The 144,179-nt window shown below is 43.3% G+C and overlaps 4 protein-coding genes across 7 annotated transcripts in view; all 4 read right to left on the bottom strand.

Annotated features, from left to right (window-relative positions):
• The window catches only part of whrna (whirlin a), a 145,628-nt gene extending 134,262 nt beyond the window's left edge, over positions 1 to 11,366 (bottom strand). For both annotated transcript variants that reach the window (XM_056433340.1, XM_056433342.1), the window contains exons 1-2: positions 10,848 to 11,366; positions 9,776 to 10,738 (exon numbers count right to left, since the gene is read on the bottom strand). In XM_056433340.1, coding sequence (XP_056289315.1) covers positions 9,776 to 10,528 — 753 coding nt within the window. In that variant the 5' untranslated portion in view covers positions 10,529 to 10,738; positions 10,848 to 11,366. The remainder of the gene's footprint in view (positions 1 to 9,775; positions 10,739 to 10,847) is intronic.
• Positions 11,367 to 18,935: 7,569 nt separating this feature from the next.
• On the bottom strand, positions 18,936 to 34,693 carry man1b1a (mannosidase, alpha, class 1B, member 1a). 3 transcript variants are annotated; one of them, XM_056432904.1, is made up of 14 exons: positions 34,457 to 34,693; positions 32,859 to 32,999; positions 31,450 to 31,558; positions 30,388 to 30,629; positions 29,952 to 30,103; positions 28,777 to 28,880; positions 28,001 to 28,192; positions 26,794 to 26,942; positions 25,819 to 26,007; positions 25,297 to 25,487; positions 24,582 to 24,702; positions 24,128 to 24,322; positions 23,527 to 23,658; positions 18,936 to 23,439 (listed from the first exon to the last, which is right to left on the bottom strand). In XM_056432904.1, the coding sequence occupies exons 2-14, from the start codon at positions 32,958 to 32,960 to the stop codon at positions 23,200 to 23,202; spliced, it is 2,118 nt and encodes a 705-aa protein (XP_056288879.1). In that variant the 5' UTR covers positions 32,961 to 32,999; positions 34,457 to 34,693; the 3' UTR covers positions 18,936 to 23,199. The 3 variants fall into 3 exon arrangements, with proteins under 3 accessions (XP_056288879.1, XP_056288877.1, XP_056288880.1); XM_056432902.1 differs by having other exon boundaries at positions 32,859 to 32,996; XM_056432905.1 differs by lacking the exon at positions 34,457 to 34,693 and adding an exon at positions 34,124 to 34,140.
• Positions 34,694 to 40,096: 5,403 nt separating this feature from the next.
• LOC130205657 (collagen alpha-1(II) chain-like) lies at positions 40,097 to 54,890 on the bottom strand. Its single transcript, XM_056433154.1, has 18 exons — positions 54,825 to 54,890; positions 54,648 to 54,701; positions 54,506 to 54,559; positions 53,113 to 53,166; positions 52,856 to 52,909; positions 52,683 to 52,736; positions 51,454 to 51,507; positions 51,121 to 51,174; positions 50,706 to 50,759; positions 50,532 to 50,585; positions 49,806 to 49,823; positions 49,517 to 49,570; positions 48,691 to 48,753; positions 47,550 to 47,715; positions 45,507 to 45,616; positions 42,765 to 42,845; positions 41,265 to 41,447; positions 40,097 to 40,626 (listed from the first exon to the last, which is right to left on the bottom strand). Exons 1-18 carry the CDS (start codon positions 54,888 to 54,890, stop codon positions 40,477 to 40,479), a joined length of 1,377 nt encoding a protein of 458 aa, XP_056289129.1. The 3' UTR covers positions 40,097 to 40,476.
• A 1,865-nt stretch (positions 54,891 to 56,755) lies between these two features.
• LOC130205656 (collagen alpha-3(V) chain-like) lies at positions 56,756 to 143,552 on the bottom strand. The gene is made up of 46 exons (XM_056433152.1): positions 143,298 to 143,552; positions 116,436 to 116,583; positions 116,174 to 116,332; positions 115,293 to 115,488; positions 111,909 to 112,043; positions 111,143 to 111,223; positions 96,423 to 97,013; positions 95,052 to 95,096; positions 94,693 to 94,812; positions 91,333 to 91,371; positions 91,176 to 91,229; positions 91,012 to 91,065; positions 89,165 to 89,272; positions 89,014 to 89,067; positions 87,447 to 87,500; positions 87,266 to 87,310; positions 86,515 to 86,568; positions 85,861 to 85,905; positions 85,710 to 85,763; positions 84,605 to 84,649; positions 84,167 to 84,220; positions 84,039 to 84,083; positions 83,635 to 83,688; positions 83,240 to 83,284; positions 83,099 to 83,152; positions 82,644 to 82,751; positions 81,589 to 81,642; positions 72,123 to 72,176; positions 71,599 to 71,643; positions 70,806 to 70,859; positions 68,266 to 68,310; positions 66,683 to 66,736; positions 66,038 to 66,091; positions 65,477 to 65,526; positions 64,432 to 64,485; positions 63,594 to 63,647; positions 61,470 to 61,514; positions 60,770 to 60,814; positions 60,237 to 60,344; positions 59,434 to 59,487; positions 59,289 to 59,342; positions 58,645 to 58,698; positions 58,424 to 58,531; positions 58,030 to 58,083; positions 57,828 to 57,935; positions 56,756 to 56,807 (listed from the first exon to the last, which is right to left on the bottom strand). The coding sequence occupies exons 1-45, from the start codon at positions 143,410 to 143,412 to the stop codon at positions 57,857 to 57,859; spliced, it is 3,675 nt and encodes a 1,224-aa protein (XP_056289127.1). The 5' UTR covers positions 143,413 to 143,552; the 3' UTR covers positions 56,756 to 56,807; positions 57,828 to 57,856.
• Between the last annotated feature and the right edge of the window lie 627 nt (positions 143,553 to 144,179).

Here is a 144,179-nt window from a genome sequence, read left to right as displayed (position 1 = left end):
AGAGAGGAGACTACAGGTATCAAAAAGAACCATCAGGATACCTTTTATGAAACAAATGCTTCACAAGTTATGTAATTTGTTGACTGTCAGTCAAAAGATACAACAACTAAACTAACCACACACTGGTACCCTCACTGGGAAAACTGTAATACATTTAAAGCCTGGATGTCAGTTAAGATGGCTTATTTTAAAAAACATTAATATTCTGATGACTACATTATGAAACCAATTAATGTCAAATAGGTATTAACTAGAATTAATTATGCTCCACGCCGCAATGAAAGTGACTGCCTTACTTTATTCAAATGATTATGACTGATGAATTAATTACAAAAGTTTCTAAAATTATACTGTCAAACCCATTTGACTAATTCACTCTAAAAATCGAGTATACCGCATTATCGGTTCTTTATTGTTGCAGGATCTTTCTTTTTTTTCTTTTAATGAAACTTTCAGGGGAAAGAAATGACAAAGCCTTGATTCTTTGGAATCAACTCAACTGGAAACATAATTCTCACTCATGCTGCCAATGTTATTACAATAAACAAACCCCTTGCGGAGCGAAAGCAACAAGAAAGGTTACGCTCATGTCATCCCACAAATCACAAAACATTTGAAAGCCAGCGAAAGGTCTCTTCATTTCATCATGAATGTCGACCGTTTCTGAAGCCCAGCTCCTGCGGCCACTTGGAAGGTGCCTCTGTCATACAAAACAGAGCGGAGTGATTTGCATACACGCATACATTATTTGCAATGTGTGCACACGTTTAAAAAATAAAAGAACGGCCTCTTGCGATGTATAAAATGCCGTCTGTAGTGGAAGAAACGTAATGGCAGAAAGGAGCCAACGCCACTTGTTTGGTTGAGCGTCTTCTCGCTCGTGGTCACGCGGACGTTTACTGTTGCTGGACAATTTAGTTGAAATCCATATTATCATCTCCGCCAGGGGAATCGTATGTGTGTGTGTTCGATGCGTGTGTGGTGTCCCCACGTGACACCTCCTAGTTAAGGTCCTCACAGGGCATTTACAAGTATGTGTGTGTGGTGTCCCCATGCGACACCTCCTAGTTAAGGTCCTCACATGGCCATTACAAGTATGTGTGTGTGGTGTCCCCACGCGACACCTCCTAGTTAAGGTCCTCACAGGGCCATTACAAGTATGTGTGTGTGGTGTCCCAAATGTGACACCTCCTAGTTAAGGTCCTCACAGGGCATTTACAAGTATGTGTGTGTGGTGTCCCCACGCGACACCTCCTAGTTAAGGTCCTCACAGGGCATTTACAAGTATGTGTGTGTGGTGTCCCCACGCGACACCTCCTAGTTAAGGTCCTCACAGGGCATTTACAAGTATGTGTGTGTGGTGTCCCCACATGACACCTCCTAGTTAAGGTCCTCACAGGGCATTTACAAGTATGTGTGTGTGGTGTCCCCACATGACACCTCCTAGTTAAGGTCCTCACAGGGCATTTACAAGTATGTGTGTGTGGTGTCCCCACACGACACCTCCTAGTTAAGGTCCTCACATGGCCATTACAAGTATGTGTGTGTGGTGTCCCCATGTGACACCTCCTAGTTAAGGTCCTCACAGGGCATTTACAAGTATGTGTGTGTGGTGTCCCCACATGACACCTCCTAGTTAAGGTCCTCACAGGGCATTTACAAGTATGTGTGTGTGGTGTCCCCACATGACACCTCCTAGTTAAGGTCCTCACAGGGCATTTACAAGTATGTGTGTGTGGTGTCCCCACGCGACACCTCCTAGTTAAGGTCCTCACATGGCCATTACAAGTATGTGTGTGTGGTGTCCCCATGTGACACCTCCTAGTTAAGGTCCTCACAGGGCCATTACAAGTATGTGTGTGTGGTGTCCCCATGTGACACCTCCTAGTTAAGGTCCTCACAGGGCATTTACAAGTATGTGTGTGTGGTGTCCCCACGCGACACCTCCTAGTTAAGGTCCTCACATGGCCATTACAAGTATGTGTGTGTGGTGTCCCCATGTGACACCTCCTAGTTAAGGTCCTCACAGGGCATTTACAAGTATGTGTGTGTGGTGTCCCCACACGACACCTCCTAGTTAAGGTCCTCACATGGCCATTACAAGTATGTGTGTGTGGTGTCCCCATGTGACACCTCCTAGTTAAGGTCCTCACAGGGCATTTACAAGTATGTGTGTGTGGTGTCCCCACGCGACACCTCCTAGTCAAGGTCCTCGAAGGGCTGCAATTACAAGTATGTGTGTTTATGTGTGTGTGTGTGTGTGTGTGTGTGTGTGCGTCCGTGAGCTATAAGCGAGCGAAAGCCACTTTTGGTTAAGTTTAGTTAAGTGTTGTTGGCATGCTTTTTGTTATTGCTCGGGAGGGAAGCGAAATAATTCTCTCTTGCTGTGATTTTGACCAAAAATGACATTGTGAAACCTTCGGGGGTCGCCTTGAGGCAACAATCATCCCCAATGTTTACACACTCCGAATGTTCTTTGGGGATTGTGTCAGGGAATCTGCTGCACATACTGCATAAGACACAATGCATGATTATAAAACAACACGCCATCAACATCTGCTTTTGTCAAACTTTTTAAAGATACAAAACTCTTTTTATAAAGTTTCCCATCGAGTTGCCAGAGTCCTGATCCACGGGGTACTCTCATCGCGGCGGATCTGAAACGCCGCTTGTGTCAGTCACACACAGTATTCACGCTCTCTCCCACCCGTCTGCCCTTTTTTTCCCTCCGACTGCTTGTGCATTTTTACTGCTTTTATCCTCATCGTGACATTCTGGGAGAGCAGTAATTCTTGGCAGCTTCGACGGATGATTCGGTCTCCCGGAGCGTCTTCACAGTGAAAAGGCGTCGGGGGAACGCTTTGACTCGTTCTCACTCATCTGGAATTTATTTTCTCTGTGGTACGGGGGGCGAAAAAAAAACATGTTACTACACAAGCCGTCAAAGCTCCCACGGGTTAAACTGGGCTAACTCTTTGCGGCACTTCCTGAAATACAACACCGCAGTCGTTTTCCAGAAATAGAACAAATAATGCCTATTCATCCGGCTAATATAGCAACTTACTTTCTCCGTGTTTAAGCTCCAGCTTCCTGTTTCAAAAAGGATCATCATATTAAGGAAGCAAGGAGACCACTCAAATATTGTGGATATTTTCTTTCAGGTTCAGGGCTCGGGAGCTAAACCAACCTCTCTCACAAACGCAGAATCATCTCCAAGCTATGAAACAATGAATACCTTCTTCAAGTTTAACGAGAGTCTGATCTGCCTCCAACTAATCAACACACTAACCATTAGCAGTCTGCAGTGCTGCTGCAGGCCGCTCGGATCCCATTTCTCTGACTCGTGGGCCGAGTCTCTGCATGCCAATGTGCCTGGCAGCTGCCCAGGTGTCGACCCAGTCAATTTAGACCGGCCATCTTTATTTCTTTTATTTCTCTTTTTTATCGCCTCACCTTCTTGCAGAACAGTCATCGCTTTCCACTGCACCCAAGGACAACCAACCAAACAACGTTGTTTTTATTTTTTACTTGCAATAACTAATTAAGAACCTAGAAATACACGTCGACCAATCATGTCGTTGCATCTCCTCTGGACCTCTGCGCCATCATGTTATCCCTCTGATTGAGAGCAATCGGATTAGAAAGTGAGCGAGACGGGCAGTCTGATGGCCGATGGCGAGCCAAGGCGGCCTGGCTCCATGTTATCGCGGCTCTAAAGCAACACGACGTATGCCCGCCCCCCCCCACCCCGGTCTTGTCACGGCTCCCTACTGTCTAGTGCAACGGGGATGACGAGGAGTCTAAATGTCGACGCGGTAGCTAACCTTGGCCGGGGACTCGAGGGGGGGAGGGGGGGGGGGGCGAGGCAGGCTCTTAGGAAGAGGAGCGAGCCACAGACAGAAAGTAATACAGCTGGAAGCCCTTGACTCGTCCCCTGGGAGGGAAACAACAATCTATTGCTTTCAGAGGGCCGTCCCTGAACTCATCAGGCGACACAGGTTTCACTAAAGTGGAGCGGATTAAGTAGAGGCATATGTCGGGGGTGGGGGGATGTCAGTGTGAATGAATAATGTGATGGAAACTAAATAAGTTGCAGCAGAGACTTACTTAAAGCCAACCGCGTGTGTGTGTGTGTCTTTGTGATTTAGGCAGACATTTGATGTGAATACACACCTACATTAGCAGGACATTTGGTATTAGTGTGTGTGTGTGTGTGTGTAGGATTACTGATTTGTTTTGCTTTGGTGCTTTATGTGTGATGGTGGTAAAGCTTAATGACTTTTCTATAACAAATTGAGCAATAAAAAACACTTACAACTATAACGCTGGGCTTTTGATTAGGCATTAATCCTATTTTTTTTTTTGGCTCATGGAACTCCAAGCTGAAAGAATCCGCCCGGCCCATTATCACTTTGAGAGGGCTTCACAGATTGCTATAGCGTCACACATTCCAGAAGAGACGGGTCGACCTGGAGTCACGTTTAGGTCTGATGGAGGGACGGCTCAATATTACACACACTCTTACACACACTCTTACTCGCCTTACAACGCGTTGCTTGTGAGGCAGTACGCTCTGCCTGCACCCCTTAAGGTTTTCAGATTCAATCGTTTCATTTAAACTCCATCTCAGAACATTCCTGCTTACACTGGCATTTGTTTAATTTAAATATGCTATGGCCTGCTTGTTATCTTCTGTTTATTTATTATTCCTGCACCATCTTTTACAGTGTATTGTACGTTGCTCTTTTAACTGTTGAAATGTTTTGGCCCCTGTTGTTGCCTAATTGTTTTAAATCACTACTCTACTGCACTATGTGACTCTTTGTCTGTAATAAGTGGAATATAAATACACTTTATTTACTTTGTAACTTACACTTGTGAGAAAAACATCCGACTCATCAGCTGCTCGACGTTCCGCTTTCTTAAAAATCGAGTTGCGCGGCGATACGTCTGAGCCGGAGCGCTAGCAGCAGAGTGAAGGCGATAACTCCTCGGGGGTTCGCCGCTATCGGACCACTTTCACAACCGACTGACGGATGAAGATTTAAGTTTGGGTATTTTGTCCGGGTTCAGTTCTCAGTCAGCGGCGTCCGGACAGCCGCTCGGTCAAAAGGCGACATTTCATCTGTCAAAATGTGCCAGAGGATTGAAGTCGCTGAGCTTTTTTAAAATTTATTTTGTAGACTTGGCTGGCAGTTTGTGAAGGCTGTACAGTTGAAGGATAGAGTTAGTAATAAACATTAGTTGAATGTGACTTCAGTGAGAAATGGCAAACCTTTCTAAAAAAGGTATGTGGCGCTCAGATTGAATGCTGTATTCAAACCAGGGTATTATATCATCATATTATTAACTATCATAGCCTGGTGTCCGCACCACAATAACAATTGTTCATGAGTCTATATGTCCATCTGTCTGTCTGTCTATAAGTCTAACTGCTGTCTATATGTCCATCCATCTGCCTTCCTGTCTATATGTCCATCTGCCTGCCTGTCTGTCTATATGTCCATCTGCCTGCCTGCCTGTCTATATGTCCATCTGTCTGTCTGCCTGTCTACAGGACTGTCTCAGAAAATTAGAATATTGTGATGAAGTTCTTTATTTTCTGTAATACAATTAAAAAAACAAAAATGTCATGCATTCTGGATTCATTACAAATCAACTGAAATATTGCAAGCCTTTTATTCTGATTTATTGCTGATTATGGCTTACAGCTTAAGAAAACTCTAAAATCCTATCTCTAAATATTAGAATATCATGAAAAAGTATACTAGTAGGGTATTAAACAAATCACTTGAATTGTCTAATTAACTCGAAACACCTGCAAGGGTTTCCTGAGCCTTGACAAACACTCAGCTGTTATAAATCTTTTTTTTTACTTGGTCTGAGGAAATATTAAAATTTTATGAGATAGGATTTTAGAGTTTTCTTAAGCTGTAAGCCATAATCAGCAATATTAAAAGAATAAAAGGCTTGCAATATTTCAGTTGATTTGTAATGAATCCAGAATGCATGACATTTTTGTTTTTTTAATTGCATTACAGAAAATAAAGAACTTTATCACAATATTATAATTTTCTGAGACAGTCCTGTATATGTCCATCTGTCTGTCTGTCTATAAGTCTATCTGCTGTCTATATGTCCATCTGTCTGTCTGCCTCTTTATATGTCCATCCATCTGCCTTCCTGTCTATATGTCCATCTGTCTGTCTGCCTGTCTATATGTCCATCTGTCTGCCTGTCTGTCTATATGTCCATCTGTCTGTCTGTCTATATGTCCATCTGTCTGTCTGTCTATATGTCCATCTGTCTGTCTGTCTTCCTGTCTATATGTCCATCTGTCTGTCTGTCTATATGTCCATCTGTCTGTCTGTCTATATGTCCATATGTCTGTCTGTCTTCCTGTCTATATGTCCATCTGTCTGTCTATATGTCCATATGTCTGTATATATGTCCATATGTCTGTCTGTCTTCCTGTCTATATGTCCATCTGTCTGTCTATATGTCCATATGTCTGTCTGTCTTCCTGTCTATATGTCCATCTGTCTGTCTGTCTTCCTGTCTATATGTCCATATGTCTGTCTGTCTTCCTCTCTGTCTGTCTTCCTGTCTATATGTCCATATGTCTGTCTGTCTTCCTGTCTATATGTCCATATGTCTGTCTCTCTTCCTGTCTATATGTCCATCTGTCTGTCTTCCTGTCTATATGTCTGTCTGTCTGCCTGTCTATATGTCTGTCTGTCTGTCTGCCTGTCTATATGTCCATCTGTCTGTCTGCCTGTCTATATGTCCATCTGTCTGTCTGCCTGTCTGTCCGACTAACAGCAGTGTAGGCCGAGCAGCAGCGGCTAGCAGTACATAACTAGTGCTGTTGGTTAAGACATCCCATAATAATCTTTACGGTCGGCCCGACAGAGGAAGGAGGAGCAGAGCAAGGGATGAGGATCACCGACGGAGAGATGGAGACGCACGTGTTATACAAGGAGGACACGTGTTAGAAGAGAATCGATCTCCGCCCTTCGTGCTCCGCCACGTTCACGGAGAGGCGGAGCGGCTCCGCTGCGACCTCCGGGCCGGAGGGCGGGATTTATGGAGTCAGGTCAATGACATCATCACTTTCAACGTGCATCGCCGTTGTCGCGCCAACAGAAGACCAGAGACGGAAAAAGCACCTCGAGATAGGGCCGCGCGATGAAGTGACGACCAATCACCTTTTAGGATTAAATTAAGAAAATTTACTTTTTATAAACGAGTACTTCCCAAAAACTCAAAGCCTGCCCCCTGGTGGCGAAACCAGATGTTTTTCGGATCCCCTTTTTTTAGCCTGTGAACTTTCAAAGAAAAGTAATATACTGCATGTTAAAATAATAAAAAAGAAAAAAAGAAGTCTTATTTTTAAATCCTATGCAAAGATTAGCAGGAATTAGCAACAGAAAATCAATCAATATTTAAATTGAGTAATCTTGATCTCAATATGTTCATCTAAAACCCTGCAGGTGCAGTGTTTGGGATTGACTCCCGTTAAGAGGAGTTTAAGCCTCTGCAGGAAGTGAATTACTCAAAAAGCCCACACGAGAGGAGATATTAAAACAAGAACATGGACAGCTTCTCGCTGAAGTTTAGCGAGGACTCAATTCAAGCTGCACTCTATAAGCCCCGGGTTGTCGGAGGGACCAATCGAGGATCTTTCAAATGGCAGACATACAATCACTATTCCAAAAAAGCAGCTTATAGATATCCGGCAGGTTTTATATTTTGATTTTACAGATATCTCTGTGCAGGTGATATATTCGTCATTCACTTTCTTTTTTTACTGGAAAAAAACTTCAATACCGCCTGAAAAAAGTGGGAAAATCTGAGTGGTGAACTATTTTCTTTTCTCCTCGAGGTCTCAGAAGTATTTGTGATTTCCAAGAACATCGCTTTTCTTTGTTTGTGTTTTGCTTTTGGTTTTGTATGTTTTTTTAAATGTTTTGTACTATCTGGACCTTGAGTCTGTAATAAAAGTTTGATTTCATATAAACATTTAAACACTTAAAAAGCTTAAAACAAGACGTAAACATATGCATGGATGTATGCTATAGGAGGGTATGTGTAATATCCAGTTAAGGAGCTTTCACTGCAGATTGTTTTGATGTGTCAAATCAATAAATAAGACGCTTTTAAAAACCGGGCTGGAATCCCTGTGACGCGAGTATATAACACGGGCGATTAGGTGTGAAAGAGTGCAATCATACAACATCGATCAGAAAAGCCTGGCTTGAGTATCGAGTGAAGAAAAGAGCTTTTTAAAAAGGAGGCAAGAGGAGAAAGAGCTGAGATGAGTTTTCAGAACCACGGACAGCTCATAAAACCAAAGGGCCTCACAAGGTGTCCTGATCAATCCTTCCCGTACACACATCAGACGCTCTGTGTCCCTCATTGGTCAACAGGTGTTACACAGTCACATTCAATAAAGAAGAAGAAGAGCACACTGGATGAACGTGGTGCCGCCAGGTCTACAGCTTCAGAGCACATGGGGCCCAACTGCTCACACACACACACACTCACACAAACACAGGCGCACCACACACGCATACACACAGATGCACCACACACACACACACACACTCACACAAACACAGGCGCACCACACACGCACACACACACACAGACGCACCACACACACACAAACACAGGCGCACCACACACACGAAAACAAACAAACACAGACGCACCACACACGCACACACACACACTCACACAGGCGCACCACACACACACACAGGCGCACCACACACAAACACACACTCACACATACACACACATGCATGTACTCACACACAGGCGCACTACACACACACACATACACTTACATGCACACACACTCACACACACACACTCACACCGGTGTGGTTACCAGCTGTCTTGAAGGTGTCCGGTTACAGTCCCGGAGGTCCAGTGGTCACGGTAACGCTGCCGCATCACAAGTAGAGCCAACAAATAGAGCCAACAAGTAGAGCCAACTAATAGAGCGAACTAATAGAGCCCCGAGCCGTTTCCAGCAGATCGATCCGCCTCCATGAATTGCTCGTTTCACGCGGAGAGGTCAAAGTTCAAACTCGTTCATGTTGTAACACGTCTGGCTTCATCTGCTCAACCGAAGCGAGGAAACTTTCTGCAGAACATGATGTAGAAGAAGCTGTTTTCTGTATTAATTACTCGATGTTTTGTACGTAACACATTCTTCTATAAATCTAACTTAATTGTGTAGATTAAGTTAACTAATATATTTTAATTAAAGTGTACTAAATTGTTCGCATTACGTTACTTGACTTTCCAGTAAAGTCAACTTCATTTTGTATGTTAATTTAACTTACATGTGCTTCTAAATTAAAGTTGATTTAACTTCATTTTGTAAGTTAAATCAAGTTGAATTTGCTTGTAAATGTACATCGAATTGACATTTTTTAATCAAGTTGACTGGACTTCACAAATTAAGTGGACTTAACTTGGATAATTGATTATTTACATACAAAACTGTAAGTAATTCATACCAAAAAAACGCTTTGCTTATTCTATGCAATACATGTGTGCAAAAAGTTGTATTAAGTAGCTCAAGCAGGATATTTGTACCAGAGTCTTAATACGCATGCAGACACACAAAGGACAGAGTCTGTGCGAACAGCGTGCTGCAGGTCAATGACGCTGCATGACCTGCACCCTGTGGAGAGGATGGATGCGCGCATGCGTAAATTGCTGCACGTGTGCGCAGAAAAAAAGAAACTCACAAACTCACCTTCACTGCTTCGGCGTGAGTGACTTTGTCGAACACTCGGTCGTTGACTTTCATGATCTGGTCCCCGATCCGGAGACCCTCTTTCTCCGCCAGGCTGCCGGGCTCCACCAGGGACACGTAGATGCCGACCCCGTGCTCCGAGCCGCCCCGGATGCTGAAGCCCAGGCCCTCGTTGCTCTTGTGCCGCTTCATGGTGACCTGGCGCATCTCGCCCGGCGGCTCGTGGACGAAGTTCCTGCCGAGCAGCGGCACCAGGGGAGCCGTCCCGTCGCTGCTGGTGCTGAAGCTGTCCGGCGAGCCGCGCAACGCCACCTGGTGCTCGGGCGGCTTGCTCGGCGAAAAACGCCCCGGGGGAGGAGCGGCGGGACCGGCGCCGGGCAAGTCGCCCGGGGGCGGCTCGGCGTCGCCGTTGCTCGTCGCGCCTAAATCCGATTTCAAGTAGAGGCCCTCCGAGGTATACTGCTCGAAGAGCAGCTGGTCGGAGCGCGGGATGACCAGCCGCAGCATGGGCAGAAGTTGCCGCTTGCTGGGCGCGTTGAGGATGACGTTGAGGGTCTGCACCAGGTCGTACACGTTGCGCTTGGAGTGGTACACGTTGAGGCAGTGGATGAACTGCTCCCTCTCGAAGTCGTTGAGCAGCAGGTTGAGCGCGTTGTGCAGCTTGCGCACGTTGGCCGACAGCGTCCGCGCGCTGGACGCCACCGAGTTCGCCGAGGAGCTGAGCGACATGCGCTCCAGGTCCGTGCTGCTCATCCTGACCCGCGCGGAGGGGGTGGGCGGGCGGGTGAGGAGGGACGCGGCGCCGCGCCTGATGCGAGGTTAGAGAGCGGGCATCGCGGGCAGCAGCAGGCGGCGGCGGCGGAGCGGGATCCGACCGGCGCTTGGCATCACGACCGCCGGAAGACGCGCAGCACTCCGGTTAGATCCATGTTCCCGACAGATGATCCGCTTATTACTAATTCGCTGGGTAGAGCAATGAAAAGGCGGGGAGCGGAGCGCGGGGGGGGGGGGGGGGGGCAATTAAGTCTAACTAATTCGATTTCACAGTTGACACAAATTAATTTACACTTACCCAGGATTTAGCGCTCAGCGGTTGGATCGCGCAAACTTCGCTTTCGCGAGCGCGGTGCGTTGAGATCGGAGAGGACGCGCAACAGCTCCGTCCGCCCCTCCGTCGGAGAGCTTATAGCGAAGAGCCGCGCAGGAGGACCTCAGCCCCGCGTGTCATTAGCCCGCGAGCCGAGCCGAGCCGCCGCGTCAGCAGAGCTCCACAACCGCAGAACTTAAGACGCTTCTGTTGGTTCTTGGTCCCATTTTTCCCTGGCGCGCGCGCGCGCGAGACCAAGAAGGAGGTATTAAAAAAGAAAAAAAGTTATTTTGTTCTTGCTCCTGCTCGGCGTCCCGACTAGTCCGTTATACAATCCCGCCCTCCCCCCGGTGGGGTCTCGGTTCTGGGTCCAAAAAACGACGTCAAGCTCCCAACCCAAAACAACAACAAAATAGCTCTTCAGCGGCGTTTACGCGGAGGAGGCGACGCGTCCTCGAGGTGTGCGTCGGTTTCGGTTCGGTGTCCGTTATCCGACTGCCTGCTTGGTGTCTCCGTTACTACAGCGACGGAGAGGGGGGCGGGTCTCCAGCCTGACCGTCCTCTTGTCAGGAAGTGACGCATGCCTCGCGAGGCCAATACGTCGCTTTGGTCATTACCGACAACGTGCGCTCGCGCTCCCCGTGCACACTTCCGCCACCAGTAACTGAACAGTCTGACTGTAATTGAACGTTACAGTAGCGCGCGCGCCCTCTGGGACTGTGAGCTTTGTGGGGTTTTGATTTAAAATGAAATAGTATTCATAAGGCAGGGGGTCTAACTTTATTTTATTTATTTTATTTATTTTATTTATTTTATTTATTTTATTTATTTTATTTATTTTATTTATTATTTAAATATATAAACACTCACATTATTGTCTTTCTACACGCTGGCCTCTAGGAAGAATTCAAAAGAATGAAACATAACAGTGGGACCAGCTGGTTGTTTCTCTACAGGTGGAACAACTTGCTCACTCAGGTACGTCACGTGTCTGCTTGTGAATGCGTGAACGAGTCTTGACCACAGGGGGCAGCACTGAGTCACTCTTCACCACGAAATGACTTTATTATCACCGCTTCTAAAGAGGACACGTCCCAGTCCAGCCTGAGCAAGAAGAAGAAGAAAAAACTATATTTTAATGTTTATATGGATTAAAAAAAGACAAGATAATTGCTCTGTACTGCAATGTGTAGCATTATGTATCTCTGTACTGAGAAAATATGAATTCATTTTTCTATCAAATGCTTAATTTCCATGTTGTAAGAGCCTTTAATATACTGTGTGTGTGTGTGTGTGTGTGTGTGTGTGTGTGTGTGTGTGTGTGTGTGTGTGTGTGTGTGTGTGTGTGTGTGTGTGTGTGTGTGTGTGTGTGTGTGTGTGTGTGTGTGTGTGTGTGTGTGTGTGTGTGACCTGAATACAAAGAAGAAACATAATGCATTTCAAAGGTGTTTTAGTGGCTGTCGGTATAGATTCAGTCCCAGTGTGACCTGGAGTCTCTCCTGAATGTCAGACTTTAGTGAGGACCATGAAATTAAATCGCATCTCATAAAAAGAAGAAATAAATGACAATTCACACCAGAAGACATAATGCTCCTCATGTGTGTGTGTGTGTGTCATCATTTCCTTCTTCCTCTCTACAAACATCCATATTTGCCTGCAGGTCTTGGAGTGGTTTCTGCTAGAATCCCTGATCCAGGCCAAAAGGAGCCGAGTGGAGGCGAACTCGTTTCCCCGAGTGATCGATCACAAGTGCAGAACGGCGAGATGGCGACTGGCAGGTCGCCAGGTCATTGACAAACAACGGCGTGCGGTCTTGGCACGGGTTTCTAAAGCGAGGGACTTTGCTTCATATCTGCAGCCAAATCTTCCTTCTGCGTTATTAACCATGTAACCGAGGTGTTATGAAGGTGTTATTGTGACTCTATAGGGGCGGGGCTGGGTGATGGACGTACTAATGTCAAAGTAATTCACGAGGCCGATGCACTTGGAATATTGAACGACCGACTTCGGATAAAAAAATGGTCTTTTTGGAAGAATGAATTTAAAAAAGGAATGAATATCAGAGGAGCGATGGAGGTTAAAGCAGAGCTGACGGAAATCACAGATGAATCCGGCACTCCGTGTCCTGAAGGTGTCATAAGAGATAAGAATCATAAGAGATGAGAATCATAAGAGATGAGAATCAACACACGTGGTTCAGAGGAGAGGAGCAGCTCCCTCATCACCAGTTAATCAGAGCCCAACATGATATCTTCAGATTGCTACCAACGCTTACATAATAAGACGTCTAATTTACGATGTTGAAGAAAAGCCATTATTTCATCAACAAAATGTTGCATTTTTATTTTTTGTACTCCATAAAGACTCACCAGATTTAGACCGTGGACGTAAGCCTGCCATAGGCTGTCGCTTTCATCATCCTGGAAAATGGCCACGGTAATACCGATTTTTAAATCTGGGGATAAGGAAATAATGTCCAACTACAGACCTATCTGCATCCTCCCCTGTGTCTCTAAGGTAGCTGAGAAATGGGTGTCAAAACTAATCACCAAACATTTAGACAAAGGTTTTGTTCCTCTCCACCCAATGCAGTTTGGTTTTCGTGCTCAACACTCCACTGAGACAGCTAACTGTGTCTTTGTGGAAAAGGTTAAATGTATGTTGGACACAAGCCCGTATGTGGGTGCTGTATTCCTAGACCTCAGGAAAGCTTTTGACACTGTTGACCACCAAGTGCTCCTGACAAAGCTGACTTATTTCAACTTTTCAGCAGACTCAATACAGTGGCTAGAGTCATATTTATCAAACAGAAAACAGAGTGTTTTGGTCAACGGTGCCAAATCCCCATACCTTGTCAACCCTGTAGGGGTTCCACAAGGTTCCATTCTTGGACCATTACTGTTTTCACTGTACATAAATGACTTACCTAATGTATGTCCTGAGTTAAATGTACAAATGTATGCCGATGATGCGGTCATCTTTGTACAGGGAAAAAATACTGAAATGATCTCATTGTGTCTCTCAAATGCTTTGGACAAGGTCCAACACTGGCTGAACAACATTTGCTTACAGTTAAATGCAAAAAAAACGGTGTGCATGATGTTCAGTAAACGACCAGTCGTAATCGAAGGATCAAATGTGTTTTTAAACGGAGCAGAACTACAACTAGTCCCCCACTTCAAGTATCTTGGGGTCATACTAGACTCAAACTTGAATTTTAAAAAACATATTAAAAAAATCTCCAACACCATAAAATTAAATCTGCAAAATTTTAAACAAATTATACCCTTCTTAACCATCAATGCTGCAAAGTCATACCTCCACTGTATGATCTTTTCTCACATTGAATACTGTTTTACAAATTGGTCGTTTGCCTGTGCCACAAACCTGAAACCAATACAACAGCTGTACAAGAGGGCTATCAAGGTGTTTGACAGAAAGCCTAATTCATACCACCACTGTACTATTCTTGAGAAACACCATTTCCTGAGTTTTGACAATTTAAAGTCTTTTAAAAGTATGGGTTTTATTTATAAATGTTTACATGGACTGGCTCCCCCTCCCTTAGGGGAGTTCATCCACAGAAAAAACACTGGACGCTCCACCAGGTCAGAAACCAGAGGAGACTGTGAAGTCCCCCATAGACGGACCACTTTTGGCCAAAATGTCCTCTCCGTTAAAGGAAGCTCATTGTGGAATAGCCTCCCAACTCAGATACGGGATTGTGCCACCCTCAACAGCTTTAAAGGTCAACTAAAAGAATGGTTGAGAAACACACAGACGTGCAATCACCGCTAAATGCACTTTAGCATAGGGGTATTCTCCTCTTGCACTTTATGTAGCACTTTTATCTTATCTTGTATTGCATTTTACATGTCACTGCTGCTATATTGTACTGCCATGTGGTAAATACTCATGTATGCTGCTCTTGCTCTTTTTGCATATCATGTATTTAATATTTTACAAATGTCATGTTATTATATATTGTACGTCAGGGACTACGGATGGAAATTAGCTCAAAGCTATAATCTGGCATATTTACACTGAAAACATAACCTGTCTAAAGTGTTCATTAATGTGCTTTGTCCCTCTTCAAATAAAACGATTAACTAACTAACTAACTTCATGGTCTGAGATGCTATTGGACACAATAATAAGATCGGAATGGGTTTATCTTTAATAATGGACAAAGAGCAAAACATCCCAAGATAAATATATATACCAACAAAGTTATACTAGGATATGTATACATATATATATACATATATATATGTATAAAAAAATATATATAAATATATATATATAAACATATTTATACATATGTATATATGTATACAAAAAATATATACATATATAAATATATATATCTTTATTTACATATATATATATATGTATACAAAAAATATATATACATATATACATATATATATAAACATATTTATACATATATATATATGTATACAAAAAACCATATATATATATACATATATAAATATTAGGGCTGTCAGCGTTAACGCGTTAATCTATGCGATTAATTTGGCCGCGTTAACGCACTAAAATATTTTAACGCAATTAACGCACGTTTTTTTTTTTTTTTTTTTAAACCGCGGCAGTACGGTTTGACACTGTTTCCGTTTTTAAAACAATCATTTCTCCGCGAAAATAAGGAGCAGAAATCAGTTTAACTCGTGGATGAATCAGTCGGGTTTCCTCCTGCTCTCCTTCCTCCCGTCTCCCCCTCTGATACACAGAGGAACGGAGGGCGACGTGTCGGGTGACGCGGCGCGGAAAGAACGCGACACACGAAACCTTCACCGTGATTGGTCAATCCGTTTGTCTGTCAACATTTCGGGGGGGAAAAAACCCAATGAACACTCAGTAAATCACAAAGGACCTCCCACCTCACAGGTGAGGCTCATTTAGCAGCCTGTCAGTCAGAGAACCAGAGGACACAGCGCGAGGACAATGAGGCTCATTTCAGAGCTGAGATTGTTCTGGAATGTTTGATGTAGAACACGTGGGGGTGTGTCACATGCAAAAGACTTTAAACGGTGAATTTAATTTATTTTGTAAAATGTATAAAATGCCCCCAGCCTCCAGAGGGTTAACGTGACATATTTGAATGTCAGTCAGTCACCAAGGCCACTGGTTCTGCTGCTGTTCAATGTTAAAGATGACAGGACCAATGGGGTCTCAATATACTTCTTTTTTTTTTACTAATCTGATGTTTCACTGAAGAAACAATTTATCATCCACGATATTAAATACCTCGCTGGCACTGTATATGTAGGAGCCTCTTTGAAAACACAGCTCTGTGTGAAGTTTTGTCTTTAAAAAGAATGAACTTTTAACTTTTAATCGCGATTAATCGCGATTATACATATTTATATGTATATATATTTATATATATGTATATTTATATATATATAGAGAGAGATATAGAAAAAAACCTTCACACGGCAAACATTTAGTTTCTTTATGTTGCGTGGATGAGCACCTGTGTGTGTGTGTGTGTATGTGTGTGTGTGTGTGTGTGTGTGTGTGTGTGTGTGTGTGTGTGTGTGAAGTTGATCGATGGCGGTAATAAGAGGAGTTCACCAATGGGGAAAACCAGTGAGAAAGCCAAACACAATCACAAAGTGAGGAGACACACGCTGCACAACGGATTGTTCTTCATGTCACGCCGACCGCCCCGAGGCACAGCGCGCCGCCGCAGGGACACGGTGGGAAGTATGCTTTAAGAAGAAGAAGAAGTCGTTGTGTCAGTGTGTTGTGGACAGATCTGTCCGAGGGATTCCCGAGGCTGAGTTTAGAAAGTTTATGTAATTATATGTTTTATCCGAAACAACTGAAAGCAAAAATAATTCATCTTTTCATTTTTCCTTTCACGTCGTCTCTCCACCGTCTTCGCCGAGTTGAGACTCCGCGGCTCTCCTGGTTGTCGTTTGCTGAGTCGCGGTGACGGAGCGGCGCCCTCAAGCAGCCGGAATGTAAACAAGTCGGCGGAGTTCTTTTGAAGTGACGGGTGGAGGTGCGACGCCGGTGTTTTTTCCGGAGCTCCGCCCCAGAGGTCAAAGGTCACCACACTTTATCACACGGTGCGCAACACCGGGGAGGATTCCATTCATTAGTTTCTTCCTAAATGGAGACTGAAAGACGACCTGCTGACCTCTGACCTTCAGATCTAAACACCTTCACTGAAGCACCTTTGTAATATAGATATGTATTCCTTCTTTCCTTAAATGCTTCCTTTCTTCCTTCCTTTCAATTCCTTCCTTTTCCATCCTTCTTTCCATCCTTCCTTCTTCCATCCTTACCTTTCCTCCCTTCACTTCCTTCTTTCCTTAAATCCTTCCTTCCTTTCCCTTCATTCATTCCATCCTTTCCCTTTCATTCCTTCCCTTCCTTCTTTCCTTAAATGCTTCCTTCCTTTCCCATCATTCCATCCTTCCTTTCCCATCCTTCCTTCATTCCATCCATCCTTCCTTCTTCCCTCCATTCTTCCCTTTCCTTTAATCCTTCCTTCCTTCCTTTCCTTCTCCTTCCTTCATTCTTTCCTTCCATCCTTCCTTCCATCCTTTCTTCCTCTTCCTTCCTTCCAACCTTCCTTCCTTCTTTCTTTCTTCCTCTTCCTTCCTTCCTTTGCCTTCCTTCCTTCTTTCTTTCTTTCCTTCCATCCTTTTTTCAATCCTTCCTTCCTTCTGCAGTGATCAGTTGGGCCCAGTTGAACTCGATATTTCAAGTCGACTCAACACTGTGAAATGAGCTGAATGAACTAAAACCTCAAATAATTTTTTACAGTGTAGACAACAACTCACATCGGGTCTCAGACCGGCGCCGAGCCGACCCCGTGACCCTCTCCGCCGTGGACGGCGTGCAACACGCCGCGCGCCGCATCGCTCCATGCGGCGTCGCACAAGTCGAATGAATTGCAGCCAAAGTGAAGCGAGCCGACAGCTGCTGCTCGGGGAGAGGATCTCGAGCCCCCCCCCCGGGGTCAATTAGGCCCCGAAAAACACACATTCACCGGGAGAGAGGCGCATCTTTTCGACCTCGGGCAAACTCTCAGAACCGGCCCACCGCCGCGGCGCCGCTCCAGTTCAGAGACCTGAGGGGAGGAAACTAAATCTAATTACGCAACGACAATTTCAACCATGTTGGGATTATATTGGGATTTTAAACCGTCTGGATGAGGCAGTAAATCCTGTGTTTTAATCAAATCCTTCAATGTGTATAAAACACATATTTCAAATTGATTGTCGCCGGAGTCGTAATCCTGGAGCGCGCGAGGACCCGGTCCTGACCCGGTCCGGACCCGGAGCAGGACCTCGGAGTACAAAAGGTCTCATTCTGGGTTTTGAGAACCAGGATATTGTCGCATGTAAACACAATATCCAGGTGTAGAGACATCCTGTGATGGGGAAATGATGTTTCTCAGTAAATAATAATAACAATAATTATACAATAAAGGCTCTGGCTTCCAGGTATTCTGATCCAGGTGTATTACATTTAACCAACGTGCAACAACTTGATAGGAATTCCCTTTATTTTATATGATCTGAATCTGAGATATGAAATAATACGTGTGTATGAAATGTCTTCAGTGTACTATCTCTAAAAATGTCATACGTGCTATAATTACGGCCTCCTGTGTGCATATTTTGTTTTTATGTGTCGAGAACAAACCCACTGTGAGTATATCTTACATATATGAATATCTATATCTATGTATGTATTGAGTTGATCATTAATGCCACATTCAAATGTAAATAAATGCGATTAATATTTGTAGTGGAGGCCCAAACTCCCCTTGTTCCTAAAACAGTGGTAACTCGTCTGAGGATACGTCACTTCCGGGTCTCAGCCCCGCTGTGAGCCGTGAGTTGGGTTCAGCAGGATGTGGACAGGTGCTTTCTGCTGCCCCCTGGCGGCCACCGACACACCTGGTGTTCAGCATTCAGGGCTTTGCTAAAGTATGATGACGCCTGTAATCTTCTTTGGGCTTTTCCCATAAACATACAGAAATCAAATAAAAACAGCAATAAAGAAATAAAAAGCAAACAGATCCAAAACATTAATTGAAAAGGTTTATTCATAAAGTGTAGTTAGAAGGTAGGACGTTTGAATTTAGAAAACATTTCAATAACCTCAACTTCAATTACAAAGTGCTCCATCAGTCTGTACAGTGAGCCAGGATTCAATGACAGCTCAATAAAAAGTACAACATGACATATATACTATTAATATATATATATTATAATAATATATATACATACTATATATATATACAGTTTTTCTATATATTTATATGTATTGTTGTTAATATATATATATAGTATTTATATAAAAACAATATATATATATATATTAAAATAGTACATATTAAAATAAACAAAAAAATATATACAAATGGTACATGTACACAATTTATATCTATATATATATTGTTTTAATATATATACACATATTAACACACATATATATATATTAAAACAATTATATATGTATATAGTTTTTTTTAAACACTGTATTTACAAAAAGGGGAAACAGATGTTGACCTTAATTCAAATAAATGTTGCATCATCAAAATATGCAGATGAGTTATTGATTTGCAGGCCATGTGTGTTTTTTTTGAGGTTGTCTTCTGTTATGACTCGATCCATTGAACACAGTATTGATCCGTGTCTCCGGCTCTCTGATGTTTTTGTCGTCCATGTAAAATAGTAGAGTTGTCATTTCGCTATAGCTTGGATTGAACAGTAATCACATTATATCACCAATCATCGTCACACGTGGACGATTCAGCCAATCAGAGAAGAAAAGGACAAAATGCTACAAAAGCCGACGACGCCCTCGTTCGTTTCACAGAACCTTCAAATTCAGAGACGATTGCGAAAACAATCTCAAGAATCAATTTTAAATGTAAAAAAAGAAGAAGAAAAGGGATTAGACGAGACCAACTTCTTTCCAGTGGAAGAACATAATGAGAATATCAAACGTCATGAATCTCTTCAGTGAGAGCTGAGGAGTCGATACCCGTCTCCTCATTGCGTCCTTCATGGGTCTCCATCCCTCCGTGGATACAGAACATGGCACACGTCTCAGGTGTGTGTCTGTGCCATTACAAATATATAAAACAAACACAAACACACACACACAGGAGCAGAAACACAATAGAAGTCCATTGTTGTTCACGATGAAGAACTCGTTGTTTTAATCCGCTGCTGAAAACACCCACAAACCTGCTCCTCCCCTTTGATGTTTGGTAGACGCTACAGTGACCAGCAAATTATAACAATGACCCCTTGAAATAATGAAAGAAAAAGAAGTAAACAAACTGCATATTCTATTTTTATAATTTTGGAGTAACCAATGAATGGCCTCGGGGCCGAGGGTCTTAGGGAGGCTGGGGAAGGATTAGAGTATTAAAGTATTAAAGTAGGAACAGTCTGACTCATTGTTGTTGTTTTTGGTCTTGTTTACATTTTATTCTTCAAAATAAACTATAATTGTTTCGGAACTCAGTTTGGCTGCACAGGTGATCAGGTGACCATGTGACCAGGTGACCATGTGATCAGGCGATCATGTGACCAGTTGACCAGGTGATCATGTGACGGGATGGCTTTTTGGACTTCCTCCGTCAACATGGCGGCAGCAGACTATTTGAGTCAAAGCGTCTCCAGCGGTAACGCCTGATGACGTAACTCCTCCCCCCAGGTCACAAAAACACTCTAAACTTATTAAGAGGAACATCAATGTCCAGGAATACATCATGATTTAAATAAAGCATTAAGTAAACGAGCTCAGCTGTCAGTGTCACGTAAGACTCGTGTTAAGTTTCCTGATTAGGAGATTTAATCGCAGCGAACAAGTGAAGTAGGAGCGCGTGAAGAAGAAGAAGAAGAAGAAGAAGAAGAAACACGACGGCGTGGAACATCGAACCAGAAGAACAATAATCCGGTCGATTCAGACACAATTTAAACAAAACATATTTACACCCACAGGGTCGTCACCAGAGGAAGAGTAGAAACCAGAGACTCGTAGCACTGAAACAACAACAACAACAAACACACAGTTCACAGGGCTTCAGTGAGGAGCTCATGAAGGGAACCAAGGAATCACGGCAACCTTTTTTAGACTCTATTCGTCGGCATAGCAACGCGGCAAACGACCCCGACGCTCCACGCCGTGTTCAACAATCCCTCAGAAGCACGAGGCCCCGAACGCATCCAACGCTCCTCAACGACGAAGAGAACGCCTACGTTGACGAAGAGGTCGGTACGGACGCAGCTCCGTTCATACGACAGACCTCTGAGGACTTTGGGCTCATGTGACCAGGTTGTTGTTGTTGTCTTTTCATCTCACGTGGTTGTGACAAAAGAGTCTGACTGGACAATAAGATTCACCACGAAAGGCTAACTGGATCTGACAGAGAGAGAGAGAGAGAGTGAGAGAGAGCGAGAGAGAGAGATGCAGCCTCTCAACAGGTTGTGAGAGAGAGAGGGGGAGAGAGTGAGAGAGAGAGATGCAGCACCTAAACAGGCTGTAAGAGAGAGAGAGATAAGAGAGAGAGAGAGAGAGATGCAGCCTCTAAACAGGTTGTGAGAGAGAGAGGGGGAGAGAGAGGGCGAGAGAGAGAGATGCAGCCTCTCAACAGGTTGTGAGAGAGAGAGAGAGAGAGATGCAGCCTCTAAACAGGTTGTGAGAGAGAGAGGGGGAGAGAGAGGGCGAGAGAGGGAGAGAGAGAGATGCAGCACCTAAACAGGCTGTAAGAGAGAGAGATAAGAGAGAGAGAGAGAGATGCAGCCTCTAAACAGGTTGTGAGAGAGAGAGGGGGAGAGAGAGGGCGAGAGAGGGAGAGAGAGAGAGATGCAGCCTCTAAACAGGTTGTGAGAGAGAGAGGGGGAGAGAGAGGGAGAGAGAGACAGAGAGAGATGCAGCCTCTAAACAGGTTGTGAGGGAGAGAGGGGAGGAGAGAGAGAGAGGGAGAGAGGGGGAGAGAGAGAGAGATGCAGCCTCTAAACAGGTTGTATGAGAGAGAGCGGGAGAGGGGGAGAGAGGGAGAGAGAGAGAGAGAGAGAGATGCAGCCTCTAAACAGGTTGTGAGAGAGAGAGGGGGAGAGAGAGAGGGCGACAGAGAGAGATGCAGCCTCTAAACAGGTTGTATGAGAGAGGGAGAGGGGGAGAGAGGGAGAGAGAGAGAGATGCAGCCTCTAAACAGGTTGTATGAGAGAGAGAGGGAGAGGGGGAGAGAGGGAGAGAGAGAGAGAGAGATGCAGCCTCTAAAGAGGTTGTATGAGAGAGAGAGGGGCAGAGGGAGAGAGAGAGAGAGACAGAGAGAGATGCAGCCTCTAAACAGGTTGTGTGAGAGAGAGAGAGGAGAGAGAGTGAGAGAGAGAGAGAGATGCAGCCTCTAAACAGCTGCAGGCTGTAACTCGGTGTGCTTGTTGTTTTTTCTCGCTCCGTGTTGACATCATGAACAACAGACTGACGGCCCGACGCCCTTTTCCCCGCCGTCTCGTCACATGACTCACGACCAATCGGACGGCCCGCCAGCGTGTTACCGTGGCGACCTCCAGGAAGACGACTGCAGCCGGCTGAACTCCTCGATCGTGCAGAAAACAAGGAGTCTGGGAAATATGCAGCGAGAATCCATCGAGCTCAAAGCCTGGAAGCTGGACCAATCAGAGAGCAGCATCACATACCCAAACAACAACAACAACAACAACAACAACACAGGCTCAGATGCATCATTGATAAAGTTGTACATGTGTAACCGCTGTATCCTCTACCGCCTGTACTTCATTCAAAGACATTAGAGTTGCGCAATGCGCTGCCTTTTCCTTTCAGCAAGGCACTGGCCTCAGAAGTGAAACTGGTCTCAGGAATATGCCATCTCAAAAAGAGGGATTCAAACTACAACGTAACTTAATGAATTAATGAATTAACTTGTTCAAAAAGTCATTCTGAAAGGCCAAAGAAAAGCCTTTAAACCAACAGCGTGAGACTCCGCCCCCACGGCCATGACACCCGACCACGTGAGGACGACGAGGACGCTCAACTCACACAGCGAAGAGTCAGCGATGAAATCACACACACACACAGGAACACACACACACACACACACACACACAAAGGCCTCTGGGCATTTTCTTATTCCCCGTCTCCAGCGAGTCAGAAGCTTTATACATGAGAGACCAGCTCCATCTCACAAACCTTTTCCTTAGGAAAAATTAGGAAAACTGTGAGACCCCCCCCCCCCATATGGAAACGTGTCAAAGTACAAGTGGACCGGGTCTGCTCCGACGCCGTCTTTTCCCTCGCTCGTGTGATGAGGTCACGGCGTGGTCGCGGCGCGGCGTGGGCGCGGCGTGGGTGCGGCGGGCCACACGGGCAGCGCGTGGGCCTCCGTGTTGAACACGTACTTGTCGAGGTCGAGCAGCGGCGCGTCGTCGGAGAAGAGCAGGTACAGGTACTTCAGCGTCTCGCCCAGGAAGAAGCTCTCCATCTTGTCGCGCGGCCCGGGGTTCACGGGGTCGCGGACGTTGTTGATGGACGTGTAGCCGCCGCCGGGGACCTGTGGGGGGGGGGGGGGGGGAGGCGTTTAGGGTCACGGCGGTTTAAGCTGAATCGCTAATGTTGTGGCACGATCCGGAGCGTGTACTTTAGTGTAGTTGTTGAAGCTGGTCAGGATCTCCCAGCCCCAGTCCCGGTACTTGGGGTCCTTGGTGAACCTGTACATGTAGAACAGACTCTCCACCGTCTCCGGCCGCAGCAGGTTGTGTCTGTCCGCCAGCTGGAGGACAGACGTAAACAAACAACAACAACAAGAGTCAGCTTTACGGCCAATTTTCCATTTGTGGACCATAGAGAAGATCGAAAGTAATGGAAAACATGTAAATACTAGAACGGGCACTCGGTAGAGCGCATACAATCGCATATCACAAGATTGGGCATTGAATTATGAACATGTTGGCATTAGTTGCATGCCAATTGGATAGAAACTGACCGCGCTATGGTAAAAAGAAGATTTTGACCTTTTCATGACCTTGACCTTTGACCCGATCGATCCCAAAATCTAATCAAATGGTCCCCGGATAATAACCAATCATCCCACCAAATTTCATGCGATTCGGTTTAATACTTTTTGAGTTATGCGAGTAACACGCATACAAATAAATACACGGCGATCAAAACATAACCTTCCGCATTTTCAATGCGAAGGTAAACATGACCACATGGGGGATGAGGCCGCGTGGACTCGCCTTGACGTAGACGTCCTGGCCGTCGCTGGCCTGCAGGTTGAAGTGGACGATCTCGGGGCTCAGGCCCGTCTCCATCTGCCTGTTCATCTGGTGACACGTCTCCATCAGCTGCACGGCCAGGTCCATGTGGTCCCCGGGGAGGCCGTTGTGGGCCCCCAGGGCCAAGGTGCCGGGCAGGAAGCACACCAGGTGGTCCTGGGTGGAGGGAGAGAGAGAGAGAGAGAGAGAGAGCAATGCACACAGGTTTGTCCATCACGTGGTATTTAAAAAACACATTTATTTAAAACACAGAAGTCCTGGGTCGATAATATACAACAGCGCAAAAGTATTGAGGTAGATTTGCGTAATAAAGACATAAAAAAAGTAGCTTCTTTTTTCTTTCTTCCAGCAGCTCTGGGAACAGTCGGGGCGTCGTGCGTCTCTTTGCACACCGCCCCTCGGCGAGCACGCCTACCATCTTGGGGTTGAAGCGGCTGTGGGACAACTCGCCCACGAAGGTCAGCTTGCCGGAGCCCGTCTGCCTCACCAGGTGTTTCTTCACTCCCTCCACAGCCTGGAGGTAGTCCTCCAACAGGCTGACCGGACACAGGAGAACAGTCATTATGACATCAGACATTATGATATCAGACATTTATGACATCAGTCAGTATGTTATTAGTCAGTATGTTATTAGTCTGTCTCTATTCATTAACTCATTATCCCAATTCTAAAAACAAGACTTTTTTTCCTGTTGTTTACTAAATCACAAGACGGCAAACTAAATATACACATATTCTACTTAAAGTGGGTTCATACACATGTTGACCAATAGATTTCCAGGATTTTAAACAAAATTTCCATGACCAAAGTCTCAGTGTATCCACGAATATACACACCTTGAATGACAATAGTTTGATTAAAAAGAATAAATGTGTATATAAATGTTTATTCTTTTTAATCAAACTGCGTAAATTAACATACGAATAGAAAAAAATGTCCAAAACTTGTGGAATTTAAATGTTTTTTAAGGACTTTTCCAGGCCTGGAAATAATCATTTTCCATGACCCTCTGAACCCTGCATGCTGTGATGTCACTCTCTTCCCAGAATGCGTCTCGAGACATTGCGTCCATCTTAAAATCCTGTTGTTTTTCTCCCACAATCCACAGAACATCGACAAAGCGGGCTCACTCGTCTTCGGTCTTGCCCCCCTGGAGCCACTGCTTGAGCAGGTACTCGTAGTAGCTGTCGGCCCGGGCCCCCAGGGTGTAGACCCCCTTGTGGGTGAACTGGCCGGTGTTGGTGTTGATGAACATGGGCACCAGGCCGTCATGTTTGCCCGGCAGCTTGTGGACCAGCCTCATGACCTCGTTCACAACCTCCTGGTGAGGGGGGAGAGAGAGAGAGAGAGGGAGAGAGAGAGAGAGAGAGAGAGAGAGAGAGAGAGAGAGAGAGAGAGAGACCATTAGATTATTACCCAGAAGCCTCACTTCACATATTGAAAAATACTCCAATTTATCAGTGGGGAATTATTATTAATTTCACACTTAGATGAAATTAGGCTCATCAAAAGCTACTGGTGGAGGTTAGATACAAAATACTCAAAAGTAGGTGGAGCTTAAAAGCTTCAGGGACAACCTCCGCTCCACAAACTGGCAACCTGATGGATTTAGAGCCAATCAGAGCTCATGCTCGTCCATCTGCAGCCCTGACCTGGTACTGCGGGTCCTGAGTGAGGCGGCTCAGCTCTCGGAATTCCAGCTGGATGCTGGTGACCTCGGCCAGCGTGCTGTCCGACGTCCACCGGGGGGGGTGGGCGATTCCATTTCCGATGTTGACGTCTGAAAACGGGATCTTTGAGGGGGTCTTGAACGCCGGCATCAACCGAGAGCCCAGATCTTTCTTCAGGTGGAGAGAGGAAACGGAGAAAGTCATTTTCACCCCTCCCATAATTCTGACTTATAAGACATGAATATTATTGCATCATTACATCTGAAGTCACCCGTTCACTTGGAGACTGTGAATCGCGATTATATAGTTGCCGATAAAGCTACACGAAAGGGCAAAGGGCAAAACTGCCTGTCATAAATAGAATATTGCCCCTGATGTCACTAGAGGGGCAAAAAAAGCCCCCAGAATTATGATAATTTAAGTGTTTTGTTTTTATTCTTTGTTGTGTGTATTGCCTGTACTAGCTAGGTACGCACAAAAAATCAATAAATATCATTTTTAATTATAAAAAAACAAAGAAATAATTTATAATTGTTAATAGATGTTTAAAAAAGTTAATAATAAATAACCACAAATAAATAAGAATAAAATTGAATATGATTATCTGATTTACGTTTGTTTTTTGTTAAAAAAATCTCAGAAAACACTTTAAATCTGTAGACTCCTGCCTAATAGCCTAATTATTGCCTAATAGCCTAATTATTGCCTAATAGTCTTATTATTGCCATTTTTTATGACAATTGCTCATATACAGTAAGACTAAAAGAAGTATATTTATTATTTTTAACAAAAGGTTAAATGTTATTTAACAAGTTTAAAAAAGTGCCCCCATTTATTTTTAAATGCCCCTGGATGAAGTCAGTGGGGCAAAAATTAGCCCCCAGAATATAATATGTAAATTTCCCACCCTGGGATTTGTTGAAGAACTCAAACCCAGGACAGACGAGCCGGACTCACAGCTTTGTCCAGGAACAGCCGGTCCCCCGTCAGGTGGAAGGTGCTCAGCAGGCCGCCGAGGACCCGGATGGTGGTCTCGAACAGATTCACGTCCACGTTCCTGTCGAACGAGAGATGCTTCTCCACCCAGTCCCTCGCTTCGGAGAACTCTACGTGGAGAGAGATGGAGGACGAGAGAGGGACGGAGAGACGGAGGGGAACGAATAATTACGCTTGAGGAGAGTTTAACACGTAAGAAACGTAAGAGACGGCAGCCAACCGAGATTCTTTAAAGAATCTTCTTTAAAGAATCTTTTTCAAGGATCTTCTTTAAAGAATCTTTTTTTAAAGAACCTTTTTTAAAGAATCTTCTTTAAAGAATCTTTTTTAAAGAATCTTTTGTAAATAATCTTCTTTAAAGAATCTTTTTTTAAAGAACCTTTTTTAAAGAATCTTCTTTTAAAGAATCTTCTTTAAAGAACTTTCTTTAAAGAATCTTAGACATTAAAAAGAGATAATGCATCTTCAGGGTTCAGACACATATTGACCAATGAGTGTCCAGAACTTTTCCAGGACTTTAAACCGAATATTCATGACCAAACATTTTGTGAAATCGGTGTATACATGAAAAAGTGAGAAATTGTCGTATTTAAACCAACAATGATAATTCCAAAGCATACAGTAAATAACCTTAAATGACAACAAATGAATGAGAGACAATAGTTTAGATTAAAAGAATAAACATTTGTCTTTTCAGTTACGGTGCGTTCACTTGCGGCGCAAAAAATCTGCCAGTATGAAAGAGAGTACGCCCGTTTATATTTTAAACGTCATTCTTTTAAAAGTAAATGTAAATGCACAATATGATTATAACTCATTTACACGACTTTTCCAAAACTCTGGTGATTTTTATTTTTTCTGGGACTTTTCCAGGCCTGGAAAGAACTATTTACAAATCCTTGACTTTTCCAGGTTTTCCATGACCGTACGGACCCTGATTGTTCTTTCTTTTGTCAAAACCTGGAGCCCACATGACCCACAATGCACCTGTTAGTGTATTGGCTCATGTGGCCTCAAGCAGAGATAAAGAGAGGGCTTCATACAAGTGGTAACATCAGTTTTTATGACCTCCACCCCCCAAAGGCTTCAAACAAACTCTCCCATCGGTCGTGTATTTTGGTATTTTGAGCATATCAAATGCCACGGAGCCCCAAGAGAGAGCGAATACCTTCTTTTAGGCCCAAAATCCACATCGTGTCCAAAGAGTCAACGATCGTTAAACCCAGTCCGAACCATTCCCCGAAGGACCTGGAGATGGGCTTGAGCTCGTCGTGGCCCCAGGCGTAGGCCTTGTAGCCTTTCCAGGCGTGCCTGAAGGCGTCACACACGGCCTGCAGGCGGTCCGCGGTTCCACTTGAAACTACAAAAAGACAAAAAAGGAAGGAATAAGAAATGAAGGCGTGCTCCCTCAAGGTCCGATTCCTCTCGGACGCTCTCGCGACGCGTCTCGTTTTCAGATGTTTCTTGTCTCCCAGTAGAAGGAATGTTCTGATGCTTTGAGCACAGCAGGGGGGCAGAAATATTTATAAAACTGTAAAAAAAAAAAAAAAAAAAAGGGGAAACAACAGAAGAGCTGCGCTTTGAACAGCGTGCGAGGTCAAAGAATTTGCTAGAGGGGACAACTTTTGTCAGTGGGACTCAAATAGTAAGAAAAGTTTTCTCATTATCAGAAAGTAGAGAAAGAGAGACCCAGTGATACGAGGATGTAGACCAAACAATATTACAATACAGTCGTATGGTTTCTCTTTTTTTTTTTTCCTCTTCACAAAGTGGAAATCTTTTTTGGGACTAAAATTAACATTTTAGAGACTTTTAAATTCATAGATTTTTGGGATTATTCAACAAACTGATGGATAATCATTTGTAGAAGACTAAACACTTTAACTTCTCATGTTCCCTTTCATCACAAATCTTTAAAGCCCAACATTTGAGCTGCGTACAGACCTTCCGGCGACACCGCGTCGGCCGGGGGAGCCGCTGCTTCGTTCCCATTGGCCGAGGGCGGTGGCTCTGTTGCCGTGTCGGCTTCGATCAACGCTCCCCTCCAGCTGCGAGACCAAAAGTAACAATAAAAAAAAAAAGCCGTATTAGAAACTGCTTCTCTGATTTATATTATAACGCGCCATGTCGTCACAATGTAGCCGAGTGAAGCAATACACCCCTCGGTGTGCGGCTGTATTTTACAAGAAAGCCATCGTCAGGACATAGTTGGAGGTGAGGGAAGCTTGCTATTCTCTTCTCTGGGGGGGGCGATCGCCAATATGAGTGCAGAGGATGTTCAGAACAAGGAGACATGTCTCAAACTGCTTTTCCCAGTCAATAGAACATCAACGGGGGAATCTGTTGCTTCAATTGACAACATTTAGTCAACATCCAGGGTTCATACACATGTTGACTGATGGATTTCCAGGACTTTTCCATGACTATAAACCAAATGTCCATGACCAAACTGAAATCTCGGTATAAATATGAACAATTTAGAACATTTTGCGTCTTGAGAGCGTACGCCGGCTTATATTTTGAGCGTCTTTCTTTAAAAAACATATTCATTATTTTTAAACTCCGCGTGAATGAACATGTGATGATAACAAATTTCCATGACTTTTCCAAAACTTTTATGATTTATGTTTTTTCCATGACTTTTCCAGGTCTGGAAATTACCATTTTAAAATTCCATGACTTTTCCAGGTTTTCCATGACTGTACGAACCCTGCTAATAGATTTCTAAACCAAATTTCCATGAGCAAACATTTTGTGAAATCTCATTGTGGATTATCACTGAGCTACTGTTGCTATGGCTACCAAACGTTTCAGGTACGGTGCGTTCAAAAGAAAGAGTATGAGAGCGTATGCCGGCCAGTTTTGAGTATCTTTCTTTTTAAAAACACATTTATAATTTAAAAATCAGCGTAAATGAACATGTGAATATAACATATTTTCCAGGACTTTTCCAAAACTTTGTGATCGAATTTTTTTTATAAGACTTTTCCAGGCCTGGAAAAAACCATTTTAAAAATGCCATGACTTTTCCAGGATTTCCATGACGGTATGAACCCTGAACATTGATCGGTCAGCCACGTAAAGGCTGTCAAAAAAACCACCAAAAAACTAACTATTACCTGACAATCTTCTTTTCTTTGTCCTCCTCTTCCCCCCCGTCTCCTTCTTCTCGAACAACCTGTTGCACTTTCTTCTCCCCGCCGGCTGCGTCTGAAATGTTTCCATCTTTCCGCAGGCTCGGCGGACCTCTCTTGATCGGGAAAGTCTTAATCTGCGGATAAATAAAATAAGAATAGAGTCTAAATATGTAGTGCAAATAGAGAAAAACAGGGAACTTTTACATAGACTGTTCCAGACCTATAGGACCAGCAATAAGGACATTAAGTAATTATGGAAGTGCTAAGAGAATAGAGCAAAGTGTGTAACAAGTACAGCTGTTTTTAATGATTTTAATGACGTAAGTAATTAACATCAAGCAACAATCTTGGGGCGACTTCAGCACGAATACTTCATCGATGATGTTGACTGGTGTAATAAATAAATAAATACAAACACCTTAGTGGGAGGTTTGGGGAAAATGGGGACGTTTGGTCCTCGGGGCTCCACCTCAGCACCCGCACCCACATCTGGCTCCACCACGGCGCCTGCATCTGGATCCACAGCTGGCGGCACGTGAGGCCCCGCCGCAGGAGGCGGAGCTCTACCTGCAGCTTGATCCAATCTGGACCGGACGTCTAGAGGGAGGTCCTTCAGGTCTCGGTCGTTCGGCTCCAGCCAGTCGTCCCTGTCGGACCACCCTGAACACACAGCGGGCAGAAGACAACGAGTCAGGGTTCACACACATGCTGACCAATGGGTGTCCAGGACTTCAAACCAAATTTACATGACCAAACATTTGGTGAAATCTCGGTGCAGACATGAAAAAGTGAGAAAACGTTGTATTTAAATTAACAATGAGAATTCCAAAGCATACAGTTTATAACGTTAAATGACTCAAATGAATGAGAGACAATAGTTTAGATTAAAAGAATAAACATTTGTCTTTTCAGTGAAGGTGCATTCGATTGCAGCGCGGAAAAATGTGCGAGTATGAAAGAGTGTATGCCGGCTTTTTTTCTTTTAAAAGCATATTAATTATTTAAAACTCAGTGTGAATGCACATATGAATAGAACACATTTCCAGGACTTTTCCAAAACTTTAGGAACGATATCGCCCCCCAGGACTTTTCTAGGCCTGAAAAAAAAAAAAAAAAATTCCATGACTTTTCCGGGTTTTCCATGACCGTAGGAACCCTGTAAACTAGTATTATATAGCCGTCAGAATATGAGTCATCTAGAAAATACATGTAAACAAAACAAAAAAAACTTAACTCCACCACCAAAAAACTATGTGGTGGGAAAATAAAATAAAGACAAGAAAAGAAAAAAAAAGAAAGAGTAAAAGCAAGATTTCACAAACAAGCAAAACAAAACTAATCTAAACAACAAAGACCAACTATTGGAGCGTGTTGTGTGGCCTTGAAGCAATTCACTGAAATGCACCCACCCCCCCCCCTCCCCCTAACACAATCCACTGCCACGCTCCTTGTGTGCGTGTGCGAGCGCGGCGTTGTTTACCTCTCCACTGCGCTGTGACGCCGGGGTAGGAGAGCAGTCCGAAGACGAGCAGCAGCGCCAGCAGCAGCAGGACGAGGCTCCGCTGCAGCCGAGACAGCCGCTTCCATTTCTGCAGGCGGAGAAGAGAATCGCAGAGTAAACACACTGAGGCAGAATCTAAAAAAACTCCACAGGCTCTTAAAATATATTACAAATCTGTTTATGGCCCTTTTGAATATAGCAAAGAGGGCGTGGCTCACCCTGGGTACACTCCGCATGTCTCTCCACCTGATGCATTAAGATGCAGAGAGAGGGTCTCTCGGGGGGGGGGGGGGGCTACCACGCTCCTACCTGCTCCAATTAACACCGGTGCAACGCCATGAAACTATTGAGCCATCGTCAACACGCTTTGCCTCTCGGGACGTTTCGCTGTGCTTCACCATGACAGCGTCAACACACGCGGTTCAGTCCCACGCTGCACACGAGGTCGCCGTGAGAACGCCGTGTTGTCCGTCGGCCTCTCGATTCTTATATTTGGACAGGAGGCGTACACTGCCTTACCGTCTGTTTTCACTACATGACCACGACTTCAGCATCAGAGACATAAACTCATGTTTAGAATGTCTACTGAGGAAATAAATCATTTTCTCATAGATTTCTACCCAAAATGACATGTTTTTTTTCTTATTACTCACACCTGCTCGTGAACAACGGAGGTAGTTTTATTGTGAGCGCGGTTATGAATAAAAACTAAAAAAAAACAGTGAACAAAGCACCCTCTGAGGAAGGAGCAGCAGACTAAAGTACGAGGCGTGAAATGAAAAGTGCAACACAGCAACCAAGCGCGGAATATCATTTAACATCACTGGTTGCATCATATCAGGCTATTAAGTGGCTATATTTAATTTACAAGAGGGCAACATCAACATAAAGCTTCTTGATTTCTACGGCACATCCCCATCTGGTTACCTGCACATTGAAAATGCGGAAGGTTATGTTTTGATCGCCGTGTATTTATTTATGTGTATGCGTGTTACTCGCATAACTCAAAAAGTATTCAACCGAATCGCATGAAATTTGGTGGGATGATTGGTTATTATCCGGGGACCATTTGATTAGATTTTGGGATCGATCGGGTCAAAGGTCAAGGTCAAGAAAAGGTCAAAAATATCCAATTGGCATGCAACTAATGCCAAAATGTTCATAATTCAATGCCCAATCTTGTGATATGCGAAGGTATGCGCTCTACCGAGTGCCCGTTCTAGTTATACGATTGATTAATAGTTTCTAAATATCTCCTATCCCTAAACCTACAGTCTGAATTCTTCACACGAGTTGAACACGAGCTCGTTGTATTGCATCAGACACGGGGCTCTATGGCGCCTCCGCCTCGAGCCCTGATCTGCACACCGCACCGCGGCGCCACTCACCCTCCAGCACGACTGCCTCCGGTGTTTGCCGTTGTTGTACGCGTGACTGCGGGAGTCACCGAGCGTCAGAGAGATGAAGTCATTTCTGGAGGGCGGATACATCCTCTGATCCAGGCGGACGCACTCCGCTCATAGACGCTGCTTTCAGAGACGGACATGGAAACAGTTAGCCGAACCACGACTACTTCCCCAATTAATAAAATATGAAACATTAGCTGTGAAAGTAGGAGCCACCATGGCATCGTGCTGAAAATAAATAAATAGCAACGTTTCCACACATTTAATGTCACTTTGGTCGGCTTTGAGACGCTGTGGATGTGTTAACTTTGAGGTGTTGGGATTTTATGGAAGTGGGTCCTAAAATGCGTTTAAAGGCCATGCATTTCATTATTATAAAGTGGAGTAACCAATTGGATGAGGCCCAGCAAGAGGACCACAGAAAAGGATGGAATGTGTAATGTAGAGATCAAAAGGTGGGAATGATTTAATTAAATTCAGGTAACAAATTAAAACTTGCGTGCACAAGTGAGTAAGCATCGTGGCATCAATAAATATATATATATAATATATATACACACACACATCCAGACTACATTTAAGGAGACCCAGCTAAATATATATATATATATATATATACACACACACACACACATCCAGACTACATTTAAGGAGACCCAACTAAATATATATATATATATATATATATACACACACACACACACACATCCAGACTACATTTAAGGAGACCCAACTAAATATATAAATATAGAGCTATGGAACAGCCATATATACATATATATATACACACACACATATATATATATATATACTTAAGAAGATAACAGATTCCCCCCCAAAAAATCTCACCACATTAATTGTAATTTTCTTCAAGGAAAATTAGAACAATGACGTAAACATTATCCCCTCTAATAACGATATACATGATGTACAATAAAGCAAGGCTGGCTGTTGACTGTGCATCGGGCTATTTGTAATGCAACAACACATGAATACATATTTATGTTGAGTCATTTATTTTACTTTGCAAATTCTGCATATATAATATGTCTATCATCCCACTGTGGAGATACTTAGAGCGATATGAATCAACAGCACCATCAGCACCATGGACAGCTTATACATATGTATGGCACGAGACAAACGTCTCGACTTGTAATTGCTTGTTAGCGGGAAACAGCTGACGACAACAACAACAACAACAACAACAACAACGCCCTGTTTAAGGCCTCACCTCGCGAGCTCACCTGAGTCTTTCCGAGAAGGCGCGAGCTCAGACAACAGGTGAAGCGGCTTTAAAGCAAGATGCTAAATGGAGAATAAGTCAGACTAAATTACAGCCGACAGTATAATTATTTTAAGCACGTTATTTAAGAAAAGAAAGATAGTTGCTGTAATGTTACACGAAATTACACGTTAGCTTACATTAGTTAGTTAAGGCTAGTCAAGAACAGCCACGAGCTATTTCAGCCAAGTTAGCTAATGTACTACCTTATTTGGTGAACGTATTACCTTAGACCCCCCCACACACACACACACACACACACACACAAACACACGTCACTGAGTTGACCCCTCACCTTTGTGCCCGGTCGGTTACGCTGTTATCCTGTTAGCTGTCGGCTAGCTACAAGAGGCTAGCTTGTAGTTGTGGGTTTTCCCGGCGTTGTTGTCCTGAATGGAAAGTGAAACTGTTCGTCGGAGAGGAGGAAGCAACATGAAACACAACGGTCCGTCCGACTGTCACGCGCGGCAACCGGCTGCCACGCGAGATGTCACGAACAAATGAAAGTGGGGGGAAGCATGGCTGAAGTTAGCAAGCGGAGACAGACGCGGAAGAAGATTTGACAAGTGAAGACGCGTCGCGTCACGTGACGTAACGTGACGCGCCGGCTCAAGCGTTAACCCGTAACAACCCAAATTGACCGGTGTTACGGTGGAACAGGCGACCCTGTTAACTGGTGACTTTTGAGCCGAACGCGTCCATTGTTGTCGTAGTTACGACGGCCGTTTGAAAAATAGGATAGAGAACACGTATAGCTGTCTTCATTAATGCCTGCTTGGTTTATTTTGTAATACAGTGTCAAACGCTATGCATAATAATATGTCCGATACCAATTAAACGGCATTCAAGAGGGCAGCTACGTATTATCTTCCTGTTTTCAACTACAGCAACAATTCAATTCAATTCAGTTTATTTGTATAGCCCAATTTCACAAATTACAAATTTGTCTCGGAGTGCTTTACAATCTGTACACATCCCTGCCCCAAAACCTCACATCGGACCAGGAAATACTCCCAAATAACCCTTCAGGGGGAAAAAAAAGGGAAGAAACCTGCAGGAGAGCAACAGAGGACAGATGCAATAGATGTAATGTGTACAGAAGGACAGATTTAGAGTTTAAATACATTCACTGAATATGACAGTGTATGAATAGTTCATAGTAGGCATATTCCACGATGGAGACCTCCACGATCCATCAGGCAGATGGCGGTGGGGAGGAGGAGTGGGCGGAGTCTCAACAGTGGGCGGAGTCTCAACAGGACAGTGGCGCAGTCAGGAGCAGGAACTCCACGACCCAGACCTCAATGATCCATCAGGCAGATAGGATCTATGCCGTCTCATAGGGTCCGATGACCCCATGAGACGTGAAGTCAAAAGGACTCCGGGGAGAAAGCAGAGTTAGTAACGTGTGATTGAGAGATGAAAATTCATCCTTAAGGAGAGAAAAAGAGGAGATAGGTACTCAGTGCATCCTAAAACGTCCCCCGGCAGCTATAAGCCTATAGCAGCATATCAAGGGGCTGGACCAGGGCAAACCTGATTCAGCCCTAACTATAAGCTCTGTCAAAGAGGAAGGTCTTAAGTCTACTCTTAAACGAGGTGACTGTGTCTGCCTCCCGGACTGAAATTGGAAGCTGGTTCCATAAAGAGGAGCTTGATAACTAAAGGCTCTGGCTCCCATTCTACTTTTTAAGACTCTAGGAACTACAAGTAGTCCCGCATTTAGTGAGCGTAGCTCTCTAGTGGGGCAATATGGTACGACAAGCTCCTTAAGATATGATGGAGCATCACCAATCAAGGCTTTGTAGGTTAAGAGAAGAATTTTAAAAGTGATTCTTGATTTTACTGGGAGCCAGTGCAGAGCAGCTAGTGCAGGAGTGATGTGATCTCTTTTCTTAGTTTTAGTGAGAACACGAGCTGCAGCATTCTGGATCAACTGGAGGGACCTAAGAGATTTATTAGAGCAGCCTGATAATAAGGAGTTGCAGTAATCCAGTCTCGAAAAATGAGCAGCGTGAACCAATTTTTCTGCATCTTTTTGAGACAAGATGTGCCTGATTTTTGAAATATTACATAGATGAAAGAATGCAGTCCTTGAGATTTGCTTTACGTGGGAGTTAAAGGACAAGTCCCGATCAAAGATAACGCCAAGATTCTTTACAGTGGTGTTGGATGCTAGGGCAATGCCGTCTACAGAAACCACATCACCAGATAATTGATCAACGGACGCATTGGGTTGAAAGTCACCCGTTAACACGGTCGCTTCTTAAACCGTAACACCGGCTGAGATATTTTTGGTATGGCAGGTCATTTTATTTATTCCGAGCTGTTCTTAATTTCAGATTATACTTTACATGGCGAGTCCCATTTGAACCTATGTACATATTAATATAATTGTACAATATTTAAATAGTCTATATTTTACCAAGAAAAATAGGACCCATAATCCTTTCCTCAACCATTCCGATGAACTAGTTACAGTTGAGCTTGATACAACCAATGTAAATAAATACATGAACATACCAAATTAATTATTCGTTTACCTATGATCAATAATTATGGAAGAATGGTTGTTTTTATTCCCAACCTCTGCATAGCAGAAATACTATTCTCATGGTTCCCTGACTGCATCATATTTACTTTGGTGCTCCTTTTAAATATGTTCATCTATGACCAACAGCAGGTCGATATTTGTACTTATCCTATTTATCATACAGCTATTTGGATTATTTGCTCCTGTGAAATTCAAGATTTGATAAACTGTTTATGCAAAAACATTAAACAATCTTAGTGTCCACTCTGCTGTATTATCTCGTTCTAAAGTGTTTCCCTGAGGTCTGACATATGTTTTGCTAAGAAATACTAAATGTGATTAATAAAGAAAGCTCCTCTGACCAGTTGGACCTGTGCACTCCTGACCTCTTGTGGAGTCCATTTGTCTCAAATTATATTAAATTCAAATGCAGTTTGGTGGAACATGGCTAAAGCACATCATACTCATCATTATATTTACATTTACAACCGTTGGAATGGAATATTGCCTCAAGACCCTCCTAATGTTCTTTTATTATTTTGCTAATTTTATTACACAATTAATTCTTCAACAAATGATCTCACAAATAAGCTACACATTTATAATGACAATGGACAAAAGATTATTTAAATGAGTATTTCCAAAATATTTTCATAGAACACATCTTCTATAAAGTCATTTTTCTAAATATTCTTTTCTAAAGAACGCGTAGTGGGAAAAGATGTATTGTTGTAATATATTCCCATCATTGAATACAAAAGCATCCTAATGTCATTTTATTAAATACACATGCTGTTGGATGTCAATATTTAGTCTTAAAATAAAACTCCTGTTGGTGTTTGTGGAATATATTGAGATGTTTGGCATGATTGGGCCATAATTTAATTTTAAAACTTTGATTTATGAAAATCATTGCAAAAATAATTCTGATTAAAAACACAGTCGATATTTGGTTATGTATTTTTATTTTTTTATTCAGCTGACAATTCTTTGAATGAGCTGATCACACAAGACTGATGTCCAGCATGTCATTTTAGATAGTTACAAAAAAAATTATACTTTGTACAAAAAACAAGTAAAAGATAACAATGATCAGTCTCAGCCAGCCAAGGCTATCATATGGAATGATATGACAAATCTAAATTTAAAAAAAGAAGAACAAAACATGTAATATTACACACCGGGCCAGAATTGCTAATCCTAAAAAAAATGCTTCAATGTTAATCCAATTAGTCTGATAAGAGATTAAGAATAAGATCAAAAGGTGAAACTTGCAGGCCACAGCTGAGAATTTGGTATAATCATGCATCCCTGAGATCCAGTGCACCTCTTATTACTTACTGCTGACCAACCCTGGGACACACACACACACACACACACACAGGATTCTGCTGAGAGGCTACAAGGCGAGCTGCTTTTCTCTCGACCCAAGCACTTCTCGGATTGAACGAAGCAGAAATTCAGGCCGACGGCCATAACTCAATGCTAAGTGGATGGTAATCGGCACTCCCAACCCCCCCTCACGATGGGGGCCATTGAAGCTCTGCAGGGCCACACAGGGTGCTACTCATGCACTTACTCGACAGCCACCCCTCTGCACTTTACAGAACAGTGAACACAGTTAACGTTATTGGAGGATATAGACGTCGACTCTGGCTGCTCAGCTTCAGTCCTTGGTTCACATTTCTATTGTTAAGAATGAGTAAATAATGTAAAACCTGTGAGGCAGCTGTGCAGAGCAGAATGAAATCTAATTAAAATGCGGAAAACGTTGTACAGCGTCAGCACGACACGTGTAAACCATGCAGCAACGATTACATCAGAGACCTGCAGGGGAACGAGGGTGAAGAGTGGCTCGATAAAGGTTTAACACTTCATTTTACAGGACATTGTGTTCATGACACTTCTTGTTTTGAAAGGCATCCTTCTCGTCCCATTTTTCACCGATATCAGTGATTTCATCGCATTCTTTGTCCAATAAGATGAATCTCTTTGTATACTTCCATGGATGGATGTTGAAACTCATTGATTTCATTGTGTGGGTTGTCTTATTGTATCATTATGTATGTGATGATATATATATATATATATATATAAATATATATATATATTTATTTATATATATATATAAATAAATAAATATATATATATACATATAGTGGAGACATATATATTATATAATGAGTTGAGTTTTATGACTTGTCAAATATTCCTTTTAAAAATGTTAATTATCGGTTTAACCATGTACTGGCTCTGTGGCAATCTGAGATTCTTGGAGGAAGAGTGCCTTAGAAATAGAATAAATTATTATTATTTATTATTAATGTGATATATAATGTAGCCCTAATGAAGATCAACAACCTCAACGTCCTTTATTTATAATTTAAAAAAGGATACGGCTGGTGTTTTTGTCAAAGAATCATTAAACCAACAATGAGTTAGTCTCTCATTGCTTGTAAACTGAACATCTTTAAATACAGCTCGGGGTATAAAGCCTCGTTTTTTAAATGGCCACTATACAAATATTAACAGACTCATATTAAACAGAAAGGGGACTTTGGGGACTATTTTGAGTATTTTCCACCAGCAGGGTGGTGTGTGTGTGTGTGTGTCTATATGTTGAGTCTAAAGAGCTGTATGAGTGTGTGTTCATGGGCATAAATAGTGTGGCTCACCGTGTGTTTATAACTCAGAGGGAACACGTGTATCAAGTTGGTAGATTCATTCAGTGTTGCTTTTGGTCTTTTAATGTTAGTCTTGTTTTAATGCTAAACTACAAAATAAAAAAACAGCAGCTCCAGCGCCCGTGTGTTTATCATTAATGTGTCATACCTGAGACGTAAGAAAAAAAGTTACATGAACATGTAAAAAACAATAAAGCGTGTGTTATCAAAATGAGGATGTTTGGCGTTGACTGTCCTCTTCTGTGGCATTTTGGGCGGCATAGAATTGGTCTTTTTAAAATAAACGTGATCAGCACCTAGAAATGACACATCTGAGGTCACATGACCTTACAACCGGCCAATGGGATCACAGTAGCTGCGTCCGTATGCAGAACACATTGTTAAGAGGTCAGATTGGATATATATATATATACATATATATATATCTATACATTATAGATATATATATATACACATATATATATATATGTATTTATATATATATGTATTTATATATACATATATATATATATATAAATATATACATACAGTATATATATAAATATATACAGACTCACATATATATATATATACATACATATTTATATACACACATACATATGTGTATATATATATACACACATACATATATATACACACATATATAGATATATAGATATATATAAATATATATATATATATATAAATGTACACACACACATATACACTGTGAGCAGGCTGTGACTGAAGCCCAAAATACATAACTCACATAAATCAAAACACAGAAGAAAAAAAAACATTGGATATTAAAGGATAGAAAAACCAAAAAAGACATACATTTTAAATTATTCAATACATGATAAAAACGTCTCTGTAAACAAAATTGACTTCTCCGTGAAATACAACAAAAAAAGCCTCGGGGAGACGCTTCGTGTCCTCTCAAATTCATGAATATCGGAGTCACTCAACTTGAGAGATCAAATCCTCCCCAAAACCAGAGGGACATCTTCTGAAATGGGGATGAGCTGTGGTCAGCGGTCCTCTGGGTGTCCCATCACGTGAACAGAGGTGTGTGTGTGTGTGTGTGAGTCCTGGCATGGCACCGCTTGTGTAGCACCTCTAGCTGAAACACACGGGGCCGACGTTGAAGCCGAACTGGTGTGTGACGTTGGCTCCGCCCATCAGAGCCACGTCTCTCAGGGGGAGCAGGTCCAGGTCCTCGAACTCAAAGACGGACTCCCGGGGTCCAGAGGGGGTCTCCTCTCCAGGCTGACAGACAAGGACACAAATGCATCATTATGGGGGGGGGGGCATTCAAAATGCAAGGAATCATCACTTTTTTAAAGTTTGGGGTCAACCAGACACTTTGGTGTTTTCCATGATCACTCACACTTTTATTGATCAAATAAATTGCAAAATGAATATAAAATATAGTCAAGACATTGACGGGGTTATAAATAATGATTATTATTGGAAATATTAATGTTGTTCCTCTTGTGGCTCAAAGGAAGGCCAGTTTTATAGCTTCTCTCAGCAGCATAACTGTTTTCAGCTGCGCTCACATAAAAAGGGTTTAAAGGGTTTTCTACCCCTCCGTTAGTCTTCTAAGGAGATAACACAATGTACCACTAGAACACTGGAGATGGGCCTCTACACACCTCTGTAGAGACTTCATTAAACACCAGAGAATAGTCATCTACACATTAACTATGTAGAGAGAGTATTTATGATTCATTTTATGTTATCTTCATTGAAAAAACAGTGCTTTACTTTCAAATCCTCCTTTGAGCTTTCCAGGTTCTACAGCAGGTTCAAGGGGGCGTTGAGTTCTTCCATCCAACAACAACAAAAAACTACTCACAGACAATAAGAACTACGAAATCGGACTTTTTGTGCATTTGACGTACCACGCAGTCTTTAAGCGCCCCGAGGTAACTCTGCTTCCTCGAGTCGGTGAGGAACTTGACGTCCCGGTCAGTCTGGCCCAGCCGGTGTCCCGGGTGGCAGGAGAAGGTCATATTCTGGACGGCGGTGTGGCTGTGCAGCCTCAGGAAACGCATCTGGACCACATTCGCACCCGGGTAGTAAAACTGGTGCGATAGGAACAAGAAGTTAACGCAGTAAACAACGTCAGCAGTTTGAAAAACTAAGAAACAAAGAAAATTAATGGAAAAAATAACATTTATTAAACCAGAAAGATAAAGCACGCCTACTACGAACTATTCAGACATTCTATCATATTCATTGAATGTGTTGATATACACTACCGTTCAAAAGTTTGGGGTCATCCAGACAATTTCGTGTCTTCCATGAAAACTCACTTTTATTTATCAAATGAATTGAAAATTGAATCGAAAATATAGTCAAGACATTGACAAGGTTAGAAATAATGATTAATATTTGAAGTATTAATTTTGTTCTTCAAACTTCAAGCTCAAAGGAAGGCCAGTTGTATAGCTTATATCACCAGCATAACTGTTTTCAGCTGTGCTAACATAATTGCACAAGGGTTTTCTAATCAGACATTAGTCTTCTAAGGCGATTAGCAAACACAATGTACCATTAGAACACTGGAGTGATCGTTGATGGAAATGGGCCTCTATACACCTCTGGAGATATTTCATTAGAAACCAGACGTTTCCACCTAGAATAGTCATTTACCACATTAACAATGTATAGTGTGTATTTTTGATTAATGTTATCTTAATTGAAAAAACAGTGCTTTTCTTTGAAAAATAAAGACATTTCTAAGTGACCCCAAACTTTTGAACGGTAGTGTAACTCTGGTCACATGACATCTATTATTCTGTCCATCCTGGAGAGGGATCTTACTCTGTTGCTCTTGACAGTTGTTCCTGATCTGATGTGAGGTCAAAGGTCAGAGGGTGTGTGTACAGATTGCAAAGCCCTCTAAGGCAAATTCGAAATTTGTGATATTTGGCGATATTAATTAAACTGAGTTATTGTAGAACATCTTCTCTTGTGAGGAGCGCTGTATCTCCAGCTTGTTTTTTAATGTCCAAGTGAAGTCTCGTAAACCACCCAATGCCCTCCAGTTACAACCAACTCGAAGAAGAAGCAGCCAATGATTCCACTGGAGCTGCATGGGGGCCATTAGCGCTCGTCTTCAGGAAGTGGGACTGTTTCTGAAATGACGCTCATTGGCATCGAAAGGAGCCAATTTTGCCGATGACCTCATTTAAATATGTGCAAACAACCCCCCCCCCCCCCCTTTGCGGGTGCTTTGATAAGCACATGGCTCCTCTTAGTCCTGTTTGTGCAGGTCGAGCAGCTGCAAAAAAAAGCTGCGTCATCCTTTTTTGTGAACTCATCGTCAGTCTTCCTGCCCGCCAAACATCCGACGACACCGAGCGACAGAGTCCACACTGGGCTGAAGGTTCCGTTACCTGAAAGCCTCGCTCCAGCCGGCTGAGCCACTGGTAGGACCCTTCATCAGAAAGCTCCTCCATCCAGGCTTTGATGGGCAACTGCAGGCAGAGAAGAAGAAGAAGAAGAAGAAGAAGAAGAAGAAGAAGAAGAAGAAGAAGAAGAAGAGGAAGAAGAAGAAGAAGAAACAAGAATGAGAGGAAGATACAAGAAGAAGAAATAGATAGAAGAAGAAGAAGAAGAAGAAGAAGAAGAAGAAGAAGAAGAAGATAGAAGAAGAAGAAGAAGAAGAAACAAGAATGAGAAATAGATAGAGGAAGAAGAAGAAGAAGAAGAAGTGGAAGAGGAAGAAGATACAAGAAGAAGTAGAAGAAGATACAAGAATGAGAGGAAGATACAAGAAGAAGAAATAGGCAGAGGAAGAAGAAGAAGAAGAAGAAGAAGAAGAAGAAGAATTATGTGAATTATGCTGCATTTATGGGGTGTTGAGATCATCAGAAGAATAAGTTCCGACTGGACACCACATGCCGAGATATCGTCATGTCGTGCAGAAACGTGACGGAAGAACACAACGTGAGGAACTTTAGATCAAATCACTCATCGCATGTCATTTCCATTTGGTTGTGATCGTTAGTTTATGTCCACATAGTGACCTAGATTAGTTAGAAAAGTGATTTTTAACTTGAATAACAAGTCAGGGACTCGGGCAGCAACAACTCTGGGACCAAATCCCCAAAGTCAGGCTTCAAAGTGTTCCAATATATTTGGATATGACACCTCACACACAACCCAAAGTCAGAAGAACGAGCTTGGAAGAATCTATAAGGATCTATCCATCCATCTCTCCATCTATATATCTATATATATATCCATCATCCATCTATATATCTATCCATCTATCCATCTATCATCCATCTATCCATCCATCATGCTTCAAGGTAACCACCATCATACCTGTGCCAAAGAAATCCACTCCGTCCTGCTTCAACGACTATCGTCCAGTGGCACTGACCCCCATAATCATGAAGTGCTTTGAACGACTAGTCATGTCGCATATCAAATCCATTCTCCCCCCCACTCTGGACCCTTTCCAGTTTGCATACCGGGCCAAACGGTCCACGGAGGATGCAATCTGCTCTGCTCTCCACCCAGCCCTCACCCACCTGGACAAAAAAGACTCCTATGTAAGAATGCTGTTCATAGACTTTAGCTCAGCATTCAACACAATCATCCCACAACAACTAATCTGCAAACTTGACCAGCTGGGGCTCAACACCTCGCTGTGTAACTGGCTGCTGGACTTCCTGAGTGAGAGGCCACAAGCAGTGCGGGTCGGCAACAACACCTCGAGCAGCATCACACTCAGCACAGGGGCCCCTCAGGGCTGTGTGCTCAGTCCCCTGCTCTTCACCTTGCTGACTCACGACTGCAAAACCAGCTACAGCACCAATCACATGGTCAAGTTTGCAGGCGACACAACATTGATAGGTCTCATCACCAAGGATGACGAGACCCTCTACAGGAGGGAGGTCAACCTTCTGACCACGTGGTGCGGAGCCAACAACCTCCTGCTCAACAACAGCAAGACCAAAGAGATCGTTGTTGACTTCAGGAAAGGCCACACCCATCACCCACCACTGACCATCAGCAGTGCGGACATTGAGCAGGTCAGCAGCACCAAATTCCTGGGGTGGAAATCAGTGAGGACCTCTCGTGGACAGCCAACACTACATCGCTGGCAAAGAAAGCACAGAGGCGCCTCTACTTCCTCCGAAACTGAGGAAAGCAGGAGCCCCCATCCATCATGTGCACCTTCTACCGCGGCACCATCGAGAGCATCCTGACCAACTGCATCACTGTGTGGCGGAAGCTGCACACCACATCAGGAACGCCTGCAGCCATAGTGAAGGCAGCTGGAAGGATCATGGGTGCCTCATCCCCTCCCATCCCTGCAGGACATATACAACACCGCCTCACCCGCAAGCGACCTCGATTGGAGTGACCCCTGCCCCTCACACGGTCTCTTCATCTATCCTCTGGGAGGAGATCTATCCATCTATCATCCATCTATCCATCTATCATCCATCTCTCCATCTATATATCTATCCATCTATCCATCCATCTATCCATCATCCATCTCTCCATCCATATATCTATCCATCTATCCATCTCCATCCATCCATCCATCTATCTTAAGGTTTCTAACACGAGTCTCTGTACTCTACTGCTCATACCAGACCAAGCCGGGTGATATTGAGTTGAGCAATGATTTGTTTTATTTCTTCTGAAGAAAACTTTTGATTTAATAGATAAATAATGTTTAATGTGTTACTTCGCACTTCAATTTGCCAAAGTCGTCTAAATTCACAAGAAATACCTTCAAAGGATGCGGGCAGACATGGACGATTTAAATAGATTATCTCTGGCTTGAGGAACAATGTCCATATTTTGAACAAAGTTTTTTTATTTTTTTTGTAATAAAGAGTATAGTCTTCACTTATATTCACGACACCTTTGGGTCTATCTTTCAGTTTTGTAATAACCAGCATTGATGCATTTCATCTTTTATAGGGAGGAAGGCATCGTATTTCGGAGGGGAGTAACTGTAAGGTGTGTGTGTGTGTGTGTGAACAGTCAATCTCAGTCAGTGAATTAAATATTGTGCCATTTCAGAACTGATACTGTATGAATCGGGTCCAAACCACCGAAATAAGATAACGCTATCGATCCAGAGGAGCAATATCCCGGCGGTGTCCTCGTACCTGAGAGTCTCGAGGATGAAGGCACGTCTGTTTGGAAGTGGAGGAGAAGCTGCAGTAGGCCAGCAGAGCGTCCGCGGTGCTGCCCTGGTTGGGGTCGATGTAATACATTCCTGGAGGGGAAAGGTCACGCAGAGGTCAATGAGATCATCAGGGATGAAACGAGCGAGCTCCACGGCGACGGAAACGACCCGGAGCAGCAAACAGGACGGCGCTGGAGAAGTAGTAATAAAAATGCACACGTCTATCTTATTTTTTTTCTTTTTTTTATTCCTCTTGTGTATTTGTATCTTGCAGATCGTCTCTCTGTTGTTTGCTGCCACTGGCTGTGGGCCATCAAACGATGACAATAAAAACCTCTTTATCTTTATCTCTTGCTCTGGCTTTTAACAGCAGAGCAAAGTGATGAGCACAGATCACATGGATCTGATGACATTGAAAAGCCATCAAATGTGTGTGTGGCCTTCAGGCAAATTACATTTTAATGTTGCACATTTTTACGAGTGTTTTATCATTTTTTATCCTTTTCTGACAAACAAGCAGACAAAAAAATGCCATTAAATATCGATTGAATCCGAATTTTAAGCATAACCTTTTAAAACAGAACTAAAATCACTATTTTCCGTGTGATTTCAGATGCTGCTGAGAATTTAAACAAAATAAATTTTTCGTGGTTGCTCAGATAGATGTGACCCTGGCCACGAGCTCTGGGTGTCTGTAAGCCGAGGTCCAGTAAAACCTCCACAGCGCCCATGAAAAAAAGACTTATGCGTAATTCCTGTGTCATAATTAGAGTTTCTAGTTGAAACAATATATATTCTGGATTCATTACAAATCAACTGAAATATTGCAAGCCTTTTATTCTTTTAATATTGCTGATTATGGCTTACAGCTTAAGAAAACTCTAAAATCCTATCTCATAAAATTTTAATATTTCCTCAGACCAAGTTAAAAAAAGATTTATAACAGCTGAGTGTTTGTCAAGGCTCAGGAAACCCTTGCAGGTGTTTCGAGTTAATTAGACAATTCAAGTGATTTGTTTAATACCCTACTAGTATACTTTTTCATGATATTCTAATATTTAGAGATAGGATATTTGAGTTTTCTTAAGCTGTAAGCCATAATCAGCAATAAATCAGAATAAAAGGCTTGCAATATTTCAGTTGATTTGTAATGAATCCAGAATGCATGACATTTTTGTTTTTTTAATTGCATTACAGAAAATAAAGAACTTCATCACAATATTCTAATTTTCTGAGACAGTCCTGTATATTGTAGCTGAAACAGTAATAAAAAGAGTGCTGGAAGAAGTGTTGAAGAAGCTCTGAATGAGGTTCAAGTTGTGAATGAAAATGTAAAAAAAATAAGAGTTCTAAATAAATAGAGGACAATCGTCTGCATAGAAAATTCTGTAGGATGAGAGCGTAGCTTGTGTGTGATTATGTACTTTTTCTGTTTGTCATCAACATGCACATGTTTAAAGTTAATAATATTAATAATTAATATGTATTTGATTGTTCAAATTCTAAATATTACCAGATGAATATATCATGTCTATGTTTTACAAAAGCTCATACAGAGGAAGACGCACACATGTAACAGAGAGGACCGGGTCCACATCATAAGCCAGTAGAAACAATTTAAATAGTATCTAAAACAGTAAGAAGAAAGGTTATTACTGAATGAGGTTGCTTTGCTTAGAATTACATTTTAAAATAATAATAATTTGAAATAAATAGAGGACAATCATCAGCATAGAAAATTCTTGGCGTTTTGAACTCAACTCTGAACTGTAAGATGAGAGCGTAGCTTATGTGTGATTATGTACTTTTTCTGTTTGTAATCAACATGCACATGTTCCTGTTTCTAGTAATAATAATATTAATACTTAAATAGCACCAGATGAATATATCCTATGTTTCAGAAAAGCTCATACGGAGGAAAACGCACACATTGTCACCAAGAGGACTTGGTCCAGAACATAAGCAGCTCTACGACTCCCTAAATAATATATAGACTGTTGATGTCACTATTTGGGGAACTGACCGCTGCTGTATCCGGGGTGACAGGCCCAGAGCTCCAGGCACGTGGTGGCAGGATGCTCCTTGCTCCCGTCGGGAGGGTCCAGCATCAGCCGGAGCTCCCGCTGCAGCGAGTCGAGCAGAGTCTGGAGCAGAGGGTAGTTGGGCCTGTCGGACATGTACATCAGGGCCTGGACACGGAGAGACACACGACACACGCTCACTTGGATTGCATCATCACGACACGTCCCAAAAGCTCTGATGGGTAGCAGCTCGTAAAAAAGACTATGACGAAGAGATGTCACGCGATAGATCCACCATCACGATATGGATGGCGGAAAAACGTGACAGATACGTAACGATATGGAAGCGTTAACTCACAGAATGAGAGCTGGAGAGGAGCGGTGTCGTGTTTACGCGTCAAAAGATAACACAAGATAAGGACGCCGAATATCTTTATATTTAGCTTTTGAGAGGACAGAGCAAACCACACCCCTTTTTATTTATTTTGTATTTCTCTTGCTGTTATTACCTTCGCATTGAAAATGCGGAAGGTTATGTTTTGATCGCCGTGTATTTATTTATTTATTTGTATGCGTGTTAATCGCGTAACAAAAAAAGTTGTAAACCGAATTGCATGAAATTTGGTGGGATGATTGGTTATTATCCGGGGACCATTTGATTAGATTTTGGGATTGATCGGGTCAAAGGTCAAGGTCATGAAAAGGTCAAAATCTTCTTTTTACCATAGCCCGGTCAATTTCTATCCAATAGGCATGCAACTAATGCCAACATGTTCATAAGTCAATGCCCAATCTAGTGATATGCGAAGGTATGCACTCTACCGAGTGCCCGTTCTAGTTATAGTCTGTATTCATTTCTGTATATATGTTCTATCTGTGGTGAAAAGACCCCAAAAAAAGGCTGATGATAAAGGCTTTCGTAGTGAAATACTTAACCTTTTAAGCACCAAGCTTTTTTTAGGCCTCTGCTCCGAAAAATTGCAAACCCAAACTAAAAAGGCTGTATCTCTGCAGCACATTTTTACCTTTTTCCTTTGTTCAGATGTGTACATATGAGTATATATGTGACTGGGTAAGAGTAAATGAAGATGGCACACAGAAAAAAATATAAAAATAGGACAATGAGGACATAAATCACACGACCTTGAGCTGGGTCAACGTCATGTTCGGGGACAGTCCAGGAGGTCCAGGTTCCCCAGGCGGGCCCTGAAACACAAGGAAGATGCACATATATAGATAGATGCTACAACATTATGAATATTGGAATCCAGGTGTGTTTAGGTGTTGTTATTTATCAGAGAAAAAAAAAAGAGGCAGCGAGATGAAAGCCTGAAGCCAGGGGTCAGCGACCTTTCCTATGCAAAGAGACATTTGGCCTTATTTTACATCGGATAAAATTAATAACCTTGTTAGAAACATCACCCAAACCAAATCGGTTAACTCTAGTTTAGTTATTTGTTAATGTGTGATATTTATTATGCTTGTTATGTTTTAGATATAAGATATTTATATTGTTTGCTTCAATGATTTCTACATTTGTTTTGTTGATGTAGTCTTAATATTAGCCAAAGCTATTTAATATCACAGCTATAGCTATGTATATATATATATATATATATATATATATATATATATATAGAGAGAGAGAGAGAGATACATAGTCATATTATATATACAAAAACTAGAGTTTGTTGTATTTATGAAATTATAGAACCAGAATAAAGACAATTGTTGACAGTGTATGTCTATTTTACAAGTTAAATCTTATGAAGAAGAGAACAATAAATACACTGGTCAATTAATCAGACTACTATGCAGGTCCTAAACACATATGCAAACTCGACATATCTCATATCTGACATCTTATTTCACTTTAATTTTTTTTAGATATTTGTAGAAATGTCAAAAAAAAATGTTGGCAATTAAAAATTATTTTCAGCGTTAGTTTGGTCCTCCGTTGTAAACTTACCGGGAGCCCCTTCCTGCCGGGCAGGCCGGGAAAACCCTGGTAACCTTTCAAACCCTGCAGGTGGAAGAAAATATGATTAGCATAACTCACGATTCAGCACCGCTCTGTCCATTAAACACAGAACACGTGGATATGGAAATACAGGACGGAGAAAAATCACATTACATTCTACGGCTTTATGATTATACGATCAAAATGGCATCACAATAAATCAAACCTAGGAACCAATCAGCACTAAGTGAGTTTGATCTGTCAGGAGAGAGAGAGCTGTGAGTGGATGATGTCATACCTTTAATCCAAACAAGCCCTGCACCAGGGGAGAGAGATCAGGAACATGGCATTAGGAGGGTGTTCCCACAGGAATGTGCATTCATTTGTTATCTGCTGCATTAAGAACCGACTGCATGAGTTAAATCAATGGACTCCGCCCCAGCTCATTTGCATATAAGGACACATAAATGTCACGCATAAATAAATGAAGAAATACGTGTGGGCACATAAATGGAGACATAAGAAAGAAAGAAATACAGAAATGTACAAAATTATTTATTTAATGATGTCCTGTTTAGGTATAACTTATATTGATTTATTCCTGTATTTATTTATACATTTATTCAAGCATGTATTTATTTATTCTTGTATTCATACATTTATACAAGCATTTATGTATTTATTTCTGTATTTATTTATTTTAGATTTTATTTGTTTATTCTTGTATTTATTTATACATTTATTCAAGCATTTATGTAATTATTCCTGTATTTATTTATTTATACATTTATTTAAGCATTTATGTATTCCTGTATTTATTCATGCATTTATTTATTTATACTTAAGTAATTTTCTGTCCTCTATATTTATCAGACACAATCTGGATGAAGTATCTGAATGACAAATGAACTGCAATGCATTTTTATATCTCTCTTCAGGATAATAATAAATAAAATGCGTCAGCCATCTGTCTGTGTGCTTTGCAAAGTGTATTAATATTGAAGTATTCTGACGTTACGCTTACAGGCAGACCTGGCATCCCCGGTGTTCCCCTCAGTCCTGGGAGACCAATATTTCCCTAAAAGAGAGAGAGGAACATAAACGTTCATCTGAGACATCATAAAGACATATTTAAATAGTGGTAACACTTCCATCATCAAATCATAATAAATCAAACTACAGTATAAGTGTTGTGTACCTGCTCTCCTATGAAACCCACTGGACCTGGCAACCCATGCAGACCACGAATACCCTGCGAAAACCAGAAGAGAACGACGTACTTAGAGAGAAAATAATGACAGTGTCTCAAATTAAGGATGAAGGATCTCACACTAATGACATATTGGAGTATCTAATAAATAAAAGTGCTTCTTTTCTCATTATTTTGGTTAGATAATGACTTACAGGATCATTTTTAAAGAAACAACATACATTGTGGATTAATTACATTTAATTATGCTAAAATACTTCCTTCCAAGAGTTCTGTTGTGTTCATATTGGACATTGAAATGCAATACTAATAGATTAATTTCCATTATGTTCCATACTTATTGAATACAGAGACATTATGTGTATCTGCATGTGAAGACGATGCATCATGGCAGCTCCCTAACCTTCATGCCGTCATCTCCAGGGGGCCCGGAGAGTCCAGGGTCTCCTTTGTCACCCTGAGGACACAAACAATATGGTCTGATGATGATGATAATAATAATAATAATAATAATAATAATAATAATAATAATAATAATAAGTCTCCTTGAACCCGACTGGGAAAAGTATTCTCATGAGCCTGAACAGTAGATCTGTATAAACAGTAGTTTTTACCAGGTGTGTTCATAGGATTTTGTGTTTCATTCATAAAATCACACATCATATGTGTGGTTGTTGAACACACACCTGGTGGAGACCTGTGATGTGACAACACTCTTCTACTAGTTTGGCTTTACCTCTTTCGCCTTTCCACCTCGATCGCCCGTCTCTCCTCGTACGCCTGCGATTCCCTTGGGGACAAAACACAAATGAATAAATCACTTCACGTCCTGAACGCGTCGGAAATACACGAGGGCAAAAATGCCCGAAGAAATATAATGTTGCCCCCGATGTCACGCGGAGAGGGGCAAAAAAAGAGTGAAGAGGACTACATTCTAATTGTTAATAGTTGTTGTGCTGGTATGTTAATAATAATAATAATAATACATTTAGTTTATATAGCACTTTTTAAAGTACTCAAAGACACTTTACATGCTAACCACTGACCCAACACCAGCACCGTTGCTTCTTTCCTTCCTTCCTTCCCCTTACTTCTTTCCTTCCCCTTCCTTCTTTCCTTCCCCTTCCCTCCTTCCCCTTCCTTCCTTCCTTCCATCCATCCATCTGTCCACCCTTCCTTCCCCTTCCTTCCTTCCTTCCTTGCCCTTCTTTCCTTCCTTCCCCTTCCTTCCTTCCTTCCATCCAGCCATCCTTCCTTCCCCGTCCTTCCCCTTCCTTCCTTCCTTCCTTCCATCCATCCATCCGTCCATCCTTCCTTCCTTGCCCTTCTTTCCTTCCTTCCCCTTCCTTCCTATCTTTATTCTTTCTTTCCTTCCTTCCCCTTCCTTCTTTCCTTCCATCCGTCCATCCATCCTTCCTTCCTTCCCCTTCTTTCCTTCCTTCCCCTTCCTTCCTACCTTTATTCTTTCTTTCCTTCCTTCCCCTTCCTTCTTTCCTTCCATCCATCCATCCTTCCTTCCTTCCCTGTCCTTCCCCTTCCTTCCTTCCTTCCCCTTCCTTCCTTCCTTCCCCGTCCTTCCCCTTCCTTCCACTTCCTTCCTTCCTTCCATCTATCCATCCATCCATCCATCCTTCCTTCCTTCCCCTTCTTTCCTTCCTTCCCCTTCCTTCTTTCCTTCCATCCGTCCATCCATCCTTCCTTCCCCTTCCTTCCCCTTCCTTCCTTCCCCGTCCTTCCACTTCCTTCCTTCCTTCCTTCCATCTATCCATCCGTCCATCCATCCTTCCTTCCTTCCCCTTCTTTCCTTCCTTCCCCTTCCTTCCTTCCATCCATCCGTCCATCCATCCTTCCTTCATTCCCCTTCTTTCCTTCCTTTCTTCTTTCCTTCCTTCCTCTCCTTCCTCGCCCCATTTTGAAAGACGGTTCATCTTTAAAAATAAAAACAGAAGAGATAAATCCACTTACGATGAAGCCCGGCCATCCGGAGTGGCCGACCGGTCCCGAGTCCCCCTTCTCGCCCTGAACGAACAAACACAATAGTTCAATTATGCATCAGAATTAATCTAATGTACATAACCTGTGTCTCTTTTTTCATATATTAATATATATATGTATATATATTTATGTATATATCCCACCGTAGATCCTCTGTCTCCCCGGGTCCCTCTGACTCCGGCCTTCGCCCGTTTGCCCTGTGGACACGTAGGCAATGTTTCTCAATGAGGCGACCACATGTTTATGCATGAGACGTGCAGCGGCCGTCATGGAGCGGCTGCTTCCGGACATTTCACCCTTCTTTCTTTCTAAGCGTATGCACGCAGCGGCTTGTCGAGTCCACTTTCCAACAGTACACACAAAGGCTCTTCTCACTGGAGTGAGAACAGAGAGCTCTTACCCTCCTCCCCACGTGACCCGTCTTCCCCTGGGATCCGTTCTTGCCGTCCTCTCCCTGTCGAGGTGAGAAACACACAAACTGAGGGCTGAAAAGGCTCATGGGTAAAAGTTAGGGTGACCGCATCCATAACACCAAAAAGGCGGCGCGACGCGGTGAATAATTGACGTGTCCGGGTCACATCACTCTCAATAATTGCAAATGCACACAGAGGTTCAGAGAGGTTGTAAATGAGGGAGATATCTGATTGGCTACAGGTAGGTCTATGTTGAAAAAAAAGGCATTTGCGAATCCAGCCACGGCAGGGGAGTCTCGAAAACCCACAAACAAATGTGTAGCGATCCACAAACAAACAAATCCTAATTTATTTATGTGTGCGTTGGAATATTATTGTGAATCGTTCTGCGTGCATTTGTGAGTCACGAAGATTCACAAATGCGCACAGAACATTTCACAAATATATTAAATTTACAAATTTACATTCCAATGCACACGTGTATAAATTCCGATTTATATAAATGCAAAAGAAGAATCACAAGTAGATTTATGCGTTTCTACGTGGATTTGTCTATTTGTTCGTGGATTTATTTGTGGATAGCACTGTATTTGTTTGTGGATTTATTTGTGGATAGCACTGTATTTGTTTGTGGATTTATTTGTATATATTTGTGGACAGCACTGTATTTGTTTGTGGATTTATTTGTATTTATTTGTGGATAGCACTGTATTTGTACGTGGATTTATTTGTATTTATTTGTGGATAGCACTGTATTTGTTTGTGTATTTATTTGTGGATAGCACTGTATTTGTTTGTGGATTTATGTGTATATATTTGTGGACAGCACTGTATTTGTTTGTGGATTTATTTGTATTTATTTGTGGATAGCACTGTATTTGTTTGTGGATTTATGTGGATTTATTTGTGGATCGCTCCACAGTTGCGTAGGACTTCTGAGTCTCCCCTGGCATGGCTCAACCTGTAAATGCATTTTTTTCAACATGGACCGATCTGTAGCCAATCAGATGTCGTCCCGCCTTAGAGGGGCGGGGCTTATCTATCTTCTTCATGGTGGATGAAGGAAAAGTTAACAAGCCACGGAGATAAGCCCCGCTTACGGTTACCATCTTTTGTCCTTATTATGTAATAAATGTTAAATATTTAACTACAAAGTAGAAATGCGTGTTTGATCATTTTTTTCCCATTCAATCATACTGGGATGTTTTGATTAGCTGGTCCTACCAAAATAAAAAATCCACCAGCCGCCACTGGTTGGAATGAAGCAGAATAACCTTCAAAATGGGTCCAATGATTGTTTTCTAGGATTTCACTAGAATGTATAAAATATGTATTTCTGTATATGTATACAGACATCAAACGACTCTCTGAGGCTCTCACCTGTTCCCCCGACACGCCCCGTTTCCCCTCCGGCCCTGCTCGTCCTACAGCTCCCTGCAAAGCAGTTAGAAGTGTAACGGTTTCAAAGCTGTAAAGATGACAACACACACACACACACACACACACACACACAGACACTTACAGGAGCCCCCGTGGACCCTGCAGGACCCTGGGGTCCCATCTCTCCTGGAGGCCCCTAATAAAAGAGAAGCAAGGGGCATAAAAACAAAAAGAAACATGAAGGGGGGAATAATGATCATCGATGGCATTTGACATCAGAGGAAGTCTGAAAGAGAATCAACAGCTGTTTGGTTCTCACCTCCAACCCGGGCAGAGCCGGGGGGCCTTGGATCCCAGGCAGACCATCCTCCCCCTGCAGGCACATTATTGAACTTGTTTTATGGATATTTTGCACACAGTAAATCTACATTTGTAGCATTAGAGTGTCCTCAAACAGCGTTGTGAATATTCGCATTACGCTGTTCGTGTGACTTTCACACAGTGGATACTGACCTGCTCCCCCGCAGGACCCGGGGTCCCTGGTTCCCCCTTCAGTCCATGTGGCCCCTCCTCCCCTTTAGCCCCCTGGGGTCCCTGAAGTCCAAGTGGTCCTCCGGGACCCTGTTGTGCAGACAATGAAGACCAAAGATGTCGTGTGAACTCGATGTTTCACCACGCCCGATAACTACTCACAACTAAAGTTACCAAATTCCATATTCAGCAGAGCACACACGCAGAACAATAAAGGTTCTTAAATGGTTCTTTAAAAGATGTTGTGGTTCTACTGAAGAACCATCACCTCCTGGAGAACCATTTTTTCGTTTGAGGCACCTTTAGCGGTTCTTTAAAGAACTTTTTTAAGGACATGGTTCTTTAAAGAACCCTGGTTTGAAAGGTTCTTTGTGGAACCAGAAATGGTGCCTCGAAGAACCTTTTGTTGAAGGTTCCTTGAGACACCTTAATAGGTTCTTTGAAGAACTTTTTAAGAAAATGGTTCTTTAGAGAACCCTGGTTTGAAATGTTCTTTGTAGAACCAGCAATGGTGCCTTAAAGAACCACGTGTTGAAGGTTCTTTGAGGCACCATTATAGGTTCTTTGAAGAACTCTTTAAGGACATGGTTCTTTAAAGAACCCTGGTTTGAAAGGTTCTTTGTGGAACCAGAAATGGTGCCTCGAAGAACCTTTTGTTGAATATTCTTTGAGACATCTTTATAGGTTCTTCGAGGAATTCTTTAGGGAAATGGTTCTTTAAAGAACCCTGGTTTGAAAGGTTCTTTGTGGAAACAGAAATCGTTCCTTAAAGAACCATTTTTTAAAAGTTCTCTGAGAGACCTTTATAGGTTGTTTGAAGAACTATTTAAGGAAATGGTTCTTTAGAGAACCCTGGTTTGAAATGTTCTTTGTAGAACCAGAAATGGTGCCTTAAAGAACCATGTGTTGAAGGTTCTTTGAGGCACCATTATAGGTTCTTTGAAGAACTCTTTAAGGACATGGTTATTTAGGGAACCCTGGTTTGAAAGGTTCTTTGTGGAAGCAGAAATGGTTCTTCCATGGCATCACTCTGAGGAGCCACTTTTAGTTCCAGATGGCCCTTCATGTTTATGTGTGTTCTATGATGCACAGACTGCTCCTACATTCAGGATTAGGTTCTACTTTGTGAAGGTACTCACAGGCGGCCCCAGCCCCCCCGGGTCCCCTCTGACGCCGCGGGCCCCACTCGTTCCCTAGCACAGGAACACAGAGGGCCAATGGATGCATGTTCCGCCATAGCTGAACTGTGTGAGCCACGTTGTGCAAAAATGTGACGTGGAAATGGAGATTACCCGAGAGCCTTGTGACCCCGCAGGTCCGATAGCTCCAACAGACCCGGAACCCCCCTGGAGAGATAGAGATAGATATAAAAGAAGGTGAACCAGGAGGACCAGTCTGGCGTCAATCAGGTGATTACTGAAAGCCTCATGAGTCCCTCTCTATCAAAAGGTTTCTCTCTTTTTGTCGTGATGACCACATTGTGAATGTATGACAGCAGCTGGTTACTGAAGGAAGACAAAATACCTTCTGGCCTTGAGGTCCATCTGGACCCGGGAGTCCACGGGAGCCGGTGAGTCCCTGAAATGAGCACAAACACGCCTTAAAATATATATATAGACAATGAGATCATCAAAATCTGTGAGATGAATCAATAACTGTGAACAGTTCCCTGAGGCAGCTCTGCGACAGCATCAATGCATCCAGGTAACCAACTCACCTGTAACCCCGCCAGACCTGCCGGTCCCACTTCACCCACCAGCCCCGGTTCACCCTATTTAAAAAGGGGTTGACATCAGAAATCAATCTGACTGATCAGTTTTATATTCCAGCTGATGTGGAAGAAAAATTCTGAAAATCACTATTAATCACTAGATTATCAACAAAACTATATATATATATATATATATATATCATATATAACTATATATATATATATATCATATATATACTGTATATATATATATCATATATAACTATATATACAGGACTGTCTCAGAAAATTAGAATATTGTGATAAAGTTCTTTATTTTCTGTAATGCAATTAAAAAAACAAAAATGTCATGCATTCTGGATTCATTACAAATCAACTGAAATATTGCAAGCCTTTTATTCTTTTAATATAGCTGATTATGGTTTACAGCTTAAGAAAACTCTAAAATCCTATCTCATAAAATTTTAATATTTCCTCAGACCAAGTAAAAAAAAAGATTTATAACAGCTGAGTGTTTGTCAAGGCTCAGGAAACCCTTGCAGGTGTTTCGAGTTAATTAGACAATTCAAGTGATTTGTTTAATACCCTACTAGTATACTTTTTCATGATATTCTAATATTTAGAGATAGGATATTTGAGTTTTCTTAAGCTGTAAGCCATAATCAGCAATAAATCAGAATAAAAGGCTTGCAATATTTCAGTTGATTTGTAATGAATCCAGAATGCATGACATTTTTGTTTTTTTAATTGCATTACAGAAAATAAAGAACTTCATCACAATATTCTAATTTTCTGAGACAGTCCTGTATATGATATATATATATATAATATAATACATATTATATATATAATATATAATACATATTATATATATAACATATATAAATATAAATATATAATATATAAATATATCATATATATATATAGAATATAATACATATTATATAAATAATTTATAATAAATATTATATATATAATATATATATATATATATATAAATTGTAGTAAAAAACAAGGCCACATGATGTACATTGTGACAGCTTGGGGGTTCAGGGGGTTGAGGAGTGAAACTGTGCTCACCATGAGTCCAATGTGGCCCTTTTCTCCCTTTAGGCCCCGTGGGCCATTTTCTCCCAGGTCTCCCCAGGGGCCTTCTCGACCGGACACACCTGGAGGTCCCAACTGGCCCTGCCGACAACAACCACAGGCGCGTCAGAAACTGAAGACACACATCAGAGATGTGATAGAAAGAACTTCCAGCTTTCACTCGTGGTAAATGTACCGTCTCCCCTTTGAGTCCGGGATCTCCGACTTCCCCGGGATACCCGACATCACCCTGCAGAGAAGGGAGGAACACGAGTCAATGTGCATCCTCATTTACAGCAATAGTTCAGCAATATTTCATGAAAGAGTTCTTTAAAGAACCTTCAAAACATGGTTCTTGAAGGCATTATTTCTGGTTCCACAAAGAACCTCTCAAACCAGGGTTCTTCAAAGAACCTACAGTATAAAGGTTCCTCAAACAAAAGAAAAAGCTTCTCCAGCAGGTGATGGTTCTTCGTAGAACCACAACGCCTTTTAAAGAACCATTTCAGAACCCTTGTCTGTGTGTGGGGAGCTGCTCTGAACACCGGTGAGGTCGTCCAATCACTTCAGGTGAAGATGGATGCACCTACCTCATTACCCTGTGCTCCGGGTGGCCCCTGTGAGCCTTTGGAGCCCTGGAGTCCTCTCTCTCCTGGGGGCCCGGGAGGACCCAGTTTCCCACAAGACCCTTGGTCCCCCTAAGAAGTACACGAAGAAGACATCAGCAGTCAGAAACAGTCGCCGACTGCAGGCTTTTCAATGCTACCTGGGGGTCAAGGGGTCAAGATAAGAGGCCGCCGTGATCACCGACCTGGTCTCCTTTCTGTCCGGGGAGGCCTTCACTTCCTGTTTGGCCTGAGAGACCCTGATGAGGCAAAAGGAACAACAGTCATCAATAGAATGTCATCTATTTAATATTTACTTGTTTTTTTCTCTCTCTCAGATGAGATGTTTACCTTTTCAAATACGCAAATAAACCTTCAAATAGTGATTGTAACTTAAAGTAACTGTAGACACTGTGGCTCCGGAATGAAAGACATGACGGACTTGGTCGGATAAACACACACACATATATATATATATATATATATGTATATATATATGTATTTATATATATTATACACATATATATATATACATATATATATATATATATATATACTGTATATATATATATATAAATAAATAAGAGGATAGGGTACATTTTATATATGTGTTCATATATATAATATATATACACATATATACTGTATACATATAAATATATATATATAAATAAATAAAAATGTTTTAAATATATATATTATATATACAAATATATATATATAATATATATTTATAGATGTATATATATATATATATAAATAAATTAATAAATCAGAGTATAGGGTACATTTTGCATATTATTTTCTGACACTGGATATATGAAAACAGTCACTTGGACATGAGACCAACCTGTTGTCCGTCTTGTCCAGTGGGGCCGGCGTCACCGAGCGAGCCGGGTAAACCCTGCAGGTGACAGTCAGTAACATACATGAAGGTTTAATATCCCAGCATGCAACACTGGTAACACGTGACTCTTCCATGCACTGTTGTTTACCTTGTGTCCTCTTTCCCCGGCTGCTCCCAACAAGCCATCAGCTCCCTGAGGGCCCTGAGGTCATCACACACACACACACACATGGTCAAACAACATGTTCGTTGTTGTGCACGTCCAGACACATAAATAAATGAAAACATTGAAGGATTTCCATCCCTCCACACTATGAGGAGACAGGGTTCATATTCATGTTGAACAATAGATTTCCAGGACTTTAAACCAAATTTCCATGACCAAACATTTAGTGAAATCTCATTGTGTACACAAGTATATTCCTTAAATGACACAAATGAATGAGAAACAATATTTTGATGAGAGGTATAAATATTTATATAAATGTTTATTCTTTTGATCAAACTGCGTAAATGAACATATGAATCCAACACATTTCCATGACTTCTCCAAAACATTTTGGGAATAAGAAAATGTTTTCAAGGACTTTTCCTGGCCTAGAAATAACCATTTTTTAAAATGCCATGACCTTTCCATAACTTTAAACCAACTTTCCAAGACCAACTATTTTGTGTATACATCTTGGTATGACACAAAAGACACACTAGTTTGATTAAAAGAATAAATATTGACATAAATGTTTATTCTTTTTAATCAAACTGCATGGATAAAAATCTAAATATAACAAATTTCCATGACTTTTCAAAACATTTTAGGATTTTATTTTATTTTTCAAGGACTTTTTTAGGCCTGGAAATAACCTTTATTTTTTATTCCATGACTTTTCCAGGTTTGACCGTATGAACCCTGATAGATAAAAGCAGCAGTTTGATGGATAGGTACCCACTCACTGGGATTCCTGCAGGCCCCTGTGGCCCCTGAGGTCCTGGGGGCCCTTGGCTTCCCCTGGGTCCCGGTTTTCCAGCCGTTCCATCACCACCTGGGAGACCTGCAGAGCCCTGGAATAGAGATCAACCGCACTCTATTTTTTTGGTATTTTTTAGGCTGCTGGGGGATATTTTTAGGATACACTCTCTCCTCTTTTCTTTCTCCTTATGGATGAATTTAGATCTCTCCATCACACATTATTAACTCTGCTTCCTCCCTGTAGCCTTTGTGATGATTGGTTCCAGGACAGAGTAAAACAATAATATGACGAATCACATAAGTCACCTTTGCGTTGCGTTTAGGAGCAGTGGGATTTAACAATTTCATGGTTGAGTGAATTCTTCCTCCATATAACTGATGTTTTTTTTCATTTACATTACATCTCATGTATCATATTGTATTGATAAACAATTAAAATGCCAAACACAATTTGCCCTGAAACACACATAATGAGGCTGCGCGTTGTGAGAATACTTCACTCTGAACTAGAACTTACTGGAGGGCCCTGAATCCCTTTGGAGCCCTCATCTCCCGGCCGACCCTGAGAGAAACAACACGAGACAGGAAGTAGAAAGTGAAAAGACACGGTCTGGTGGTTCTGAACGTTTCCCAGTGGATTTATTAGTACTTTTGGCTGGATGTCATCATTTTATAAATGGCATTTTAAAAGGAAGAATGGAATTTACTGTTCCTATTCCCTATTTCCAAGGGCCTGTAAATGGCCCCATTACTGGCATGACAAAGAGTCCCCAAAAACAGTAAAAAGTAAACGCTCTTCCAGAAGCTTCCATGGCTCCAAAATCCCCCCTTATTAGTTGCTGTAAGTTTATTGCAAGAGCCACTGTCTAAAAAAACATCGTCCTCCTAGTCTTCATGTGAATTACATGGCTTTGAATTATGTCATTCTCTTCAATGAATAGTTTTAAATCTGTAGACCTGTATTGGTTTTTTTGGGAAAATAAAAAATAACTTTATCTGTGAAAATTGTTGGCTTGAGGGTCTGTCGTTTTCTCTGATCGTTTCACAAATAGAGTACCATTCCCTCTGGGACTATAAGAGACACGCAGTCATAGTTAAATGCTAATAAAAAAAACACTGGTATTACTGTTTAAGTCAATCAACGACATGTGGAAGAAGCAAAATGTGTCGCTCTCTTATTTTAGAGGACAAACTCCCCAATCACATGGTTCTCTCACCTGAGGTCCCCGGGGTCCCTTGTCTCCAGAAGTGCCTGGATGACCCTGACGAAGAGAAACAGGCGAAGCAAATCAGAACACGTCAGTCCCCCCAACGACCGGCACTCTGCAAACTCTGCAGGCAACTGGACAAGGTGTCTATCAGAAGAGTTCTGGTAGTCCCAGTACGATTGAGCCATCTCATCTCAGAGAAATAAAGAGGAGGAACCCATTGGACAGACATCTGGGAACCAACTGGCTATCTTCTGAAGGCTATCGTCTACGGCTATCGTCTGAAGACTATCGTCTGAAGGCTATCGTCTGACGGCTATCGTCTGAAGGCTATCGTCTGACGGCTATCGTCTGAAGGCTATCGTCTGACGGCTATCGTCTGAAGGCTATCGTCTGAAGGCTATCGTCTGAAGGCTATCGTCTGACGGCTATCGTCTGAAGGCTATCGTCTGAAGGCTATCGTCTGAAGGCTATCGTCTGAAGGCTATCGTCTACGGCTATCGTCTGAAGGCTATCTATCGTCTACGGCTATCGTCTGAAGGCTATCGTCTGAAGGCTATCGTCTGAAGGCTATCGTCTACGGCTATCGTCTGAAGGCTATCGTCTACGGCTATCGTCTGAAGGCTATCTATCGTCTACGGCTATCGTCTGAAGGCTATCGTCTACGGCTATCGTCTGAAGGCTATCGTCTGAAGGCTATCGTCTACGGCTATCGTCTACGGCTATCGTCTGAAGGCTATCGTCTACGGCTATCGTCTGAAGGCTATCGTCTGAAGGCTATCGTCTGAAAGCTATCGTCTGAAGGCTATCGTCTATCGTCTACGGCTATCGTCTGAAGGCTATCGTCTATCGTCTGAAGGCTATCGTCTGAAGGCTATCGTCTGAAGGCTATCGTCTACGTCTATCGTCTGAAGGCTATCGTCTGAAGGCTATCGTCTGAAGGCTTCTGCATTAAGTGTTGTAATCTAGGTCACTTCATATCCTCCAAAGAACTGAACATGAACGAACATCCAACCATGTACAATATCCTTTCTGCACGGGATAGTCTCATTGTTGGTTGGGATAACAAATTATTGAATATCTTTTTACCTTTAACTGAAAATCACAGCTTTAAAAGTTTCTCTTTTTGACATCAATGTTCTCCAAAGGCTCCGTCTACTACACCCAGAGCTCTCATTGCGGTTTTCTTTTATTCCCTTTGAGAATAAAGTCACAGCTCAATGAAGAACTCAGGTTGCCTATCTGTCCCTTCGGTTGACAGGATTATTCTCTCCCAGGGATGTGGCCACTAACGCATTCTGTGTTCTACTGTGTTGGTATGTGATGTAAGCCAGTAGCGCAGTACAGCTCTACCCTACGACAGATTGATGGATTGTGTGAGTGAGCACACAGTGTGTCTTATGACACTGCAGGGAACACGACACAGGAAGTGGACTTCACAGAGAAGTCTCCCCAGTACCGTTGCTGTGAGTAACTCTTTCAATGCAAGAGGCACTTTCTTAAATCCCAAATCTAACCAACCAAAAGAGGAAAGGCTGATTTATAGGGCGCAGAAAAACTCTGCCGAGTTTCAGGATGAATGTTTGACCTCCCGGCTGAATCCAACCACAGCGAAGCAAAGAGTACGCCATCAATCCAGGCACAGGGACGGATATAAGAATGTGTGTGTGTCTGTGTGTGTTTGTGTGTGCATTTCTATGCTCAAGTGTATACTAGTGTCTTCAAAGGGCATTTATCAAGTCGACTCCCCCACCCTGAGCGCTCCTCAGCTACACATTGTGATTTAATTGAGTATTGAGCTCACTATGTGGTTTGCATGTCTAATATTTAGTTTTAGGGACAGGTCACTTCTTAGCATTGCATTTTTTTAATTTGTTGGTATTATGCTTCTGTTTTTTACTGTATTTTCTATTGCAGTAATTCTCTGTACCCCTGGGGTTACGTTAAGACACGCCAGTGGGTAAGTGGGATTTCTTTTAAATAAATGTAAAATTAGTATCCATTCAAAAATCCTTTTAAAATAGTGATTTAATAAATATTCAATAACATATAAGTGTAAGTTCAGGCACTGATGGCAAAGTGTACTTTTTTTCAAATAACAAATAAATACAAATATGAAGCAGAGACACTTACTGCAGGTCCTGGCTTCCCAACAGGCCCAGGTAGACCTCGTACACCCGGCTCGCCCTACAGAGAAAAAGACAAGAGAGGGAATTGTTTCTCACATTTTAAAGAGACGTTCGGACCAGAAATGGTCTTCCACTGCTCATATTACCTGTGGTGTTCCACAAGGATTGAATCCAATCTATTGTCATTGCACAGAGTACAGGTATACATGCAACGAAATGTGTTCTCTGCATTTAACCCATCCTTAGTTATTAAGGAGCAGTGGGCTGCAGTGATGCGCCCGGGAAGCAACTGGGGGTTCAGTGCCTTGCTCAAGGACACTTCGACTTGCAACTATCGGGGAGAGCGGGGATCGAACCGACAACCTTGGGGTTGCAGGTCGACCCCCTTACCCCACTGAGCGACATCCGCCCCCAAGGATACATTTTAGGTCCCCTTTTATCTTCCATCTACACAGAATAATGGTTCTTAAATGTTTTTTTAAACTAAACTAACTAAATGAACAACTTAAGAATCATTTTTGAAATGGTGCTTTAATGAACCATGTTTAGAAGGTTCTTTGAGACACCTTTAGAGGTAATTTAAAGAACTCTTGAAGGAAATGGTTCTTTAAAGAACCCTGGTTTGAAAGGTTCTTTGTGGAACCAGATATGGTGCCTTTAAGAACCATGTTTTTAAGGTTCTTTGAGACACCTTTATAGGTTCTTTGAAGAACTCTTGAAGGAAATGGTTCTTTAAAGAACCCTGGTTTGAAAGGTTCTTTGTGGAACCAGATATGGTGCCTTAAAGAACCATTTTTGGAGGTTCTTTGAGACCGAGGCTTTAACATTTGAGATGATCTGACCCTTTCTCCTGTGAACCCTGGAGGTCCACGCATGCCGACGGTCCCCTGGGTACCCTGGTGGTGAAAAGGAAGAATTACAATTATGATCAGTTAATGTCACAAAGGCCCACACACACATGCACACACACACACACACACACACACACACACACACACACACACACACACACACACACACACAGCATCACAACATTTGCCAGACGATTGTGGGGGTCCATACAGAGTCAAGAAGGCAGGACTCAAGACGGCTAATGAAAAATACCATTTGATGGGCAATAAACTTTTTTTTCTAAAGAGTTCTAATAACTTATTTTGTTATCTCTTAGAAGGACTCTCTTGTGTATTCAAGTGAATCTACATTTAGTTCACACATTCCTTTTCCCTTTCTATTCATGAAAAGATTTTCTGAGCTGTGCTCACTTCCAAGGACGTCATGAGAAATAATGTTCTTTTCCAGCAGGAAGAAGAATACAATTTGAGTATGTGGGCACTTTTAAAAAGGTACTCAAAGGCACTTTACATGGTGGAAACAGAATACCAATAATATGAACAAGGCAGAGAGAGGATATAAGAAATAAAACAAAGATAACTAGCATTACAGCTTAAAAGCAGATTTAAAAAAGGTGAGTTTTAAGTGCAGTTTTGTAAAGTGGCGATTACAGTTATGGTGTGATGGGGTTCAGGGTTCTGGGGGGCTTCGTAGGGGGTCAGGTCTCTGGTGGCGGGCAGCTGAGTTCTGCATGTGTTGTAGTTTGTTGATGGTGTAAAATCTGGGGTCAGATCAGTCTCAATAAACGCAAAGATTCACAAATGGTTGAGAATGAGAGCGACATCTGATTGGCTACAGGTAGATCTGTGTTGAAAAGGAAAAAGCTTTTTCGAATCGAGCACTGACCCCAGTATTTTGTGTCAACAGAGCAAGAACCTAAAAGAACCTTAAGGTGCAATGTTCCCATGTTGTGTATTGTGTGTACATCGTGTGTGTAGATGCCGTAAAGTGGTCGTACACGTGCATTCCTTGTATGCTGAGGAGTCACTTACATACATGCCTACTGGGCCCTGAGGTCCCTCCAAGCCCGGCTTCCCTGTGAAACCCTAAGAGAAAACACACACACGACACACAATGTCATCACACAGACACACAAAAGATATCGGTGCAGTGACCCCATTGTTGATCAAAAGAGTTCACTGTGGTTGTTTGGAGGTTTAATTTCCGATTTGTAATGAGAAACGTTATTTAGTTGTAGCCTATGGCTTCCAACACAAACCAAAATATGCTTCCTTGTCCAAAACCCATTTGTATGTTCCCAAAAAAATTAAAGAAATCAAAACACATTGTCACCTGTTCTCTCACGGTCAAAACTAAACCTCCAAGCCACCACTGTGACCTTTTTTGATAAGCACCGGGGGGTCAGTACAGAAGTCAAAAGAACTGTGTGCTCCTGCCAATCTAGCAACCTGGTTATATTGGCCTCTGTCCTAGTTGACAGTGACCCTTACGCCCCCTACTGGTGGGAGGTCCAACAACGTAAAAAACAAACAAAATGGCTGTTACAATCGGTGTCGTCTGGATGTAATGAAGGTCACGACGGCTCTGTGGACTCACCTTGTCTCCCAAGAGTCCTGGTGGTCCCGGAGGTCCTGGTTTCCCCGGTGGACCCTGTCCAATGAAAAGCGGCGTCACCAAAAGGTTCAAAGCCATCAGGCGTATTGATCGAGCATTTGACCGACAGGAAGTTCACAGGGAATGTAGCTCGAGCAAAGGTTCAGCGATGGAAGACACTCTTTACACTCTAGTTCATTCATAAGTATCTTAGTCCAGCAGCGTTACTCCATCAGCTGATTGGGGGCGGGGCACGATGAATGAACCAATCAGAGTCAGCGCAGTTCTGGAAGCCAATCACAGCGTCGTTGGCAATGTTTTTAAATACGTTCTCCTCTCTCGTTGCTGCCAGTTAGTTTCAGCTCAAATCCATGGACCTTCCTCCCCCCCCAAGCTCCTCCCCCTCAGGCTCCTCCTCCACCAGGCTCCTCCAATCAGGTTACAGCCACTCTTCTGCACCACCACCAGTGTCTGGACTCCAAGGGGCAGATATCAGCGTCTCTACCCCTGGCTATAGTCCTCGCCCAAAAGACTTTGCACTATTTAAATATGCAAGTGTAAATAAATTATTGTAAAACTCTAAATACCCGTCTATCCTGATTAAAATAGATTTCCAGTCGTCTATCAGATAACGCTAAGGGAGCGTACCGGGGAACCCGTGGGGCCGTCGGCCGCTCTCCCTCCAGCTATTCCTTGGAAACCCTGGGAGAAGAAGAAAAAGTAAAATTAAACACAATTGCAAAAACAAAAGAAAATGCCACAAGAAGTGAAAACAGTAACAGGATTATATCGACATGATCCAAAAGAAGGACATCTACGTCTTTAAGTAATTCTGAGATTGACCCTCCAACCTCAGGACAGTGAGTGGCTGGATAATGTAGAGGAAATGTACTATTAATTTAGTTTATATTTTCTACTGGTGGTCTGTCTTTTACATTTTTTATTATTCTTATCTATTTAATTTAATTTATTTTAATTTATTTACATTTATAATATTTTTTTGCGCTCTGTTTTTGTCGTGAAAAGAAAACCCTAACGGGCGTTGAAACGCTGACCTTAAAGTTACTAAAGAGCACTGAGCTGTTAAATTATTGTTTTAAATTATTGTTTTCAGTGTTTTTTTTACGGCTTAAAGTGTCTGGTGCTTGTGCCTTGGGCCATTATGGAATATGTATTGGTGATTATAATTAAATGTAAGACTCTCCAGTAATAAATAACACGGTGACTGTTAATTTGTTAATGCTGCACATATTACTGTGGAGCCTTCTGGAGTTATTACTTCAAGGAAGACTTCATCCACAAAATTATCATTTGTATGTAAATTACTCGTCCAGGGTGACCTTAAAATATGTTAGAAAAACTCTGAACGAGTGCGTTTTAGCAAAGATACATACAGTGTTAAAAAATGAGACTTATGTTATAGTGCAGGAGTTGTTTGAGATGTTTTAACATTTGTTTTCTTCTGTTGTTACACATCAAGAAGACAGAAAATACAGTTTTCCTCCCGATGATAGATATACAAATGATCATTTTGGGGGTGAAATATTTCTTGACCTGAGGTCACTGTGAGGATTGGGACTGGGGGTCACCCTAAGGACCTGAGGTCACCCCAAGGACCTGAGGTCACCACGAGGACCTGAGGTCAACCCGAGGACCTGAGGTCACCACGAGGACCTGAGGTCACCACGAGGATCTGAGGTCACCCCGAGGATCTGAGGTCACCCCGAGGACCTGAGGTCACCCCGAGGACCTGAGGTCACCACGAGGACCTGAGGTCACCCCGAGGACCTGAGATCACCCCGAGGACCTGAGGTCACCCTGAGGACCTGAGGTCACCCTGAGGACCTGAGGTCACCCCGAGGACCTGAGGTCACCACGAGGACCTGAGGTCACCCTGAGGACCTGAGGTCACCCTGAGGACCTGAGGTCACCCCGAGGACCTGAGGTCACCACGAGGACCTGAGATCACCCTGAGGACCAGGGCCACACTAATGACCAGGGTCACCCTGAGGACCTGAGGTCACCACGAGGACCTGAGGTCACCCTGAGGACCTGAGATCACCCTGAGGACCTGAGGTCACCCCGAGGACCTGAGGTCACCCTGAGGACCTGAGATCACCCTGAGGACCTGAGGTCACCCTGAGGACCTGAGATCACCCTGAGGACCGGGGCCACACTAATGACCGGGGTCACCACGAGGACCGGGGGTCACCCCGAGGACGGCGTCTTACCGATGGTCCTTTACTGCCCGCGCTGCCGGCTGCACCCGAGGGACCCTGAAACAGAGAGAGAGAGGGAAAATACCAACAGTGCAACGCAGAGGTCATTCAGAGTGCGTGACCAGAAGGAAGCGTTAGCAAACAACAATAAACATCGACGTGCTCCACTCTTATTGGACGTGACAACCTCAGGCCGAACCCACAAGTTGAGTTTAGACTTCAAAAACAAACTAACACACGTTAGTGGGTGGACTCCGTTCCCTTTGAACGGAGCCGTGTACGTCTTAATGTCTTTATGTCTTTATGTCTTTATGTCTTAATGTCTTTATGTCTTTATGTCTTTAAGTGGGGCTCTCGGCCCTCTGGCTGCAGCTTCACATCTAGGAGGCGGATCCTGAGCCGTATCGATCGTCTCGGGCTTCAACACCTTCAGCAACAACGCAACACAGGCATATTTCCCCAAAATGTCACATCGATTTCATTAAAACTGTTAATTAAAACTTTTGAAAAATATACACTTTTATTAATCCCCAAGGGGAAATTAGTTCTCTGCATTTAACCCATCCTTAGTTATTAAGGAGCAGTGGGCTGCGGTGAAGCGCCCGGGAAGCAACTGGGGGTTCAGTGCCTTGCTCAAGGACACTTCGACTTGCAGCTAATGGGGAGAGCGGGGATCGAACCCACGACCTTGCGGTTGAAGGACGGCCCTCTTACCCCACTGAGCTACAGCCGCCCCAAAAGTGTCGACGCATTTTCTTAAATACTTGAGGCTGCAGTGGAGACTTTTTAAACAGAGTCATCCCAATGAAGGGCTGCAAGCCATCGTCCATCTGTCCAGTTATTCTTGTTTTTTCATGATAATTAAATGATTGTCTAATAAAATGGCGTAAAGCTCTCCATCCTGAGGTCACACAGTGAAAGTTCAAGAGCAAAAACTGATGTAGAACAAAGAAGAGCACAAGAATCAGAGCATGATGGTCATATCTCCTATTCATTTTATATTATTAATATATATATATATATATATACACTACCGTTCAAAAGTTTGGGATCACCCAGACAATTTCGTATCTTCCATGAAAAATCACACTTTTATTTATCAAATGAATATAAAATATAGTCAAGACATTGACAAGGTTAGAAATAATGATTAATATTTGAAACATTAATTTTGTTCTACAAACTTCAAGCTCAAAGGAAGGCCAGTTGTAAAGCTTATATCACCAGCATAACTGTTTTCAGCTGTGCTAACATAATTGCACGGGTTTTCTAATCAGACATTAGTCTTCTAAGGCGATTAGCAAACACAATGTACCATTAGAACACTGGAGTGATAGTTGATGGAAATGGAGATATTTCATTAGAAACCAGACACTTCCACCTAGAATAGTCACTTACCACATTAACAATGTAGAGAGTGTATTTCTGTTTAATTTAATGTTATCTTTATTGAAAAAACAGTGCTTTTCTTTGAAAAATAAAGTCATTTCTAAGTGACCCCAAACTTTTGAACGGTCGTGTGTATATATATATATATATATATATATTTTAAAACCTTCCTCATTGTATCCTCTATCAGAACTAGCCAAGCAGTCAGGTTCACTGTCCTCTTCCACAGATGGAGACCACAGTGTAAACTCTGCTGTGCGCACACTGCCCCCTGCTGGCTGAACCAACTACTACAACCCGAGAGGCCCCGGGACTCAACCTGGGAGACGGTGTGGGGCCACTTCCATCTCAGAGCGTCTTGAAGACGGAGAGTCTTCCAGTCGGAAGCAATTTACTTTAAAACAGGGACGCGTGGGATGATGTACAGTGAGCTCCCTCTTCCCTCAAGATGACGTGTGTCTGAGTGTGTGTCTGCATCTGTGTGTGTGTGTCTGTATCTGTGTCTCTGTGTCTGTGTGTGTGTGCCTGTGTCTGTGTGTCTGTGTGTATGTGTGTCTGTGTGTGTGTGTGTATGTGTGTGTGTCTGTGTGTGTGTCTCTCTGTGTCTGTGTCTCTGTGTGTGTGTATGTGTGTGTCTGTGTGTGTGTGTGTATGTGTGTGTGTCTGTGTGTCTGTGTGTGCCTGTGTGTGTATGTGTGTGTATGTGTGTATGTGTGTCAGTGTGTACGTGTGTCTGTGTGTCTGTGTGTATGTGTGTCAGTGTGTGCCTGTGTCTGTGTGTCTGTGTGTCTGTGTCTGTGTGTATGTGTGTGTGTGTGTGTGTGTGTGTGTGTGTGTGTGTGTGTGTGTGTGTGTCTGTGTGTGTCTGTATGTGTGTGTGTGTCTGTGTGTGTCTGTGTGTGTGTGTCTGTGTGTGTGTGTCTGTGTGTGTGTGTGTGTGTCTGTGTGTGTGTGTGTGTGTCTGTGTGTGTGTGTGTGTGTGTGTGTGTGTGTGTGTGTGTGTGTGTGTGTGTGTGTGTGTGTGTGTGTGTGTGTGTGTGTGTGTGTGTGTGTGTGTGTGTGTGTGTGTGTGTGTGTGTGTGTGTGTGTATATAAACGGTTCACAGGAATCAGACACAACAACATTCTCAGGTTATGGTTTTGAAATATGATAGAATGGGAACCTGTGTACCAGGCTTTCCTTCTGCTCCCTCTGGTCCAGGTGGCCCCAGCGGACCCTGTGAGTGACACACACACACACACACACACACACACACACACACACACACACACACACACACTCAATATAGGAACAATAAATATTCCTATTATGGCAAATAAATCAGTTTAATCGCAACAGAAACAGAATATTAGTGCTACAGGACTGTCTCAGAAAATTAGAATATTGTGATGAAGTTCTTTATTTTCTGCAATGCAATTAAAAAAACAAAAATGTCATGCATTCTGGATTCATTACAAATCAACTGAAATATTGCAAGCCTTTTATTCTGATTTATTGCTGATTATGGCTTACAGCTTAAGAAAACTCAAATATCCTATCTCTAAATATTAGAATATCATGAAAAAGTATACTAGTAGGGTATTAAACAAATCACTTGAATTGTCTAATTAACTCGAAACACCTGCAAGGGTTTCCTGAGCACAAACACTCAGCTGTTATAAATCTTTTTTTTTACTTGGTCTGAGGAAATATTAAAATGTTATGAGATAGGATTTTAGAGTTTTCTTAAGCTGTAAGCCATAATCAGCAATATTAATAGAATAAAAGGCTTGCAATATTTCAGTTGATTTGTAATGAATCCAGAATGCATGACATTTTTGTTTTTTTAATTGCATTACAGAAAATAAAGAACTTCATCACAATATTCTAATTTTCTGAGACAGTCCTGTATATGAAGATGAATGAAGGTTTGTGTGATTCAGCATCGACCCGATTCTGACTGGCTGTAAGTTTACCGATGGGCCCGGTTGGCCAGAGTGGCCCCTCGGTCCGGTCCGGCCCTGGGGTGGGGAGAGAGAGCATCAGAACCAACTCGCCCAAAAACCCACAAACAAATGTGTAGCGATCCACAAATAAACAAATCCAAATGTATTTATGTGTGCATTGGAATGTGTTTGTTAGTCTCTCTGTGTGCATTTGCAATTATTGAGACTGATAGATTACTACAGACAGAAGAATGTGCACGCCGGCTCCAAATTAGCCTCATCGTGAAGTTTCTATTTGTCTATTATTTTTTATATATATTTATATATTTTTTATTTAACCACTGTGAGTCCCGTTGAGATTAAAAATCTCTTTTTCAAGGGTGACCTGCACAAGACAGGCATCAACATAAGAAACACACAGCTACAAACAAAACACACACAACAAGACGAGTTAAAATAAACTAAAAGTTGAGAGACGAGTGACATCACAGAGTTAATTTAAGAAATATTGACATTTTGGGATTTTCATTGATCCCATTGAACTCATGCAGTACCTTGATCCCTCTGGGGCCCGGCTTGCCGCTGCGCCCGTCCGGTCCTCTGTTTCCCTTCAAGGAGGTTCAGATATGAGTGAGTGAGCATCATTATGTTGATGTTAAATGATACAACATACACGACCGGTCAAAGGTTTGGGGTCACCCCCCCACACTGACACTTTTATTTCAAATGAATATAAAATATAGTCAAGACATTGATAAGGTTTGAAATAATGATTTTTATTGTAAATATTAATGTTGTTCTTCTTGTGGCTCAAAGGAAGGCCAGTTTTACAGCTTCTCTCAGCAGCATAACTGTTTTCAGCTGAGCTCACATAAAAAGGGTTTTCAAGGGTTTTCTACCCCTCCGTTAGTCTTCTAAGGCGATAACACAATGTACCATTAGAACACTGGAGATGGGCCTCTACACACCTCTGTAGAGACCTCATTAAACACCAGAGAATAGTCATTTACACATTAACTATGTAGAGAGAGTATTTATGATTCATTTAATGTTATCTTCATTGAAAAAAACAGTGCTTTGAAAAATAAGGATATTTCTAAGTGACCCCACACTTTTGAACGGGATACTTTTGACCGAGCTTATTACAGAAAGGTTACTAATCAAACTTGGTTTTTATTTGACACCCCGACTCAAACACAAATGACACACCACTAAATATTCCTGCCTGAGTTCATTTTAATTCCCACTGCTGGACTGAGTTCACCACAACGTCTCATTGTGAGGTAGTCAGTGATCCAGGAGATGGGGGGCGCGGCCCACCCCACCCGCAGCTTCTCACTCAGCAGCAGTGGCTGGATGGTGTTAAATGCACTGGAGAAGTTAAAGGGTGACTCTCACAGAGACCCCGGTTCCATCCAGGTGCGACTGAGCTGGGCAGCAGGTAGATGATGGCGTGCCCACTCCCACATGAGGCTGGTAAGCAAATTGCAGAGGGTCCAACGATGATTTCACCTGCGGCCGGAGGTGGGCCAAGACCAGCCTCCCCAGCACCTTCATCACATGGGAGGGGGGGGCGGCCGGTCGGTAGTCGTGGAGGCCAGATGGTGCTGATTTTTTGGGACAGGGACCAGGCAGGCGCCTTCCACAGCACGGGACTTCCCCAGCCTCAGGCTGAGGTTGAAGAGGCGCTGCAGGACACCAGACAGCTGGGTGGCGCAGGTCTTTAGGACCCTGGGGCTGATGCCATCAGGACCTTCAGCTCTGCGCTGGTGTAGTTTCTCCAGCTGTCTTCTCACCTGGTCAGTCGTCACAGAGAGAGGGGGGAGGGTGGAGGAGCCCATTGTTATTGAGGGCTGGGTGGATGTGCAGCTCAGCAGGGGGGACAGAGGGGGAGGAGGTGTTTGGGAGGTGTGATGTGTGGAGGAGACGGGGGAGGGCTGTGAACTGAACCTATTGAAAAAACAGTTCAGCTCGTTGGCCCTCTCCAGGGAGCCCCCTGGCTGTCTCCCTCCCACCTTGAAGCCAGTTATCTGCTTCATGCCAGACCACACCTCCCTTGTGTTGTTCAGCTGGAGTTTGGCCTCCAGCTTCCTCCTGTAGGAGTCCTTGCCCTCCCTGAGCTTCACCTTTAGGTTGCGGGGGGCTTTCCTCAGCTCACCCCTGTCTCCAGTCCTGAAAGCAGTTTTCCCATGTTAAGAGGCGCCTTCAGGTCCCTGGTGATCCAGGGCTTGTTGTTGGGGAAGCAGCGCACAGTCCGTGATGGGATGGTGGTGTGTTCACAGAACTTGATGTATTCCGTGATGCAGTCGGTCATACTGTTGATGTCCCCCCTGCGGTCCAAAAGCACATCCCAGTCCGTTGACTCAAGCAGTCCTGTAGGCGTCGTTAGCCTCCAAGACCACCTCCTCACAGTCCTGGTGGTCACCGGGAGCCTCTTCACCAGAGGAACATACCTGGGTGTCAGCCGGACCAGGTCATGATCAGACCTGCCGAGGGGGGGAAGGGCAGTGGCGCTGTATCCCCTTTGTATTAGCATACAGCAAGTCCAGAGTTTTATTGTTCCTTGTTTGGGAAATTAATAATTTCAAATTTGGGGAAAAAAGACAATTTTTTCCCCCAGAAAATCCCCTTTTAAATTTTTCAAATTTAATATTTAAAATATTCAAAAAACAAGGGCTCTTTAAAAATTTTAAATATTTTTTGCCCCCAAACAGTCCGGGAAGGCCGTTTTATAATTTTTATGTATTTAGAACGGGAGGTGTAATAACCAAATTAAAAAATTATTTCCCTCCAAGGGGGTTCCCCATGAAGCATTTCGTTTATGAGACCACACTCTTGTCAAGAGTTCAGCGGAGTGCCTCCAGTTCCAACCTTCAAGCATTGTCACCGAGCTTCACCGAGATGCCTGGGTTTTCAGCTCGACCAGTCATGAAACCTTTCCAGAAGGCTTGGCCTGTGTAGGCTTTTTAGCAGCAAGTCCAGATGGGTGGGCGTTTTGGCAGCTATGTATTGTTGAGGCTAATCTGTTGAATTTTCCCCCAGCTGTCCAGAAGCACCAGTCGTTGATTCAGAGCCTTGATGGGCCGTTCTTCAGGACCATACGGTCAAGCTGTCACCACACGCTCAAGGGGAGAGATCTGGGTGTACGGCGCAGGCTACAGCCATTGACAGAAGGCAGTCCGCTGTTGGTCCTGCTTCTTCCATAAACAGCGTTTCTTGTCCTGTGGAGCTTGTGTTTGGGTCAGTCCTGTTGCCGATGAAAATGGCTATATCACTGTCCCACAGGTATGGCAAGCGTTGCAAGGATGAGTGATAGCCTTCCTATTTAAAATCACTTAACTGGGTTACAAATTCCTCGCCACTTTACCAGCACCATAACGCAGCTCCTCAGCACATCACATTAGCCCTTCAGGCGATAGCTTGACAGTGTAGTCCAAGGACACTCCCAGCATCTTTCACCGATCTCTGAAATGCACAAGCCTCGGGTAGAATTATCCAAACACCGTCATCTTGGATTCATCGTCCAATAAGACCTTTTCCAAATAAAGTTCCTTGTCCAATGCCCGTGTCTTTGCCATGACAATTTTCTTTTTATTGGCAGCTCATTGATAGTGGCTTTTCTTCACTCTAGATGGAAGCACAGTCGCTATTCACTTCTGTGCTGACAACTAGCTAAGGGCCATGTTAAAGAAGCTGCCAGTTGAGACCTGTTTTGAGGCATTTCAAACAGAGGACTCTAATGTCATTGTCTTCGCTGGTTGTAGGGCCATCCCATACTGTGTTTGTATGGTTAGAGCGTTTGTGCTTTCTTGAGAGAGAGTAGTACACTACTGCTTAGAAAGTTTGTCAGTTTCTTTGACAATTTTGTTCTGGAATACACTTATTTCTAAGTGTTCAAGATGACTGGAGATTTCACATTGATAAGTTTTTTCTGGATTTTGAGAGTCTTCTTCGAACCTAACAAATGTGATGCTCTGCTGATACTCAACAGGCTCATAAGGAATTTGTGAGGTTCTATTTCACCTGTCCTGAGCCTGAAAGGTCTGGTGTTACATTTGGATATCTTTCGTCTTGACATATATGGTGAGTTTATGTATATAACAGACAAAGTCATGACCAGGTGCCTGCTTTCCCTAAAAGTTCTGCACGAGTCAGTTCTTTTTCATGTTGTTCAAAGTGCATGGTCAGCTTGAAGGTATGAATGTGTTGAAATGATGATTTCTTCCTTGAGTCTTGTGCTGAAATGGTGGAGTTGTCGATCGTCGGCCTCAAAGCCTGTGGTGCTCTGTTCGGTGTGGTGAGGATCTTGTGTTTTCACGGCGGTCCTGTCGTTAGGCTGTGACCGAGAACGCCAGTCTTGGTTTCGGTCTATCACCACCCTTACACCAATGCTTCAATCGGTGTCAATGCAATTGTTCTTCATGACCATATTAGTCTTTATTGAGAGAATGGTTGTTGTTGCTAATTCTGTGTGCTAAGAGAGTCGCTCCGCTCGTGCTGCTACACCGGCGACGGTCCATAAGAGGCGATTGAGATTAGCGTCCTGTGTTGACTTAATGGTAGCATTTGCCTGTTCTCCTGCATAGTGCATGAGTGTGTCCACTCATGGTTAATTTGGAGACTGTGCGTACAAGCGAGAACACACGCTCTGGCTTGTTCCATTCTCATGGCAATACCTCTTTTAGGCAGTGCTGGCGATGGTTCATTCAGCAGCACAGATCTGCTGGTTTTAGAGTCCGGATCCCCACATGTAAGTGCATTTTCAGGGTGACATTCAACCAGCCTCATAGCCACCTTTCAGTCTCAACTCCAAGATATCGAGTGTTACATTGATTGATCTCTCTGATACCACGCGTCATAGCAGGTATGGCAACAAAGCACTGTTGTCCCATGACCCATCCATTGAGCTCTGCTATCGATCCATCTTTTTCCTTCAGAGGCTTCAGAGGTGAGTGTCCTGACATCGCGTCTGTGACCATTAGGTCGGTATCAATACCTCAAAGTCACACTCTACACCTCAGGATGACCGCCAGGCGTACTAAGTTCAGAGAACCGAGACGTCTTTTCATCTTCCAGGGTTCAGACCAGCTGTTTGAACGAGCACGCTTGCGGAGGCTTGCAATGTGGACACCGTCCCTAACTGTCCAGTAATCGAGGAGGACCTGTTCTACAGGCGAGTCCGCGGCAAGCCGTTAGACAGCAGCAGTTATTGGTCTTCACGCAGACCCTGCCCACACGCTCAACGTGAGATCGAGACAAGTTGCCTTGAGCTTCCTTCTCAGGCTAGCCAGCAGTCGCCTTCGTGTGGCTCAGAGGCAGTATCGCGCTACCCGCACGTCTGTGCACTTATAGGGGATGGACTTTTGTCATTGCTCCCTGCATAGCTACTGAGGTTCACTCTGTAATGCTCTCCAAAGCCGTCTATTCCCAGGCCTCGTCCCATGTGGAGCTTCCCAGGGTTCTGGGGCATTACTAGCGCCTCGAGCACCAGGGCGTGAGGCTGCCACCTGCGACTCCGGCTCATATGTGCGTCCATACGGCTTCAGGAGCGAGCATGTGCATTACTGATCTAGCAGTCACGTCCGCCGGTTGGCGGGCCTCCAGTGGAACAACCACTACTGTCAGTGAGACAGGTTTCTACAGGAGCATCGACCCGTGCATTCGGTGTAGCCCCAAGTGCAGCAGAGCTCCCGCCAGGCACTGGTCACCGAGACAGGTGCGACTAGCTGAGGCCTCTGCAGCCTCCCTCCTGTGGGAGGCAGATCGGCTTCATGTCTTCGCTCAGGCCTATCGGGTCAAATTACAGCTGCATCAGCTGTCTTTCCAACGCTTTCTCAGGCTCTCCAGGACTGTGCCCGGAACATAAAGAGGTATTTCTGAGCCCATCTCACAGCATAACCTTATTGAGTGTAGCCTCTAGATGTCAGCGCCTCCCAAGGATGGGCCACAGTAGCAGTTACTTGCATCCTCTCAAGGGTCTGTAGGCCAGTCGTAGCAGCAACTACAGGACATGCTCCCCTGACACAGATGGCCACAGTAGCGGGTGCTCAGACAGGTGACAGCTCTGCTAGAGATGCTGTCTGTGACCCTCATAGCCAGGCGGATGTTCTCCTGTATACTGGGCCTTGTGGCTACGCTGGACAGTGACAGCTACGCCTGGGGGGCATACGCTACTGCCTCTGTCCTGCTAGGACCTGGTGGAGTGTGTTCCGGGTTAGTCCAGTATGGACACGTCAAGCCTCCTCTAAGAGGTGCTCACTGGCAGCCGATGATGGAGCAGCCTCCTAGCGAGTTGGCGACGCTGCTACCAGAGCGGTGCTCCCCAGCAGCTGGCAAGTGCAGCACACCTGGCCACAATCCACTCTCTACCATGCCCCTTAAGAGATAGTCCAGGGTTACCACCTTATCACAGATCACCGAACCCGGCGTCCATGCAGGATATGGCCAAATGTGGCCTTCGTCCCATGCCATCCATTGAGCTGACTATCGATCCATCGGTTTTCCCAAGGGACTCGAGGCCGGATGACCAGTGTCCTCGAGCCCAGTCGGTTCTCAGGTGACCATTTTACCGTGCTTACTACGGCAACTCCCCTCATATGTCATACTTGACTACAGCCTCAGTGATGCTTCGCTGCAGGCATGTGCACTTACGTCGAGAGAACCTGGGCGCCTAATGCTCTCCAGGGTTCAGACCAGCTGTTTGGCCGGCGCAGGCACCCTCTGTCGGAGGGCATGTAGGAACAACCTCCCTACTGTCCCAGTGAAATCAGGGGACCTGCTCTACAGGCGCAGCAGCGCACGGTGCAAGCCGGTTAGACCAGGCAGCAGTTATCTGGTCTTCGCAGGACCGTGTCCACACCCCGCAAACTCGGGGGCGCCACATCTTGACTTTCTCAGGCTGAGCCCAGCAGACATCCTTCGTGTGGTCTCCAGAGGAGATCGCCCATGTCTGTCGACTTAAGGGAGGCCTTTTGTCAGGCTCCTAGAATGCTTCACAGACGGTTGCTCTGTTATGCTTTCCAAAGCCGTTATTCCCAGGCTTCTTCCATGTGGACTTCCCCAGGAGTTTCTACAAAGGGCATTACTGCAGCCTGCAATCACCAGGGCGTGAGGAAACTGCCATCCTGGACGATCTGGCTGATATGTGCGCCATACCCATTTAGGGCCACACAGTGCATTACTTGCACTCTCTCACGCCGCCGGTTGGGCCGCCGTGAACAAACAACTGTCTGAGCCATTCTCAGAGCATAACCTTTATTGGTGTAGCTCTAGATGCAGCCACTAAGCGGCCTGGCCACTCAGACAGGTGGACAGCATCCTCTGCAGCCTTCCCCTCTCTGAGGGGGCAGATGGCTGTCTTTTATCCTCTTCTTGCCTATCGGGTAAATTGACAGCTGCATCAGCTGTCTTACACTCTTTCTCACGCTGCCCGGTTGGGCCTTCGTGAACATAAAGAGTTTTCTGAGCCATTCTCGGAGCATAACCTTCGTTGGTATAGCTCTAGATGCAGCCACTAAGTGGGCCTGCCCGTCACTCAAGCAGGTAGGTACTCTCTGAGGGGGCAGGCAGTGGTCTTTTATCCCTTTTTTCCTTGCCTATGGGGCAAATGCTTGGGCTGCTGTCGCAGCGCCCTTCGCATGGAGGGCCTAACAGCCTTCGCCAGGGCCACAGGCACAAGATGGGGGTCACAGTGGTGCCTCGGCTCTATCCCGTCAGAGGGTGAGAGCATACCTGTCAGAGGGTATCCCCAGGAAGGGTCCGCCCACCGGAGGTCGCCACAGCAGACTCCCGCCTCTCAAAGTGGGGGCGCAGTCTGGCGGTACAGGACTTCCAGAGGACAGTCTATTCGCGACACTTGGGTCTGGAGCCACAGGCCATGCACCTAGCGCTCAAACAGTTCCTGCCATACTTGGGAGGAATAGGTACTTGTTGGCGAGACATCGCCTCAACCACGTGTTGGCTTGAACCTCCAGGGCCTCTAGGGCGGCAGAGCTGCTACGAAGCTCCGTGCCCTTCTGATTTTCTTACTCCGGTAACCCTTCACCTGACCAATTGTCGGGCGCAGGTAGCGACCAGAGAACGGAACCAGGCTGCCCCACACTTCCGCCTGATCTTGCCAACTACTGGGGTCTTCAACAGGGCCACCGAATTTGCTGGTGGCCCCTTGCGTCCAGCCAGGACTTGGTTCCCCTGGCTGCACAGACTTCGCTGTGAGACGCCACGGTGCCTCGCTGACATGCGGGACCCCTAGCACAGCTAGATGGTGGGACCTGCCATCCCGATCCCGGCCGTGCCCAACAAAGGGCCTGGCCGCAGAAGCAGCTGAACAGAATCAGTCCAAAGGACTATTCTAGATGCCGGAGTGCCATCCGTCTACGAGACGTGCAGACCGAAGCCGCTTCCCGACCAGCGGACGGAGGGACCCAGTACGGTGCCTCGTGCCTACGGTACTCACGCCTCCGTCATCCCTTCTAGTTAAGGGCATGTCTGCCTCTATCCTGAGGGCCTACATAGCTGCCATTTCAGGGCAGCATGCTAAAGCCGACAATGATGCGGAACAGCCACAAGCTGGTGTCCCTCTTCATAAGGAGGGCCTCAGTGACTATCTGAGCCCCCTGAGGGCTCCTCCAGGGGACTTGCCCGGGTACTGGACACCTATGCTCGCCTCCTTGGCAGAGGCAGAGCTGTGGTTGCTGTCGGCAAAGACCTTTCATCCTTGCCATAACTGTGGCAGAGCAAGTAGGCAAGCTACACGCCTGTCGGTCAATGAGCCTTGTCTGAGGGGAACTCAGAGGGCTCGGGTGTCACACTGCGGCCTAAAGCAGTGGCTTCCCCCAAAGGTGCTGGCACGCTCGGGTCTCAACCAGCCTGTCCAGCCTGCACAGCTTGACCACCATAACTAGTCAGTTAGGGTGGATCTAAGAAGTGCTATGCCACTGCAGAACAGTGCCTGTTCCACTAGATAGTGGAGGCCATTGCCTGTGCATAGGTGGTGAACGTCCGTGCTCTGCCATCCAGAGCAGGGTGTTGTTCTACCAACGGCGTTCCCACATCACAGGCGACCCAAAGAGGTACGCCCGTAGGGAATATAGGTGCATATGTATGCAACAGCCTCAGGGCATCGTTGCACATTCACCAGAGACTACAGAGTGAACGGGAACACCCTCCATGCATTGCAGGTGGTCCAAATCCTCTGCTTGAGTCATATGAGGTAGTTTCCTTGGGATTCCTCGTGACTCTGTTGGTATAAGTCATCCAGTGCTAAGCACTCGGAATCTCGTGAGTTCGCGAGAAGATTTCGTAGAACTGATCTCGGGATGACACCGGAACTTATACCCGGTGGGCGGGTCATCCGAGGTCACGGGTGACTTTGTTGTTATTAATACTCGACCTGCTATGCGCAAGACGAAAGATATCCAGTGCTAAGCACCGCCTCTGGCGGTCATCCAGGATTCATAGAACCATAGTTACATACGTAACTTGCGTTTTATAGCTTCTCTCAGCAGCATAACTGTTTTCAGCTGAGCTCACATAAAAAGGGTTTTCAAGGGTTTTCTACCCCTCCGTTAGTCTTCTAAGGCGATAACACAATGTACCATTAGAACACTGGAGATGGGCCTCTACACACCTCTGTAGAGACCTCATTAAACACCAGAGAATAGTCATTTACACATTAACTATGTAGAGAGAGTATTTATGATTCATTTAATGTTATCTTCATTGAAAAAAACAGTGCTTTGAAAAATAAGGATATTTCTAAGTGACCCCACACTTTTGAACGGGATACTTTTGACCGAGCTTATTACAGAAAGGTTACTAATCAAACTTGTTTTTTATTTGACACCCCGACTCAAACACAAATGACACACCACTAAATATTCCTGGCTGAGTTCATTTTAATTCCCACTGCTGGACTGAGTTCACCACAACGTCTCATTGTGAAGTCTCGGTGCAGGAGGCCGCCGGAGGCTCTCGTGTTTCACAGTTAAATTCCACGTGAAGTAATTTCACATCACTGACCTTTAACCCCTGCCTGCCCTGTTTACCCTGGGGACCAGTTTCCCCATTTGTGCCCTAAGATGAAGAAACATAAAACCAGTCAGTCAATCTGAACCGCCTGGTTCACCTTCAACAGCTTCTCTCTCTGGGCTAAAGGAGCATGAGATACAGTATTAAGACCCAAATACTTATGTGAAAAGTAATAAAATTAAAAAGTGGTGTGTGTATGTATATATATATATATTTATGATATTTCTATATTTCTAGATATATAAAGATATATATATATAAATAAGATGTATAAATATATATATATTTATGATATTTCTATATAAATATATATATACATATATATATATACATACATATAAATATATACATACATATAAATATATATATATATACAGACACACATATATATATATATACATATACACATATATATATAGAAATATACACACACACACATATACATATATATTTCTTTATTCATAAATAATAAATAATAATAATAATGCTCTATCTTCTTGCAGTTATGTGTTCATTATAATATGCACTGTGTAGGTAAACATCCACACATCTCCTACTGTACATCTTTACATACGTGTGTGTCTCCTACTGTACATGCGTGTGTATCTCCTACTGTACATACGTGTGTATCTCCTACTGTACATGCGTGTGTGTCTCCTACTGTACATACGTGTGTATCTCCTACTGTACATGCGTGTGTGTCTCCTACTGTACATACGTGTGTGTCTCCTACTGTACATACGTGTGTGTCTCCTACTGTACATGCGTGTGTATCTCCTACTGTACATACGTGTGTGTCTCCTACTGTACATGCGTGTGTATCTCCTACTGTACATACGTGTGTGTCTCCTACTGTACATACGTGTGTATCTCCTACTGTACATACGTGTGTGTCTCCTACTGTACATGCGTGTGTATCTCCTACTGTACATACGTGTGTGTCTCCTACTGTACATACGTGTGTATCTCCTACTGTACATACGTGTGTGTCTCCTACTGTACATGCGTGTGTGTCTCCTACTGTACATCAGTGTCCTCCACTGTACCTCGATGCCTTTGGGGCCAGACTGGCCCTTTGATCCCGTGAAACCTGGGAAGCCGTTGGGGCCCCTCTCCCCCTGAGGACCCCGAATACCGGCTGCCCCTGGAATGCCCTGATAATAAAAATAAAAAGAAGCATTAAGGAACATTAAAAAACTTCTCGGAATAATACATAGGTACATCAAACGGTTAAATAATAGTATTTTGGCAAATCTGATTATCTGTGGTGCTGAGAGGCCTCCAGCAGGCCTCTCGTTTTAGCTAGCTGGTTGTGTTAGCTGGTTGTAGCTAGCTGGTTGTGTTAGCTGGTTGTAGCTAGCTGGTTGTAGCTTCCTCCAGTATTTCCTGTGAGAGGCGTCGACCTCCATGAACAAAGCCACTCCACATGTTCCTTCAGTAGCTCGGTGACGTTGCATTGTTTTCTCCTTTGAGTGCTAACGGGGAAGAAGCCGGCTCCTACTTTGTCTCCGTCGGGTCCCGGATCCCCCTTGTCCCCGTCCGGTCCCCTGTTGCCCTTTGAAAAGATAGAAACATGGTCAAAACTAGGAAGCTTTAATAATCATAATAATAATCTCAGTGAAGCTTCATAACGAGCACCCACCGTTAACCCGGAGAACCCCATCGCGCCCGGTCTCCCTGCAGCACCCTGTGAGGACAACACAAGGACAACAGTGGATTAGGTGTTTAAAGATCAACGTGCACATTTAGAAACAGATCTGACATAATTACATATTCAAATATTTCAAAAAGATACCAGCAGAGGGCGCTGTGAGGCGTTATAACCAGCAGAGGGCGCTGTGAGGCGTTATAACCAGCAGAGGGCGCTGTGAGGCGTTATAACCAGCAGAGGGCGCTGTGCGGCTGCACTTTGCTGCCTACCAACAGAGCGCAGGACACTCACCACCACTTGTGACTATGTTTAAGCTGCATCTGGTCCGTTGATACAACGTGTATCTACATTACTGTTATGTAATAACACCTTCGAGAACAACTCACCGCGGGACCCTCAAAGCCGGCATCCCCTCGGACACCCACGGGCCCCACAGGACCCTGGAGAGACAGACAAGAGGGTCTACGTTACTGCGCGTTCTGTTCCTCACGTGTTGATACGACTTGGCCTGAACCGGCGGCTCTCAAACCGCCATCTTCAATTTCATCAACCATTCAAAATGTTAAATTTCTTTTCTTTTTTCTTTCCTGTCAACATTTCACAACGTGTCCATGGCACTGAACTTCTTTGCTTGTTTATCGTCTCCACGTGAGGATTCTTTGAACTGGAGTTGCAGACATTGTCCCCCCTCACTTATACATTCACGATATACAGAGTTTAATTCCACTTCATCGCGGTTAAAATGATAAACCAGGACACTTCATGCTCAAATCCACGAAAAGCACCGTACAGGATCTCCTTTGGGTCCGGCGGCGCCGCTCAGGCCCGGATGTCCCTGTGGAGAGGAACACATCGACTTCAACGTCCTGCAACCCGACCGATCAAAAGTCCCGTCTCTACTCCTTGAGCTGGACTCACCTGGGTCCCTCGGAGCCCTGGAGGTCCCACCTGTCCCTCTACACCTGGGGGCCCCTAGCCAGAAGAAAAGAGAAGGTCATCTTCATAGAATGTGTTGATGTAACTCTGGTCACATGACGTCTGTTCTTCTGTCCATCCTGGAGAGGGATCCTCTCCTCTGTGGCTCTCCTGAAGGTTTATTCACTTTTCTTCCCCATGAAAGTTTTTTTTCTATTTCTTGGGAGTTGTTCCTGATACGATGTGAGGTCAAAGGTCAAAGGTCAGGGATGTCGTATGTGTAGAGACTGTACAGCCCTCTGAGGGGAGTCTGTAATTTGTGATATCGGGCTATATAAAATAAAGTGAAAAGGTTCACAGTCTCTAAACATATCCAGCATGTTGAATAACACACACACACACACACACACACACACACACACACACACACACACTGTATACCCGTGAGCCTTTGGGACCAACACTGCCAGCGGGGCCGATGTCCCCCTGAAAGAAACAATAAACAGTGAATATAAATAACATACATTTATAAATAACTGAGGAAGTGACTAAGTCTGAAACCTTCCAGTCATAAGGTATAAATACATAAAATAACATTTGATTAATTTTACGTTTTACGCATAATATGTAATTAATCTTTAGTCTTTGATCCTCTGCTAACTCAAATTCATTCAGGTGTCATATGATTGTATGTATGTATATATATATATATATATATATATATATATATATATATTTATGGATTGATCTACAGGATAAATATTGGTAGGTCATATATATATAAATATATATATATATATAAATATATATATATATATATATTTATATATATATATTTATATATAAAAAATGGTGTGCTGCAGTGCGTAAAGAATAAGTAACCGTATATAAATATATATATATATATATATATATATATAAATAACATAAATATATAAATAACTGAGGAAGTGACTAACTAAGTCTGACGTCTATGAAACCTTCCAGACATAAAACATTTGATTAATTTAACATTGTATGCGTAATATGTAATTAATCTTCAGTCTTTGATCCTCTGCTAACTCAAATTCATTAATGTGTCCGATGGCTAATAATCATCATCATCCATTTAAAATATATCGTGAAAAAACACGCATCTTAAAAAAGTGTCTTGAAACCGGACGAGGAGTAACTTCCCGACAGCTTCTGGTCGACAACGAGGATTTGTTACCTTGATTAAAATACTCATGTATTTAAATGTATATAGTTCTAACAAGTATTGGAAACATTGGGGATAACGAGAACTCAACAAAATACACAACTTATGTCATTGTTAGACGTTTCACTGCAGAGAAGTTCCACGTTAAACCTTCTATCGTTTCATTGGCTCTCGTGATGCGCGAGAATCTTTGTCTCGTGTCGCCGTAAGTTTAATATCATTAAAGAGGAACACGCATCGCTCATGTTCAATTTCATTATTAACACAACAACTAAAGTAATTAGTTGCATGCATTTTAAAAAACACGTTTAACTCTCGTGTTACTCAGTTGTTGCGGCGTCATCTTACCCGTGAGCCGGTAACTCCTTGAGCGCCGATTCCTCCCGTGAAACCGTCAGCGCCCTGGGACACACACACACACACACACACACACACACATTTAATACATATATTGATATCAGACATATTTTGCCGTCTTCCGATCGGTGTGTGTGCTCACCGTCGGCCCCGGCGGACCTGGGGGCCCGTCCAGCCCGCTGTCCCCCTGGAGACAACAGAGCAGCACGATCAGCGTTGGGTCACGAGATTAATAATCAGGCATTTGACACGCACGCCTAATTCAGTCTAATAATCGTATTGAAGTCAGTATTAAAGCCAAACACAGTCCGTAAACTGGCGGGTTCATCTCAATTCGCTTCATTCGGAAACTGTTGCTCAATCCTCTTGCCCCAAAGCATGCAAAATCTCCCCAAATTGGGGTCAGAAGTCTGAGAGTTCCTTTGGTTTCTCGAATCATTTGAAACAAGCTAAAGTTTAAAGAACCTGACACTAAACATCGCATGTGTTATTACTTTTATTTTGTACTCAACCTCAAAAAAGAAGCAGAGCTCAACCGATTAGAACGGCGCCGACATAAAAACACAGGAGTTCATCAATCGTACGTTATTTTCATGATTGAATTAGATTGTTTGTTTAAATGTCGAGATCACCGCGTGACACGTGGCGACGTCGTGGTGAACCGGCGTGAAGGCCGAGACGACAGCATGCACTTCACGGAGGAATCATGCGCAACTGTGCAATGTAGAAGAAAAGAAAGAGCTAAATCTTTTTTTTAAAAGAAAAAAAGAAGCTTGTGGAGCATGACATCACTCACATCAGGACCACTGGGCCCCTCTGGCCCGGAGCCACCTCGAGTCCCCCGAGGCCCCTGTAGGGAAGATCCAAGTAGAGCATGTCACTGTAACACAACACTACATCATTGAATTACACAGAAGACGCTGATTTAAAATACTACAGAGGGCACGTTTTAATACGAGTAAATCCAAAAATAGACCGAAGAGAAAACGCGAGTCGGAGTTTGGATGAGGGATTTAAAAAAGGGATTCCAAAACCGGTCTCAGACGTGGTGGACGGGATGGACTTTGCCCTGCCAGAAACACTGGTACCGATGCTGACTTGATTTGATGACGTCACCTTAAAGATGTACCGATGTCACAATGCTGATGTGCGAATGTGTTATTTGATGTGGCTTTTCTAATTCTTTTTAATCTATTTCTTTGTCTGTTTTTTGTTGTTATTCACCCGTTGTATTGTATCCTTAAAGTCCTCTCTTATTAATTTGTCAAATTTAAATAAATATATAAATAAAGGCATTCAGATGCTCACGTCTTTTCCTCCACAAAAGCCGCATTGTTTGTTTTCTGGCTCTCGTTTCATGTTCGTTGGACGTGTGAGAATTAATTGACACACACACAGATGCCTTCTCATTGTTTTTAAATGGGTCCAGTAATGTGTTGGACGTGTTCTTTGTGTGTGAGCAGCTGACTGGATGCTTCTGGTTTTGTGAACCGAGTATTTTCTCTCCTACACATGTGATGTCAAAAGGAACTAAACAGGACACTCACTGGTGGTCTGACGGCACCGGGTGGGCCCAGTAAACCAGTAGAGCCCTGAATGAAGAGACAAGTCCAGGATCAAAAAGAGACACTTCCAGTCTTTTTTTTTTTGTGAGGACAAATTCTAATTCTGCTTTTTTAATAATATGCATGATGATGATGATGATAATTAAACTGCACCAATGAGTACCTGCTCACCGGGTTCCCCGATCTCCCCTCTTGGACCCTTGAGGCCGATGAGACCCTGAAGAGGTGAAGAAGTGTCAGTCAAGGGCCAGAACACGACATCATAAAACCGACAGATTATTAGTGTTGTCCGGCCGGTTTTGTGTATTCTTAATCCTCTCATTGCGTCGTTACCGACCACCAAACATCAGGTGTCAAACACAAACATTTCCCGTGCTTTTATTTTGAAGGTTTCAAATGAAATGGATTTATGTTGTAATATTAGAGACATTTACTTATGTACCATATTTATACACTCAAATAAACAATAATCAAATGCAAAGAGAGTTATTTAACAATATGTTCGAGGAGTTTATAAAGTGTTTCCGGCCCTTTAAGAGGGCGGCCATGATGCTGATGTGGCCCACGGTGAACATGAGTTTGACACCCCTGCACTAGAGGAAAGAAACTGTGTTGAAGTCTGTTGGTTCAGCAGCTGATACAACATCTGGCTGTGGTTTTAATATCCCTACAGGGTTCATAAACATGACCACTGGATTTCCAGGACTTTTCCAGGATCAAACATGTTGTGAAATCTCGGGCGTACACATGAACAAGTAAGAAAATGTCGTTTTTAAACTAACAATGAGAATTCTAAAGCATAAAGTATATATACCGTGTAAATTAACATATGAATATAACACATTTCCATGACTTTTCCAAAACTTTGGGGTTTTGTATTTTTTTTTCCAATGACTTTTACAGGCCTGGAAATAAACATTTTAAAGATCCAGGACTTTTCCATGACCAAATATTTTGTTAAATCTCGGGTGTATACATAAAAAAGGGAGAAAATGGCGTATTTAAACGAACAATGAGCATTAACATATGAATATAATAAATTCCCATGAATATTCCAAAACTTTTGTGATTTTATTTTTTTCCAATGACTTTTCCAGCCCTTTAAATAACCATTTCAAAGTTCCATGACTTTTCCAGGTTTCCCATAACCGTATAAACCCTGCTTTATCTCTATACAGGCTCCTCTTCTCACAACTACCCCCCATGCTCAGTACATGGGTACCCATGATGCCCTGCGTGGTTTTTAGAGTCCTTGGAGCATGTCCACATCCCATGCCAGTGTGTAATGTTTCCTTTTGGATTGCTTCCTATTGCTCCGACGTAAACGTTGATGAGAACTTGGCACTTCTTGAGTTTCCCTCAGAAATACAGCCGAGACAACTACCCCCTTAAACCTTCTCTTGTTTCATCAAAAATAATTGAATGTCTGCTTGTGTTTTGACATCATGTGACATGGGAGCCCCTCCCCCTCCGGGGCCGTACTAGACCAGTCAGGTGAAACTGCTTTGGATAAAAGTGACAGCTACTCATATATATATATATATACTTACATACTTATCCACAGGAACGTTATGTCAGTGACAGTCTAAGTGCCGACTTGATGAATTGGGGCTCGCGCTGCATAACCGTTCCTTCTTGGCTACAATTTCACAAACTGTAAATCTAAAAAGTGGAAGTGTTGCCGAGCGAGTTGTTCTTGCAGAAAGCTGCCGTGCCGTTTCATTCCTCACCTCATCGCCTTTTTCCCCTTTGGACCCTCGCTCTCCCCTGTATCCCCACGGGCCCTGACGTCCATCAGGAGACAAGGTGGAACGGTTTTAAGCGATAAATAACACTCGTGTTGTACATGTTCCAGCGTTTAGCCGTGCAGAACGAGCCCACCTGTGATCCAGGAGCGCCGGCTGACCCGGGATGACCGTCGTCTCCGTTCTCCCCGTCTCTCCCCGGAGACCCGCCTTTCCCGGGAATCCCCCGGAGACCCCACTCGCCCTATCGGACGACAGAAATGACATCATTACATGTCATTCAGCTGACGCTTTTGATCCAAAGCGACTTACAATCATGTTAAATGCATACGCCGTAGACACAACTACTTTGAGCAACTACGTGTCTTGCTCAAGGACACATCGACTAGGGCGGGGATTGAACCGCCAACCCCCTAAATTAAAAGACGGACCTGCTAACCACTGACCCACAGTTACTGAGAAATTATTTCCCGCTATTGATACTGACCGCTTCTTTATGCGTTAGCAAATAGTGATGACATCTCTATAAAAAGGACAATAAGTACAACATCACAATAGCAGAGGCGGTGAGCTTCACACTGAGACAAGCCATGATGTAAATTATAGGTTTGCACTGGGAAGACATTGACCCTTAAGTAGACTGTGGCAATAACTCACACACTCATAGTCACGGTGAACGGCTGCACCACCAGGCAGCGGACCGCTTTACATTTAAAAGGATGCGCTGCTGCACACATCGCAAGTTTGTTTTTTCAATATTCATTGTATGGTTCTCTGAGATATTCAGAGCATTATTACAACAGCAACAACAACCGTAACAACAACCGTAAAGACATAGTGGAGTCAAGTCTACCTGCAGAGGATGACGTCACTTTCCCACTGTGTGTGTGTGTGTGTGCGCTCTTGAACCTCCATGCCGGTGGGGACTTCGACCTGACTGCACACAACCCCATGGGGACTCATGTCCCGGTGGGGACCTAAAATGAGTGTGTGTGTGTGTGTGTGACAACAACTTCCTTGTTGTCATGACTAGTCATGTGATTGGTTTGAAAATGAGGACGACATTTGATTGGCTACAGGTAGGTCTATGTTGAAAAAAACGCGTTTGCGAATCGAGCCAAGGCAACAGGGGAGTCTCAAAAACCCCACACACGAATGTGTAGTGATCCACAAACATGTGTTTGCATTTGTGAGTCTCTCTGAGTGCATTTGCAATTATTGAGACTGATGTGACCCCGTACTAAACAGAGCCGACACCAAAACACGCGGTTTGGGTCCTCGGTACCAGCGCGTCGCGCGGCTGAGACCTCACACAATAAATAAATGGAAAAGGGATTTCATTTTCCATACGCTCACAATGCAACTTCCACGACGCCTGTTTGGGTATCTTAAGATGTTTTTACGAGAACCAAACAAATGAAGTCATTAAGCTACAATAAGTGTGGGGGGAGGGGCGTGGTCTAAGTGAGGGAATGTGAAAGGTTTAGACAAATTGAGCGAAGTAGATCAACTATAATACATTTCATTACATTTATGTGGAAAATAAACTTGGCAATACAAATATGCCCATTGTTTGTTCTGTCATGGTTACATCATCGGGAGTTACATGCACGAGGGTTTCCAAAACACCCACTCAACCACACTCACTCCACCATATTACAATCTATTTACTTGAACTCACAAACTGTTCCACTCTGCTGGATCCACTGGTGTGTATATTCAGACAAACACACACGTGTGGACGAGCATTGTTCAATCCCATAGAAATTAAACTTTATCCACTTCGAGCATTTCGCAGTTGTTCCCATGGCAGCGACCCACCAACCCAAAATTAAAAGAATAAAGCAGGATTTTCTGTATGTAAAAATAGATTTCTGGCCAATTTAAGGTTCTCAAACATCTCAATAGACAAATTACACCGATGAAGAAAGTTCTGGATCGGATAAAGAAAGTTCTGGAGTGATAAGTCCGGGTGCTGCTTACCATCTCTCCAGGCGTCCCTGGTCGTCCTCGCTCCCCAGCGTCACCAGCTGGCCCCTTGAGAAGCATGAAAACATTCATCCTCAACACACACAGATCATCCGAAAGGTCGTTGATTCCCTGTTCGCCATTTTGTTTGCATCAGTCATCGTGGACGGATCTCAGACCTGTATGCCGGGACTGCCGTTCTCTCCGGGTGGTCCTGGAGGGCCTCCTTCACTCTGCAAGCTCACAGAGAAGAGACCGGCCTTTTGGTCAGCAGGAAGTAACCGAACAACCCGAATCCCAACGCAGAAAGGAGAGCGATCGCCACATCATACTTACAGGCCACCCGGCGCGCAGCAACTGGTAGAAATTGGTTTGCTGCAGAAAGAATGGAAACAAGCGGGATAAGTTACGGGCGCGTTCACACCAAAAGCGTAACGCCAATATTCCGCGTTACTCGCGTGAGTTTACTCGCTAGACCATTTGTGGCTTTTCGCGTCAATCGCTCGAGGGGCGGGGCTTATCTCTGTGGAAACAGGTATCATCTCCTTCATCCTCCATGAAGAAATAACCACTAGTTCTGCTTCATACTTGTTGAAGACATGCTACAAACGTCTCAACATCTAACGCCCTCGTGTTTGGGTTCATAACATTAATATTATATATATACACTCCCGTTCAAAAGTTTGGGATCACTTAGAAATGTCCTTATTTTTCAAAGAAAAGCATTGTTTTTTTCAATGAAGATAACATTAAATCAATCAGAAATACACTCTATACATTGTTAATGTGGTAAATGACTATTCTAGGTGGAAACGTCTGATTTCTAATGAAATATCTCCAGAGGTGTATAGAGGCCCATTTCCATCAACTATCACTCCAGTGATGGTACATTGTGTTTGCTAATCACCTTAGAAGACTAATGGGTGATTAGAAAACCCTTGTGCAATTATGTTAGCACAGCTGAAAACTGTTTTGCTGATGAGAGAAGCTATAAAACTGGCCTTCCTTTGAGCTAGTTGATTATCTGGAGCATCACATTTGTGGGTTCGATAAGACTCTCAAAATGGCCAGAAAAAAAGAACTTTCATGTGAAACTCGCCAGTCTATTCTTGTTCTTAGAAATGAAGGCTATTCCATGCGAGAAATTGCAAAGAAACTGAAAATTTCCTCGAGCGGTGTGTACTACTCGGTTCAGAGAACAGCACAAACGGGCTCTAACCAGAGCAGAAAGAGAAGTGGGAGGCCCCGGTGCACAACTCAGCAAGAAGACAAGTACATTAGAGTCTCTAGTTTGAGAAATATACGCCTCACAGGTCCTCAACTGGCACCTTCTTTAAATGGAACCCAAAACGCCAGTGTCAACGTCGACAGTGAAGAGGCGACTCGGGATGCTGGCCTTCTAGGCAGAGTGGCAAAGAAAAGCCATATCTGAGACTGGCCAATAAAAAGAAAAGATTGGTATGGGCAAAAGAACACAGGCATTGGACAGAGGAAGATTGGAAAAAGGTGTTCTGGACAGATGAATCCAAGTTTGAGGTGTTTGGATCACACAGAAGAACATTTGTGAGACGCAGAACAGGTGAAAAGATGCTGGAAGAGTGCCTGACACCATCTGTCAAGCATGGTGGAGGTCATGTGATGGTCTGGGGCTGCTTTGGTGCTGGTAAAGTGGGAGATTTGTACCAGGTAAAAGGGATTTTAAATAAGGAAGGCTATCACTCCATTTTGCAACGCCATGCCATACCCTGTGGGCAGCGCTTGATTGGAGCCAATTTCCTCCTCCAACAGGACAATGACCCAAAGCACACCTCCAAATTGTGCAAGAACTATTTAGGGAAGAAGCAGGCAGCTTGCTGTCTGTAATGGAGTGGCCAGCACAGTCACCAGATCTCAACCATTGAGCTGTTGTGGGAGCAGCTTGACCGTATGGTCCGCAAGAAGTGCCCATCAAGCCAATCCAACTTGTGGCAGGTGCTTCAGGAAGCGTGGGGTGAAACTTCAACAGATTACCTCAACAAATTAACAGCTAGAATGCCAAAGGTCTGCAATGCTGTAATTGCTGCAAAAGGAGCATTCTTTGACGAAAGCAAAGTTTGAAGAAAAAAATTAATACTTCAAATACAAATCATTATTTCTAACCTTGTCAATGTCTTGACTATATTTTCTATACATTTTGCAACTCATTTGATAAATAAAAGTGTGAGTTTTCATGGAAAACACGAAATTGTCTGGGTGATCCCAAACTTTTGAATGGTAGTGTGGTAACCCGTAGGCTCACACAGCTCGGTGACTTTCACCTCTAGTCTGAATAACTGTCTCTTCCAGCTCCACTAGAGCAGCAGTTAGATTCACTAAAGGCAGAGCAGCTCAACGCTGATTTGATTTATTGGACAAAGGGCCACCACAGTAGGTATGCGGATCACCTTTGCAGGTTCCTCACGTGAAGTTCAAAGCACACACACTCTGTAACAAATCGCCTTTTGCAAAACTACGAACAGACTGCTATTTCTGTCGTGTTCTCCATCATGCTGACATGCTGGTGAGTGACTCTATGACCTACAGCTGTGTGTCCACTGCAAAGAGATTAAACAGATGGGGACAGAGCATCAGTTTGCACGCACAGCGAGGCGATCGGTGTTATGGATAGTCTGGGAAGAGGCCCGGGTCAGTCTGGGAAAGAACATTTGATGTCCAGGATTTCTTTCAAAATGGCCGACAACAAATTGCCTCAGTGTTTACTGGAGAGAGGAGCAAAGCAAATGCAATCTTGTTGGGGGACATCAACCATCAACTGGAAAGATGTTTGAAGGAACACGAGGAAACGTGATCGCTTATGAGGATTGAGATGGAAAGCTTCAGATCAATGTATCATTTGTCTCTCTCGGCATGAGATCAGCCCAGAATGTGTTTAGGCTAGTTTAGCACAACACAAAAGAAAAACAAACACAGGTATGGGGAAACAATTGGCCTCCTTCGATAGCAGGAAAATATATCTTGTTATAGAACTTGTTATATTATGTCAAGAAACAGCTGGGTTCTCTCTATGAGGAGAAGACTTATGAGATGTTGGTCAGTAAAAAGTCTCAATGGGTGTTTAATCTGCTTGTTAAATCCTCGTATGTGAGAGCTTTAAAGGGACAGTGTGTACGGTGTGGTGAAATCTAATCTAAAAATAGAAATGTGACTTCCTGGAGGGGTTCAACTCTGAATTCAGCCTTTGATATTTGGCTGTTTTACTCAAGAGATCAAATCACAAACATAAGAAACGTATTAATGAGCAAAGTAACGTTGTCTCTATATATCTATAAGCAGTTAATCCTGCAGGGACATTACTGTCTGTTCATGTCATTGCAATTTGTCTAATAGTTGTTGAGATATTTCAGTCCGGACCAAAGCAGTGGACCGATTGGCCGACCTAACCCGAACCCGAACCCAACATTGTCATGCTGCTATAATGGCTGAAAATGCTAATCGAGTACAACAACTATGAAACTAATAATTTTGAGAGCTCCCTAATGCTTCTAATTATAACTCCAGACAGTGGTCTTTTTGGTTTATTTTCTACAATAAGTTGTCTTGGACTTTTCTCAAGCTTAAATAATGAAAGAGGACCGGACTGTTCACTGAGAGAGAAATGAAAATAGAGAGAGGAGAGAATCTGTTTGAAGAAGATGGAAAACTAAACAACCCTCTTACCTGAAAGGCAGCCCATTCCTCCGCGGTGTTCTTCCACAGGTAGAGGGATGGTAGACCTGCCGGTCCTGGGGGTCCTGGCTTCCCCGTTTTCCCTGAACGCCCTTCAGGGCCCAACTTACCCTGTAAGAGATGAAAAGGAAGTGGCAGGTCTTTGCAAGGCAAATCCATTCATATGGGAATACTCAGTATCACAGGATATGAGTTCATAGCAGTATGTGTTAAAATGTCCAAGGTGAGACTGAGCTTTTAACTGAAATATAACCTTGGATAGCATTTCAGAGGTGTGCTTAAATCATAGTCAGATGGACTAACTTAATACATCATCATGGGCTATTATGTGGTCAACGAGCTTCTCTTACCTTATCACCTTTGAACCCGAGCAGGCCAGGCTCACCACGACAGCCCTGCCAAACAAGTAACAACACTCAATGAAACAGGTCAACAGACCAAACGCCCAACAAGGACAAAGAACCCTTCAAGTGAAAGATTATTAAACAATGATGTATTCATCAACTACTTCAAAGCCAATGCACTTTGACACGTTTAAGACTTCAGCACTTGTCCTTCCAGGCAAAATACTTGATACGAGTAAAACTTCAGTTTGTGGCCTATGATAATTGATTTCAAGGTCTTGCTTTACGAATGCCAATAAAAAGCTCTGAATTTATTGGACAAAGAGTATTGCCAATTATTTCTTCAAGCTATTTGATACTGTGTGGATCTGTTGACGCAATTTTTTCAGTTTTGGTAATATTCCGCAGTTTTTCTTAACTACAACTTAACTTTGTTGAATTTATTTTGGCAGTACTCATTACATTACTGAAATAAATAAGCGACACTACAAGACAAGGTCAATTATTTATCGAGCAATACTATTTTATTGGATGTGGCAGAGTATTCTTCTGTGGCCCTGTCAAAGTAACATTATTATGTACCTCCCAAGAATTTATGCGTTTTACTAAAAATATAGTTTAAGAAAGACCACAAAAAGCTAAGCAAGCAAGACCTGAAACGAAGCACATGCGAGGAGAGAAGGACGATGTCCCGAGCCAACAAGACGTCTTCCTTCATGTTCCCTCCAGCCGTCTTCAATCACAGTAATCGTGCTGATCCTGAGGATTTTATAGCAGCGTGACTCAGCCAAACTGGCCCAGACGTGGCCAGATGTGCAGTCTGGTTCTGGTTCCCGTCTGGCCTGGCAGTCCCTGCGATGACCCACCTCTTACCACCAGGTAAACCATCCGGTAGTATAACATGACTTCAGCCCTTTTGCACTAATCAGATAACTTGGCAGTCAGAGGTAACCCCTGTCGCATTGAGTAATGCTATGACACGCTGTTGAGTCTCCCTAACTGTGCGGTTGGCCATCGTGCTCAGATCGCACAGCATCAAAGACATGTGGATCAACATGGTTTAAGCAGGTTAACCTTCGCTGATCAGAGTCAGATGGCAGCTGATGGAGAACAGCCGTCGCAAAGCTGCAAAGTGACACTTTCTATATTCGCTAAAAATAGATCAGCGCTAAACAAGTCTCGGTCTTGGTAATCAATATCCAAACAAATGCATCGAAACAAACTACAAAAACTACAGTTTCTCAGTGATCAGTTTACATCGGATAGAGAGAACTAAATAGGACTTATTGTTCGATGGAAACATACATTTATTACAACTAATAGGCTAGCATGAAAACAAGGGTATTGAAGCAGCAAGAAGACCATAAGACAACTCACTTCCTCCCCTGGGGGACCCATTCGGCCTGGTGGTCCACTCTGAAGCCGATACATTTGGCCATTGGAGCCCAGGACCAGGTCTCCATCTCTGGATACAATGGTGACAACGGCAGGCTGCTCCTTGTCCGGCTGTTTAACCTTGATGACGGGTCTCCCCTCCTCCACTACTGCCTTTGCAGATGTCCCAGAGGCTGTGGATGTTTTAGGATCTGAAGGGACCTTTGGGACAGAAAATCTCACTGAGGATTTCTTCGTGGCATTTCCTTTGTCCAGGTCAATGACGTCACCGGATGGTTTTCCAGGGAACAGCGACGACGTCTTCCCGCCGGAGTCCGCCTTCTTGTCCGTGGTAATGTTCTCCTCCAGCTGTTTAGAGGACGGTTCAGGCTTTTCCTTCTGGCTTCCCTTAAGTCCATTTCTGGAAGGTTTCCACTGAGAGTTGACTTCTCCGCCATTTTGGAAGCTCGGATCCAACAAGTCGGTGTCCTCTTCCACCACGAAGACCTCCCCACGACCTCCTGAACCTTTCCGACTGGATCCTGAAGGCACCGTTCCGTCCCCTCGAGAACTCCCTGGGCTCAGGAATGCATTCTGATGAGAAACAAAACAATGAAAAAAGGGCTCATTCGAGAACAGTCTTATACAGTCAGATATCTCAACAGGTTTCTGGCTGATCATGTTTTGACAGACGAGTGAACCACAAATAATCCGAGGGACCCATTCAGCCTCCAGAGTGACTTTCAAAGTACACATCGCCATTCAGAAGACAAAAATATTACCATTACCATCTCATCTCTGCACCCAAGATATGTTAAATCACATGTTCAATTCTTTTTTAAATCATCTGAAACACTATTCAGTTTTAAACTTGTCTCCTACAACCCTCAGAAAAGAACACTGTTGCAGACATGCAGACATCTGGCAGTACTTCGTCTGCCCTCAAGTCAATTAGTTTCTCATCTTATCAAGACAGTCACCCATGATGCTTCTTCCTTCTCAACATTTCGTAGTTTCTAATAAACATTTCAGTTTATTGTTCGCACATAAACGCCCCTCACTGCTGGAGCAACCTTTATCTTTGACCTTCATTACTGCAGCTTACAGATCACTTCCATGTTTGTTACAAGTTGGTTGGGATACCATTACGGTTTACTGAACACAATGACAATAAAACTCTTATTTTGAACTACAGAATACATTTTTTACCACTGCGGTACTTTCAACTGCAGCTGTGATGTCCTTCTACTGATACTCAGTTGAGAACATGTATCATAGTTGGATGTACAACAATTTAACACTGATCTGGACCGGATTGAGCTGCACGTTTTTACAAGCTCCTTACTGGAAAACTTCTTCGTTGCTAATATCGCCATATCAAGATGGCATTACACACACACACACACACAGAGTTTGGTGACTAATGGGCTGAAATGGAGACCACTAAAGAGGAGCTGCGAGGCATATGGAGAGCATGACACCAGGATGAGAGGGAAGCAGGAGAGTGCATGCTCAGAGATTTGCAGAATGTGCGAGTAGTGTCTGTATTGTGGTTGAGGTCTGAAGACTGTCCATGACTTTAGAGTATATATAGAGAGCTGTGTGGAAATATCCAATTCTCAAAAAGCTAAAACGTGCTCCCCAGTGAGAGGACAGACTGGAGGTCATCTCTGAAAGAAGAGCTGATGGACAAGCTGGTGTCACCGGAGGGACCAACAATCCAAGACTTCAATGCCGAGGGGCCATTGGTTCTGTGGTGGGATTAAGGATGAAGGTCCAGAAATCCAACATTTGAAAGCGAGAGAACGGATGAACAAGCAACCAGCAAATTGCTAAATTCATTTTTGAGCAATTTGTGAAGCCGTACTACAGCGGTATTGTATAGAGCAACACTGTGTCTGTATCTGTGGAACTCAGAATTCTGAACCTAAAATCAATCTTTGAGAGCTAGAGGTCAGACATGAAGAATATAATTGGAACATACAGATTTTACGAATTAGTTAGTTAGTTACAGAGGGAATCTCGTGTTTCCTTTTTGGTTTCACGCATTCGTAAAGGTCCAAAATCAATTAAGCATGCTCTTAATGTGTTCTCGGAACCAATGATATGCCCAACCGTTACCCAGAAATGATCAATTAAACATGGCTTTCATTAATCAAATCTGAAATATTCGAACTATAGTCAATTTTAAACATTGCATTTGCAGTGAAACCCAGCCCATTTGGTGAAGGACTCGGCTGGGCAGAGACTGAACACAGCTGAAAACAAAAGGCCCTTTCTCTCTCTCGCTTATCCCAGGCCAGTCAGGCAGCCGGACCGGGTCGATAAGCTGACACTTGATCTCCTCTGGTCAACATGCCCCCTCGGCTAATCTCCCCGCCAGTCTGTGGCATATCACTGTGAACGTCAGCTCAGGCCATAATTAGTTGGAGTACTGTGACACACTGGCCAGTCAGTCAGGAACCAATAGCCGTCTCACACTAAAGACAGAAATACCACACTTTGATGTATTCTAGGTACCTTTTCTTTGAGTTCACTCTGATGCAATCTACATATTTAATGTACTTCTCTTAGGGAATACAGTATGAACAAAACATATTCTGTAAAGACTCAACCAACACAACCCACGAGGGTAATAGATGACGAAAAATTCTCCCAGTATGTTTACAGATCCCCGACAGAGCAGAGGTTGCATAGCATGCATCCGAGTAGTAATCTTATCAATTAAAACTCGAATAATCTCAGGAAGCAACTTTTTAAGACTGTATAGCATGTGCCAAGACAATGTTTACACTTGCTGTGTCTTTCTGCAGTAGCATTCTGAATGAAGCAAGGACACTGTGTCTATTTACTGTATGTCTTTCTATCCAACACACTGTGAGCGGAGGCTCAATGTGAGTATGAGATCCATAGGTGGACCAATGGCACTTGAGTTATCAATTGGTTCAGTGTGTGTCAGCATGCATGGCTGCAGGCTGATGAACAGGCTCTCATAATGCTTCCTTAATGGTCCCGTCAGACGATTACTCTCGTTTTTTCGCCTTACCTAAGCCTTCGTGGTCATTCCTATGTTAAGCCTCATGCCCCTAAAACCCAGTATGATGTATTTTGCAAAACGATTCTCTTCTCATTGTGTGTCAGGTACACCCTGTCCACATATGGTTGGTCTGAGTTGCTTTTCATCTTTTCATTGTTTAGGTTCCTTACTGACAATGAACCGAAAACTTTGCTACCGCGTGTTCCCACCTTTGCGGCAGTAGTTTTGTAGAAGGCCCATTCCTGCCAGTTTGGTTTTCCCAGTCTGGTGCCTGCCAATCACGCCAATAATCGAGTTTAAAAGAGCTGAAGAAATAAGATAACGCGCAGCTGATGGTGATCGTCTGTTCTGATCCACACTGCTGTATTACAACATGCATGTTGTGAACACAACCCAAATGGACTGACAGTTAACTTCATTGACCCGAGATGTCTTCCTGCAATAAATACTGTCACAATGTTTTCCAGCAGGGGAGAATCAAAACAACGTAGAGCAACGCGGCGCACCACGCTGAGCTCTTAGACACGGTAAAAGTCTTTCTGATGCCCTGAGCGCAGTACGCCTCAAAATACTTATCCGAGCATCAACGTCTGCGAGCTTGCTTTACTCATTATGGATAGGCAGCAACAGAAGTTTGACCGTACACCAGGGGTCACAGAGTCGGGCCGCTGTCCAGACTCCTTTGTAACCGGACCCCGACCTAGGTGCTGCTTTTCCAGCCTTTACGCCACTCGTTCAGCGGTCCAGAAAAAACACCGACCAATTCCATGGGTTGTACATCGTCGGAGAAACTCGTTCCCATGTTGTTCTCCAAAAAGAGAAATGTGGACATCTTAACCAGAGTCTTTAACAAAGAATGGACAGACTCTTCTATGTTCATCAGTACCACAGGCTGTTAAACACCAGTGTCTCATATGCTAATTTGTTTTTCCAACCTTCAAAGCAGACTGAACCTCTAATCATCACACTGTCAACTGTCTCCATCATGCTGTTGGACACACTTTAATCCTCTTGTGCAAAGTTTCCGGATCAGGGACAGGATGAGCTCACTTCTGAAAGGTGGTATCACTCCAGGAGTTCTATTTAATTTGTTGTGTCATGAATGGAGTCAGGGGGAGGGACTGCACAGCAGGTGGTGCTGCACCAGAGGAGGAGTCAAGGATTTTTCTTGGTGGATCCCAACATCGGCTTGTGCAGCAAGTGGAGGAAGTGGTCTGACTACCTGGAAAAGAGGAAATCGGTCTGGGGACAAGGATGAGCTCAGAATGAAGCTCAGGTTCATGATACCATGGAGGACTGTTGGCTGCTTCTAACAACCTCTGTTGGACCTCTGTGGATCTGTGGAATCTGGATTGGTTGTACAGGTCAGGCTCGGTCAGAGGTTTGGATGGAGGAGATGAGGAGTTGTGGGAGGACTTCAGGAGAAAGATGTCTGCAGCACCAGTCTGTTGGTGTGAGGAGCTGATGGGGATGATGTACCAGAGTCTGTTGCTGTGTGCAAGAAGGAGGAGTCAACTCGGAGATGTTCTACCAGGCTGTTGGACCAGTGCTCTGAGATGTTGGAGATGTTCTACCAGTCTGTTGGACCAGTGCTCTGAGATGTTGGAGATGTTCTACCAGTCTGTTGGACCAGTGCTCTGAGATGTTGGAGATGTTCTACCAGTCTGTTGGACCAGTGCTCTGGACTTCTCCATACTCTGCTGGTGGAGCTACAAACTGAACTATCAGGAACAGGTGGTGGAGAGGAGGACACTGAAGAAATGTGTACCTGCTGCAATAAGACTGTACACTAAATCACCTCAAGCCAGATCCTCCTCAAGTTGAACAACATCAATACACCTTTCACTTTATATACACTTAGATACACTGTATTCATTTTTATTTCGTTTATTATTAAAATTCTTAAATTTAATATGTCCTGCCCTGCGATTTTAATTTATTGTAGTGTATATATTGTAAACATGCTGGATGCTGCTTCAAACAAATTTCCCCCCTGGGGATGAATAAAGTATCCATCTATCTATCTATCCATCCATCCATCTATACATCAATCCATCTATCAAACCATTCATCCAACCATTCATCCATCTATCAATATATCCATCTATCTATTCATTCATCTATACATTCATCTATCCATCCATCTATCTATCCATCCATCCATCCATCTACTCATCTATCCATCCATCCATCTATCCATATATCTATCTATCTACTTATCTATCCTATCCATCCATCCATCTACTCATCTATCCATCCATCCATATATCCATTCATCTATCCATCTATCCATTTATCCATCCATCCATCCATCTAATGCTGTATAAACCATTTAAACACGTCTGTGTCGGTGCTTCTTGGACAATGTTCGGATACAAATGCTAAACTCAGCTTTTCTCCTGCTTAAAAATCAATTTTTAATGAATTTCAGACTCCGTTAGATAAAAAGACATTCTGAAATACCAAACTTAACACGGCCACTATTCATCACTGCATTTACTAATATACATGACAACCACATCAGTCCCATGAAACAAAGGATCCATGGGCACACAGCCCATAATTGGCATGACTAAACTTCTCCGAGACTCCTAAACTACAGGTGTGGGAAAAAAACAGTAAATTAGAAATAGGGGCGATTTTTGACAGGGCACACCTGGAGGACATTAATAGTTATGACAAACCACTGCATGTCGTCCCATCAGCACAGCGGAGCCGACAGTTTCCTCTGTTAAGAGAAATGCAAAATCTACACACACACACACACACACACACACACACACACACACACACACGCTCCTAAAAAGGCTAATCTAATGGCAAGGTCCGTAAATCTAACCTAGACACAGGTATGCGGACCGGCTGGGTCTTGCAAGCGAGCGGCGAAGCAATCTGTTCGAGAAAAGAAACGTCTGATGTCTCGGGAATAAGGACGGGAGTTTTTGATTTGAGAGCTGGAGAATGTCATTTGTAAAATGGATGCAAATAAAAGAGATGAACAAAGTGTTGCCAAAAAGGAACATGAAAGAAAGGAAACCAACAACAGAAGCTTGGCACAGAAGAAGAGACACACAGCCAGAGGGTTGTGTGTGTGTGTGTGTGTGTGTGTGTGTGTGTGATGTGGGCACCGTGCCAATGTGTCAAATCACTGCCAATAGGGCCGCGGCCATATGGAGAACATTGAAATATCACAATATACCTTGATATAGATATTGCAACACTTCCGTAGAGTTGGTTTTACTGTCATGCAGCATTTAAAACCTGGAAAAGACAACATGTCATATTGTGGTATCCAGAATCTAAGAGGATCTTCCAGTCTCAGGATATCAATATCAATTTGCTAAAGTTCCCCGAAGTGAAGCGTCCATGTTTTTTATGCGTCAGAATTTGTCATGTGCACATATAAGGAGAGCGTGAGACTTTCTTATTTGAACCCCGCGTTGTTCAGTAGCTCAGCAGGTTGAGCATTAACAGCGTCATGGTCGGGGAATTTATTCCCAGCGGGACCACCCATGTTAGAAATGTCGCTGCTGGTCGGGATCAAAGCGTCCACCAAATCCCCCGCGGTGGCCCCGGGAGAGAGGATCATGAAGCATGTTGGAGGGACAAAAGAAAGAAGATATATATATATATATATATATCATACAATTGCAGTGCAATCTTTAGCTATAGCTTTTCAGAATCAGTTGTATTCTACTCGATGTTTAAAAAAAAACAAATTACAAATGTGCTTTGATACTGCAGATAACTTTACTGGGATGAGTCAGAAGGAAGGAGAGAATCCTGCTCACTGGGTGGTAACATATACTCACCAAATTAAGGATATTTTCTGATCCTGGACTGCTGTCATTAAGTCAAATGCCTGGTTAAAATGCCACGAATGTGCATAAATACAGACGCTGTCCATGAGTTAGTTTATCGTTACACAAATTATTACTTTGTTGGATTAAAACCTTCATTTAGTTGGTAAAGAAAAATCTAAAAAACATGCAGTTTAGAAAGAATAGACAAAGAGAACACACATTTAAATGGCTGTTAATACAAAAATATGAAAAAAAACTATTTGAAAAAACTGAAAATAAAAGTTGAACACTAATAACTTGGACTATTAACATTGTTCAGGTTGAAAACTGCAGCAGGTGCAGCCTTAAACTTAAACTATTGACTGCAATATATATATATATATATAAATATATATTTTTTATATATATATCGCAGTCAAGAGTTTAAGTTTGAGTTTAATAAATCTTACAAAATATAAATCTTGAAAATTAAAAGAAAATGAAGCGTAATACCTACAAAGCAGCTTAAAGCAGATATATATATATATACACACAAATCACACATAAAACCATTATCATAGAATAAAAACATCCCCATCCGAGTCCCAGAGCATAACACACCCTGCAGAACTTTTCGTGTAGAACAAAAAGCAAAATGTGCACTGATAGCTGCAACACGTGTGCAGGGTTACACCGGGCAGTACCTTTCCCCCCTGGCGCCTTTGACCTTGCACGTGCACTCCGTCTAAATCCAGCAGCAGCAGCAGCAAATAGCATCCAACGCGGCGGAGCATGGCTGTGAGGAGAGACGGCGCTGCAAGTCCGTCTGCGCTCTGCTCACATTGTGCCCACAGGCGCGGCGGGACACCGATCCGGCTCCCAGCGGACACACCCACACGCCTACTGGGGTGCACGCACACACACACACACACACACACACCCTTGCACTCGTACCAAAAACCGCACATCGTGTACAGAGATGATTCATGTAATCTGGGCACAAGCCCAGCCCATCAGCCCCCAGGGTGGCCTCTGTGAACACGCTCAGTGTGCAGGGAAATCGACAACTGTCTTGTAAGTCAAATCCGGGGCAACTGAGAATTTAAAAAACAACCCAAAGTTTTTTTTAATAATTGCATTTTGTCACTTTCATCCACAGAATATCAGAGCGTGCACGACATGACTTTGCACGCTCGACCCTGGAGGCAGGCTCGGTGTGGGAACGAACATCTGAAAAGCGGCGAGCCGACATCCTGGACCACGATAACTGCTCGCAGACGGGGGATGACGTCAGGGGGGTTCCCCTTCCTGCTGTTCACACACGGAGGGATTTGGGTCATATGACTATCGAGATAAAAGCAAAAAAACATCTCTTCACGGGAATTGCAAGACAAACTGTGTGGGGGGGGGGGGGGGGGTTGAAGCTGCAGCCTCCTGAGTCAGTGGAACAACCACAGTGGACAGACCGCTTTTTTTGGAGGCTGGGGGGATGTTGAACTGAGGATTCTCTGAGGTCGGCTGGATTTATGCAGCTGCGGTCAGCGAAGAGAGAGGGAGCCCTCGGGCTCGGGTCACAGGAAGCATCGCTCCAGGAACAAAAAGGGAGAGGTGGTCGAGCATAAACAGCGTTAGAAATAAACAAGAGGAGGTGGGGGGGGGGGGCTGTTTCGGGGTGAACAAGAACCTTTGTGGGCAATTATCTCCCTTTAAAAAAATGTTTTTAGAACAACTACCCGGCTTTTCATCCTGCTCCATGCCACACATTCAGTTTCAATTCAGTTTATTTTGTGTAGCCAAATATCACAAATTACAAATTTGCGTGACACTGTACACACACGACATCCCTGACCTTTGACCTCACACCGGATCAGGAAAAACTCCCAAGAAATAGAAAAAAAACTTTCAAAAGAGGGAAAAAGGCAAGAACCCTTCAGGAGAGCACCAGAGGAGGATCCCTCTCCAGGATGGACGGGCTGGCTTCCAGGGTTCTCCGACGTTCTTGTGGAGAACGTCGGCACTCTCGTGACAACGCTCCGCCGCCCAGCATTTAACCAGAGCCGATTTATCTTCACAGCATAGACAGCCCCCCGCACGAAATCATGATTTTGGAAGGGGACATTATTACCTCTCGCTTTGAGAACATTGTTCTGCGCCTCTTAGCGACGAAGAGAAACCCGGACAAGAACTCTTCCTTTCTCTGTTTTCCATCCTTCCCTTTTCCCAAATCCTCCTCCTCCTTCTCCTTCTCTTTCATCCCGAGCATCCCTTCTTTTTAACCACCCACTTCGTCCTGCGCTCCATGATTTGAAGGACCTTGGTTGTCTGTAATTACTTCATTTTATACTGGAAACAGTTATCATTGCCAAGCAGATGAAAAGTCACTGGTGATGTGCACGGAGAAAAAAAATAACAGATCTTGACAGTACGCAGAATTGTTGTTAATTTGAAAAGACGAAGGCACGGCAACGAGATGACGCTCTTTCATATTTTTATAGAGCAAACACAAAGCATGTTTCCCAGGACCGTGTGTTTTAATTTAAGCTCAAAGGGTTGTGGGCCTTCTGCTGAGTCTTTGATACATCATGCAGTCCAAAGGAAACACGGCTCTCGCTCCAGGATCCACCCCACCAGATGGACTCTCTTCTCTTCATTAGCTAGTCTTAACAAACAGGACCTCCGTCTCCCTCCGTCTCCCTCCGTCACCCTCCGTCTCTCGTCTCGTTGCTGCTCGGACATGTTTGCCACCGGTTTGGTTGAAGTGTGACTGGACTCTGAAGTGTTTCATGAGAGCGTAAATGAATTGCGTTGACCTTTTATAAAGAGCTCGCTTTAACGTCGTTGAGTTATTTTCCATGTTTTTTCCAAATGGAGACGTCAACTCAGCCGAACCAAAGAGCGCTAATCAATGAGGCTATCGAGTTCATTTGAATTATGAAGCCTTATATTATATCGCCACAAAACCACCCTCATGGGATATGGTGGCTCAGTGGCTAGCAGGTCTGTCTTTCAATCAGGGGGTTGGTGGTTCTATCCCCGCCCTTGTCGATGTGTCCTCAAACAAGACGCGTAACCCTAAATTGCTGAAGCTGTGTATGATTGTGAGTTTCTTTGGATTAAAGTGTCAGTTAAATGTAATGTAGTGTATTACAAGTCATATAAAGTAATGAATAGCACCACCTGAGTTAAGGTGCCGTTAGCCGTGGACGTTCCTTTTTTTATGTGGGTGTATGAAGACAGTTGTACTGGTGTGGACTCCTTTTAAAGGCCTTTTATTTGGCGTGCAGACAACGTGTAAAATAATAATATAGGCAAGAAATACTGCCAACTGCTCTAAAGAACTTTTGAAAACATCTTTGTCTTACCATCACCATCACGATCTACTGATGCACAAACTTCCACATGCCACTGGCAAAATACAACGGGGGAAAAAAAAACCTGAAGCTAGTGCATGACTGTCTTTCTCCTATAGAACCCGATGGTATCTGGCTATCTTTCAGCGCTATAATTAAAGGGAATGACATTGTATCGCCGAATCTTTAACACTTGCTTGTTTGATTTGCTTTTCTCTCTGTCATTGATATGATCATAAAACCTGACACCCATTAATCACAGAGCCCTGAGAAAGAACTGTATCCATCATCTCGGAGCTAAACCTCAGCAGGATTTACCCTCGGCACGTCGGCTGAATACCACGAAATGAAATATGCCCAAATAGAAAGTGACGACCTGACGTGGGTCACTCATCCACCTCCGGGGCCTCGCTGGAGCTTCTTGGCTGGCTCCGGTTATAGAGTTGAGGTCTGTCAGGTATACCTGCTCCCACCTCTCTTTCTCCAACAGAGCGTTTAAAGAAGATTAAGAGCAAAGACGAGGGAACAGCATTGAGATCGATGAAGGAATGTGACGCTGGCTGGCATGGGAGCATGTTGCTTTTGGCCGACGGTGCGAAACTTGACAGGAATGCAACATACAGAACGATTTATTCTGGCTTTTGACAGGTCAGGAAATGTATATCAGCTGCGCACAGTTTGAACATGGTTTGGCTCTCCTGACAGGCAGATGATGCGATATCCAGAGCTCAGCGACGACACCCGTAATAATAACCGCGGAGGAGCGGCTCTCTGGACCCGTCGGTCCGACTCTCTCCAACCCAGGTGGAATGAGGCAAGCCGATGCCAGCAAAGGGAGAGAAGACAGATACAAGTGGTCCTGACATCTGCCAACTGTAATATCAACATTCAATCAAATGAGAACATGCCGAGTCAAAGGGATCTGTTGTAATGACGAACCCAAAGAAACCCGTTGCCACGTCTGCAGCTCGACTAGCCTATTGGCCGGTTTGATTCAGTCGTATTGCACTGCGTCTGCTCCACGTATAGAAAAGCCAACAGCTGAGGCAGGTTTTAAGATGTCAGAAATATCACCCGTCTGGTATAAACTACCGTTCAAAAGTTTGGGGTCACTTAAAAACGTCCTTATTTTTCAAAGCACTGTTTCTTTCAATGAAGATAACATAACATGTATCATAAATACTCTCTCTACATAGTTAATGTGGTAAATGACTATTCTCTGGGGTTTAATGAAGTCTCTACAGAGGTGTGTAGAGGCCCATCTCCAGTGTTCTAGTGGTACATTGTGTTATCGCCTTAGAAGACTAACGGAGGGGTAGAAAACCCTTGAAAACCCTTTTTATGTGAGCGCAGCTGAAAACAGTTATGCTGCTGAGAGAAGCTATAAAACGGGCCTTCCTTTGAGCCACAAGTTTGAAGAACAACATTCATATTTACAATAAAAATCATTATTTATAACCTTGTCAATGTCTTGACTATATTTTATATACATTTTAAAATTAATTTGATCCAGAAAAGTGTGTTTTCGCCTTTGCCTAGACATGGAACGTACACGTTTACACAGAATACGACACGGTGGATTGACAGAGTCACGGAGGGAAGTGTCAGAAAATGATGGATTGTTTTTTTCCACCCCCTTTTGTTTTCGGCTCAGCTTGCCAGTAAAAAGCCACCGATAGCCGAGTGGAAACACCGTGTTGTGAAACAGGGAATATGACGCCCACGGGCGTGTGTGTGTTCGCCTCTCGCTCTCTGGCTGAGGCAGCTTTAGGGATCAAGTGCAAGCCGGGTTATAACTATTTATAAAACTGAAAGCTCCGTCATGGTCCTGGCTTTTTATGACACACGTTTAAACTGTATACACACAAGGAGAATACTTCTTTTTTTTCGACGATTACTGTCAAGCCCATAAGTAGGGCGGTAATAAGACAATGTTTTTGCAATTGGGATTATGATGATACAATAACCACATAGCGTGGCGAAGACATTTGATGCTTTTGCACTTTCAGAATCACTCTGCATTTGAAAAAATAAATACAGGGCTCTCAAGTGTCACGCATTGAGCGGGAGACTCACACATTTCGGTCTTAAGTCACGCCACACATCGTATTTCTCACGCTGAAAAAAACACTCGGCTATTTAATGTTTTAATGTGCCGCAGCGCGCCAACATGAGCTGGCCGCGCTGCCCTCACCGTGAAGGAATCAAGCGCTCCCCTGAGTTCTGCTGTGAGGAGCCACTTATCAGCCAATCAAAAAAAAGAAATGGGCTACACAATAGCCAATCAGAAAAAACCTGTATCTGTTGTATCTGGGTAAGATTGAATCCAGCAACCAATGAAAATAAAGCATCCTGGAATTGCGCGTGACTGACTGATATCCGAAAATTTCGTTCTGCCGGGGGGGGGGGGGGGGGGGGGGTGCTGATGGAAATGTCACTCTTGCCTGTCTTCAAAACTTGAGAGCCCTGTAAATAAATTTGCTCAACCAATCACAAAGATATTGCGACGGGGTGACGGAAGAATCACGACCTTCAACAAGGAGCACGTTAAAAAGGTACAAAGTTAGCTGCAAAAGACGCTAGAAAACGACCAACTAAGGAACCGATGTGACCATATTTACACAGAGATGCCGGATCCAGCTGTGGTAGAGCATGAAGCTCATAGTTCTGGCTCTGGCATTGCATGTTTAGCGTAGGTCCCTGACCTCCAGGTTTCTAGAAAGAGAAGGAGAAAGGAGGTGCAGCCGGCTGGAGGATATTTCAGGTAACTCTGAATACAGTGTGTTCCTGCAAACATTTCTCCTCAACTCTAAACAGGAGTTCTACATCATCCCATCCCAATGCCATCCCGATGGGAGAACCGGAGCCTGGTGGAGCTGGCACACCACCCGTATGCTGGCCTGCTCCGTCAGGTCACTACTGTACACTGTGAGGAGAACCAGATGCTCCCTGATTAGCGCATGTGTTCTGCATCGGCATGAAAATGTAAATTCGAACCAGCTTGATATTCCCCTTTTGTTTCTAATTCCAACACGTGTGCCCGATTCCAGGAACAAGGTTAGTTCTGCGAGCGCCGGTGTGAACATGCCATGTGCATGTCTTTATTTTGTTTGGTCTGAGAGATTAAACCGCGGCATGCGTGGAGTCATAACACATCAAATTGCCGTATGGACACTAATCACTTGGAAATATTCAAACATCATCAACAAAAAGGTTTCTAAACATCGAATGAAACGGTTTCATCCCTTTACCTGATGTGGCGTTGTGTATTCAGAGGAATATTAACATAGAGGGACCGATCCAGAATTAGTCACGCCGACCGGTTAGAGGACGAGATCGGGCTGAAAGTGTTGAGTCAGCATTACATTTGGGTCGCACACACACTGGATCCACACACAGGTTACATTTGACCCATCAGTACGGGGTCACATCCGTCTCAATAGTTGCAAATGCACACAGAGAGACTCACAAAAGCAAACGCACACATTCACAATTGCGCACGGAACAATTCACAAATATATTAGATTTACAAATGCACAGAGATGGATTTACAAATAAATTAGACTCACAAATGCACGCAGAACGATTCACAAATATATTGCAATACACACGTGAATAAATTAGGATTTGTTTGTTTGTGGATCGCTACACATTTGTTTGTGGGTTTTTGAGACGCCCCTGCCGTTGCTCGATTCAGAAACGCGGGTTTTTTCAACATAGACCTATCTGTAGCCAATCAGATGTCATCCTCATTTACAACCAATCACATGACTAGTCATGACAACAAGGAAGTTGCTGTCTCACACACACACACACATTCACTCATTTTAGGTCCCCACTGGGACACGAGTCCCCACGGGGCTGTGTGCAGTCAGGTGGAAGTCCCCACCGCCATCGAGGTTCAAGAGCACACACACACACACACACACACACACAGTGGGAGAGTGACTTCATCCTCTGCAGGTGGACTTGACTCCACTGTATCTTTATGGTTGTCTTTGCTGTTGTAATAATGTTCTGCCGTGGTTCGATTCGCAAATGCCTTTTTTCAACATAGACCTACCTGTAGCCAATCAGATGTCGCCCTCATTTAAACCTCTCTGAGTCTCTCTGTGTGCATTTGCAATTATTGAGGCTGATCTGACCCCGTACACCAGTGAAGTGGTGCATTCGGGTAGGATAAGAGGAGAATACATCGTGATCTAAGGTGAGCTCGGTTACCGTGCAGATCTCAGCTCTGGTAGTTTCCAGTTCCTGAAGATGCATCAACACCACATTGTGAGCCTTTCAATTGAAAACACACACACACACACATGTAGAGTTTAACCAGTCAGCCAAGGACCCGCTCCGCTGATTAATGGCAGACCCTGGGTCTGGTGGGGTTCCAGATGGAGACGTGATTAAAGCCCGTGAAACCAGACCAGTGGTTTGGGTTCAGCTTTAAGCGGACCGAGCCGCCCGGCTGTCCAGAGCCGGGTCTAATCCCCACCACGTCTGGTCAGCCGCCCGAACTCAGACAGACGGCTTTAAAGCCACGGAACAAATCCGACTTACACGTCTGGCAGAGCTCAGCGGTGACTGGTCCTCGGGATCCCCCAGCAGGTCCTCCAGGTCATTTGAGGACAGCAGGAGATTCTAAGTGTCAACAGAGAGGAACGTTTACGAATTAATACAACAACAAAAGAAAGAAACCAGATTCGTTTTACTCATGAAAATGACATTCTCTCTCTCTCTCTCTCTCTCTCTCTCTCTCTTTCTTTTGGAGACGTGTGCGCTTTTAAACGACGTTGGTGTTTTAATGATATAGTTTGTTCTGTGTTTTTATTTGCACAGTTTTTTCAGATAATTTATGTGCTTTTTAAAAACAAAACAAAGTAACATGTGATTTGTTCGCACTTTATTTGAAGAAATTGTAAAAAAATAAATTATAAATATTTAAATAAAGTGTTTTTGAAAAATCTAAAATATCTCTCTCTTCTCTCCCTCTCCCTCTCTTTCTTTTGGAGACTTGGACACTTTTAAACAACGTTGGTGTTTTAAGGATATTATTTGTTTCTGTCGTTAATGAGGAGAAATTGTCAAAGAAATTCTAAATATGTAAATAAAGTGTTTTTGAAAAATCAAAAACATCTCTCTCACTCTCTCACTCTTTTGGAGACTTGGACACTTTTACACCACGTTGGTGTTTTAATGATATTGTTTGTTTCTGTCGTTTCTGTCGAAATTGTAAAATAATTCTAAATATGTAAATAAAGTGTTTTTGAAAAATCAAAAAAATCTCTCTCTCTCCTCTCCTCCCTCTCTCTCTCGCTCTCCTCACCTCCAGGGCGTTGTGGGTGCGTGGCGAGCGGGGGGGCTTGGGGGCGGTCCCTCTACAGCGTGGCGGGTGGTGGCTGCAGTGTCGCCGGGCGGCGTCCGGGTCGCCCATCAGGAGGCTCAGCTGTCCGAGGTGACCCTGCACAGGTGGAAACATCATAATATAACGTGAGTGTTTTTAAAGACTCAAATCAACTTCACGTAGAAAAGAAAAAACGTTTTCAGCAGAAAATATATTGAAGTTAAAACGGGACTCAATGTGGCAGGAGGGTGACGGTATAGCGTAGCACTAGCAAGATATTAGACACACATTTTTTTTGGGAGGGGGGGGTTTCCACCTCAATGTCCACCTTAAATAAATAGAACTGCAGCAGATCTGCAGCATTGAATGATTGTCAGTCATCTTTCTTTCTTTTAAGCATCTAGAATTACCACCTTGCGGTCACCTCGAACCGATCACCACGCCTCTCCAAAACGTCATCACTTTATCATTTTATTCAATGAGACGTGTGTGAAATCCTTGAGTTATGGCTCCAAAAACACGTTCAGCGAGGTAACTAATGGATTCCCCGGCCAGCCCAGGTGGACAGGCGCCCCTCGCCCGAGGCGTATGACCCGTGAGGATGGAGACGGAAAAACCGTGGCAACGCACAATGCCGATAATGATCTGGTTTCAGTCTCTCAATTGTGAATCTTTGCTCAGTTTTCTTTGGATCTTGACCCGGTGGTTAGAGTCTCCGTCCCTCGGTACATTATTAACTTCAGTAGTAGGCGCATACGCACGCAAATCAAGATTGCATTGGGAATTATACATAACATTTTTGGCATTAATGTGCAGTGGAAAAATAAAAAGTACTATGGTAAAAGTATGACCTTTTCCTGACCTTGACCTGACCCATTGACCCGATTGATCTCAATCTAATCTAATCCCCCCGTCCAACCACCATTCAAATTCCATGCGATTTACGATTGAGTCAATACTTTTTGAGTTCTTTGTTTTTGACCTGTGACCTTTGACCTTGACCTGATCGATCCAAAAAATCAAAATCTAACTAACTGGATTATAAACAATCATCCATCAAATTTCATGGCTGATTTGGTTCAATACTTTTTAAGATGCGAATAATAACATACAAATAAATAAATAATAAATACACGGATCATCAAAACCTAACGGCATTTTTTTTCAATAAATAACCGGCATTTTCAATGCGAAGGTAAATATAAACGTACAGCTGTCGGTACATGAGGGTCTGACTGTGGACATGTTCTGTATAAGCTCCTTTAAGAATATACACACACACAATGGAACGCACACACACGCGAGGTTGCCGCGGCCGTGTATTTGGCGCCTTCACTTCACCAGGAACTCTCACATCACGCCAGACACGCCAAACAGCGGCAGACATTTAAAAAAACACCTCCGTCCTCCGGCTGTGTTTATAAGAATGTGACGGTGGATGAGAGAGTGTGTGTGTGTGGGGGGGGGGGCTATCTGTGTGAGTCTGTGTGTGTGTGTGTGGGGGGGGGGGGTCTATCTGTGTGAGTCTGTCTGTGTGTGTGTCTGTCTGTCTGTGTGAGTCTGTGTGTGTGTGGGGGGGGGGGGTCTATCTGTGTGAGTCTGTCTGTGTGTGTGTCTGTCTGTCTGTGTGAGTCTGTGTGTGTCTGTCTGTCTGTGTGAGTCTGTGTGTGTGTGTCTGTGTGTGTGCCTATGTGTGTGTCTTTGTGTCTATGTGTGTGTGTGTGTGCCTATGTGTGTATCTTTGTGTCTTTGTGTGTGTGTGTGCATGTGTATGTGTGTGTCTGCATGTATTTGTGTGTGTGTGTCTGTGTCAGTGTGTGTGTATTTGTGTGGTTCTGTGTGTATTTGTGTGTATGTGTGTGTCTGTGTGTGTGTATTTGTGTGTGGTTCTGTGTGTATTTGTGTGTGTGTGTGTAAATTTCCTTGTACCAGAACCATTTAAAATCAATGAGATCTGGAATATTTAAAAAAATGTTGCCCCCGATTGCTGTTGCGTATCATGATATCATAATACATGAAATCTGAAAACACATGAGACCAACTAAACTCATTTTAACGAGCCTTTGATCTTATATCCTCAAATCACATCCAGAGACGACCGGAGAGAGACGTACCCGTCCGCTGCGTAAAGAAATGTTTCATGTGTTCTGCAGAACAACCTCAGACCTCAGACCTCAGACCTCGGGCATCGAGCTTCACACACATCGACACACACATCGACACACACACACATCTGCTGCATATTTCCATATAGGAAAACAATTTCTCCTCATTAATCATGACAGAGGCCCCAAAAACATGAACTCCTGTTAATTTTCCATAAACGACATGCGGACGACATGTGAGGGTCACAAATAGAAAAAAAACTCAACACCCCTCCCACCCCGTCCGTCCGTCCAGAATGCAAAGCCAGGTGCATTCTGGGCCCTGTCCATTCTGGAGAGGGATCCTCCTCTGTTTTGTTGTTCCTGATCCGATGTGAGGTCAAAGGTCAGGGGTGTCGTATGTGTACGGATTGTAAAGCCCTCTGAGGCCTAAACACACGCACACATGTTCATCAATACTGTAATGTTCAGGATGCTTTTGCATAATTCTTTGAGTAGAGACATCGTTTGAAATAAGTGCCTTTATTTGGTCTTTAAGGGCGTCCCTAATTGTGTGTCTAGGCTTAATTAATTAAAGGAAGTAAATCGTCTGTAATCCAACACAACGCTGCTGCTGGGGAAGTAATTATGGTTAGAACAACACACACCTTATAAAAACAACAAGCATTATGGGCCACGTGTCTCTGTGTGTAAGTGTGTGGGAAAAGGGCCACGGGGCTACTTGTGTGTTCTCGTGAGTGTGAGTGTGTGTGTGTGTGTGTGTGTGTGCGAGTCTGTCTTTTCGGACTAAATCCAAGAGAACTTGAACTATCCACATGTGGTTTATTACCCGGCAACAGTTGTTTTAAATATCATCTGGCCGTCGCACAAACATCTGCGTATGCAATATGTGTGTAGAGCGACAGAGCACGAAAACAAGTTCATCAAGGCAACATTGAGACCCTGACGTTCATTATCACGTCCGCTGAGCGTCTGACCCGAGGTCGGGAGGATGAAACATCATGAATGCAGATTTTGGGCTTCTTGTATGGACTAACTGATAGATTATGGGGTGACGGGTTTATTATTATAAGCTTTGGTATGTGTTTTATGATCTCTCCATCACGAGGCCCTGGATCTCTCTGTTACCACACAGACACTCCAGAACGTTCCAGAACGAGCTCAGTAAAGTATAAAGTGTGTCTCTGGGGTTTAGGAGTCCCTCTGTTTCCTCTAAACCACCAAAAGAAGTAATTTTCACCGAATAATCTCAGCCCCTCACCTCAAACGGCGTCTCGGAGCCCTCGACGACGCCTCCGATGACGAGCAGGCCGCCATCGGTTCTGACCCCGGCGCCCCGGTGGACCCAGTCCACGCTCTCCAGCAGAGAGCAGTCCACGTACAGCGCCAGCCGCTCGGCGGACACGCTGACGGCCACGCGGTGCCACTTCCCATCCGACAGGCCGGCCACGGGGAACCTGACGGGGGGGGGGGACACACACACACACACATGGGAGAGTTCAAAGCAGGCTGAGGCCTTCTGACTGTTAGAATACAGATGTGAGGAAAAGGAAACAACCTGTTTTACCCAGTGAGGAAAAAACTTCGGAATAAAGACAATTTCCAGATTATGTGATGCCAGATTATGTGATGCCATGTGGCCAAAGGAGCCGTACCACAGGCAGGTACATAAGGCCCCAGTGTCAATGAGAATACTCATTATATATATAAGATAAGATCATTTATTTGGGGACTTTTTGCCTTTTTAGCAGAAGCCGAAGGTAGACAGAAAAGGGGCGGAGCTAGACGATGACAGGGCAGAAAAGGGGCGTGGCTCCGATAAAAAAACGGGGATGTATAAAGAAGAAGGCAGGGCCCTAGTATGAGTATTAATATATATATATAAACTGAGTATTAATATATGAATATATAGTACAGTAGTAGTAGTACAGTAGTAGTAGTAGTAGTAGTAGTAGTAGTATAGTATAGTAGTAGTAGTAGTACAGTAGTAGTAGTAAAGTAGTAGTAGTAGTAGTAGTAGTAAAAGTAGTAGTAGTAGCAGTAGTAATAGTAGTAATAGTAGTAGTAGTATTAGTAGTATCTATGTGCATCTGAAAAGTACAAGAAGAAGAAGGTAACCCCCCTAGACCGGGGTGTGCTCACTCGTAGTGCCGCTGCTGTGTTCCTCTGAAGGTGACGGCGTGGCCGCTGATCCGCAGCTGCAGCGCCACGTGGCCGTCGGCGCCGAGCGCCGTGAAGACGCTGTGCTCGGCGCTCTGAGGGCTCCTCAGCTGCACCAGGACACTGAACTCATCGGCAAAGCTGAACACACACACACACACACGCACACAAACACATACCATATATCAAAAAGATATCACACAATGGCACAATTAATAATGTGGCGATGAAGATGAAGGCGTACCCGTCAGCGAGGAGCTGCCGAAGAGGCAGAGCCAAGGTGGAGTACTGCCCCACCTGGAGGAATGCACACCTGCTGCCGTCCTCAGCGATGGAGGCGTTGCTGCCGTCGGACAGCTGGAGGGAAAACTCCTGCAGAACGTCCACCTCGTCTGGAGAGGCGGTCAGGAGAGAGAGAGAGAGCTATCGGCACTACGCTAACAGGAAGTCAGACAGTCAGTTTGGATCTATGTAAGTATGTAAGTATGTATGTATGTAAGTATATAAGTATGTATGTATGTAAGTATGTAAGTATGTATGTAAGTATGTATGTATGTATGTAAGTATGTATGTAAGTATGTATGTAAGTATGTATGTAAGTATGTATGTAAGTATGTAAGTATGTATGTATGTATGTAAGTATGTATGTAAGTATGTATGTAAGTATGTATGTAAGTATGTATGTAAGTATGTATGTAAGTATGTATGTAAGTATGTAAGTATATAAGTATGTATGTAAGTATGTATGTAAGTATGTATGTAAGTATGTAAGTATGTATGTATGTATGTATGTAAGTATGTATGTATATAAGTATGTATGTAAGTATGTATGTATATGTAAGTATGTATGTAAGTATGTAAGTATGTATGTAATGTATGTATGTATGTAAGTATGTATGTAAGTATGTAAGTATGTATGTAAGTATGTATGTATGTAAGTATGTAAGTATGTAAGTATGTATGTAAGTATGTAAGTATATAAGTATGTATGTAAGTATGTATGTATGTATGTAAGTATGTATGTAAGTATGTAAGTATGTAAGTATGTATGTAAGTATGTATGTAAGTATGTAAGTATGTAAGTATAAGTATGTATGTATGTATGTAAGTATGTATGTATGTAAGTATGTAAGTATGTATGTAAGTATGTATGTAAGTATGTAAGTATGTATGTAAGTATGTATGTAAGTATGTAAGTATGTATGTATGTATGTATGTATGTAAGTATGTATGTAAGTATGTAAGTATGTATGTATGTAAGTATGTATGTAAGTATGTATGTAATATGTAAGTATGTATGTAAGTATGTATAAGTATGTATGTAGTATGTATATATGTAGTATGTATGTATGTGTGTATGTATGTTAGTATGTATGTATGTAAGTATGTAAGTATGTATGTAAGTATGTAAGTATGTATGTATGTAAGTATGTATGTAAGTATGTATGTATGTAAGTATGTATGTAAGTATGTATGTATGTATGTAAGTATGTATGTATGTATGTAAGTATGTATGTATGTAAGTATGTAAGTATGTATGTAAGTATGTATGTAAGTATGTATGTAAATATGTATGTATGTAAGTATGTATGTATGTAAGTATGTATGTATGTATGTAAGTATGTAAGTATGTATGTATATATAAGTATGTATGTATGTAAGTATGTATGTATGTAAGTATGTATGTATGTATGTAAGTATGTATGTATATAAGTATGTATGTAAGTATGTAAGTATGTATGTAAGTATGTATGTAAGTATGTATGTAAGTATGTATGTATATAAGTATGTATGTAAGTATGTAATAAGTATGTATGTAAGTATGTAAGTATGTATGTATATATGTAAGTATGTATGTATATAAGTATGTATGTAAGTATGTAAGTATGTATGTATGTATGTAAGTATGTATGTAAGTATGTATGTATGTAAGTATGTATGTATGTAAGTATGTAAGTATGTATGTATGTAAGTATGTATGTATATATGTAAGTATGTATGTAAGTATGTATGTAAGTATGTATGTATGTAAGTATGTAAGTATGTATGTAAGTATGTATGTAAGTATGTAAGTATGTATGTAAGTATGTAAGTATGTATGTATGTAAGTATGTATGTAAGTATGTATATGTATGTATGTATGTGGTATGTAAGTATGTATGTAAGTATGTATGTAAGTATGTAAGTATGTATATGTAAGTATGTATGTAAGTATGTATGTAAGTATGTAAGAAAGTATGTAAGTAACTAAATATGTAAGTAAGTAAGTAGGTATGTATGTATGTAAGTATAGAAGCAAGTATGTAAGTGAATAAGTAAATATGTAAGTAAGTATATAAGTAAGTATGTAAGTAAGTAAATAAGTAAGTAAATATGTAAGTATGTAAGTATGTAAGTAAGTATATAAGTAAGTAAATAAGTAAGTAGATATATGTGTGTAAGTGAATAAGGATGTATGTAAGTATGTAAGAAAGTGTGTAAGAATATGTAAGTAAGTATGTAAGTATGTATGTAAGTGAATAAGTAAATATGTAAGTAAGTATGTAAGTAAGAAAATAAATAAGTAAGTGCAAAAGTAAGTATGTAAGGGAATAAGAAAGTATGTAAGTAAGTAAATAAGTAAGTAAATATGTAAGTAAGTAAGTGTCTAAGTAAGTACATAAGTAAGTATGTAAGTGAATAAGAAAGTATGTAAGTAAGAATGTAGGTAAGTAAATAAATAAGTAAGTAAGTGTGTAAGTAAGTAAGTATATAAGTAAGTATGTATGCATTATATAGTAAGTATGTATAATATTAGGCCACAGTGTACCATTATTACCGTGTAAGTCTGAATTTTAAGCTTTTGCTTTATAGCGCGCACAAAATGTACCTGCAGGAATCTCGTGAGACGGTGTTTCCCATTACAGAGCGGGAGTCAAGTCGCCTTCTGTCTCGTGTAATTGCTGATAAAACAGGCTCATAATGACGGGTTCCTTTAACTTTTTTTGATTTATTTCCACGCCGTAGGATAAGCATTAAGGTAGGGGGGATGTCAGCGTCTCATGATATCTTGGTGTGCTTCCAAGAAAAATATCATGAATTTATGTGACGTTATCTTGGCCGAGACCAAAACATCGTAATGAGACGACGCCACGAGCTCCCTGATCCCGAGGGTATCATTATCTGGTCTCATTAGTGGTTACTTGATTGACATCCAGTTTCAACCTTTAGAAGTTCCTAGAACCTACGCTTAGCACACTCCCTACAGTCATCCAATAGGACGATTCCAGTTTTCCATCCGATATGCGAGCGCAGCCCAACGGGAACGGATCCCTGCAGCCGAGTTCAAAAACCTTGTGAAAAAAGCCTCTCCGGAAAAATGGCCGCCGTCACATCCTCAGATTGAAGCCTGTGGTTTTTCCAAAGTCACGTTCGACGACCATTAATGGGTTTAACGTCCTGGTGTGCGCAGACTGTTCCAAGATTAGGAAACCCAGACATGGTAATAACCATTTGGGTTCAACCACTGATGGCATTCCTGAATAGAGGGAAAAAACACTTACGGGCCCTTTGCCTTTCAAACCTGCCGGGAGCTGCTACAAAAATTCCCTCCTATTTAAAGATTATGAGTTTTCTGACCTTTGGCTCGACCCACATTGCTGAACGCGGTTGTACGCTTTGTCTCTTTGTCCGTCACGTCATTAGCAGTTAAAGTTAAAGGAGTCTTTTATTTTGACTCCGGGAAAGAGCCGTTCTTCATGAACTGTCCACCGGGGGCGTCGTGCTGATATCATCATATGAATACAGCGCTTCATCATATTTGGAGGAAGCGATTCACCCCTCAAAGGCCGGCGCTCTTGTGTCCCGACGGTGACCACGCGTTAACCTTCAGGAACTGACGGAGATTACGACCAATCAGGCCGTTGGAGAAGGAGGAGCCTCTTAAACAGAGGCACTAAAACATGAATCTCTGGGATGTCGCCTCTACGAACATGTCTGACGCCGCCTCCGGACTCTTTCCAACGGAGTTCCAAGATATATCAGGACTGCTGGAGCAGGTTAAACCCGACGTTCTCCAAAGCACTCAACAATGAATCCGTGTCCGTCAGAGCCGTTGGCTCTTTACACTCATCCTGACACACTACCCCCCCCCCCCCCCCGGGAAACAAATCTGGTCTCGCCCTAAACATTCCAACGTAGCAGCCAGGAAAAGATATATGGACAAGAACCACTCTGGTGGAGACGGAATAATGGTTTTCCTCACACATCTGACCTTCAGGTAACAGCCGCGAGGTATGCCAAGGTCAAATAGTCTGCTGGCGTCGGCAATTAAAAGTGCTTCACAGGAAACCATCAAAACAGAATGCAGAAGAAAACAAGTCAAAACGCAAGAAATAGAATAAAAGTTGCAGTGCAATGTACCTAAAACAGCACTACACACACACACACACACACACACACAGCTCAACCTGTAGAACTATAAAAAATAAACATTCAGTATAGGAACAATACATCTTTCCGATTAAGGCAAAGAAATCTGCTTAATCATAGAAAAAAGATATGAAACACACACACACACACACTAACTATTAATAATTGTTGATGAAAAATGGACACAGAGTCCTCAGGAAGAGCGCAGGACTTTGAAGCAAATTTGACCTAGTGGCCAAACCGTGGAATTACACCCTCCAGGTCCTTCACATGATGCCAGTGAGCACGAAGAAGTCCGTTGCTCAGAGTCTGTTGCTCTCCTGGTCGTGAAGCTTTCCTCACACTGGAGACTTCCAGATGTCCTCTGATGTGTCACTCCCGACTGCCTAATAGATCGTTATCGTAGTCCCAGAAAGTCGACATGAGAACATGAACCCCCGCCGCAGTTCAACGTTCTTTAGGTGAGCCATCGTTAATTAGAGGGACAGTGGTTTCCCACAGCTGCATCTGGAGCCGTAAAGTGGGATCATCTGTTGTGACATCGTTTCTATTTTAGGATCCGATGCTGCGTGAGATTAGCGAAAAGACGACAGGGGGCACTCTGGGCTGCAAGGAAATGACGTTTACGTAAAAGTATGCCGGTCGGTATGATTACATGTTATTACTGCGGCCATAGCCAAACACACACCTGGATGCTAACATCCGGTAATGCACAAGTTGAATGGGTTCATAATATGTCATATACAAGCCTTAAAACCTCAGCCAAGACAATATACTTAGTTTAGCAACTTATAGTCTACTGAGAGTACATTTCTATGTCGCCACATTAGAGCAATCATCAGAAATGTATGTTTCATTCTGAACACAATTACAATACACAAGCGCCCCACAATTAACTGAGTGCAATGGACCGTATGAACGGCATAAACATCAATCACACACAATCTGCAGCCTCCTGGAGGAGCGTGAAGGAGGCCCGATGAAGTGGAGTGTATCTCAATTAGCTGTGATGTTTAGTGGCAGGAAGTTGGAGGGGGGGGGGAGGGGCGGAGGGGACCTTTTCACACAAGATCACGGGTACCGCTCCGATGCTCCGATGGTCTTCATTAAGCTTCGCGTTTGTGTCTGTGTTCACGAAAAGAAAATTTTCACGTGCCAACGCCGTGCCCCTCGAGCAGAACTGGGAAAACACGCTCATGGGCCGCTCTCTCAACGCCGCAATCAAACGACCGAGCCATTACAATGCGGAGGGGTGGAGGGGGGGGGGGGATGGGGGGGGGGGGGGCAAAAGTGAAACAGATGTTGGGAGTCTTGAGTCAGAATGAATGTGTGAACAGTGAGGGCTTTCAGGGTGAGCTCAGTCTTCTGGTCACTAAGCAGACTGTGTCTGTCCTCCCTGCAGTTGGGCTGAGAGTCGGACTCTCCTCGACTCTCGAGGTTCTGGGCTCGACCTCCGGGTAAAGACACCGGCTTATCGAGACTTAACTGGTGTCTCCTCTGCTGTTGCCACACAGCCTGCAAGATTGAATAAAAACGTGGTAAAGAAAACACTTAAAACAAGGAAGGAATACTATATATATATTATATCATATTATTCTATATATATATTATTATTATATAGATGATATTTCTTTTTATTATATTCTATATGTTATTCTATAATATATATAATATTTTTATATATATATATATATTATTATTATATAGATGATATATATTATTATTATTATATTATATATGTTATTCTATAATATATATAATATTATTATATATATATATAACTATATTGTTTTACTTCCTCATTTGATGTGTTTTCTTACAAGGAAGTAATACAGTATATATATATACTGTATATATGTATATATATACAGGACTGTCTCAGAAAATTAGAATATTGTGATGAAGTTCTTTATTTTCTGTAATGCAATTAAAAAAACAAAAAAAAACAAATTTCTTTTCATTACAAAATCAACTGAAATATTGCAAGCCTTTTATTCTGATTTATTGCTGATTATGGCTTACAGCTTAAGAAAACTCAAATATCCTATCTCTAAATATTAGAATATCATGAAAAGTATACTAGTAGGGTATTAAACAAATCACTTGAATTGTCTAATTAACTCGAAACACCTGCAAGGGTTTCCTGAGCCTTGACAAACACTCAGCTGTTATAAATCTTTTTTTACTTGGTCTGAGGAAATATTAAAATTTTATGAGATAGGATTTTAGAGTTTTAGCTGTAAGCTGTGTCATAATCAGCAATATTAAAAATAAAAGGCTTGCAATATTTCAGTTGATTTGTAATGAATCCAGAATGCATGACATTTTGTTTTAATTGCATTACAGAAAATAAAGAACTTTATACATATATAATATATATAACATATTATTATATATATCATATATATATTATACATATAAAAATAACTATATATATTATTATATATATTGTTATATATTGTATTACTTCCTCGTTTGATGTGTTTTCTTACAAGGAAGTAATACACTTTATATATACATATATATAATATATATATGTATATATAAAAATACTGTATTACTTCCTCGTGTGATGTGTTTTCTTTCCTATATCAGATATTTTTGTCCCACGCCTAAAGATTTACATAACAATGCAAACATGATGATGCTAATCTTAATTATTTACCATGTTCAACATGTTAGCATGATGAAATCATTTAATTGGCAGTAACTACAAAGCACCTATGACATTGGTTATATATCGGAACAAAATTGTAATCTTCTCCATGGAAAAGCATGTGATAATAATAATAATAATATTAATAATAATGTTACCATATGTTATCCATTTCGAAGCAGAGGGAGAGAAAAAAAGATGCTCACCAACCACGGGCCAACAGAAAACAGTGCGTTGAGTCCTGAAAATCACAAACACAGACAGCAGCTGTGTGCGCTTCATTTTTAATCGTCCCCATTCACAGCAAAGCGATGCGTTCTTTCATGGTCATCACGCCGCGTCTTGATCTCTTTCTATAAACCTCCTGCGTCGCCTCGTGATGAGTGAAAGCGCCTTCATGACGATCCACCATTGTTGAACACGATAAACACAACAACACACGCAGACCACAGGTTCAAAAGGCTCCACTTCAATGGCTCCTACGACCATCGCTCTCCACTTTGATGTCGTAATGGTGTATTAAAGTCAGCATTGAATAACAAGGAGTCAATAACTATTTCCTCACTGAGGATAATCCATAAATGAACATGCCGTTTATAGTTTAAACTCCATGCAGAGTTCATAACCTGGAACAATCTCTCTGGCAGGTCAATCACACGTCACTCATCCAAAGTGATGTGGTGTTTATGAGACACGCATATGGTTTCTCATGGATTCAGGTTTTCCATCAGTCGCCATGATCTCTCCACATGTCAGAGAAAGTAACCACTAATTATTTAAAGATTGATGTCTTCAAGGCGCCAAAGCAAACGCATCAACACATGCGTTTGGATTCGCCATAAAAACATCAACATTTACGAAACGAGATCCGTCAAACGTTGTTCCACTTGTGGGGCATTCAGGGCCTCGTCGCAATGACTGGCCAGTGGCCCGTGTGTTAAGGCAATGGTTCACAACCTTTTTTGAGTTATGTATTTGTTTTCAGCCGAGTACCCCCTGACCAGTGTCAAGCATTTTCGGTTAAAAAAAAGAAGGTAATACGCAGCATTTAATATGTAATAGATATACAATTAAGTTTATGAACTTACTTATATTTTCATGAATATTTATTAAATAAGTATTTTCAAAGTTTTTTTTTAATGGATGCTCATTTTAAATATGTTTAAAACAAATCCCACGTACCCCCTCGAGGGCCTTCACGTACCCCTATTTGAGAACCACTGCGTTAACCCTTTATAGGGCATTATAATGTCAACACTACAGGACTATTGGAGGACATAACAATACAAAAAAATGTATAATACATATTGTTTTCAGGTAGAAAATCTACAATCAACGAAGTTACCATATATGGTTCCTCGCCCGATAAGGGCTTCAGGGGTGATGCCATTGATCCTCCGCAGCTGCTTCTCTGTCAACAGGTAAGCAAACATGCACAGGTGTCCTCGGTCTGTTCTACCTTTACGGATTTTGGGAACAAATCAGACGTAATAAGTGGATTCATCAGAATACTGACAACATGTGTTCGACTCCAACTCCTCAGGACTCAGAGGTTCATTCACTGAACGACTCAGAACGTCTTTTGTTCCAGCAGCAGTTTGATTTTTTTAATGAACACCATTTTTTTCTTTCTAGCATCTTTCCGATGGTCATGTTTTATGGGGCATCTTCTGGTTGTGTTTGTTCCTTGTCGTGTGTTGCTTGTCTGTGTCTATTGTTGTCTGTATGAGTTTACCCACAGGGGAGAAATAACATTTTCTAATCTAATAATCTATTCTCTACCAGAACTAAGGGTTCGACAATCGGGTGATTTTAGGTTGAAGTACTTTGATGGGAGGTCTTTTCAAAGGACGACCAGATGACACAAAATACAAAACATGCAGCTAAAAACGGTTCCCTGGAGTCATACGCTGTGTTGTGTGGTCCGGTGTAAAAACACAAGGCTGGTGTAATCAGGGTTTTTCTTTACGGGAGTATTGATCTCTGAACAAACGGGCTAATCAGAGAAAAAGAGAGGGAAACACATGTACGTTGCATTTTTGACCTGCCAAAAAAAACGTCTTCTCATTAATCTGAACACACACACACAATGTTTAACAATCTTGTTGTCGATGTATCCGCCGGGCATAATCAGAAAAAACACAATTGCTTTTGGAGGAATGATTTAAACGATAATGTGCCGACGCCACATCCGGTTCGCGCTGCGGTGGCGTGAGAACCAGCGCCAAGCTGTCAATCAATCCCTTCGATACAGGCAACGTTGGTGAAACAGTCGTACACCTCAGTTAACACACCTAAAGATACTCTCATCCACACAGGGCTGCAGAGCTGAGAGGCGTTCAGGTACACGGCCCAAACCGCCGTGTACTGGAATCTCACACAGATGGCAGACTAATGCAAACAAGACAAAAACAACAACACAAAGTGACCACTCGTCTGGCAGTGGAGCCGGATGCTCGTTCCCTTTTCTTTGGACGAGGTCGACTGTAAAACGCTGCCAGCACCCGCCCAATGATTTCTCATTAACCACCGGCTGCGGCCACCTCCTTGGCCTCGAGTCTCACGTCGCTGTCGTGACGTCGTTTGATAAAAAAATCCCTTCGACGGCAGAAAAAGTCATTCGACGAAGAGTTTCGCAGATGGAGAAGTTTAAAACCAGAGCTGCTCGACATGAGGGACGAACGCCCGCTGAGCTGCTGTGTTCTGCCTTTTAGAAAAACCCAAGCATTCGAATCACGCTCATTCCAGAGGGATGATGCTTCGGTGTGAACATGAACACAGTCGAAGGGTTTTGGAATTGACTTTTTGGGGTAGAGCGAGGCCAGAGGTCCACATTCATGACACCCAAAGCATCGCGCTTAGGCCACGCCTCTCTGGACTGAACTAACTTCTCCTGGCTCAGACATCAGTGGAATGTGGAAGGAGCTTACGGACGTGCTGTCGGACCGTTACGGCGGGGACCAACGAGGTCCACCGCGAGCCAACAGCAGAGAACGGCACGGGGCCGAATGAAGCCAGTCTGCACTCGCGTTGATTATCGAGCTTGGCCGACGCTCTGAATAAGTCCTTCAATCTGAAAAGGAGGGCAAACACGAGTAGAAAGGCGCTCAGTTCTGCCTCCTAACCAACCAATCAGAGGCCAGTAGTATCCGGCCGTGGCTCAAATTAATCATCGTCTTGTATTACATGCTATCCAATAGGGAGGACATACCCATCTGAGCATGAAAGAGAACATTCTAGTGGGAGTGTCCCACATGCTGCTGCTGCTGCTCCACCGGGATCCTTAATAGTTATGGAGTTGAGGCCGTCAGGTCAACGCGGGTCAGACCTGGGATGCTGAGTGTCCCTGAGGGCCAGTGAGGGTCACTGAGGGTCACTGAGGGCCTCTGAGGGTCACTGAGGGCCAGTGAGGACCTCTGAGCTGCTTCTCTACGGCAGAGAGTGATCTGATCTGTGAGCTCTGATTATGAAACGGGTTGTTGCTGTTGAGACGTATTTGCAGCATGTGTCCAGCTAAAGTATCGTAGCCTCACCAATACTACCCATTACAACCTACATTACGCCGACTGTCAGAGCCTCATGTACAGCCACATACGGGCACCTCAACAGATGAAGTGGATAGCTGTGCTCTAAGCCGCCGATACTCTGGTGTATCTCTGAATTAATCTGTATTTATTATTATTATGCCAGGGTTCATTCACATGTTGACAAATAGGTTTCCATGCCTTTAAACCAAATTGTCATGACCAATGGTGTGAAATCGTGTACATCTTAAATGAGAGACAATAGTTTGATTAAAAGAATAAATATTTATATAAAGTTTTATTCTTTTAATCAAACTGCGTAAATGAACATATGAATATAACAAATTGTCCATGATTTTTCCAAAATGTGGGTAAATTCCAACATTTTCAAGGACTTTTTCAGGCCTTGAAAACCATTTTAAAATGCCATGAGTTTTCCAGTTTTTCCATGCCCGTACGAACCCTGATATGCTGTGATGTTAGCTTTACGGGAGATGCAGGTCTTTTTTTTCTGTTTAATCTTGATTTTTGCAGCAAAAAAACAAACAAATCGAAACTTAACTTGTGAAAAAATCTGAACATCTACAAGCCTCTCAAACACGAGTTAAAAGAGAGTCAGGATTAAGGATGTGTTGGATGTCCGCTTGATGTGTAGATGGATAAGTGTTTGTGAACACACAAAGGGACAACTACACACCAGCAGTACCTCACACGTGTGTCTGTCAGCTTGTTGTGAAGTCCTTCCTCCGGGGCCAACTTCTAGTTGTCAGAGGGCTTTTCCTTTGTCTGCCCCGGGGACGTGAGAACACATCCCTCCAATCCAAAGCAAACTCCCGACCGCCCACCGCCGCCTCGTCTCGGGGTTGGCCGACCTCCAGCGGCGCTAATCAGCCGGGAAGCGAAGCCGGCTGTCACGCCGTCCTCGTGGTCGGGGAGGGGGGGGGGATCTCATTACTCTAATAGTCTGAGAGACGGGCCCGACAGATAGCTCCATTACTGCGCGCGTACAAATTACTGGGGGCAGCCCGGATAAAAGGCGCAAGATTAAAAAGACTTCCACCTGAACATGGTTGGGAAACCAGTGGCAAATCACCGGGCCTGATAAGTAGGGAACGAGAGACGGGAAGTCGGAGTAAACATAAGAAACTCTGAAACATTTCAATCAGTCAGTCGTTGACAACCCTCTGAGTGATGAGCACTAAGCCGGTCCAGCCTCAGACGTCATGAGCTCTGGCTAGAGCAAGAGATCCGGTGCTCAGACAGTGTTTTGTGGAGATATTTTATATCCTGTCTCCATGTTAAGTGATAACAGTGTATTGTCGCAGTTTATGAGAGGTCTCAACACAATGTATTAGTTTATACTTCCAGCTTTGTTTTGAATTACACATGCTGATATTCGTAAATGAACTCTGTGTGACTAGATCAATGTCTTCTATCTATATTCTGACTATCTCCATATGATCATTGTCTTCCATGTCTATGTTCTGACCATCTCCGTATATGATCAATGTCTTCCATGTCTATGTTCTGATCATATCCATATATGATCAATGTCTTCCATGTCTATGTTCTGATCATATCCATATATGATCAATGTCTTCCATGTCTATGTTCTGATCATATCCATATATGATCAATGTCTTCCATGTCCTGAACATCTCCATATATGGACTTATGGTTCGTATGCCTGTGCTCACCATCTCTCCCTGAAATTTAAATAACTGACCTCTACATTTAAGCTGGTTAACATCCATAAATGGACATAAAGAAGTACGTCTCACCCCCACTTCTATGTGGCGGGTTTAGGGTATAAAGATCTTGTGGTTTCTTCAGAGAGTTGAAGAAATTCTGCAGTCCAGAAAACTGTACTTTCCCTACCAGAATTTATGTCCAATAAAGAATTCTACTAAATGGATCCTCGACTTCAACCTCGTCTGTGACCAGTCTGTTCAACGAAACTTAACTACCAGCTAGTTTCTAGGAGGTGTCCCTTACAGCGGACCTGGCTTGTTAACCGGGCCTGGAGCCCAACGCAGGACCCGGGAGGGAATTAAAGTAGACCGAATGGATACAACAGCTACGCCGTTAGCCGGTGTGCGAACGCAGCAGATAATGGATGCGCTTGTCTTGAAATAAAACCCGGCAACATTTCCTCATGTGGAAAAACGCAGGACATGTGTGTGTGTGGGGTAATTCCAGCGCCACGGGGAGCATGCAATGATGTAAGAAAGTAGAAGTGGGAAGGGATCCGGACACAGATTGGAACCAGAAGTTGTATCAGTCGCGAGTGGCAGATGTTCGACATGTACATTATAAAAATGTTCTATAGAATGTGAACTTCTGGGAACAGTACGTCTAGCCCCACTGATAATATGGGCAGTATGTTTCCATCAGAGCCTGCAGGACTGGTTATCTGCCTCCGTGGATCAAAACTTCCTGTGCCGCTTTAACTGCTGTTGTAATGGCTTCAAAGGAGGAGGGGGGGGGGCTTAAGGACACTGGAGCCGGTCATCAGCAACTTAAATGCACCATTATGGAGGTAAACGTTAAAAGTCCCCCTTTGGTGATGCTTGATGCACAAACTATAGCCTCACATCTGCAGGACTCCATGACCGTTTTCCTCCAACGGCCTCAGAAGTTCCGACATTTGACATTGCATGTGCAGATTTTCAGACGATACTCATTTTTGTTATAAATATTTGGAGCAAGAAGTATAAAACATAGGATAAACAACACAAAAGGGGACAAAATGAAACAAACAAAAAATGTATCACTAGGGATTGACCTATTCTCTATTGTACATTCATGGATCTATGAAAATAGAATCAGGTCTCTGAGGTGTTACGTATTTAACCCATTTTTCCCCAATATGTCAAAAACTGTTCCAGTTTGTTTTTGAGAGATTCTCCATGTTGTAAATGTCCATTCATGTATTCAGATTAGGACTTTCTTCTGATAACCATTTCCTGGTGAGAGTCTTTTTGCCAGCCAGCAGAAGTACATTTATTAAATATCTGTCTCTATTTGACAATGTTTTAGGTGAATATCCCAGAATTTTTATGGATTCCAATGTAGCTACGAGACTTTTCATCCGCTCGATCGTCAGCTCAAAATCATATAAAATACATCTTTGGGTCATGACTAAATACCCCACTCAGATCTACCTTATATTAGAGCCGATTCGCAAATGTTGGCACGCTAACGAATAAACATTTTGCCTTATTCGCATTGAGATAGGGATGGGTATCGCTTGGGTTTTTTCCCGATACTGGTGCTAAACCGGTACTTTTTAAACGATACTGGTGCCTGAACCGATAATTTAAAAAAGAAGAAGCACAAAACGACGATTGACAATGACGACTTTAAAAACCTCTTCGGCCATCTTCCCTGTAAAAGCCGATCTCATGGAGCACGGGCAAAAAACACATCTCAGACTGTCATGCTCGTAGCTCAAGTTTAAGCTAACTCGTAGCTGGCGCTAGTTTATAGCTAGCGCTAGCTACGAGTTAGCTTAAACATGGTTAGAATGGCTAATTTATTATTTGTTGGCCTACTTTTATGAATGCAAGACTAGCAATCAACGTTACGGTGCTATTCTGAGTTCAGGCTGCTCTTGTCATCGTCGGTCTCCACGTTTTCGGTCCCCAACCGTAATCCCCACTGTGTGTCGAACACCTTCACAGAGCTGCTCGTCATTTTAATGACCCACATTGTATTCGGGGTGGAGGTTTACGTCTAGCGTGGGAGGTTGCTTTTCTTATTTCGGATGAGTATTAGGGAATTAAGCCGTTAACTTGTTTTTTTGGGGTGTTTCAAACACGAAAACACGATAAGAAAACGGGTTAAAACGTAAAAAAGGTGTTCGGTTTTACAGTTTTTCTAATAACCGCATATTGAAAGATTGTATTGTTTTAAAGAGAAACAACATAGCATCCATTGTCACAAACTTAAGGGAAAAGAGAACCAAAAGGAGAATAATAAACTTCGCCGAGCCCCCGCGGTGCAGCTAAACCAAACACTTTGTGTTTGTGTCTGAATCCATTTCACGGCACAATGGATCCATGGTGGTGAAAACCGGCCTCGCTCGAGCCTTCAAACACGCAACAGCTTCCCAGAAACAATGCCAGAGTTTCCTCGGGGAGAGGAAACGTAGAAGAGCGAGCGGTCAACACTCAAGCCGGTCTGGGTCTCCGCCTGCAGAGAAATCCTTCAGACGGACGCCACAGGAAGTGGATGGACTGACGAACACGCCCCTCAGAACCATGAAGGTGCCATCTGGAACCGAAAATGGTTCTTGAGAGTAATGCCATAGAAGAACCATTTCTGGTTCCACAAAGAACCTTTCAAACCAGGGTTCTTTAAAGAGCCATTCTCCTTAAAGAGTTCTTCAAATAACCGATAAAGGTGTCTCAAAGAACCTTCAAAACATGGTTCTTTAAGGCACCATTTGTGGTTCCATAGAGAGCCTTTCAAACCAGGGTTCTTTAAAGAACAATTTCCTTAAAGAGTTCTTCAAAGAACCTATAAAGGTGTCTCAAAGAACCTTCAAAACATGGTTCTTTATGGCACCATGTGTGATTGCACAGAGAACCTTTTAAACCAGGGTTCTTTAAAGAACCATTTCCTTAAAGAGTTCTTCAAAGAACTTTTAAAGGTGTCTCAAAGAACCTTCAAAAATATTTCCTCAAATAGTTTTCAAAGAACAAGTCTCAAACAAAAGAATGGTTCTTCAGCAGAACCATCGTGTGAATACCACGAACACGGTGCAGGTATATTCATCTTTCCTTTAATACACCGACAGGCACTGAACTGGAGACAGCTCAGAGCAGAGCGGCGTAACATTAGCTTCACACGCCGGGTGAAAGACATGAGGGCAGAGGGCGGGAGAGAGAGAGAGAGAGAGAGAGAGAGGGCGACTCGGTCTGTCTGTGGGGAATCCAGGCCGTCCATCAGAGGTTTGTTCCACTCTCTCAGGTCTCCGAGGTCTCCGGTGTCAAAGGGTCAAGGTCAGGAACCTCAATCAGACAAGGAACCTCAAAAAAAGAAAGCGACGAAGCAGAAAAAAAAGATCTTTTATCTCATATAATCTCATGAATATTTGGCATATCCATGATGCTGAAGCAGCACATCATTCAAGCACACAGCGTGCAGAATCAAAAAATCAAAATGTGAATCAATGTTCAAAAAATAACGTGTAAATAACATAAACATTGTTTGAAGAACAAGTTCACAGATTCTAACTACTTTCAAACATAATATAAAAAGTCATGAAAACAAAAAAAAAAGTTTTGTAGTGCAGAGTAACTCCATTAATGTATGTATGATGTATGTACCAGCCAATCCAAATCAAAACATGGTCAAGGGTCATCATTCACATCATTGTCAGGTTTGAACAAGAAAAGCAAAGGCAAGCAACATCTCGTTCAACATCGTGATGACTTCAGTGTTTCTGAAGCATCATTAAAAGAGCAGCTGCAGACCATCCATCATTTTTTTTTTTCAACAATACAAAGCAATAAATAAGAAAAAAGCTGAAATCGCAGTCCAGGTCGAAGCTCATGCATGTAGCAGATTGCACAGCGGTCCGATCCAACGGTCCTCAGGGTTCATCCTCAGACACCAGAACACGGACACATCATCGTCATCGGTCCCGGTCGTTCTGATAGCGGTTAGCAAACAGACCGATAGCGTGACACGACTGTCTGAGATCGCGATAATAAAAGTGTGAATGGATAAAGTCGCGGCTCTCGTGAAACCGCAGCACTACGAGAAACGACGATGAAACAGTCGTGTGGATCCACAGATTTCAGCAAAAGCAACAACAACAAAAATCAACGCTGCCTGTTTTCACAGATGTGAATCGGACGGTTCGAGAGACGTTTTGGTTCCTCGCTCGGCGCACATCCAGCGGCGTGGACCCGACGCGCCCGACGAGACCCAGACGAGCTCGGAGTCCATCTGGAGAAGTGGACTTCGAGCAGAACAGCCGGTCCCCAAAGCCGGACCGACCTGGCACGTGAACACAGCACCTGCACGGTAACCCAGAGGCCCGTGTCCAACAGGCAACATGAGAAGGGCTTTTAACCAAATGCCCAGCCACAGGCATGTGGTGAGGCCCCCGGGGGGGGGGGGGGTGGAAGGAATCAGACAATTATGGTTATTACACGCTCATTACCGCTGTACGAACGATCGTGTGCTCACGAGAGTCCGTGTTCTGGCCGTCTTTTTGCAATTTTTTAAAAGCCGCATGTGAAAGAATGCGTTGACTCGATGTGCAAACACATGGGGAGGAGGGGGGGGGGGGGGTCCTTTGTGCTACAGTACATGCGGGTTAGAAAAATAAATCTGTGGGCAGGGCGACCTGTAAAATGTGTATTTTTTTAAACATTTTCCTCGAGATGAGGAAAGCAGAGAACGGGGCCTTTGGTGGGTCGGGTAATGAGTCCGCTGGAGGAACTCGCCTCAACCCAGAGTGGAAATCCAGGGAGGTACATAAAAAGAGAAAGAAAAAGAAAACGCGTGTTTTTTGGAACAAAAGACAAAACCGCCAGATGCCTTCACCCACCGAGTGACGGGGGGGGGGGGGCTCTTTTTTTTTCCTACTGAAAAAAAGAGGCCGCTCCACTCCACAGGAAACGTCAAAAGCTTCAAAACCGCTCTTGACGGAATGAAATGAATTCTTCATTTAAAGCTCCATTGAGTTGATTTATTTTCCCCCGCAGCGCATCACTGACTGGATCTACTCCGTCTGTTCCAGAAGAAACCTCCTCTTCAGGCTGGATGGGTTTTGGTCGTCACACATTGGACCAGCAACCAGGACAACACAACATCTCAAAGCAATAGACCCGTTCTGCGATAAACACCAATAACACCCAGGATGCAGTTCTCACGGAGTCGAACCTTCTCACCATGACGAGAACTTCGTCACGGCCGGTCCGCCACTTTTGGTCCCCGATGGAAAAGTTTAACCCTTGTGTTGCCTTCGGGTCATTTTGACCCGATTCAATAACCTCCTGGTCAATTTGACCCGATTCAATGTTTAATGTCGGTGTTCTTTGTCAACAAACAAACATAAAGTACCTCACTTAAACTTGGAAAACAATATTAATTCTAATAATTTTCTGGAGATTTTAATAGCTGGGGTCATATTGACCTCAAGGGTAAAATATGTTAGTAAATATAAAGGTAACAGGAGGGTTAAACATTGAATCGGGTCAAAATGACCCAAAGGCAACACAAGGGTTAAAGAACCACTGGAGTGGTCGTTTTCGAGCACTCATACAGGAAAGTTCTCACTTTTCTTGCAAAAATGCTCCGCTGAACTTTCCCTCTCGCGCCACCAGGAGGTCGATAGCGGTGGCGTTGAGCTAAACGTCTTCTTGGGCAACCCTCGGACGGACGGCGAAAAAGATTTGACGCCGACATCCGCGATCCCTTCAGGATTCACTCGAAACACGTCGGTGCTCTTCCCCTCTTCACCTCCACGTCAATTCTCCCTTTCATTTGATTCACACTCTTTGGTTTACGACCTGCAAAATAAATGACGCCGCAAATCAGACTCAGCTGTACGTCGTGTTTTGTGCCGAATTAGCAAACGTTAGCATGCTAACATGCTAAAAATAGAACGGTGAACATCACGTTAGCTTTGAAGCACACGGCGTAACTTCGAGATTTCCACGAAAACTAAGATTTGATCTCAGCAGGGTGTCGTTGGTGATTTAGAGTTCAACAAATATCTTTAAAAAAGATTTTTTCTCCGTGTGACTGGCCGACTGAGACGTCCTGATCTCAAAGGTCGACCGCGGCGTCTTGTTCAGGCGTTAGAAAGTCGTTACCGTGAGACAAACACCTCGCTCCTGTTGACAAAGACATGTAAGTGCTTGTAAAACATATAAATAAAAACTCTTGTTAATAAACCTTGACAAGACTCACTCGGCTCTGTTGGAAAAGGCCTTCTGTTGGAGTCCTGACCCCCGAGAGTCAAGGTCAGAGGAGCTGGTTATCTTCAGGTCTCCAATAAACCCAAAGAGGTCGCAGCAGTGCGAGGGTGTGATGAACCACAGCTCGACGGGTGACGGAGGCACACGTCACGCATCAGTAAAACACAGAAGATAATCCGCCTTCTCAGAAAATGGAAAAGTCCAACTGAAAATTGCATTTCCCCCTCCACAGCGTGTCCTCAGACTGACTGGAGGAAACTCCCGGAACGTGGAGAATATGGAAAACCGCAATCAAATGTCCTGACAGGCAGATACCGGCGTTCCCCTCTTCACGTCTGTCAGCGGCAACAGACCACAGCCGATTACGTCACTCTCACCTCATCAGGAGAGACGAGAACGCCGCCGCCGGCTCACGAGAACCGGGTTGGCCTCGCCTTAAAGGGCCGGCGTATCGCATTCAGGGCGATCGACTGGGAGCAGTGGAACCAGTTGTGTTTTATAGCCGGTTCTATCGACAATAAGAGCGCCTTCTCTTCACAAAAGTGACTTTTTTTTTGCTCTGTCCCGATGCGCGCAGTCTGCAGCGCGCGAGCCGAGAAGTGTTAACGCGTCACGTCGAGACAGAAATGACGTGCTGCTGTGGAGATACGATCAACAACAGACGTTTAGTTTAATAAAAGAACAAAGACGTGCTATAGAGAACATTTCAGGGGGGCGGGCCAATTTTGTTTAATGTCATGCGATCTACCAACACTACGCTATGATATATACTATACATTTATTATCACTACAATCACCTGATGTTGGACAAGAGAGAAACGGACTTTCAGATCTTCTGTCTGTTTGCACCAATGGAAGAAGAAGTGACACGAGAGATGACTTTGACGAAGAGGTTAATGTACATTGAGCGTATCAGTGTGACAGCAGTGCAGCCGGCTGAGTCTTTATCTGAAACATGTCAGTCGGCAGCACATTCTCACAACGTCTCTGGAGAATGTGCTGCCGACTGAAACAATCAGTCGCATTGTGTGCTTCCTCCCCGACCGGCGTTCCATTGTTCATTGTTCACAGGTTTTCTGCCAGCCTGAGCATGACGCTGTACCTTCACTGTCCAGCCCCTCACAGAACGCCATCACATGAGGTCATGGCCAAGATGAAAGAAATATCCTCTAATTATACAAATAGGAGAATAGCAAACTAATATTTAAGGCTAGAAGACAGGCAGTTTCTTTAAATATTCTACCTGTGCATGAAAGTACTGCAGAACATAGCTTTATAATAGTTTTTACTCTGTTAAGTGTCCATATATAGTCATCTTTGAATCCTAATATGCCAACTTAAGTATTAACATTTGTACAAGTTTCTACAGACAATATGTTGCATTCTTATTGCTCTGGCATATTTCTTCACTTGTTTTGAGAACATTTAGGTCAGGAGAAGGACGGCGACCTCTGGGTCTGAGAGGTTAAGCCAACGACTCCTCCGGTTGCAAAAATAAGTCTAAGTGTAGAAGTCTATGAGAGAATGAGTCTTGATTTATTCCCTCAGTGAACATCGTAAACATGAGTTTTGAGGTCCTCTTCAATATAGCATGATTGAATAGAACATAAAGCAGGGTAAACTTCATGTATCAGTTGCTAGTATACGGCATCTCTACGCAACATCTCAAATGTCCAAATATGGTCACATCGGTTATTTAGTCGGTCTACGAAAGTCTTCTTCAATACAATAGGATGTTTATTTCATAAATGATGGTCCCATTTGGAGTTAAATAGACCACAAAGCCCCAATTAACACCTAAATCATTGTAAACATGAGTTTATGGTCTCAATCCCTAGTTTAAGGTCCTCTTCAATTCAGCATGATGTTCATTTCAGAAACGATGGTCCATTCTGAGTAAAATAGAAAATAAAGCAGGGCGTCCTTTAGAGTGGGGCTTTATGTATAGGTCGCTAGCATACGGCATCTCTACTTAACGTCTCCGATGTCCAAATATGGTCACTTCGGGTCTTTAGTTGGTCTACGAAAGTCTTCTCCAATACAGCATGATGTTTATTTCGTAAATGATGGTCCCATTTGGAGTCAAATAGACCATAAAGCCCCAAATACCACCTTAATCCTTACAGGATGTGTCCAACAAACCTACAGACTCTTTCATACACACACACACACACACACACACACACACACACAAAGAGCTGGTTAATGTCTCTCTTCTGATTGGATTGGCTTGGTGCCATGCAGCCGATTGAATAAAGAAACAGAAACGAACCCTCCAGGCAGACGAAACCTGGTCTGGACGAACATGTGACCGAGCCCAGGCTTCATAGCACATCACTCACATCAGAGTAAACAGAGGCCGAAACGGGCCCAACGGGGTCCTGACGGACGGCGGGCTGATAGGAGTTCAAAGGGTGAATGACGTGGCTCAACAGGCTGGAGAGTGACGGGGGAAAAAGAAGAAGAAGAAGAAAACAAAAGCTCATTTTGAGTCCGTCCCTTCGGCTCTGCTCCGGTTCTGCCCGTCTTAACAGAGTTGTCACCTCCGGTCCGTCATCAGTCACGTTCAGCCGGTCCAATAAAGATAAGCATCTGCACGATGCAGGACGTTTATGAACACGTCAGGGGCGATTCACGTCAACCCGTCGGAGAATTGATCCAACCAGAAGACCCGCCCCTTCTCCCCGAGCACGTTGGGTTCATCCTCTGTCTGAGAAGAGCTCTCCAACATGATGGATGCAGAGGATTCAGCATGACGTGTCACCAACTTTTTTAATTGGATTTTTCTCTCTATTTATTTAACCCTCCTATTACCTTCAAATGTACTAACATCTTTTAACCTTGGGGTCAATTTGACCCCAGCAATTTAAACCTCCAGAAAATTATTAGAATTTATATTGTTTCCCAAGTTTAAGTGACTTTATGTTTGTTTATGTTTGACCTAAATAGCCCTTAAAATAAAATAAAATACCCAACCAAAACCAATGTGTGTAAAATGTTGATATTCTTACATGTTTTTACACAGTGAAAAACAGCCTGGGGCCAAATGGACCCCTAAGAACACCGATGCGTACAAGTTGTGTTCAGGACATTGAAAACATATCATGTGAATTTGGTGTTTATCTATTTGTCCCCAATAAATTAGTAAAAGTCATGAAATATGAAGGAAATAAAATGATGTCAATAGTTTTTTTTAGAGACGTTAAACATTGAAAGGGGTTAAATTGACCCCAAAGGTAACAGGAGGGTTAACTTGTGTATTTTTATTGTCTTCTTTTCCCTAACTTGTTGTGTAACTTTCTGGAATGCAGTGTGCTCTGCATGCTCTCTTGCATTCTGATCATATTTGGAAAATAAAATGACAAAAAAAAGAAAAAGAGAAGAGAGATAGACGAGAACATGTGTGTGTTTAATGGTTATTTGAGCGTTATCGTCACACACCGACGACTCTTTCCCTGAGCGGCAGCACACGTTGCTCAGGTCACACAGAGGTCGACACAACAGGAGGTCTCTTCTCCTGCAGGGAGTCTTTTATGTGGCAAAAAAAGAAAAAAGCTCCTCAATTACGAGGTAAAACGTCTGTGTGTGTGTGTGTGTGTGTGTGTGTGTGCGTCTCACTGGTATGGCACAACATTGCATCACCTGGCATCTATTTTGCGGAACACAAGCGTATGAAGGCAGTTACACATGTCACAGCTGCGGCAGTAAAAACGGGCCTCCCGGCTCCCACCTTGACTTGTTCAATTTTTTTCATTTCTTTTATTTTTTTCTGAGGAATAACAATAATATGATAGTTTAAACGTTTCCCACGGGGCAAAATGGTTTGCCAACAAAACGTCATTGCCCCTGCTATTAGAAAAACCAGAGACGTGCCGAGGGCCGTAACCGAAGCCTCTGCGCCGCGTCACAGAGTCGTGTTCACACGCTGACCAGCAGCCAAGCCCGCGAGACACAGAAACAACAACACAACGTCGGAACCAAAAATATCTCTGACAAAACCAATTCATACGACACCAGGAGGCGAGAAACCGGATTGAACGAGTTGAAAACGCTATCAGCCGAAGGTCAAATGTCAAAGACCTCTAGAAACCTCTCGGGTTGCAGATATATTCAACCCCCCATCTCATAAAATCCCCTTTCTTTTGTTGGTGGTGACCAGCGAACACGTGAGGATCCAGACTGTCGCCGCCCGATGGAGGCGGTTCTGATCCAACATGTGGTTCTGCCCCCGGCCGTCTCCAAACGCTTATTCACACACAGCTTTACCACAAGCGTTGACACCCGGGGACCGAGCCGATGACCCGGTGTGTGTGTGTGTGTTGCAGGGCATGTGGGCCTCCGCCTGGGTAAAGCTGGCTAATGGGCCCCAGATCGGGGGTCACGAGCCCACGACGGCCCCAGATCACGTTTCATTGGAGGCAGATGCTCGGCTCGCGGTCCGGCGTTATCCTGGCGATGATATCATGAGCTCCGCCGGATGGAAAAGCACAAGAGTGGCCGGCACCGTGTTCCTGGTTTGAGAGTTTTGGTGACAATGTAAATGCTGACCATGCCTTATGGGGGGGGGGGGGGGGGGGGGGTTAGAAAACATAACAAAACAATAGTGTGCTTGCCAGTTGTTTCTAATCTAATTATATTTTAATTTTATTGTCACCTTTTGTACATAAAGTTACACTTTCTTGACCAAATGCTTTGAAGTTCAGGTAATGTGTTAATGCAAAAACAACTCATTAAAAACCTCTAGGAGTTGCAAAGTTCACGTTACAATATAAAGGCGACGTGTACATTGCAAATACACTCATATGTAGGCTAATGGAAAAGATATTCAGGCAAAAAAATGATATTTAGGCAAATTTAGACTTTAATTTTTTTTATTTAGACTAATTTAGGCTTTAAAAGAAAGATATTTAGGCAAAACATATATATTTAGGCTAATAAAAAAGATGCATAGGCTAATTTAGGCTATACAAAATATATTTAGGCTAATTTAGGCTTTAAAAAATATATATTTAGGCACAGAATGTATATATTTAAACTTATAAAAACATATTTAGGCTAATTTAGGCTTTAAAAAATATATATTTAGGCAAAGAATATATATATTTAAACTAATAAAAACATATTTAGGCTAATTTAGGCTTTAAGAAATATATATTTAGGCAAAGAATGTATATATTTAAACTAATAAAAACATATTTAGGCTAATTTAGGCTTTAAAAAAAAAGATATTTAGGCAAAAAAAAAGATATTTAGGCCAATTTAGGCACAAAAAGAAGATATTTAGGCTAATATTTCAACCTTAACCAGTAGCAGGGCTATACACATTAACTTGTTCCTGAAGGTGGAGCCAGAGAAAAAGGTCACAGGGTGATTAGAATTTTAAAAATGCTTCATCTGGGGACCACAAATGTACAAAAACCACATGTAGGGTTGATGTGCACATCAGATGACATGTGGTGTGAAACATTTTGGATCAATGTCAAGAATTAAACTTGGAAAGATCCAATAAAACATCAGGATCTGCATCTTGAAGCCAGTCGTCCACCTAAATGTTCATCAAGGAGAAACTTTTTTTACCAGAAGGCGGAAACCACGTTTTTTATGAGGAGCTTCAATCTGCCAATGATTACTTTGTCCAAACAGCTAAAACCTTGGAGAGAAAAAAGCCTTTACCTTGAAAAAATGACTTCAGCGTATGATGAAAAGTTTTTCTTTCCAACTTTAGTAAATGTAAATAAGAAGAATCCTTTTGGAAAATACTCATCAACTTCCATGTCAAGCTGGCTGCTTTGGAGGGTTCACAGTGCCAGACTGACATCTTCAGGACGATCGCGACGCTAACGTGTTTTTGAAGTCGCTTCCTCTAAAGCAAAGGTGTCAAACACAAGGCCCGCGAGCCACATTCGGCCCGCCACGTTTTTTATGTGGCCCCTGTCGTCTTGAAAAGACACGTGATCACATTTTCTTCCAGGAATTTAAGAAAAATATCCTGTGCTTTTATTTTGAAGGTTTCAAATTAAATGAATTTATGTTATAATATTAGAGAAGTTCTCTCATGTACATTATTTCTACACTCAAATAAACAATAATCAAATGCAAAGAGAGTTATTTAACTATATGTTTGTGAGTAGTTTACACAGTATTTCGGTAACCGGCCCTTTAAGAGGGCGGCCATGATGCTGATGGGGCCCACGGTGAAAATGAGTTTGACACCCCTGATCTAAAGCGTCGTCTGAAACGAAGCCTTCCCAACGTGTGCACATGAAACACAGTTTCTCTAATATAACGTAAATCCATTTAATTTAAAACCTTCAAAATAAAAGCACAGGATATTTTTCTTAAATTCCTTTTAAGAAAATGTGATCACGTGTCTTTTCGAGACGTCAGGGGCCACATCAAATGACGTGGCGGGCCGGGTTTGGCCCGCGGGCCTTGTGTTTGACACCTGTAGTTTGGAGCCTTTTCACTGCGGGAGTTTCACTCGCGCTGAAGGTCGAGAAGGTCAGCCGGTCGGCGAGCGGAGCGGTGACGTTGAGGCTCGGAGACGCTCGGACACGCCCCCTTTTGAACATCACAAGCCTCCTCCTCCCGACAGCTGCTCGCCGTACGGCGCTCTAGGCACGGCCGTGACCCCCAGAGGTAGACGAGACCATCAGAGAGAAGGTCAGCAGGGACCCGCCCACCTCCACAGACAGCTGTGTGGAGCAGTGAAGCTCCTCAAGCCGATTGGTCGATCATAACGGCGGCGGCATGGCCCCCAGCTGGAGAACTCGCTCCGTTTCAGTGAACGGGATTCACGTCTTTGAGGAATTCACATTTGCACTCAATGTGGAGGCGAGCGTGGCGACTGTCTGCAAGATGTCTAACACCTCGCCTCAGATGGGATTAAGAGGTCTTTGTAGAGCCTCCCCCCCCCCCCACCAGGCGGCCTCCAAGCAGACAACGACCAATCAGAGCTCGCTTGACAAACACAGTCGAACCGACACGCGAGGGTTCATCGAACGTGAGTTTTGGTCTTAATTTGTGCTTTTTTACCCCCGAGGGTTTCAAAGTGTGGCCCCTCCCTCACGAGAGGGAGAAGGATCCAATCTAAGGATCTAAGGGAAATGGATCTAATAGATGGGACTAATGGAAGGATCTAATGACTGGATCTAATGGATGGATCTAAGGGATGGTCTAATGACTGGATCTAATGGAAGGATCCAATGGAAATGGATCAAATGACTGGATCTAATGGAAGGATCTAATCGAGGCCGGTCTCGGCGTCTGGAGCACTTTGGGGTTCAGGGTCTGACCAGAAGGACGGCTTGATGGCACCAATTTGCTCAAAACATTCGTAAGTTGTATCGGCACGAATCCCAAATGCCACCGAATGAGCTCCGTAACCACGGCAACGGGGCGAGAACCACGAAGGACGCGTGGGAGATCATCGCGGGCCCATCCGGTCAATGTCGACCCGAGGCGTCGACCCTCCCGCCGTCTCCGGTGAGACTCTAGAACGCGTCGGACGCGCCCTCCGCGGGTTCCCCGCTCTCTGACGCCGACCGAACGCCAAACTAGAACAAATAAAGTCCGTGCGACGCAGCGGAATCCAGATGCGACGCGCTCGTCGAGCTGCGGCCCGACGGGTCGTGGAGGGAACCACCTCTGATCTGCAGCTGTCACTGCATCATCAAACGGCCCCCAATTAAAGCAAAGCGGGTCCAGATATCGAGACGAGACCGACGGCAGAGCCGTGATTAACGAAGTCTGCTTGGCAGCGAGGAAGCATTCCACGTGATTTATGAACCTCGGAGGAGGTTTTTTCCTCCACATGTGCTTTCTGACGAACGATGAAGACGTTTGGCGTCCGTGATTTATTCGGCGAGTCCACAGAACATCGCTTTGTGGGCAACGTGTGCATCAAAGTGTTGATGGACACGGCATCAATAACACACGTTTAGGATTGTTTGTGGTCGTTGAAGCTGTGAGTGGGAGCAGCGTTGGAGGTAAACGACCTTTAAGGGGGCAGACTGGTTCATGTTATATTAATACCTACAGGCTGGTCATTGAAATGAATACCTACATTATATATTTACTTTTATTTTTTATTTAAGAAACAGCAACAGCAATTGAACAAAGTTAATACATGCGGTAATTGTTTTATTTTTTAAAATTAATTAATTAATTAATAATTTTATTTAAGAAGCTGTTAAAGCAATTTAACAAACTAATACATGCGATAATTGTTTTATTTTGTATAATTTAAAAAAATGTTTCTTTATTTTAGACTGTTATATAACAACTGAACAAAGCTATTACATGTGGTAATTGTTTTATTTATTTTTAATTTAAGAATATGTTTAGCAAATGATCAAAGCTAATAAATGTGGTAATTGTTTTATTTTTTGAACACATTACATGATTTAACATAAATATTGTATATTAGCATAACTTATAAGGGCTCCTGATAAACCCCTCTGTGTGTGTGTGTGTGTGTGTGTGTGTGTGTGTGTGTGTGTGTGTGTGTGTGCGTGCGTGCGTGTATGTGTGTGTGTGTGTGTGTGAGCTCCACAGGTGCAACGCTGCGCCCTTACCTGTCTGGAGGGTCCCGGAGCCGGACTCGGACTCTGCTCCAAAATCCACCGGCGCGCCGCTGCGCGTCGCGGAGAGCCCCAGGAGGAGGAGCGCGCACGTGAACCAGCAGCACATCTTTCACGGAGGCGGTTGCGTTGCGTCTTCTTTTCTCCTTTTTTAAAATCACCTTTTGCAATTAAGACTGAACGACGTGCACACTCTGACTCTCTGAAGCGCGCTCCCGTGAGTCAGAGCGTGAGGAACTTGTGGCTTCAACTGTGGAGTGCGACGCAGGGAGTGACTTCTCATCCTCTTCACCTCTCCTCCTCCTCCTCCTCTTCTTAAGCAGCCTCTCTCCTCCGGACCCGCAGTTGCAGCGCATCACAGGCGTCTCGTTGTTGGGGCCCCGCCCACTTCCTGTGACGCGGGACCAATTAAAATCCTGCAGGGCCTCCGCCCCGTTTAGCCCCGTACGGGTCGCTTTCTGTCTCGAGAGGTCAGTGTGGTGGTGGTGGTGGTGGTGGTTGTTGTGGTTGTTGTGGTTGTTGTTGTTGTCGTCTACAGGAGACATGTGGATCTTCCATCACTGCAGCACGTGAGCTGAAGGACCAATGAGCTGTGGGGAGGGGAGCTCGACAGTCTGGTTATTATCCCTCTTCTTCTCACTATATATATAGCTCATGTTTTAATTCACAATAAATAACATTACATAATTAGTATTATTTTAAATCATCAGGGTTTTTATCTCATTATTTCACAACACGAGGAAAGTTATCAGCAATCTTATATATATTTATTGATATATATCTATAAATATATTTATATATATAAATATTTTTTTTATTTAGATATATATCTGTATCTATAAATATATATTTGTATATATAACAATATATATATAA

This window comes from Pseudoliparis swirei, chromosome 15, assembly GCF_029220125.1.
Source record: "Pseudoliparis swirei isolate HS2019 ecotype Mariana Trench chromosome 15, NWPU_hadal_v1, whole genome shotgun sequence".
In the NCBI taxonomy this organism is placed as follows: domain Eukaryota; kingdom Metazoa; phylum Chordata; class Actinopteri; order Perciformes; family Liparidae; genus Pseudoliparis; species Pseudoliparis swirei.
This window is presented reverse-complemented; position numbering and strand designations above follow the sequence as displayed.

What these genes read in the sequence shown, in the direction of transcription:
- LOC130205657 (XM_056433154.1), bottom strand. Translation starts at nt 54,890, where the DNA reads ATGTGCCTGCAGGGGGAGGATGGTCTGCCTGGGATCCAAGGCCCCCCG. An exon ending in CGGCTCTGCCCGGGTTGGAG is followed by an intron (nt 54,702 to 54,824) that starts GTGAGAACCAAA and finishes CTCTTTTATTAG; the next exon opens with GGGCCTCCAGGAGAGATGGG. An exon ending in CTGGAGATGACGGCATGAAG is followed by an intron (nt 50,760 to 51,120) that starts GTTAGGGAGCTG and finishes TGGTTTTCGCAG; the next exon opens with GGTATTCGTGGTCTGCATGG.
- man1b1a (XM_056432904.1), bottom strand. Translation starts at nt 32,960, where the DNA reads ATGTATCCGCCCTCCAGAAATGACTTCATCTCTCTGACGCTCGGTGAC. An exon ending in GATTTTGGGCCTAAAAGAAG is followed by an intron (nt 26,943 to 28,000) that starts GTATTCGCTCTC and finishes CTCTCCACGTAG; the next exon opens with AGTTCTCCGAAGCGAGGGAC. An exon ending in GCCGCTTCAACCCCAAGATG is followed by an intron (nt 24,323 to 24,581) that starts GTAGGCGTGCTC and finishes CCCTCCACCCAG; the next exon opens with GACCACCTGGTGTGCTTCCT.
- LOC130205656 (XM_056433152.1), bottom strand. Translation starts at nt 143,412, where the DNA reads ATGTGCTGCTGGTTCACGTGCGCGCTCCTCCTCCTGGGGCTCTCCGCG. An exon ending in CCGGCGCTCCTGGATCACAG is followed by an intron (nt 89,068 to 89,164) that starts GTGGGCTCGTTC and finishes GATGGACGTCAG; the next exon opens with GGCCCGTGGGGATACAGGGG. An exon ending in AGGGCAGGCAGGGGTTAAAG is followed by an intron (nt 72,177 to 81,588) that starts GTCAGTGATGTG and finishes ACCTCCTTGAAG; the next exon opens with GGAAACAGAGGACCGGACGG.